We start from the raw sequence: 144179 nt of genomic DNA, 5'->3' as shown, positions 1-144179 counted from the left end.
TCTACAAATACCTAGGTGTCTGGCTAGACTGTAAACTCACCTTCCAGACTCATATTAAACATTTCCAATCCAAAATTAAATCTAGAATCAGCTTCCTATTTCGCAACAAAGCCTCCTTCACTCATCGCCAAACATACCCTCGTAAAACTGACCATCCTACTGATCCTCGTCCTCGTCTTCAGCGATGTCATTTACAAAATAGCTTCCAACACTCTACTCAGCAAACTGGATGCAGTCTATCACAGTGCCATCAGTTTTGTCACCAAATCCCCATATACCACCCACCACTGCGACCTCTATGCTCTAGTCGGCTAGCCCTTGCTACATATTCGTCGCCAGACCCACTGGCTCCAGGTCATCTATAAGTCTATGCTAGATAAAGCTCCGCCTTATCTCAGCTCACTGGTCATGACAACAGCACCCACCCGTAGCACGCGCTCCAGCAGGTATATCTCACTGTCCCCCAGTTTACGTCCCCAAGGCCAACACCTCTTTTGGCCGCCTTTCCTTCCAGTTCTATGCCGCCAATGACTGAAACGAATTGCAAAAATTGCTGAAGCTGGAGTCTTATATTTCCCTCACTAACTGGAAACATCAGCTATCTGAGCAGCTAACCAATCGCTGCAGCTGTACATAGCCCATCTGTAAATAGCCCACCCAATCTACCTACCTCATCCCCATATTGTTTTTATTTACTTTTCTGCTATTTTGCACACCAGTATTTCTACTTGCATATCATCATCTGCTCATCTATCACTCCAGTGTTAATTTGATAAAGTGTAATTACTTTGCTACTATGGCCTATTTATTGCCTTACCACCTCATGCCATTTGCACACACTGTATATAAACTTTCTTCTTTTTCTATTGTGTAATTGACTGTACGCTTGTTTATTCCATGTGTAACTTAGTGTTGTTGCATTTGTCGCACTGCTTTGCTTTATCTTGGCCAGTTTGCACTTGTAAATGAGAACTTGTTCTCAACTAGCTTACCTGGTTAAGTAAAGGTAAAATAAGGTGAAATAAAAATATATTAGTCTGTTAGAAGGAGGATACTGAAAAGAGAGTGATGAAGATGTCTGGGGTTTTATTCATGCAGCACATCTGGACTGCTCCTCTTGGCAGAACTTGTAAGTCATCCAGCAGAGAGATGTAGGTGCTTTATGAAAGAGACACATCAAACTCAGACAGACGTGCCAAGCATCAGACACACAGATGGCTCAGTCAGCCAGAGTCAGACAGGTAGAAAAGAGATGTTGTCTTTGGGCTTCAGGAAGAGTGTTTAGGGGAGTAGCAAGGTAAAACACGATTCAACGGAATTCACAAGTTTCTCTTTACATATACTCCATTTTGTCAGAACAGTTAGAAAAGTGATATATAATAGAAATGCAACAGAGGTTTCAGTGAGGAGGAGGAGGGAGGGTGAGGGAGCAGAACATTGGTGACGGGAGGCCGAATGTGGTGATTCCTGCGATGTGGAACAAGGCCCAGGGCATATCCCTGTCTCTCTGTCTCTCTCTGCATGGCTCTCACTATACCCACTGGGTACAACGAAAGCCCTGCTATGCTGCTATGGCTAGCATTTTCCTATTTATCTCCCAACCAGTCCCAGGTATGAGGGTGTGACATGGCTCTTACTGCAACCCAGCTAGAGGGGGGGAGGATGGATAAGAGAGAGTATCTCCCTGGGTTGGCAGGCTTGGCGGCATTGTTGAAGTACAAGGCCTGTGTTTGGAGACGGGAGGTAAGAGCTAGCTACGATCAACAGGAAGTGTTTGGGGATGGGACGTCACAGATAGGTACGAGATAGCTACAATCAACAGGAAGTGTTTGTAGACGGGACGTCACAGTGAGGTAAGCGTCAGCTATGATCGACAGGAAGTGTTTGAAGACGTCACAGGAAGCATGATAAGAGCTAGCTACGATCGACAGGAAGTGCTGAGATGACAAGAAAAGCATGTACGGTTATTCTTCCTGTATTTGGGGTTTCATTCATGCTGCGAACAGCCCGCTCCATCTCATCCCCAAGATGCTCTATTGGGTTGAGGTCTGGGGACTGAGCAGGCCACTCAAGTGAACTGAACTCGCTGTCATGTTAATGAAATGTTGTTCCACTCCACAGTGTTAGTGAACACAAACCCACTGGACCCGCTTCTTCTTGTTGTCTTGCTGAGAGGAACCTGGTGTGGTTGTCTGCTGCAATAGCCCTTCCATGGCAAGGATCCACGAGTTGTGTGTTCCAAGATGCCGTTCTGCATTCCACTGTTGTACTACACCGCTATTTGTCCGTTTCTAGCCCGCCTGTCAACTTCCACAATTCTTGCCATTCTCCTTCTCATCAACAAACTGTTTTCATCCACAGGACTGCTGCTAACTGGATGTTTTTTGTTTGTTGCACCATTCTCGGTAAACCCTTGACAATGTCATGCGTGAAAAGCTCAGGAGGGCGGACATTTCTATATTAAATCTAGAATAGGCTTCCTATTCCACAACAAGCCTCCTTCACTCATGCTGCCAAACATACCCTTGTAAAACTGACTATCCTACTCATCCTTGACTTCGTCGATGTCATTTACAAAATAGCCTCCAACACTCTACTCAGCAAACTGGATTTAGTCTATCACAGTGCCATCCTTTATGTCACCAAAGCCCCATATCTAACCCACCACTGCAACCTGTATGCTCTCATTGGTTTGCCCTCACTACATATTCGTCGCCAAATCCACTGGCTCCAGGTCATCTTTGCTAGGTAAAGCCTTGCCTTATCTCAGCTCACTGGTCACCATAGCAACACCCACTCGTAGCACGTGCTCCTGCAGGTATATTTCACTGGTAATCCCCAAAGCCAACACTTACTTTGGCTGCCTTTCCTTCCAGTTCTCTGCTGCCAATGATTGGAACGAATTGCAAAAATCACTGAAGCTGGAGTCTTATATCTCCCTCTCTAACTTTAAACATCAGCTGTCAGAGCAGCTTACCGATCACTGTACCTGTACACAGCCAATCTGTAAATAGCACACAACTACCTCATCCCCATATTGTTTTTTATCCTCTTGCTCTTTTGCACCCCAGTATCTCTACTAGCACATCATCATCTGCACATCTATCAGTCCAGTGTTAATGCTAAACTGTAATTATTTCACCTATATGGCCTATTTATTGCCTTACCTCCCTACTTTTCTACATTTGCACACACTGTACATATATTTTTCTGTTGTGTTATTGAATGTATCTTTGTTTATGTGTAACTCTGTGTTGTTGTTTTTGTCGCACTGCTTTGCTTTATCTTGGCAGTTGTAAATGAGAACTTGTTCTCAACTGGCCTACCTGGTTAAATTAAGGTGAAATAAAAATAAATAAAAATGAAAAATACAATTTCTGAGATACTGGATCCGGTGCACCTGGCACCAACGATCATACCATGCTCAAAGTTGCTTAGGTCTGTTTTACCCATCTAACGTTCAATTGAGAAGTAACTGAATGCCTCAATGCCTGTCTGCCTCCTTTATATAGCAAGCCATGGCCGCGTGACTCACTGTCTGTAGAAGCGATCCATTTTCTTGAACGGGGTTGTGTACATAATAAACTGGCCGGTAAATGTATATTTATACTGAGAATGTTAATAGACCATGGAGCCTTTTCAGTAGTGTTACCTTGTGGGGGAAAAATAATTTTATTTCACATATTTTTACATTCTTTCAGAAAGAGCCAATGTTCAATTTAATAAAAAACATGTTTTAAAACAATTACTGGAGTAAGTGCCTATTAAGTGCCAAATACAGTAACAGGGTTGACCCTAAAAGGGTTGACCACATTCCCCTTGTGACAGTCTTGTTGTGTGCAATAAGGACAAAGTTTCAATGTCTAGCCTGTCTATGTATGGCTAACAGGGTTGATGTGTTTTGCTCAGTTTTCCACCACAATATACCAGAAAATGGCCAAAAAGAGTAGAACCAGCTCACCTGCTTTTACACTATGATTTGACTATTAGATGTTCAATGTCTCACCATATTAAAACGAGAGATCAGTTAACAAAACAGATTTTTTAAACCTTAAAATGAATCAATAGTAACATGAAATAAATCAGAATCTTCAGAAATGACTATGTCAAAGCAACAAAATAACTAGGGCTTTACAATGATGGTGAAAACATGGAGAAATGTTGGGGTCTGTTGCTGTGACCTGGAGTGGTCTGCTGTGGCCCCTGTCTCTCAAACACATGGGTTGAATATGACCCACTTCTCTAGCGTCATCTCTCCTAACTTTCTCCTTTCTCTATCCTGTCTGATAAATACAAAATATATGAAACAAGTTGGATTGCCCCACTCCTAAAGAAAATGTAGCTGACAAGCGCAGAGAGAAATGCATGCGATATTGACAGTGGAACCGATTGAGGAAGTGGCACCTATCTCCCATGAAGAAAAACAGTTCAAATGAATGTAGATCTCAGCTTTGTGTCAACTTACATAAAAGGATGTGAGGCTGTCCATGTTTTTCAACACTCTCGAGGTATAAACAGTCTTATAAAGAGCCAGGCCAGCCTCAACTGTGGTGTTATTGTTGCAGAGAGAGAAAGAGAGAGAGAGAGAAAGAGAGGAGGTTGTGAAGCAGGTATGAAGCAGAGTTTTTGCTGCGTTTGACAAAAGATAACAAACCACACAGGGAGGTGGTTAATACAACAGTGTATCTGTTCAACAGAAAAACTGTTGTTTGTAGTGTGTGTGTGTGTGTGTGTGTGTGTGTGTGTGTGTGTGTGTGTGTGTGTGTGTGTGTGTGTGTGTGTGTGTGTGTGTGTGTGTGTGTGTGTGTGTGTGTGTGTGTGTGTGTGTGTGTGTGTGTGTGTGTGTGTGTGTGTGTGTGTGTGTGTTGTGTGTTCGCATCTGATTGGCCTAACTGTGAACAGGTCAAGTAAGAGCAAAGTATATTTCACTTATACATTTCCATAAAAGCCAGACTATGGAATATGAATATGGCACATTGAAATGACACATAAAGCCAATAGTTCAACTGATATTGGGAGCAATATATCAAAGCCTGGAATCTCAGGTTCAATTGTTTAATGCACCCCAGGAGTTCCAGGAATGTGCCTGCTCTCACATGTGGGAAAGCTTAGCCTCATCTGGTGATTTGGGGATCATTTTCACCCAGCAGAGAACAGGTTTGAAGCCAGATGCCGCATCTTAATGTCACTTGAGACTAAGTCATCTACACATTAGTGTCCTCAGCAAGTCCAAAATACATAATAAATTGATAAACAGGGAAAGAAACAGCTATATGGATATATATCTCTGCATCTCTTAAGTGTTTCTCGTGACACAGATCCCATTTGGTCCTTGTGTACTTTTGACATGTTTTATTTCACCTTTATTTAACCAGGTAGGCTAGTTGAGAACAAGTTCTCATTTCTCATTGTCATTAGATAAATCAAAGCAGAGTGACACGAACAACAACACAGAGTTACACATGGAATAAACAAGCGTACAGCCAATAACACAATAGAAAAAAAGAAAGTCTATATACAGTGTGTGCAAATGGCATGAGGTGGTAAGGCAATAAATAGGCCATAGTGGCAAAGTCATTTATATTTAGCAGATTAACACTGGAGTGATAGAGGAGCAGATGATGATGAGCAGATGATGATGTGTAAGTAGTCCAGTCGTCTCTCCAAGCCCTTTGCACTGGAGTATGGGTTTGCGTCCCAAATGGCACCATATTCTATATAGTGCACTACTTTTGACCAGGGTGCACTATATAGGGAATAGGGTGCCATTTAGGATACAGCCTGTGACACATCCCACTGTCTTAGTTACAGGAACCAAGGGTTGCCCGGCTGTCAATTTTAAGGCAGCATACTGTTTATATGGGCAATGCCAACAGGATCCTGATTGCAAGCCACTCGTTTATGTTGATTAGCCATGGAGACTATTCCCAATTAGATTTGATTTGAATCACTCCTTTTTTAACATTAGGCTCCACCATGCAGTCCCACTGTAAATATGAGGTTTGGTTTCACCTAGATTAGAGAAAGTTTGTGTGTGTGTGTGTGTGTGTGTGTGTGTGTGTGTGTGTGTGTGTGTGTGTGTGTGTGTGTGTGTGTGTGTGTGTGTGTGTGTGTGTGTGTGTGTGTGTGTGTGTGTGTGTGTGTGTGTGTGTGTGTGTGTGTGTGTGAGCATGTGTGTGTGAGAGCATGTGCGGGTGTATGTGTGCATGAGTGCGTGTGTGTATAGCACTGTGTAATGATGTAGAAAACCCAATTAGTATCTTTGGACTGGATGAGAGATTTTAAGGTGTTAATCACACAGAACATTGGCGTTTCTCTGAGCTGGTATGGAGAGCAGTGGGCCCTGTCTGTTTTTATTGGATGACCACAGGCTTGCATTTTTATCCAAACACCTCCTTTTTCCCCAGAATGAAATGATTCACCAGGTATTCCCTGCCTTCCCCGTGTTGAAATATTTTCCATTTGGAACAATAATCTTTGTTTCATTAGGAGATAAAGAGACAAAATGGTTGATTTGGATAGCGAGTTACTTCCTTCTGTTTTAGATGGCGTGGTACATTCTACTCACTAATCAATCAGAGAAAGTCTTCATAAGAAGTGACACATTTCAGTGACAGTACACTAGTTGGACAGAATCTAGTGTCACAACAAGAAGAGGACAGCGGTCACCACCACTATGTCCTACTAACAATCTGCACTGAAATGTTTCCTGTCTATGCCAATGTTATGGTGACAAGGTCATGGGAGGGTTTGTCATCGAACAGTACATCTGTATGATTACATTTTCTTAATCTTAACTTTATCTCCATATGAAACAACTTTTGGATAGTTTAAAGCTTTCATCAAGTGTTGCCACAGCTGTGATTGTGGATATCCAATACAACATGACTCCAACAGAACGGCTTTGAGCAGATTATCCTCAGATAAAAACACCTAATATAGTCCCAACCCTTTATGCTCCAGTTTCCCATTATGAAATTATTGTAGGATTAATCAGCCAATGCGCATTACGGAATAAATCTCTCGAAATGTTTCTCCATTTGTGATGTTCTGTGGTGCCTTCAAGCATTTTTACAACAATGAGTAACACTATGACAATATCACTGAGGAGGAGATGTTTTGATTTAGCCCACTACTTTTGACCAGGGCCATTACCTATATACAGTAGTCCACTAATTTGGACCAGAGACCTATGGGTCCTGGTCAAAAGTAGTGGACTAAATAGGGAACAGGCTGCCAATTGGGATGCAGACTTTAGTCTTTTGAGCAGGCAATTTATTCCCTGGGCCTAACCGACTCTTTTCCAATCCTTATACTGAATTATGCAAAACACATGAGCTGCCTCAAAGTGGCAAAGCCACTGCTTCAACCTCGCTAAGAAGATCACCTCTGATGTCCCCACATCAAAAACAGTGTTCTAACCTAGACACTGGCGGAACGAGAAGTGGAGGCCTGATGTTTCCAACTTATCAAATCATATTGGGTTACACAGTGGCTGACCGGTAGGAAAGCTCTTAGTGGAATTGTCATGGATTCAGTGCTCAAGCTTTCCTCTCTCCATCTACCTTTTCAGCCTGCAACTGATATCTTGGTAACACTTTAGTTGACACCTAGCGTCATAACATGTTACGACACACATACATTTAGCTCTTTTGTGTCTGGTTATAAAACCTACATAATAGTTTCAAAACCCACATTTATTGAAATGTGTTTTTCTCTGCCAAGAAGTTTCTTTTCGTTTGAAAGTTTGTTTCTTAAATAATTTGCTGTTGTAATGAATTATTCACAGTCAAGTTTTTTCCATCGTATTTTAAATAACATGTTGAAATACACTTTATGACACTGTCATGAAGCATTATGACCATCCTGTGTCACTTTACTTGGACTAAGAAAATACACTTTATGACACTCTCATGAAGCATTATGACCATCCTGTGTCACTTTACTTGGACTAAGAAAATACACTTTACGACACTGTCATGAAGCATTATGACCATCCTGTGTCACTTTACTTGGACTAAGAAAATACACTTTACGACACTGTCATGAAGCATTATGACCATCCTGTGTCACTTTACTTGGACTAAGAAAATACACTTTATGACACTGTCATGAAGCATTATGACCATCCTGTGTCACTTTACTTGGACTAAGAAAATACACTTTATGACACTGTCATGAAGCATTATGACCATCCTGTGTCACTTTACTTGGACTAAGAAAATACACTTTATGACACTGTCATGAAGCATTATGACCATCCTGTGTCACTTTACTTGGACTAAGAAAATACACTTTATGACACTGTCATGAAGCATTATGACCATCCTGTGTCACTTTACTTGGACTAAGAAAATACACTTTATGACACTGTCATGAAGCATTATGACCATCCTGTGTCACTTTACTTGGACTAAGAAAATACACTTTATGACACTGTCATGAAGCATTATGACCATCCTGTGTCACTTTACTTGGACTAAGAAAATACACTTTATGACACTGTCATGAAGCATTATGAACATCCTGTGTCACTTTACTTGGACTAAGAAAATACACTTTATGACACTGTCATGAAGCATTATGACCATCCTGTGTCACTGTACTTGGACTAAGAAAATACACTTTATGACACTGTCATGAAGCATTATGACCATCCTATGTCACTTTACTTGGACTAAGAAAATACACTTTATGACACTGTCATGAAGCATTATGACCATCCTGTGTCACTTTACTTGGACTAAGAAAATACACTTTATGACACTGTCATGAAGCATTATGACCATCCTGTGTCACTTTTCTTGGACTAAGAAAATACATTTTATGACACTGTCATGAAGCATTATGACCATCCTATGTCAATTTACTTGGACTAAGAAAATACACTTTGTGACACTGTCATGAAGCATTATGAACATCCTGTGTCACTTTTCTTGGACTAAGAAAATACACTTTATGACACTGTCATGAAGCATTATGACCATCCTGTGTCACTTAACTTGGACTAAGAAAATACACTTTATGACACTGTCATGAAGCATTATGACCATCCTGTGTCACTTTACTTGGACTAAGAAAATACACTTTATGACACTGTCATGAAGCATTATGACCATCCTGTGTCACTTTACTTGGACTAAGAAAATACATTTTATGACACTGTCATGAAGCATTATGACCATACTGTGTCACTTTAATTAGACTAAGAAAATACACTTTATGACACTGTCATGAAGCATTATGAACATCCTGTGTCACTTTACTTGGACTAAGAAAATACACTTTATGACACTGTCATGAAGCATTATGACCATCCTGTGTCACTTTACTTGGACTAAGAAAATACACTTTATGACACTGTCATGAAGCATTATGACCATCCTGTGTCACTTTACTTGGACTAAGAAAATACACTTTATGACACTGTCATGAAGCATTATGACCATCCTGTGTCACTTTACTTGGACTAAGAAAATACACTTTATGACACTGTCATGAAGCATTATGACCATCCTGTGTCACTTTACTTGGACTAAGAAAATAAACTTTATGACACTGTCATGAAGCATTATGACCATCCTGTGTCACTTTTCTTGGACTAAGAAAATACACTTTATGACACTGTCATGAAGCATTATGACCATCCTGTGTCACTTTACTTGGACTAAGAAAATAAACTTTATGACACTGTCATGAAGCATTATGACCATCATGTGTCACTTTTCTTGGACTAAGAAAATACACTTTATGACACTGTCATGAAGCATTATGACCTTCCTATGTCAATTTACTTGGACTAAGAAAATACACTTTATGACACTGTCATGAAGCATTATGACCATCCTGTGTCACTTTACTTGGACTAAGAAAATACACTTTATGACACTGTCATGAAGCATTATGACCATCCTATGTCACTTTTCTTGGACTAAGAAAATACACTTTATGACACTGTCATGAAGCATTATGACAATACTGTATCACTTTACTTGGACTAATAAAATACACTTTATGACACTGTCATGAAGCATTATGACCATCCTATGTCACTTTACTTGGACTAAGAAAATACACTTTATGACACCGTCATGAAGCATTATGACCATCCTGTGTCACTTTACTTGGACTAAGAAAATACACTTTATGACACTGTCATGAAGCATTATGACCATCCTGTGTCACTTTAATTAGACTAAGAAAATACACTTTATGACACTGTCAAGAAACATTATGACCATCCTGTGTCACTTCACTTGGACTAAGAAAATACACTTTATGACACTGTCAAGAAGCATTATGACCATCATAATCATATAAAACAGATAGGCCTATCACGTACATGCTCTTACATCAGTCATCACTCAAAAAGAGTGTGTTTTGTGCTGCTCTTGAAATCTGCTCCTGCATTCATCGCAGTCATCAGCAACAGAACATTGGGGTAGGTGCATATCTGACATTAATGTGTGCGCTATTACAATGATCATTTAATAGTTCAGAAAATGTGCACACTAAAGTGTAAATGGAATGGTTGGCCTTGTGTGGTAGGTTTTGTGGGTCTTGACACTCTTATGTAGGTGTCATAACCAGCCATAAACAGGTCTAAATATGTGTCATGACAGTGTAATGACCATATTATGACAGGTTATGACAAGTTATGTCAGATGTTATGACATGGTTATGAACATGTCATAATGTTTTATGACGCTAGGTATCAAGAAAGTGTTACAGATATCTTTCCTTTTCATTGTTTATTCTAGCTATAGTCCCCACAGCACTTTGCATAGCCTATATTGCTAAATGGTGCCAGATCATAAACCGGATGGATAAGCAACTTTTCCACTGCCTCTTGTGAGGACAGAGAGAGGGAGAGTATTCAGTCCCTTTTCAACCCTGAGAGGCCTAAAAAACAGTACAGGACTTAGGTGATAGAACTCTTCATACAGTTTTTTTCTGATCATAAAGGTGCACGTTTTCATCTGTAAGTTGGGTTGGTTATTTTACCAAATATTTAAAAAGGGTGGGGGAAAAAACTCAAACCTTGGCTTAAAGTGTCGTGTTTATTTCGTTATTGAATACAGGGCACTGACTCAGAGCCGGAGAGTTTTCAACATTCACAGGGACTGTAGCTGCATAGGGATCAATTCATGTTTAATCTCACCCAATAGCTTCAGACTCAGTGACCACTATCATGGTGATTGTTCACATATTTTTTTCTTCAACCTCAACTTGTTTTTTCTTCTTCTCTCTCTATCTCTTCTTCTTTAATATGTTTCCGTGCCGCTCTTAACAGATGTTCGGAGAAGAAGAAAGAGAATGTGATTGTTTTCATAAAAAGTCTAACAAGCGGCAAGGGAAGAACCAATAAAACAGAGACTCAAAGTGACAAAACAGCCAAGACAACAGAGTGCTGGAAACATTAACATAGAGAGAGAGAGAAAGTCCTGAACGATTTGTGAAGTCATTCTACCAAGAGAAATAACAATAAAAATATGGAATTTGTGAACAAGCCTTTAAAATCATCAAGAAGAGAAATGTTGCGTTCATATATTTGTCGGGCGTTTCATCATCATGAGATCACTTTGTTATTGTTTTAATAAAATGTCAAATATATGTCAACAATCCTTCCTCTAAAGGACCTTTCTATGGTCTTGTTTGGCTCTAGTTTGGTGAGGAATCATCCTACTGTAGTAATGATGAAACACCCACCACCACCAAATTACAGTAGGGTGATTCCTCACCAAACTAGGGCCAAACAAGACCATAGAAAGGTCAGACCATACAGAAACTCAAGTCCTTTTATTCAGCCGAACAAGAATACCTCACAATCAAATGCAGACTGTATTACCTCCTAAGAGTATTCTCTTTGGTTATTGTCACAGCCATGTATATTCCCCATCAAGCCGATACCACAACGGCCCTCAAAGAACTACACTGGACTTTATGCAAACAGAAAACCACATATCTTGAGGCAAAATTTATTGTAGCTGGGGATTTTAGCAAAGCGAATTTGAGGAAAACACAACTGAAGTTCTACCAACACAGTGACTGTAGTACTTGTGCTGGTAAAACATTGGACCACTGCTACTCGACGTCTTGCTTCCGGACAAGCTAAACACCTTCTTCCCCTGCTTTTAGGACAACACAGTGCCACCGACGCAGCCTGCTACCAAGGACTGTGGACTCTCCTTCTCCGTGGCTGATGTGAGTAAGACATTTAAGTGTTAACCCTAACAAGGCTGCCAGCCCAGATGGCATTCCTAGCCGCATCCTCAAAGCATGCACAGACCAGCTGGCTGGAGTGTTTACAGACATATTCCATCTCTCCCTATCCCAGTCTGCTGTCCTCACTAGCTTTAAGGTGTCCACCATTGTTCCTGTACCCAAGAAAGCAAAGGTAACTGAAGTAAATGACTATCACCCCGTAGGACTCACTTCTGTCATCATGAAGTGCTTTGAGAGGCTAGTCAAGGATAATATCACCTCTACCTTACCTGACACCCAAGATCCACTTTGCTTACCACCCCAATAGATCCACAGACAATGCAGTCGCCATCGCACTACACACTGCCCTATCCCATCTGGACAAGAGGGATACCTATATAAAAATGCTATTCATTGACTATAGCTCAGAATTCAACACCATAGTACCCTCCAGGCTCATCATTAAGCTCGGGGCCCAGGGTCTGAACACTGCCCTGTGCAACTGGGTCCTGTACTACATGACGGGCCACCCCCAGGTGGTGAAGGTAGGAAACAACATCCCCCTCCTTTACTCCCTGTTTAACCATGACTGTGTGGCCACACACGCCTCCAACTCAATCATCAAGTTTGTAGACGACACAACAGTAGTAGGGCTGATTACAACAACGATGGGAGAGTGGTGTCAGGAAAATAACCTCTCACTCAACGTCAACAAAACAAAGGAGGCGATCGTGGACTTCAGGATACAGCAGAGGGAGCATGCCCCTATCCACATCGACAGGACCGCAGTCGAGAAGGTTTAAAGCTTCAAGTTCCTCAGCGTACACATCACTGATGATCTGAAATGGGAAGGTGCAACAGTGCCTCTTCAACCTCAGGAGGCTGAAGAAATTTGTCTTGGCCTCTAAAATTCTCAAAAACGTTTACAATTGAGAGTATCCCGGTCAGGCTGTATTATCACCTGGTTTGGCAACTGCACCACCCGCAACTGCAGGGCTCTCCAGAGGGTGGTGTGGTCTGCCCAACGCATCACCGGGGGCAAACTACCTGTAGCACCCGATGTCACAGGAAGGCCAAAAGATCATCAAGGACGTCAGCCACCCAAGCGACGGTCTGTTCACCCTGTTATCATCTAGAAGGTGAGGTCAGTACAGGTACATCAAAGCTGGAAAACAGCTTCTATCAGACTGTTAACCTCTACGGGAATGGTGTGTCCCCCCCTGCAGGACGGTTAAGCTAACGTAGGCTAATGTGATTAGCATGAAATTTGTCTTGGCCTCTAAAATTCTCAAAAACATTTACAGATTCACAATTGAGAGTATCCCGTCAGGCTGTATTATCACCTGAAATGGTCCACCCACTCAGACACTGTGGTGAGGAAGGCGCAACAGTGCCTCTTCAAGGTTGTAAGTAACAAAGATAATTCCCAAGACATAGACATATCTGATATGGGCAGGAAACTTAAATTCTTGTTACTCTAACTGCACTGTCCAATTTACAGTAGCTATTACAGTGAAATAATACCATGCTATTGTTTGAGGAGAGTGCAGAATTATGAACTTGAAAATGTTTTAATAAACCATTTAGGCACATTTGGGCAGTCTTGATACAACATTTTGAACAGATGTGCAATGGCTCATTGGATCAGTCTAAAATTTTACAAATACACTGCTGCCATATAGCGGCCAAAATCTAAATTGCACCTGGGCTGGAACAATATTATCTTTAACCAGATCTAATGTATTGTCCTACATTAATTTCCCATTTCCACAAACTTCAAAGTGTTTGCTTTTAAAACTTCTTAGGGCTGAGATCCTGCTAACGGGATCGATATGACAACAGCCAGTGAAATTGCAGGGCGCCAAATTTAAAACAACAGAAATCCCATAATTAAAATTCCTCAAACATACAAATATTTCAAATAATTTTAAAGATAAACTTCTTGTTAATCCCACCACAGTGTCCGATTTCAAATAGGCTTTACGGCGAAAGCACCACAAATGATTATGTTAGGTCAGAGCTAAGTCACAGAAAAACCAGCCTTTTTTTCAGCCAAAGACAGGAGTCACAAAAATCAGAAATAGAGATAGAATTAATCACTAACCTTTGATGATCTTCATCAGATGACACTCATAGGACTTCATGTTACACAATACATGTATGTTTTGTTCGATAAAGTTCATATTTATATTTAAAAAAATCTCAGTAAACATTGGCACGTTATGTTCAATAGTTCCAAAAACATCCGGTCATTTTTCAGAGAGCCACATCAATTTACAGAAATACTCATCATAAATATTGATGAAAATTCAAGTGTTAATACATGGAACTTTAGATACACTTCTCCTTCATGCAACCGCTGTGTGTCAGGGTTTACCAGAATTGGACCCAGAAGCAGACCAGGACAAGGTGAGTATAAAGATGGTGAGTATTTATTAATCAATGAGAACGTGGAGGTAGATAGTTCCGGGTGGAGGTGCGTGCAGCGGAGGTGGGTTGATGGGAGTGGATAGGCAGATCCAATGGATAACAACACACAGGCGACGAGCAGACAGGGATGGGGTATGGGTTCCGGGTGAATGGCTGTAGACAAAACAAACGGCGGTAAGTTAAAGGCAAGCAAGACGTACAAAACAATAAAGCAAAACAAAACAAACTCTATAAACTGGAGGCTGGTTCGTGGGCACAACATACTGTTCATGGCTAACGATCCGGCAGGGAGTGGATGTCAGGTCAGAGCTTTTGAAGCGGAGGGGTGATGATCAGGACAGGTGTGCAGATTACTGATGGGATACAGGCGCGGGTGAACATCGATCTCCCAACAAGCTAATTCGCCCGGCAACCAGACAGGGTGCGTTCCAGGACACCGGAAACACACTCCAGGACAGAAACACAGGCAAACACAGACTCAGGAAGCGGGATTCGTGACAGTACCCCCCCTCCGACGAACGCCACCGGGCAGACTACCTGGAGCGCCAGGGTGGAGGCGTTAGAAGTCACGAAGCAGGTCGTCATCAAGGATCTGACGCCGAGGAATCCAACTCCTCTCCTCTGGACCATATCCTTCCCAATCCACGAGATATTGGAAACCTCGACCCCGCCGTCTGGAATCCATTATGCGGCGCACCGTGTAGGCAGGACCACCTCCGATCATCCGAGGAGGAGGAGGACGAGGAGGAGGGGGCAACAGAGGACTGAGGAGAACCGGCTTGAGGCAGGAGACATGAAAGGTGGGGTGTACTCGAAGCGTTGCCGGCAATTTGAGTCGGACCACAACAGGGTTAATGATTCTCTCCACCACAAACGGACCAATGAACTTTGGTGACAGTTTCCTCGACTCAGTCCGTAGAGGAAGATCCCGTGTAGCCAACCAAACCTTATCTCCGATGGTATAAGCGGGAGCAGAAATACGGCGACGATTCGCCTGGATCTGATACCGGTCAGAAACTCTAAGGAGGACCTTCCTGGCCCGATGCCAGGTCCGGTGGCAACGACGAATGTGGGCCTGGACAGAAGGAACCGAAAGATCCCTCTCCTGAGAAGGAAACAAGGGAGGTTGGTATCCGTACAGGCATTGGAAGGGGGACATCCCAGTGGCAGATGAAGGAAGGGTATTATGGGCATACTCGATCCAGGGTAATTGAGATGACCAAGAGGTGGGATCAGAGGACACAAGACAACGCAGCGTGGACTCCATCTTCTGGTTGGCTCTCTCCGCCTGACCATTAGATTGTGGGTGAAATCCAGAAGTGAGACTGACTGTAGCTCCAATGGCCAAACAGAAGGATCTCCAGACAGCAGAGGTAAACTGAGGACCACAGTCAGAAACAATGTCACTGGGCAATCCGTGGACCCTGAAAACCTCCCTAACCAGGATCTCGGACGTCTCCGTGGCAGATGGAAGCTTGGAGAGAGGGACAAAATGAGCAAACTTGCTGAATCTGTCCACAATGGTCAGAATGACCGTGTTCCCAACAGAAGGGGGCAATCCCGTGACAAAATCCAGGGCCAGATGCGACCAAGGTCGCCGAGGAATAGGTAGGGGGTGAAGAAGCCCAGAGCTGGGCCGATTGATACTTTTGTTCTGAGCACAAACAGGACATGCGGCAACAAACCTCTGGGTATCTTCTCCCATGGCAGGCCACCAAAATCGTCTGCGCAGTAGCGCCATAGTCCGAGCAACGCCAGGGTGACAAGCTATCTTGCTGGCGTGGGACCACTGAAGAACAGCAGAACGGACCGACTCAGGCACGAACAACCGACCGGGTGGACCGTTACCGGGGCCGGGCTGCGTCCGAAGGGCCGCCATCACCTCCTCCTCAATCCTCCATGTAACGGCTCCCACGACAAGGTTCTGGGGAAGAATCGCCTCAGTCTTGGCCTCACTCTCATCCGTCTTGGAGAACATCCGGGACAAGGCGTCCGCTTTGCCGTTCTTCGACCCAGGTCGGAACGTCAGGGAAAAATTGAAGCGTCCAAAAACAAAGCCCACCTGGAATGACGGGAGTTGAGACGTTTAGCCGATTGCACGTAAGCCAGATTCTTGTGGTCAGTCCAGACCACAAACGGTTGCTCCGCTCCCTCCAACCAGTGACGCCACTCCTCCAAGGCAAGCTTCACAGCGAGAAGCTCCCGGTTACCCACATCGTAGTTTCTCTCAGCTGGTGAAAGACGACAAGAGTAGAAGGCGCAGGGATGGAGTTTACCGTCAGTGGAGCTACGCTGGGACAGGATGGCGCCCACCCCCACATCAGACGCGTCCACCTCAACAACAAACTGACGGGAAGTGTCAGGTTGAGAGAGAATCGGCGCGTTGGTGAATCGGCTCTTCAAGTTCAGAAATGCTCGGTCTGCCTCAGGAGTCCAACAGAAAATTCTGGTGCAAGACGTCAGAGCAGTTAAAGGGGCGGCCACCCGGCTGTAATCACGGATAAACCTCCGATAGAAGTTCGCAAATCCCAGGAATCTCTGGAGCTGCAATCTCGTACCGGCCGGGCCCAATCCCAAACCGCCCGAAACTTCTCTTGGTCCATCTTGATCTCACCCCTGGAGATGATGTACCCGAGGAAGGATGTAGTGTGGGCGTGAAAATCACACTTCTCTGCCTTCACAAACAGACGGTTCTCCAATAACCGCTGCAGGACCTGCTTAAAGTGGCTGGTGATATATTTTACATCATTTCCCATAAATTCCCATTATTAAAGTGGCTGGAGTTGAGTCAGTGTGTTGGCAGCAGCCACTCAATGTTACTGGTGGATGTTTAACAGCCTGATGGCCTTGAGATAGAAGATGTTTTTCAGTCTCTCGGTCCTAGCTTTGATGCACCTGTACTGACCTCGCCTTCTGGATGATAGCGGGGTGAACAGGCAGTGGCTCGGGTGGTTGTTGTCCTTGATGATCTTTATGGCCTTCCTGTAACATCGGGTGGTGTAGGTGTCCTGGAGGGCAGGTAGTTTGCCCCCGGTGATGCATTGTGCAGACCTCACTACCCTCTGGAGAGCCTTGCGGTTGTGGGCGGAGCAGTTGCCGTACCAGGCGGTGATACAGCCTGCCAGGATGCTCTCGATTGTGCATCTGTAGAAGTTTGTGAGTGCTTTTGGTGACAAGCCAAATTGCTTCAGCCTCCTGTGGTTGAAGAGGCGCTGCTGCGCCTTCTTCACGATGCTGTCTGTGTGGGTGGACCAATTCAGTTTGTCTGTGATGTGTATGCCGAGGAACTTAAAACTTACTACCCTCTCCACTACTGTTCCATCGATGTGGATAGGGGGGTGTTCCCTCTGCTGTTTCCTGAAGTCCACAATCATCTCCTTAGTTTTGTTGACGTTGAGTGTGAGGTTATTTTCCTGACACCACACTCCGAGGGCCCTCACCTCCTCACTGTAGGCCGTCTCGTCGTTGTTGGTAAATAAGCCTACCACTGTTGTGTCGTCCGCAAACTTGATGATTGAGTTGGAGGCGTGCGTGGCCATGCAGTCGAGGGTGAACAGGGAGTACAGGAGAGGGCTCAGAACGCACCCTTGTGGGGCCCCAGTGTTGAGGATCAGCGGGGTGGAGATGTTGTTGCCTACCCTCACCACCTGGGGGCGGCCCGTCAGGAAGTCCAGTACCCAGTTGCACAGGGCGGGGTCGAGACACAGGGTCTCGAGCTTGATGACGAGCTTGGAGGTCACTATGGTGTTAAATGCCGAGCTGTAGTCGATGAACAGCATTCTCACATAGGTATTCCTCTTGTCCAGATGGGTTAGGGCAGTGTGCAGTGTGGTTGAGATTGCATCGTCTCTGGACCTATTTGGGCGGTAAGCAAATTAGAGTGGGTCTAGGGTGTCAGGTAGGGTGGAGGTGATATGGTCCTTGACTAGTCTCTCAAAGCACTTCATGATGACGGAAGTGAGTGCTACGGGGCGGTAGTCGTTTAGCTCAGTTACCTTAGCTTTCTTGGGAACAGGAACAATGGTGGCCCTCTTGAAGCATGTGGGAACAGCAGACTGGGATAGGGATTGATTGAATATGTCCGTAAACACACCAGCCAGCTGGTCTGCGCATGCTCTGAGGGCGCGGCTGGGGATGCCGTCTGGGCCTGCCGTCTGGGCCTGCAGCCTTGCGAGGGTTAACACGTTTAAATGTTTTACTCACCTCGCCTGCAGTAAAGGAGGCTGCAGTGAAGGAGAGTCCGCATGTTTTCGTTGCAGGCTGTGTCAGTGGCACTGTATTGTCCTCAAAGCGGGCAAAAAAGTTATTTAGTCTGCCTGGGAGCAAGACATCCTGGTCCGTGACTGGGCTGGTTTTCTTTTTGTAATCCGTGATTGACTGTAGACCCTGCCACATACCTCTTGTGTCTGAGCCGTTGAATTGAGATTCTACTCTGTCTCTATACTGACGCTTAGCTTGTTTGATTGCCTTGAGGAGGGAATAGCTGCACTGTTTGTATTCGGTCATGTTTCCGGTCACCTTGCCCTGATTAAAAGCAGTGGTTCACGCTTTCAGTTTCACGCGAATGCTGCCATCAATCCACGGTTTCAGGTTTGGGAATGTTTTAATCGTTGCTATGGGAACGACATCTTCAACGCACGTTCTAATGAACTCGCACACCGAATCAGCGTAATTGTCAATGTTGTTGTCTGACACAATACGAAACATATCCCAGTCCATGTGATGGAAGCAGTCTTGGAGTGTGGAATCAGATTGGTCGGACCAGCGTTGGACAGACCTCAGCGTGGGAGCTTCTTGTTTTAGTTTCAACAAAATGGAGTCGTGGTCAGCTTTTCCGAAAGGAGGGCGGGGCAGGGCCTTATATGCGTCGCGGAAGTTAGAATAGCAATGATCCAAGATTTTGCCAGCCCTGGTTGCGCAATCGATATGCTGATACAATTTAGGGAGAAATATAAGTGAAGTCATCCCCCAAAATCACTAACAAGACAAACAAAAACCCCTTATCATTTCTGCCATTTGGTGGCTAAATTACATTTGTGTGAGGTTACAGCCAATAAGTCCTACTGTGACTGTCCTAATATGGACACCATAACTGTGTTCTCCTTGTCCCCTGTCCTAATACTGCTAACTGTTACCTCAGCCATCCTCACTATAGTCAAATAAATGCATCTCAGCATGGGCTCTTTCCACAATGATGTTAAGAAGTAAGCATTTCCCGGTAAGGTATACACCTGTTGTATTCGGTGTATGTGACAAATACAATTTCATTTGAATAAATAGTAGAGTATTAAGAAACAGAGAGAGAAGGCCCACAAGCGTGGAGGAGCCATATTTATCCAGCCCGAGGCTTTCTGTCAAATCGGTAGAGAACGTTGCAGGTCAGTCACAGTGAAAAGACAACCCATGCCCTGTCCCTAAGTCTCCTTCACTGTGGCGGTATCCATTTCATATCACTGAGGAGAAATTGGAAACACCTGATAATTAGTCAAACTATTCCAAAAAGTAAGTCTAAAGGTGGTAAAACTTTAAGAATGTCAGTAAAATACTTGCCGTTTACCGCAATCGTTGATTGATTCATTTTTTTGTCATCCAGCTTGGCACATTCAAATAACAGGCTACACACTGAAACAATTACAGACATAATTTCTGCTCTTTAAAAAGCTGAATATGGGGGTGGAGGGATGGAGTGGTTGGATGAATCAGGAAATGCTGAGAGAAACTAGACCAGCCGTGTGTGACTGCCTCAGCGGTGTAATACCACTCACTGATGAGAGTGATCGAGGACCATTTCTCAGAATCTAAAATGGATCAGGGGCTCTAAGAGTGGCTTATTGTGTCATTGTTGGCTTTGGGTTCTGTTTTAATCTATGCAGATGTTTTATCTCCTGTGACTGACAATGCTGTAGGCTTTCAACAGTCAGGAAACATGGCCATGTACACTGTATGTGGATTTTTAAGAAAAAACAGTCAAGCGTTTAATTGGTCAACCATCCAATTGCAGGAGCTCTACCAATGGGGGGAAATGAATTGACTGAGTCTGATGGTGACCTCAGCTTCTGCTTCTGAAATGGGTCATCATTCTTTCCTGTCAACACTCCCTAGGACAACTACATGAGAAACACTACAGGTCTTATACTGTACATATGCTTTGTTTTTTTTATACAGCACTTGTGTCAACATGATGTAAATTACAGACAGAGAGCTGTGAAATATCTGAGCCTGGTGACCCGTTGGGTCTCCAGAAACAGGATCTGAGCCTGCCTACCCGTTGGGGCTCCAAAACCAGGATCTGAGCCTGCCTCCCCGTTGAGGCTCCAGAAACAGGATCTGAGCCTGCCTACTCGTTGGGGCTCCAAAACCAGGATCTGAGCCTGCCTACCCGTTGGAGCTGCAAAACCAGGATCTGAGCCTGCCTACCCGTTGGGCCTCCAGAAACAGGATCTGAGCCTGCCTACCCGTCGAGGCTCCAAAACCAGGATCTGAGTCTGCCTACCCGTTGGGCCTCCAGAAACAGGATCTGAGCCTGCCTACCCGTTGGGCCTCCAGAAACAGGATCTGAGCCTGCCTACCCGTTGGGCATCCAGAAACAGGATCTGAGCCTGCCTACCTGTTGGGCCTCCAGAAACAGGATCTGAGACTGCCTACGTGTTGGGCCTCCAGAAACAGGATATGAGCCTGCCTACCTGTTGGGCCTCCAGAAACAGGATCTGAGCCTGCCTACCCGTTGGGCCTCCAAAACCAGGATCTGAGCCTGCCTACCCGTTGAGGCTCCAAAAACAGGATCTGAGCCTGGTGACCCGTTGGGCCTCCAGAAACAGGATCTGAGCCTGCCTACCCGTTGGGCCTCCAGAAACAGGATCTGAGCCTGTCTACCTGTTGGGCCTCCAGAAACAGGATCTGAGCCTGCCTACCCGTTGGGCCTCCAGAAACAGGATCTGCGTCTCAAATGACACCCTACTGCTGGTTACGTCTTAAAACGTCCAATCCACCTAACCTTGTCCCAAACAACAAACCAGGTTGTAGCTGTAGTTTTATTTCTAAATTATCACTAACCTCAAGCCTCAGACATGCCCACACACTCAGAACCTTATACCACCAGGATCTCTGTCTGCAGCCCCTGATACCACCAGGATCTCAGCCCCTGATACCACCAGGACATCAGCCCCTGATACCACCAGGATCTCAGCCCCTGATACCACCAGGACATCAGCCCCTGATACCACCAGGATCTCAGCCCCTGATACCACCAGGATCTCAGCCCCTGATACCACCAGGACATCAGCCCCTGATACCACCAGGATCTCAGCCCCTGATACCACCAGGACATCAGCCCCTGATACCACCAGGATCTCAGCCCCTGATACCACCAGGACATCAGCCCCTGATACCACCAGGATCTCAGCCCCTGATACCACCAGGATCTCAGCCCTGATACCACCAGGATCTCAGCCCTGATACCACCAGGATCTCTGTCTGCAGCCTCTGATACCACCAGGATCTCTGTCTGTGCCGGGCTGGGGTCTCTGTCTGTGGTGGGCCGGGGTCACTGTCTGCGGAGGGTCAGGTTCTCTGTCTGTGGTGGGCCAGGCGCCGGGGTCTCTGTCTATGGTGGGCAGGGGATAGTGCCGGGGTCTCTGTCTGTGATGGGCTGGAGCTAGGGCCGGGGTCTCTGTCTGTGATGGGCTGGGGCTAGGGCCGGGGTCTCTGTCTATGGTGGGCAGGGGCTAGTGCCGGGGTCTCTGTCTGTGATGGGCAGGGGCTAGGGCCGGGGTCTCTGTCTGTGATGGGCTGGGTCTAGGGCCGGGTTCTCTGTCTGTGATGGGCTGGGGCTAGGGCCGGGGTCTCTGTCTGTGATGGGCTGGGGCTAGGGCCAGGGTCTCTGTCTGTGATGAGCAGGGTCTAGGGCCGGGGTCTCTGTCTGTGATGGGCTGGGTCTAGGGCCGGGGTCTCTGTCTGTGATGGGCTGGGGCTAGGGCCGGGGTCTCTGTCTGTGATGGGCTGGGGCTAGGGCTGGGGTCTCTGTCTGTGATGGGCTGGGGCTAGGGCCGGGGTCTCTGCCTATGGTGGGCAGGGGCTAGTGCCGGGGTCTCTGTCTGTGATGGGCTGGGGCTAGAGCCGGGGTCTCTGTCTGTGATGGGCTGGGGCTAGGGCCGGGGTCTCTGTCTGTGATGGGCTGGGGCTAGGGCCGGGGTCTCTGTCTGTGATGGGCTGGGGCTAGGGCCGGGGTCTCTGTCTGTGATGGGCTGGGGCTAGGGCCGGGGTCTCTGTCTGTGATGGGCTGGGGCTAGGGCCGGGGTCTCTGTCTGTGATGGGCTGGGGCTAGGGCCGGGGTCTCTGTCTGTGATGGGCTGGGTCTAGGGCTGGGGTCTCTGTCTGTGATGGGCTGGGGCTAGGGCCGGGGTCTCTGCCTATGGTGGGCAGGGGCTAGTGCCGGGGTCTCTGTCTGTGATGGGCAGGGGCTAGGGCCGGGGTCTCTGTCTGTGATGGGCTGGGTCTAGGGCCGGGTTCTCTATCTGTGATGGGCTGGGGCTAGGGCCGGGGTCTCTGTCTGTGATGGGCTGGGGCTAGGGCCGGGGTCTCTGTCTGTGATGGGCAGGGTCTAGGGCCGGGGTCTCTGTCTGTGATGGGCTGGGTCTAGGGCCGGGGTCTCTGTCTGTGATGGGCTGGGGCTAGGGCCGGGGTCTCTGTCTGTGATGGGCTGGGGCTAGGGCTGGGGTCTCTGTCTGTGATGGGCTGGGGCTAGGGCCGGGGTCTCTGCCTATGGTGGGCAGGGGCTAGTGCCGGGGTCTCTGTCTGTGATGGGCTGGGGCTAGGGCCGGAGTCTCTGTCTGTGATGGGCTGGGGCTAGGGCCGGGGTCTCTGTCTGTGATGGGCTGGGGCTAGGGCCGGGGTCTCTGTCTGTGATGGGCTGGGGCTAGGGCCGGGGTCTCTGTCTGTGATGGGCAGGGGCTAGGGCCGGGGTCTCTGTCTGTGATGGGCTGAGGCTAGGGCCGGAGTCTCTGTCTGTGATGGGCTGGGGCTAGGGCTGGGGTCTCTGTCTGTGATGGGCTGGGGCTAGTGCCGGGGTCTCTGTCTGTGATGGGCAGGGGCTAGGGCCGGGGTCTCTGTCTGTGATGGGCTGGGTCTAGGCCCGGGGTCTCTGTCTGTGATGGGCTGGGGCTAGGGCCGGGGTCTCTGTCTGTGATGGGCTGGGGCTAGGGCCGGGGTCTCTGTCTGTGATGGGCTGGGGCTAGGGCTGGTGTCTCTGTCTGTGATGGGCTGGGGCCAGGGCCGGGGTCTCTTTCTGTGATGGGCTGGGTCTAGGGCCGGGGTCTCTGTCTGTGATGGGCTGGGTCTAGGGCCGGGGTCTCTGTCTGTGATGGGCTGGGGCTAGGGCCGGGGTCTCTGTCTGTGATGGGCTGGGGCTAGGGCCGGGGTCTCTGTCTGTGATGGGCTGGGGCTAGGGCCAGGGTCTCTGCCTATGGTGGGCAGGGGCTAGTGCCGGGGTCTCTGTCTGTGATGGGCAGGGGCTAGGGCCGGGGTCTCTGTCTGTGATGGGCTGGGTCTAGGGCCGGGGTCTCTGTCTGTGATGGGCTGGGGCCAGGACCGGGGTCTCTGTCTGTGATGGGCTGGGGCTATGGCCGGGGTCTCTGTCTGTGATGGGCTGGGGCTAGGGCCGGGGTCTCTGTCTGTGATGGGCTGGGGCCAGGGCCGTTGTCTCTGTCTGTGATGGGCTGGGGCTAGGGCCGGGGTCTCTGTCTGTGATGGGCTGGGGCTAGCGCCGGGGTCTCTGTCTGTGATGGGCTGGGGCTAGGGCCGGGGTCTCTGTCTGTGATGGGCTGGAGAGGAGAGGCAGAGCCTGATAAGACAGAAGACAGTACAACCTGGCCTTGTGTCCTACACACTTACACGTTACACACTTATTTCTAAAGTTGCTCCCTAAATGGCACCCTATCCCTATATAGTGTGCTAATTTTAAGGGGATCATTAAAAAACGTACACTACATAGGGAATAGAGTGTCATTTGGGATGTAGGATATGTTTCTAGAGTGGGCATTCCACAGCAGACTCCTTTAAAAACTATGCACCATTTCTGCATTCCTTGTCTAAACATATGGAGTAAACAGTTTTGCTTCACTCTTGTCTTTAGGGTAAGTGGATGAATCCTTGAGCTTGGTTTGGGCAGGGCAGCAGATAGCCTAACGATAGGAACCTAGTGAGTGAACTTCCATCGACCTGAAGTAGGAGCATAGTAGTAACTGATTGTAGAAGACTTGGCAAAAACTTAACAGAGATCCAACCCCTAACTTTAAACTGAATGATGATATGTGTGATTGATGTGGCCCCTCCACTTGGCCCCCAAGAGGTCATCTGCTTCCCACTGTCTCGCATGTGAAGGAGTTTTACATCAATTGTCTCTAAACAAAGCATCTAGCCTTGTTTTGTTAATCTGACAAAAGCTGTTTGACTTACAGCAGGTGTATTGCATTTGTTGCTTAATGTATAACAGGGCCTTTGAATATCTTGACACACCAGTACACAGAATATACAGTGCTAAGTAAGTAGATTCATTCAGTTAATGCTGCTTCGCCTCCATAAAGTTTCTATTTTTTCTGGCAATTACTCACCTTCTCTGATTCCTATTCAGAGTTAGCTACCATCATATAATCTTGTTCAACATTGAAAACATCAAACCTCTAATCCTTTGTCAGTTCCCCAGGCTGCAGCTCTGGGCCACTTGGTTAGTTTTGTTCTGCTCCTCTGGTGCTTGAAGAGCCTCTGTAGTGTTGTGTTACAATACATGTCTTGTTTCTGTTAGGGGCCAGGAAACCGAGTCAGAGGCTGCTTTCCCAAAACCTTTCCTGTGTGAATTGGCCACTTGTTTCAGGTTTCTGGTTGCATCCCCCCCAGCCGCCAAAGCAACCGGTCCCAAATAGGGACATTTTATGCAGGTGACCTTTAACCTTCACCACAGTGTCCAAAATGGCACCCCTATTCCCCATATAGCGCACAATAATAACTATGTAGTGTACAGTCAATGGAAATACGGTGCATTTTGGGACGCACCTCGTGTCTTCCTATTTACCTCTCAGAAAATAGTGGAATTATGACACTTAACACTGTCTTTGCCTGCAGATGTCTAGGGTGGCTTGGCTGGGACTGGGAGCTATTGAGACCACAGCTCAATCGCTGGGCTGGCAGGCCCTTTCTCAGTAGTGCCAGACATTAAAACACATTCACATTTCATGAAAATGTAAAAGAAAATAACTATTTTAAATAGCTTGTAAAACATATGTTTTCTCAACTGTCAGCAGCATCTTGAAAGCATGAATAATGAATAAAAAGCATGATTAATGAATCATGAATAATGCTATTGTAATTCCCTTGCAGTTGCATTTGTGACTTTTTGTTTTGGCTACACTGGGATTGGAAATAATGTGTTTGTTTTTACAGTGTATCGACAGCCCTCAAAAGATTACAACTGGCGCATAGTGTATAACAGAGTATATAACTTGGCACCAGATCTGTTTGTGCTGTTTGAAATGACAATGACCATAAGAGTTGGGTATGTAGCACAAACAGATCTGGGACCAGGATAAGCACAGTACAGAGTGGATGAAGAGTCATGCTGTCCTGTTCCTCTGTTTCAATACAAAACTCAAAGATAGACAGCAAACTCTGCTGAGTGGAAGTACTGTGTTTAGAGTAGACAGTAAGTTGACAGTGAAAACACATGAAACTAATGACATGGTGCAGTGTTGTTCTGCTCCTGGTAAATCATTTATATCTGGTATGTACATTAAAGCTGCTTTGATATCAATTCTCCACACAGCCGTGAAGACCATATGTGAAGCAAGGGCACCATCTAGAGGTAAAACAGATGTGGTCTTGGAAAAGTAGAAATATGCCATAAAAAGAGAGAGAGAGAGAGAGAGAGAGAGAGAGAGAGAGAGAGAGAGAGAGAGAGAGAGAGAGAGAGAGAGAGAGAGAGAGAGAGAGAGAGAGAGAGAGAGAGAAAGAATATCAACAATTAAAGACTACCAAAACACATTGGATTCTCCAATTACATTGAATGAACTACAGGACAAAATCCAATTGGGTAAACTTAAACTCTTTAACATCATCCTCAGCTCTGGTATCTTCTCCAATATCTGGAACCAAGGACTGATCACCCCAATTTGGAGACAAATTTGACCCCAATAACTATTGCGCCAACAGCAACTTTGGGGAAATCTTCTGCATTATCATTAACAGCAGACTCATACATTTACTCAGCGAAAACAATGTTTTGAGCAAATGTCAAATTGGCATTTCACCAAATTACCGTACGACAGACCACGTATTCACCCTGCAGACCCTAAATGACAAACAAACAAAACAAAGGCAAAGTCTTCTCATGCTTTGTTGATTTCAAAAAATATTTTAACTCAATTTGGCATGAGGGCCTGCTATACAAATGGTGGAAAGTGGTGTTGGGGGAAAAACATAAAACATACTAAAATTCATGTACACAAATAACAAGCGTGTGGTTAAAATTGGCAAAGAAAAGACACATTTCTTTCCACGTAGCCGGAAGATGAGAAAGGGATGCAACTTAAGCCCCATCCTTTTCAACACATACTGTATATCAACCAATGGGCGAGGGCATTAGAACAGGCACCCAGCCTCACCCTACAAGAATCTTAAGTCAAATGTCTACTATTTGCTGATGATCTGGTGCTTCTCTCCACCCGTCATAGACTGTTCTCTCTACTGCCGCATGGCAAGTGGTACCAGATTGCCAAGTCTAGGGAAAAAAGGCTTCTCAAAAGTTTTTACCCCGAAGCCATAAGACTCCTGAACAGGTAACCAAATGGTTACCCGGACTATTTGCATTGTGTGCCCCCCCCAACCCCTCTTTTACGCTGCTGATACTCTCTGTTTATCTTATATGCATAGTCACATGAACTATTCATTACTGTACATACTACCTGAATTGGCCCGACCAACCAGTGCTCCCACACATTGGCTAACCAGGCTATCTGCATTGTGTCCCACCACCCGCCAACCCCTCTTTTTACGCTCCTGCTACTCTCTGTTCATCATATATGCATAGTCACTTTACCGATACCTACATGTACATACTACCTCAATAAGCCTGACTAACAGCTGTCTGTATATAGCCATGCTACTCTTTTTTCAAATGTCTTTTAACTGTTGTTTTATTTCTTTACTTACCTACACACACACACATACCTTGTTTTTCACAACATTGGTTAGAGCCTGTAAGTAAGCATTTCACTGTAAGGTCTACATCTTTTGTATTCGGCGCAAGTGACAAATACACTTTGATTTGATTTGATTTGAAAGGAGGGCCTACAGCAGCACCTAGATCTTCTACACAGATTCTGTTAGACCTGGACCCTAACATTAAATCTCAGTAAGACAAAAATAATGGTGATCCAAAAAAGGCCCAGTTGCCAGGACCACGAATACAAATTCCATCTAGACACCATTGTACTAGAGCACACAAAAAAGATACAGTGGCGAGAACAAGTATTTGATACACTGCCGATTTTTCAGGTTTTCCTACTTACAAAGCATGTAGAGGTCTGTAATTTTTTATCATAGGTACACTTCAACTGTGAGAGATGGAATCTAAAACAAAAATCCAGAAAATTACATTGTATGATTTTTAAGTAATTAATTTGCATTTTATTGCATGACATAAGTATTTGATCACCTACCAACCAGTAAGAATTCCAGCTCTCACAGTTTTTCTTTAAGAAGCCCTCCCCACTGTACATACCTCGGGATTAACATCAAAGCCACAGGTAACTTCCACAAAGCTGTGAAGTATCTGTGAGAAAAAGCAAGAAAGGCCTTCTATGCCATCAAAAGGAACATCAAATTTGACATACCAATTAGGATCTGGCAAGAAATATTTGAATCAGTTAAAGAAACCATTGCACTTTATGGATGTGAGCACTGGGGTCCGTTAACCAACCAAGAATTCACAAAATGGGACAAACAACCAACTATCGTCCGTTTATAAAGTAAAACATCAAAATAATGCATGCTGAACAGAATTAGGATGATAAATTCTACAACCACCTAAAAGGAAGCGATTCCCAAACATTCCATAACAAAGCCTTTGCCTACAGAGAAATGAACATGGAGAAGAGCCCCCTAAGCAAGCTGGTCCTGGTGCTCTGTTCACAAACACCAACAGAACCCAAAGAGCCCCAGGAGAGCAACACAATTGAACCCAACCAATTCATGAGAAAACAACAACATAATTAAGAGAGCAAACTAGATGCTACAGTTGAAGTCGGAAGTTTACATACACTCAGGTTGGAGACATTATAACTTGTTTTTCAACCACTCCACAAATGTTTTGTTAACTATAGTTTTGGCAAGTCCGTTAGGACATCTACTTTCTGCATGACACAAGTAATTTGTCCAACAATTGTTTACAGGCAAATTATTTCACTTATGTGATCATAATTCTAGTGGGTCAGAAGTTTACATTAAGTTGACTGTGCCTTTAAACAACTTGGAAAATTCCAGAAAATTATGGCATGGCTTTAGAAGCTTCTGATAGGCAAATGTTTTATTTATTTATTTATTTCACCTTTATTTAACCAGGTAGGCAAGTTGAGAACATGTTCTCATTTACAATTGCGACCTGGCCAAGATAAAGCAAAGCAGTTCGACACATACAACGACACAGAGTTACACATGGAGTAAAACAAAACATACAGTCAATAATACAGTATAAACAAGTCTATATACGATGTGAGCAAATGAGGTGAGATAAGGGAGGTAAAGGCAAAAAAAGGCCATGGTGGCAAAGTAAATACAATATAGCAAGTAAAACACTGGAATGGTAGATTTGCAATGGAAGAATGTGGAAAGTAGAAATATAAATAATCGGGTGCAAAGGAGCAAAATTAATTAATTAATTAAATACAGTAGGGAAAGAGGTAGTTGTTTGGGCTAAATTATAGGTGGGCTATGTACAGGTGCAGTAATCTGTGAGCTGCTCTGACAGTGCTTAAAGCTAGTGAGGGAGATAAGTGTTTCCATTTTCAGAGATTTTTGTAGTTCGTTCCAGTCGTTGGCAGCAGAGAACTGGAAGGAGAGGCGGCCAAAGAAAGAATTGGTTTTGGGGGCGACTAGAGAGATATACCTGCTGGAGCGTGTGCTACAGGTGGGAGATGCTATGGTGACCAGCGAGCTGAGATAAGGGGGGACTTTACCTAGCAGGGTCTTGTAGATGACATGGAGCCAGTGGGTTTGGCAACGAGTATGAAGCAAGGGCCAGCCAACGAGAGCGTACAGGTCGCAATGGTGGGTAGTATATGGGGCTTTGGTGACAAAACGGATTGCACTGTGATAGACTGCATCCAATTTGTTGAGTAGGGTATTGGAGGCTATTTTGTAAATGACATCGCCAAAGTCGAGGATTGGTAGGATGGTCAGTTTTACAAGGGTATGTTTGGCAGCATGAGTGAAGGATGCTTTGTTGCGAAATAGGAAGACAATTCTAGATTTAACTTTGGATTGGAGATGTTTGATATGGGTCTGGAAGGAGAGTTTACAGTCTAACCAGACACCTAAGTATTTGTAGTTGTCCACGTATTCTAAGTCAGAGCCGTCCAGAGTAGTGATGTTGGACAAGCGGGTAGGTGCAGGTAGCGATCAGTTGAAGAGCATGCATTTAGTTTGACTTTTATTTAAGAGCAATTGGAGGCCACGGAAGGAGAGTTGTATGGCATTGAAGCTTGCCTGGAGGGTTGTTAACACAGTGTCCAAAGAAGGGCCAGAAGTATACAGAATGGTGTCGTCTGCGTAGAGGTGGATCAGAGACTCACCAGCAGCAAGAGCGACCTCATTGATGTATACAGAGAAGAGAGTCGGTCCAAGAATTGAACCCTGTGGCACCCCCATAGAGACTGCCAGAGGTCCGGACAGCATTTGACATCATTTGAGTCAATTTGAGTTGTACCTGTGTATGAATTTCAAGACCAACTTCAAACTCAGTGCCTATTTGCTTGACATCATGGGAAAAGCAAAAGAAATCAGCCAAGACCTCAGAAAAAAGACGCATTCTGTCTCTTAGAGATTAACGTGCTTTGGTGCAAAAAGTGCAAATCAATCCCAGAACAACAGCAAAGGACCTTGTGAATATGCTGGAGGAAACTGGTACAAAAGTATCTATATCTGTAGCGCGGTGCGTAATTGGTGGCAGAGAAGTCAGGCACAGGTAAGCAGAACTGGGTAATAACCGGAGATTTATTAAGCAAAACCAACTGCATACAGAACAACAAGATAAATTGGCACAAAAATAACCCGTCGTGCGCACACAGGGAACATGCACAAGCACTACAATAAACAATCCCACACAAAGACATTGGGGGAACAGAGGGTTAAATACACAACAAGTGAATGAGGGAATGGAAACCAGGTGTGTAGAAAAACAGGACAAAAAATAAAAATGAATGTGGATCAACGAAGGCTGTGTCACATCCTGACCATAGAAAGTCTTTATTTTCTATGGTGGAGTAGGTCAGGGCGTGACTGAGGGGTTAGTCTAGTTTATTATTTCTATGTGGGTGTTCTAGTTTTCATGTTTCTATGTTGGTGATTTGTATGATTCCCAATTAGAGGCAGCTGGTAGTCGTTGTCTCTAATTGGGGATCATATTTAAGTAGTGTTTGTTCCCACCTGTGTTTGTGGAATATTGTATTTTTGAGTAGTTGTATGTCATCACTCAATTGTCGTCACATTTCGGTATTAGTTTATTGTTTATTGTTTTTGCTAAATTTCACTAATAATTATGTGGAACTCAACATTCGCTGCGCCTTGGTCCGTTTATACAAACGCTCTTGACAGCTAGAAGATCGGCGACGCCAACCGCCGAGTGCTGCCCGAACAAGGAGAGGACCTGGCTTCGGTGGAAGTCGTGACAAATTCCAAAGTAAAACGAGTGCTATATTGATATAAGCTGAAAGGCCAATTAGCAAGGAAGAAGTCATTGCTCCAAAACCGCCATAAAAAAACAGACTACGGTTTGCAACTGCACATGGGGACAATAGATCTTACTTTTTGGAGAAATGCCCTCTTGTCTGATGAGACAAAAATAGAACTGTTTGGCCATAATGACCATCGTTATGTTTGGAGGAAAAGGGGGAAGCTTGCAAGCCGAAAAACACCATTCCAACCGTGATGCACGGGGGTGGCACCCTGCTTTTCAGAATGGGAGAGTGAGAGTTTAGACACCTACCAATTTTTATATTTTTTTAATATTTTTTATTTCACCTTTATTTAACCAGGTAGGCTAGTTGAGAACAAGTTCTCATTTGCAACTGCGACCTGGCCAAGATAAAGCATAGCAGTGTGAACAGACAACACAGAGTTACACATGGAGTAAACAATAAACAAGTCAATAACACAGTAGAAAAAAAATAGTCTATATACATTGTGTGCAAAAGGCATGAGGAGGTAGGCAAATAATTACAATTTTGCAGATTAACACTGGAGTGATAAATGATCAGATGGTCATGTACAGGTATTGGTGTGCAAAAGAGCAGAAAAGTAAATAAATAAAAACAGTATGGGGATGAGGTAGGTAAAATTGGGTGGGCTATTTACCGATAAGACTATGTACAGCTGCAGCAATCGGTTAGCTGCTCAGATAGCAGATGTTTGAAGTTGGTGAGGGAGATAAAAGTTTCCAACTTCAGCGATTTTTGCAATTCGTTCCAGTCACAGGCAGCAGAGAACTGGAACGAAAGGCGGCCAAATGAGGTGTTGGCTTTAGGGATGATCAGTGAGATACACCTGCTGGAGCGCGTGCTACGGATGGGTGTTGCCATCGTGACCAGTGAACTGAGATAAGGCGGAGCTTTACCTAGCATGGACTTGTAGATGACCTGGAACCAGTGGGTCTGGCGACGAATATGTAGCGAGGGCCAGCCGACTAGAGCATACAAGTCGCAGTGGTGGGTGGTATAAGGTGCTTTAGTGATAAAATGGATGGCACTGTGATAAACTGCATCCAGTTTGCTGAGTAGAGTGTTGGAAGCTATTTTGTAGATGTCGTCGCCAAAGTCGAGGATAGGTAGGATAGTCAGTTTTACTAGGGTAAGTTTGGCGGCGTGAGTGAAGGAGGCTTTGTTGCGGAATAGAAAGCCGACTCTAGATTTGATTTTCGATTGGAGATGTTTGATATGAGTCTGGAAGGAGAGTTTACAGTCTAACCAGACACCTAGGTACTTATAGATGTCCACATATTCAAGATCGGAACCATCCAGGGTGGTGATACTAGTCAGGCGTGAGGGTGCAGGCAGCGAACGGTTGAAAAGCATGCATTTGGTTTTACTAGTGTTTAAGAGCAGTTGGAGGCCACGGAAGGAGTGTTGTATGGCATTGAAGCTTGTTTGGAGGTTAGATAGCACAGTCTCCAAGGACGGGCCGGAAGTATATAGAATGATGTTGTCTGCGTAGAGGTGGATCAGGGAATCGCCTTTGAAAAAAACATTGAAAAAAATTGTCCGATCCTTAATCAAACGTGACATTCTTATCTTAACACACTGACCACTTATCTTAACACCACTGACCACTGCCTTTACAGGTTGACCTATGCCTATACTGATATTAATTACGGATGGCAAAAAAACAAACACACAAAAGCATTTCCAACAGCAACACTCACAGAGCTTTGGATCATGGCATGTCTCCTGGCCTCCATCTATGGATTCGATGTCAGCAGGGGTGTAAAGTACTGGGGTATCTGTACTTTACTATTTACATTTTTTTACCATTTTTAGTTCACTACATTCCTAAAGAAAATAATGTACTTTTTACTCCATACATTTTCCCTGACACCCATATGTACTCGTTACATTTTGAATGCTTAGAAGGACAGGAAAATGGTCTAATTCAGACACTTATCAAGAGAACATCCCTGGTCATCTCTACTGCCTCTGATCTGGTGGACTCACTAAACACAAAAGCTTCATTTGTAAATGATGTGCTATCCATAGATAAAAAATATATATAGTGTCGTTTGGTTTGCTTAACATAAGCAATTTGAAATGATTTATACTTTTACTTTTTATACTTAAGTATATTTTTGCAGTTACATTTACATTTATGTCTATTTAAAAACCAAATACTTCAAGACTTTTACTCAAGTAGTATTTTATTGCTTATATTTACTTTTACTCATGTCATTTATGTACTTTTTCCACCACTAGATGTCAGTCTCATTGTGCATGTTGACAGCATCAAAGAAGCAGCTGGCCTGGATGAGAAGGTCCAGGTCCAGATGATCCTCCTGAGAGTTGAAAGAGGAGGTTGATTCTGGAATAGAGGTGTCAACCTCAGGATCATCATTCTCCAGCACTGAAGATAAACTATAATAAACTCTAAAACAACATCCGTTTTTAAAATAACAATTTCATAACCTTTTATAGTTTTGCATGGAATATAATTTTACGTTGTGGGGGGGTGCTCCAGATGGCACGGTAGAATTAACTTGAAAATGGAGACTGAAGTACTATTACTATTAGCATGGTAAAATCTAACACAAGTGGATGCATGCACACATCAAACTGCAAAACTGCTCATTTACATTTCCCTTCGACCTTCAAGCTCTATATATTACGGGGGACACTTGCCTTTTCAAGTTACCAAGGATGTGAAGAGGCTCTGTTTTGCATAGACAAAGAATTCCTAAAATATAGTTGTATTTGTGGCCAGCGGTGGCTGCGACTGAACAGTCCCAAGTGTCAACCATCTCCATCGCAAGTTTGGTGTCAAGTGGTCATATCTTCTGGAACACTTGGCTTCTGTCATGACCTGGTATAGGTCACATCTTTCCAAATGTGTCTTGCAGTACTTTTTGGATAGTTTCGAGAATCGCGACACTATGGAACCACACAGAATGCCAGTGAGGATAAAGTTGTTTCCGACTGGTTCCACTGCAACCTGTCTGGAACTTCAGTGTGTCTCAAATCAAATCAAATCAATTTTTATTTGTCACATACACATGGTTAGCAGATGTTAATGTGAGTGTAGCGAAATGCTTGTGCTTCTAGTTCCGACAATGCAGTGATAACCAACAAGTAATCTAACTAGCAATTCCTAAACTACTGTCTTATACACAGTGTAAGGGGATAAAGAATATGTACATAAGGATATATGAATGAGTGATGGTACAGAGCAGCATAGGCAAGATACAGTAGATGGTATCGAGTACGGTATATACATATGAGATGAGTATGTAAACAAAGTGGCATAGTTAAAGTGGCTAGTGATACATGTATTACATAAGGATGCAGTCGATGATAAAGAGTACAGTATATACATATGCATATGAGAAGAATAATGTAGGGTAAGTAACATTATATAAGGTAGCATTGTTTAAAGTGGCTAGTGATATATTTACATAATTTCCCATCAATTCCCATTATTAAAGTGGCTGGAGTTGAGTCAGTGTCAGTGTGTTGGCAGCAGCCACTCAATGTTAGTGGTGGCTGTTTAACAGTCTGATGGCCTTGAGATAGAAGCTGTTTTTCAGTCTCTCGGTCCCAGCTTTGATGCACCTGTACTGACCTCGCCTTCTGGATGATAGCGGGGTGAACAGGCTGGTTGATGTCCTTGATGATCTTTATGGCCTTCCTGTAACATCGGGTGGTGTAGGTGTCCTGGAGGGCAGGTAGTTTGCCCCCGGTGATGCGTTGTGCAGACCTCACTACCCTCTGGAGAGCCTTACGGTTGAGGGCGGAGCAGTTGCCGTACCTGGCGGTGATACAGCCCGCCAGGATGCTCTCGATTGTGCATCTGTAGAAGTTTGTGAATGCTTTTGGTGACAAGCCGAATTTCTTTAGCCTCCTGAGGTTGAAGAGGCGCTGCTGCGCCTTCTTCACGATGCTGTCAGTGTGAGTGGACCAATTCAGTTTGTCTGTGATGTGTATGCCGAGGAATTTAAAACTGTCTCTGTTGCTTGGTTGTTTCCATGAGACACAAGCGACAGCTTCCGAGGTAAAATGTTGCCTACTTGGCTGCTGAAAAGGAAACGCGAAAACAGAGATTATTAATTTGTTAATCATGCTGCAGCAGTTTTGTTTCAAGATAGCAAAAGCTGTGCGCCGCCCGGGAATCGAACCCGGGTCGAAAGAATGGGAATCTTCCATGATACCATTACACCAGCGGCGCAGTTAAGTATGAGATATATTTTAGCTAATATAAAGAAAGTGTAAATCGGTTTATACATTGTATGCGTATTTTAGAACGTATGAATAATACTCTGGTCATTAAAGCATCATCGATAATTTAAAAAATGGATAATAATTGTAAAAAGTCCACATTTAGAATCGATCGTTTGCAAGGTTTTCACTTCCGGTTCATGAAAAGGGCAACAACCATAATCTGAACATTTACCACAAAAGTCAAATCAGTATTCCAAAAGTAACAAACACACTAGTACCTTAACGATAACTAAGATTATTACCAAGTAATTAGATACAGGTTTCAGGTGGATTCATTTGTACAGGTTTGTCCTAACAACATTGTAAACACAATATTATGTTAAAAATGCGAGCTAGCAATGTGGAATTAGCATTAACTGGCTAGCTAGAAAATGCTAATTACACATTGCTAGCTAGCATGTTTTTCTGTAGCTAGCTAGCTAACAACATTGTGTATTATGACATTCAGATATGTTTTGTTTTCGTTAGTAGCTAATGTTCATTGCACAGTTATATTCAATCGTCAAATTGGTGTAGAATCAGGACAAAATGTCTGTTGCCATAGTTTAACACACAGGGTGACGGTTTTGTCCGAATACATGGCTGTTGTGTTGTGCTTGCTGACACTGTCATTTTGCTACCCTACTAACCGACAACAGCTCCTGCAGTCATGTCTGAAAAAGTGATCATCGTGGAGTGGGCAGAGACTGGTGCATCAGAAGAGAGATGTCAAGCCCAACTTATTACACACAACGCCTCTGCAGGTGCGGTAGTCTGGCTACAGTAGCCTTATTCAATCAGAGTTTCATATTCTGTTTGACATGTACTCCTATGTCAGGAATGTTTGTCGTGTACTCCTGTTTCTCACTGGATCTGTGTTGTCACAGTGTTGCCCGAAAGCCTGGTCCAGAATATATTGGTGAACACTGTGGTACAAGGCCAAGAGGAGGATCATGAACTACTAGATGACAACAGCAATGACCTTTGTGAGTGACAACAGATTCTGTGTACTCTGACTATCTTGAATTCAGAGGCTGTCAATGGTTTTTCCATGCATCTTTCAAATCATAGGTGCTTAGATCTACGTTTAGTAAGTGTAAGGCCTTGTTATGTCCAGTTTAGTTTACCACATGATTGTGTCATCTTACTGGAGTGGGAGAGTCCAGCATGAAGGACAGACTTCCTTGGATATCACACTGGTCTTTGTAGGAGGAATGACACTCCTCACAATCTGTAAAAAATAAAAATACAAAGTGATAGACCAGTGTGATATCCAAGGAAGTCTGTCCTTCATGCTGGACTCTCCCACTCCAGTGGGCTTACACCAGAGGGCACTCCTCACCCTACCCCACGGGCTGGTGGTGGGCAGGTCCAGTATCCCTGGGGCAGGCCTGGGGGTTCTAAACCAAGGAGCAATTGTGGCCCCAGGAATGCACTTTGGCCCCTGTGAGGGGGAGGCGACTACCAGGGACAGAGCAGTAACAAGTGACTACTCCTGGGAGGTGAGTACTGATGGATGCTTTTTTCAAATTGTATTTATTTAACCTTTATTTAACCAGGCAAGTCAGTTAAGAACAAATTCTTATTTACAATGGCGGCCCACCAAAAGGCAAAAGGCCTCCTGTGGGGACAAGGGCTGGAATTAAAAATAAAATACAAATATAGGACAAAACACACATCCAGGTCAAGAGAGACACCACAACACTACATGAAGGGTTGAGTCGTGCTTAAGAACAACCCTTAGCGTGTATATAGGCCAAATACCACACCCCCTCTGGCCTTATTGCTTAAGTATATTGAGTGAGTTAACTTCAACTGTGCCTACAAATCTTTTTGAAAATCAGAGCATATGTGCCTGCAATTCTACCTCACAAACATTGTAATTGCGGCAGCTTCACCCGGGACATCCATCATCTCTCTGCCACAGCACTGTGAACCACAGCAGATTGAAGCTTGTGATTGGTTTAGTAAGGGACCAGGACCAAGGCGATTGGATGCATTTGTAAAGAAACGCCCCTTATGATTAGAGTGGACTGCAGACTGGACAGCCACGTTTATTCTACTCGCTGATCAAAGTCTATTAACTCAATTGTCAAATGAGCATTACGGCAACTTTAGTGCTGTTTTGTAAACATAAATGTCAAGAAATACATTTGGTTCACACCTGTCCCAGAATGCTCCCTTATGACAGCATGTGATAATAGGCTGTAGCATACTAGTACTGATTTTAATATAGGGTTGGGTGGTGTCCAAGGGATCCTGAGTGGTGCAGAAGTCTAAAGCACTGCAACGCAGTGCTAGAGGCGTCACTACAGACCCAGGTTCAATATTTCTTCTTAACTGACTTGACTAGTTAAATAAAGGTTAAAAAAATTAAATAAACCCAGATTTTCATATCGTCATGCCGTCCTTGTCTCATGCAGGGATTAATGGTATGAGGCCAAAAAAAGGGATATTGGGCATCTATTACCAGAATGCTACAAAATGTATCACAAGTAATAGCACATTTCCATGGAGGCTGCAAGCTAAATATGCTAAAGAACGAAAATGAAAATAAACCAATTGCAAAGACAGGCAATCCAGCTACTGAATGTCATTTTTGGTGAGTCTGGACATTTTGCAACCAAAATGTGAACAAGAGACACTGTGCAAATGAACAAAGTTTTGATGCATGTCTGAAGGAAGAACAGTACTGGCTCTGGAGCAGCATATGTACAAGCTGTGTCTGTGTGTAGTCTAGAGTTGCTAGGGCAACTGGCCTGCCTGCTCTGCTCAGAGAAGATGGGGGAGGAGCAGACCAGCCAAGAACTGAGAGGAGAAGATGGGGGTGGAGCAAACAGGGCGAGAACTTAAGAGGAGAAAAGAAATGCTAGAAAATCAAAAGATAACTCATCCAAAGGGCTTTGACTTCTCAAACATGGCAGATAACACAATATGATGCCCCATCACCTTATTAATTCAGCCACTAGCCAGTTAAACTTAGGGGTTGCGTTAATGCTCAATTATACATTTTTTACGGAGGACAAAGATTCAATGCATAACAAATATCTTGCTGTCTTTTGTAAATGCAGATGCAAAATACTTCTATTGTAATTTCTCCTCAGCATCAGATTAATTTTGTGCTTAAGTTGCACCTCCACTCAGATGAGAGTTCATGACCATGTTCTGACTGATGTATATCTACTTTTCTCCCATGCTTTTCTCAGTCTAGCCAGCTTACATTTACATTTACATTTAAGTCATTTAGCAGACGCTCTTATCCAGAGCGACTTACAAATTATTCTCTGATAAAATGCAAGATGAACTTTTAAGAAAAACATTAGAAAATGTAGCTTACTACATTTTTTTTCTATGATAAACATTAGAAATATGATGGCCATGCATCATTTTTGTCCCAAAAAAGACTTGCTTTTTAATTGTATGTTCACTTAGTGTGTATGTAGGGAATGCGGTGCCATTTGGGACACAACACTGTACTGTAGTTTGTGTAAAACCTAACCCATGTCATGCTGGAGCATTGTCTCTATGCTCTGTCTATCTGAGCATGGTCAGCTGAAATGAGCGGCAGGATAGCCTAGTGGTTAGAGCTGTTGGACAAGGAACTGAAAGGTTCCAAGTTCAAATCCCCGAGCGCATAAGGTGCAAATTTGTCATTCTGCCCCTGAACAGGTAGTTAACCCACTGTTCCTAGGCTGTCATTGAAAATAAGAATTTGTTCTTAACTGACTTGCCTAGTAAAATAAAAAAGTGTCTATTCTTTATAAAGCGCTTGTCTATTTTCAGGTCTGGAACAGTAAGGGTGAATCTGAGTACATTGATTCTGCAAGAGACACTCATTCCAACTGGATGAGGTAACTTGTGTTGTAGAACGTACTTTATTTTACACTGCATCTGTCTGTCTGTTATGGAGTGCTTAGTCCCAGTGCGCTCTCTCATCTCTCCTTTAGGTATGTTAACTGTGCTCGTAATGAAGAGGAGGGTAATCTCATAGCACTCCAGTACAGGGGGATTGTTTTCTTCCACTGCTGCCGCTCCATCCTCCCAGGAGATGAGCTCCTGTTTTGGCCTGGGGGGCGATTCATCGACAGGTTTAGGGACCCCTCTGACCAAATCTGGCTCCGAAAGAGCACCCCTTCAGGTACTTACCATCCCCAGTCTCTTTTCACAACCTTGCTCTGGCATTAGGCATCTAGAAGGTTCTGTGAGGGTGTATAAGAGATAATAATACATTTCTCCAAAAAGTTGAAAGAACGTCACTAGTTTAATAAGACCTAACCTTTTCTTCTTCTTTCTCTCCGTTTTAGAGGTTAATACAGATTTATCGTCTCAGGTGTTCCTCTGCTGTCAGTGCCAGCTTTCTTTCACCACTGAGACCTACATCCAAAGACATAAAGAGCAATTACACCCTCTGGACCTATCACCTGCATCTGCACTGAGTGAGCTTGAAAATCACCTTTCTAAAAGTAACATGAACCCAGACCCTATGTCGTCCTCTGTCCGTAAGTTGAGCTACTGGTGCCCTCAGCGTCCTAAATGCTTTAAGAAGAAGGGCCACGTCCAGAGAACCATGCGAGCTGTCCACTCCAACGTCAGACCCTACTGCTGCCCCCTGTGCAGGAAGTGTTTCGCTCAGGGGTACGACCTGGCAAGTCACCAGCTACGAGTTCACAGAAGGAAGAAAAAGCCTGGAGTGGTAGAAGTCAGAGGTAAGGAGGTCAGAGGTGAGAGTTCGCTCCCGCCTCCTGACAGAGCCTGGGAACCCGAGCCTCCGTCCAATGATCAACCAACCCAGACAGGGAAAGCTTCCTCACAGAGACTGAGGAACCTCAGGGTAAAGTCCACCAGGAACTCTAAAGCCAAAACTAAGGCAAACACACCAAAACAAAGAGAAACCAGTACCAAGAAGAGGTTCCATTCAGATCCCAATCCAGATGCTCTGGACATGGAGGAGGAGAGGATAGAGGCTGTAGGAGAGGCACAGTACATCTGCAGTGATTGTCAGAGATCCTTCGGCAACCCAGAGTCCCTTAAAGCCCATCAGTGCATCCAGGTCGTGGTGGGGCCCCCGTTGTACTCTTGTTCTACATGCAGGGTTACCTTCAAACGGTACACCACCCTGAAGAAGCACAAGGTCAACAAGCACCCGAAGGAAAATATGCTTTATTGCTGCACCCACTGTGGGAGGTTCTTCAGTCAGGCTGCCGGTCTACAGCACCACCTGGATGCAGAAGTATGTAAGGACATACAGCTGAGCTCTAAAGCTGTTCCTTGCTCCTACTGCCAGTTCTCCTTCACCGAGGAGAGGTACCTCCGGAAGCACGTTAAGAGACACCACCCTGATGAGCATGTCTCTCAGGCAACAGGCCTGGGCTCAGGGCTAATTCAGTCGGAGCAGAAGGCAGGAGAAGTCCACCTGTGCTTGCAGTGTGGACAGAGCTACGAGCATGTTCAAAGCTTCAAAGCTCACCGGTGTTTCCAGTCAGACGCAACCAAACTGCACTTGTGCAATGACTGTGGGAAAGGTTTCTCTTGTTTCTACAGCCTTAAGCAGCATCAGCGGATTCACACGGGAGAGAAGCCATACCGCTGCTCTTACTGTGAGAAGTGTTTTAGCCACTCTGGACATCTGAATGTGCACGTGAGGATACACACAGGGGAGAAATCTTTCCTGTGTACTGAGTGTGGAGAGAGTTTCCGTCAGTCTGGGGATCTGAAGCGCCATGAGAGAAAACACACTGGGGTGAAACCATGTACCTGCCCTGAATGTGGGAAAAGCTTCAGTCGACCTCAGAGTCTGAAAGCTCACCTGATGCTGCACAACGGAGAGAGACAGTACAAGTGTGATCAGTGTGGGAAAAGCTTTTCACGAAATTATCACCTGACGAGACACCATGAAAAGACACACTCATAATTTGGTTGTACTACACATACACTATTGACTATTTTGTTTCTTTGAAAGCACTTAGTTGATACATACCCATTGCAACATTCACGGCTGAGAATACCAGTACATTCTACAACAATTCATGTAAAATAATGTGATTTTTGTTCGTACTTTGGTTTTCTAAGAAAATAATGTGTTAAAGGCACTATAAGTCCTTACACCATGGCAACCCTGCCTCCCTACAAGCTATGGGTATTGATCATGTTCCGGCCTCAATTAGCTATGTTTAGACTGTTGTGGTCCATTTTTGCTGTGTTCTTGTGTACTATAAAATAGAGATGGCTCTCCCATTCTTAATACCTAGCCCAGTCATATTCAAGGTTAGAACTACCTTTCTAGGGGTTCTGATAATTCTAGCCTTGAGATGCATTTTTGATAGCATATCTACAGTATTTCACTTTTTAATGTGTATAGTATTGTTTACTAGGGATGTCCAATGAATTCTGTAACCACTCCCTCTTCAAATCAGGGTTGATTGGAAAAAGCTGTTCAAAAGAGGACATTGTATTGTCATATCTTTGTACTCCCTGACGAAGGCCATGCAGCCGAAAGGCATCCGTTTTTAAACTGTTTCCATTGGACATGTCATACAAAAAGGCTTTTTAATGAATTATATGAGGAGTGCCTTGGTCTTCCTTTCTTTTTGATGACCAATGTGTTTATTATTCATAATATTCCATTTCCAATTTAGAGTAGAATATATCTCTATTGTCCCTGGAGTATAATTCAGCTTGTGATCTGAAGATGAGGGAAATGTCAAATGGAAGACGTTATAAAAAAATAACTGACTTCATTATCACAGTTCACCATTTATTGCACAAAAAAATGCAAAGCATGTGCCCTGTCCAAGCCTAAACTCTGATGAAAACACTCATGAGATACAGTATGTGTTCATTTTATAACATTATCTAACACTGTCTTCATGAAATCCCCCAGGTCTAGCCTCTGACATTCATTTCTCCTTTAAATAAATAAAGGTCAAATTAAAATTAAAAAATCCTCAACACTTGTTTCTTTGCATTGCTTTTCTCCAATACCTCACATATGATGTTTACGGGGAGGAATGTTTCATCACCTTCAAAGTCCATGGTTGTGTTCACGATGGACAAGTTCAGCTATGCCTCGTCCCTCTGTTTCAGTCCATCAGTCACCAGTTCTTGTGTCTGCCATTCAGTCGGTGTTGAACATATCTTTGATATCACAATAAAAATTAAAAAATGCTAAGATTCCAGTCATGTCCCTTTGTGGTACAGCACATATGAAGGATTCTCTCCTTTTTATAAGGAGTTATGGAAGTTGAGTTAGTTAAATAAGGTGTTATTACTGAAGGTTTAGTATACTCTTACTGAATCCCATCAGTAGCCATTACTGGGTAGCGGAGTTGACTAACAATACACATACTGTATGGCTGTGGCAGCAGTTGACTGCTTGAAGTGTCAAACTCCTGCAAAAGTTGGATTCCTGATGTAATTGTAGGAGACAGCCCACCTCTTCTTGCCCCTTTCACTCCAGTGAAGCACCAAACGTTCAATCAAGCTACACTACCGTTCAAAACATTTGGGGTGACTTAGAAATGTCCTTGTTTTTGAAAGAAAAGCTAAATGTTTTCACCATTACAATAACATCAAATTGATCAGAAATACAGTGTAGACATTGTTAATGTTGTAGCTGGAAACGGCAGATGTTTTTATGGAATATTTACATAGGCGTACAGAGGCCCATTATCAGCAACCATCACTCCTGTGTTCCAATGGCACGTTGTGTTTGTTAGGCAGAGTTGCAAAGAAAAAGCCATATCTCAGACTGGCCAATAAAAATAAAAGATTAAGATGGGCAAAACAACAGACACTGGACAGAGGAACTCTGCCTAGGCCAGCATCCCGGAGTCGCCTCTTCACTGTTGACGTTGAGACTGGTGTTTTGTGGGTACTATTTAATGAAGCTGCCAGTTGAGGACTTGTGAGGCGTCTGTTTCTCAAACTTGACACTAATGTACTTGTCCTCTTGCTCAGTTGTGCACCGGGGCCTCCCACTCTTTCTATTCTGGTTAGAGACAGTTTGTGCTGTTCTGTGAAGGGAGTAGTAATCAGTGTTGTACGAGATATTCCGTTTCTTGGCAATTTATCGCATGGAATAGCCTTCATTTCTCAGAACAAGAATAGACTGACGAGTTTCAGAAGAAAGTTCTTTGTTTCTGGCCATTTTGAGCCTCTAATCGAACCCACAAATGCTGATGCTCCAGATACTCAACTAGTCTAAAGAAGGCAAGTTTTATTGCTTCTTTAATCAGAACTACAGTTTTCAGCTGTGCTAACATAATTGCAAAAGCGTTTTCTAATGATCAATTAGCCTTTTAAAATGATAAACCTGTATTAGCGAACACATTGTGCCATTGGAACACAGGAGTGATGGTTGCTGATAATGGGCCTCTGTAACCATATGCAGATATTCCATAAAAAAATCAACCATTTCCAGCTACAATAGTAATTTACAGCATTAACAATGTCTACACTATTTCTGATCAATTTGATGTTATTTTAATGGACATTTTTTTTTGCTTTTCTTTCAAAAACAAGGACTTTTTTAAGTGACCCCAAACTTATGAACGGTAGTGTATATCTTCTCCAGTGTGGACATTTGACTAGTTACACATCTTCCTCAGTCACAGAAGCACCAACAGACAGTTTGTGTCATACTGTATATGTTAAATGTTATACATATATTAATAAAAATACAAAGCAAACTTTTGTTTTATAAACCACATACAGTATTACAGCTGTACAATGACAACCCAGAAAATGAAACGGCACTTACAAAATAGGCAAATAAAATAAATGTGATTTGTTTTGGCAATTGAAATCAAAAGCCCGGTCTTCTAATTCACCCAAAAACACAATTTGTGATCAAATTGTAAAATACTGAACATTAGGAATGAAAAAATAGGAACAGCAACAATTAGAGCTCCATGGACGTTCTTGTCAGTATTTTGGAATATTAAGAAAATGGCTGATTAAACTGTGTGTCACAGTATTACCAGCTGGGAAATCTAAAAACAAAAAGGGATTGAAAGAGTTGTTACATAAAGAGACTACATAAAGAAATACAAAGCCTGAGGGTACCTGTATTCGACCGCAAACCAGGCTAAAGTTTGAGACAAGAAATACCCTGGGTCCACTGCAAGTACAATAACACTATCCTCTATTCGCTTCTGGCAATCCTTGAAGAGACTCTCTTAGAAAACCAGGCTTTTATAAAGGTTCAGATTTCAGTTCCTCAACCCTGCATTCCAGATCTGCTACCTGCAAACAAACACAGAAAGTTATGGTTACGTTTGTGTATTATAGTTGGACTACTAGAAACTTTACATTGTTACCATAATACATTCAATCAAGTTTCTCAATCACAAAGTTGTCTGCAACTGCCAACGTTCTGTGTAATCAATGGTCTTCCTGATGGCAGCACACGATGACATTTATAATATAATAATATATGCCATTTAACAAACAGTTTTATCCAAACTGACTTACAGTCATGCGTGCATTTATTTATCATATTGGTGACCGCAGCGGGAATCAAACCCAGGAACCACACATCCAACCATCAGTCTCCACTATTACCTGTTCATGGAGCTGTCCTGACTCCTCCCTCAGTGATGCCTCGGCCCCGTCCTGAAGACAGCGCTGAGTCTCCTTCTTCAGGTACTCAATCTCCCTGGAGAAGAGCCATCACAGAGACACCAATCTAAAACCACTGTATTTCCACTGTAATGAATGAACTCTGAGAAAAGCCTTGGGGCTGAAACATTGGAAACATTGCCGCAGACTGAACAAGTTCTACTTTCTTTTCTATGAATCACTGTAATTAACATCATTTTATATTTGACCTGTTATATACAACCTTACCACACTCTCAATGCATTGTGTGTGTGTGTCCCGGCCTTACTTCTGCTGGTACTCCTTGATGAGGCGCTTGGCCTTGCTGTACTTGCGCTCCAGAGCCTGGTACTGGGCCTGGGTCTCCTTCAGGTGCTCGTCCACAGCCTGACACAGACTCTGGGCCTCCATCCAGTAACCCTCCAGCTTCTCCATACGCTCCTTGTTCTCCTGCAGGGTCTGCTCCAGCTGGGTCTTGTCCACACGCCAGCGCTGCTTGTCCTGCTTTGCATGGTTCAGCTGGGAGTGTGGAGAAGCACACACATGCACATGTACACAGACAGGCAGGGGATGAAAACTGTAAAGTCCACTGTATATCAACTTGCCATATTTACAATGAAACATAAGGACATAATAAGAATAACATAATATAACAACCTTTCTTTTCAGCTGTTGGATCTCTGCCTGTGTTACAGCATGCTTTATGTGAAGCTGAGGAGAGAGAAAGAGAGAGAGAGACGGGGAGAGAGAGAGAGAGACGGGGGGAGAGAGAGAGACAGGGAGAGAGAGAGACAGGGAGAGAGAGAGACAGGGAGAGAGAGAGACAGGGAGAGAGAGACAGAGAGGTGGAGAGAGAGAGAGAGAGAGAGAGAGAGACCAGGAGAGAGAGAGACAGGGGGAGAGAGAGAGAGAGACAGGGGGAGAGAGAGAGACGGGGAGAGAGAGAGACAGAAAGAGGTGGAGAGAGAGAGTGAGTGAGTAAGTAAGTAGTGCACTACATAAGGAATAGAGTGACGCAGGCCTTTGTCTTTAACTTTGTCTTCTCTCACTTCCTGGTACTTATGGGCCAGCTTCTCAGGGTCGGTCTCCAGTGGAGAGATGTCCTCGTTCTCAGCCAGGTCAAACACCTCGATGGCAGAGGGATGTGTGGGGCTGACCTCCTCCTCATCATCCTCCTCCTCGTCAGTACCATATTCACCACCCTGGGGGAAGAACAGACAGGTGAGCCTGAAGTCTCCATTGGGTCTGGGGTTTTCCACAATGCCTCCAGGTCTTAACTGAGACGGACAAAGTGTCTGCATATTTGAAAAGGTTCAATATAGTTCCATCTGTCCATCCATCCCACAGCATTTTTATAATTGCCTATGACTGCTGCCTCTACAAGAGCTTCATGGTTGTTTCTCTATTGGTACGGAGACTGGCCACTAGATGGCATATAACACCAGTGAAGCGGGTCCCTAGATAGGGGGTGAGAACACACCAGAACTAAACCTCAGCCATTATGCTATCATTCTGCATGTCATTGTAATAAGATGGAGAATATAAGAATGTCCTGCATCCTCATAGGATTTTGATTGCATAGAGGTCATCCTCGTTGTGGTAGGTGATGACATTTACATTTGAGTCATTTAGCAGACACTCTTATCCAGAGAAACTTACAATTAGTGATTCATCTTAAGATAGCGAGGTGAGACATCAACACATCCCAAGCATATCAAGTACATTTTCCCTCAACAAAGTATTCATCAGCAAAGTCAGAGCTAGTAGGAAAAGACAACTGCCTTTTTGAAGGGGAAGTGGGCATCTGGGGAGCTGGGAAGGTTATTTAAGATACTCTTCAATAAGGTAAGGTGCCAGGACAGAGAACAACTTGACTTTAGATGGGAAGCTGTTATTGGGGTACCAGGACAGAGAACAGCTTGACTTTAGATGGGAAGCTGTTATTGGGGTACCAGGACAGAGAACAGCTTGACTTTAGATGGGAAGCTGTTATTGGGGTACCAGGACAGAGAACAGCTTGACTTTAGATGGGAAGCTGTTATTGGGGTACCAGGACAGAGAACAACTTGACTTTAGATGGGAAGCTGTTATTGGGGTACCAGGACAGAGAACAGCTTGACTTTAGATGGGAAGCTGTTCTTGGGGTACCAGGACAGAGAACAGCTTGACTTTAGATGGGAAGCTGTTATTGGGGTACCAGGACAGAGAACAGCTTGACTTTAGATGGGAAGCTGTTATTGGGGTACCAGGACAGAGAACAGCTTGACTTTAGATGGGAAGCTGTTATTGGGGCACCAGGACAGAGAACAGCTTGACTTTAGATGGGAAGCTGTTATTGGGGTACCAGGACAGAGAACAGCTTGACTTTAGATGGGAAGCTGTTATTGGGGTACCAGGACAGAGAACAACTTGACTTTAGATGGGAAGCTGTTATTGGGGTACCAGGACAGAGAACAGCTTGACTTTAGATGGGAAGCTGTTCTTGGGGTACCAGGACAGAAAACAGCTTGACTTTAGATGGGAAGCTGTTATTGGGGTACCAGGACAGAGAACAGCATGGACTGTGCTGATGCCCTGAATCAATTGTGGGTTGGAAGTCCTATAAAATGTCTACCCCAACAACCCAGAGAGGAAGTGGCCAGAACATCATAAACAGATTAAAAAAGGAGTCCTAGGGGGACATCATTTAATTGATTTTATTTGGCCTAGGCTCTCTGAACTGACCTGTTGGCGTGCATCACAAAGGGCACCCTATTGTCTATATAGTGTACTACCTTTGACTAGTCCATAGGAAGAATAGTATATTTTGGGAAGCAGACTTGTGTTTATACTGTCTGCAGGCTACACTGAACAGTAACAGCGTACATATGGACACACGCCCATTCAGCTCACTCAATACAGGCACCGGCTTTGGGTCCATTCTGACAAAGATGCGATTGGCACACATATCTTAATCCTAAAGCTGAGGGGAAAAGAGAACACACAAAGGCAACGATTGACCTAAAAAGCTTCATGGTCATTTGAAAAATTAAAATAGTGATCAGGCTTCTATTTCTGTCTCTAAACTGGCTGTGTTCAGGCTCGTGTTCTTTTGGGCACACAGTAGCAAAACCTTTTTCAACATAAAGAAAACGTCTGTTTTCTTATTGGACTAGTCTTTCTGTCCATCTGTACTGTACCTCTTGGTTGCCCGTTCACCGGCTAATTTGGTTGTAGACCTACCTATGCTTGATGTAGACTGATTGTAGACTGGTTGGAGACTTACCTCTTGGTCCTCCATGTACTGGCTGTAGCGTTGTTCCATCACCTCTCTCTGCCAGCGCTCCTGTTCCAGGGTCTGTTGGATCAGCTGGGCCACCTCACTCTGTTCGCCCGGCTTCTCTCGACCAATTAGAAACCTGCATAACATTACACAGCTTTTGAAAAGGTCTTCCTATGTGGACTGCAATAAGAGGAACCTCTATGATATGGTTCCTTAGCAAGAGGTGAAATAATTATATAGCCTGTTTCAACATTTAGATTATTTTGACTCAATATATGTTCTGTTTTTCAGTGTAATACCCTCCTCAGCTATGTAAAAAGAATGTGAGCAGTGCAGTTCAGAATGAGTACCCATAGTCAGTCAGTTATCAAGACCACCATAACAGACTTACAATTCCCTCTGCTAACTATCGTATAATTAAATGCTAACCAACACAGTTCCCATCCTCAGCCATCCATCCATTCCTCTGGCTGACATTTTTATGAATAGGACTGACCGACTGACCGCCTGCCTCAGCCCTTCCTTCCACATCTACCCTGTTCTATAATTCAAGAGCAATCTCTGAAGAGGACTCTGATCTTCGACAAGTCACACAACACAAACAATTACACACACACACACAGGAACACACACACACACCACACACACACAACAACAATTACCCCCATAGCTCCACTGACTACTAGTTCCTGAATAATGAATGAATGAGTCTATAGGACGACAAAGGAGTGTTGGGGATTGGGGAAATCTGGTACCCCATTCAGTCAGCCACAAATAGACCCCTCTGGCATTTCGGAATGATAATTGTGTTGATGCCTGCTGTGAGGATGATGGTGATGTTTTTATGCACTGCTATTGTCCAAATGTAGAGTTTCAGCTTTGTCTGTGGTTCTGTTGCTATATCTATGAAGGGACGTGTTGGCTTTTCATCATACTATCATCATGGCCCTATTTGGCTAATGATGAACACTCTGCGTGACCTGATCTATGCAGTATGTATGTGGGAGGATGTGATAACTGACTGACTATGGGTACTAGACTATGGGTACTAGATCGGTTGCTAGATCGAATGCCCGAGCTGACAAGGTAAAAATATGTTGTTCTGTCCCTGAACAAGGCAGTTAACCAACTGTTAACCAACTGTTAACTGCCGTCATTGTAAATAAAAATGTGTTCTTAACTGACTTGCCTAGTTAAATAAAGGTTAAAAAAAATTTATTCTGAGTAATTTTGACAGTCTCTCTAGAGTCTAAAGCTGCTGCAAACTAAGAAGAACATGTCTCCAAAAAACCTTAATGGTGTCTGACATCACGTTGTACAACACAAAGAAGAGATCAGACTTGATGGGCCCAACTTCATACAGGGCCAAGCAATTTAACCTGCCTGTCTGTATTCAAGTGTTTGAGAGTGACGTCCATCAAAGCCACTCTATTCTTTCTCAGTAGCTCATTGTTTTAAAATTGCTTTAAAAAGGTGCAGTAGTTGGGCCCTGGTCAAAAGTAGTGCACAACAAAAACAAAAACATCCTGTGGCGGACTGCAATAGCATCAAACAGTCCCCGCGATATGCAACTGTTCAGGGAAGTCCGGAACCAATACACGCAGTCAGTCAGGAAAGCTAAGGCCAGCTTCTTCAGGCAGAAGTTTGCATCCTGTAGCTCCAACTCCAAAAAGTTCTGGGACACTGTGAAGTCCATGGAGAACAAGAGCACCTCCTCCCAGCTGTCCACTGCACTGAGGCTAGGGAACACGGTCACCACCGACAAATCCATGATTATTGAAAACTTCAACAAGCATTTCTCAACGGCTGGCCATGCCTTCCGCCTGGCTACTCCAACCTCGACCAACAGCTCCGCCCCCCCCGCAGCTCCTCGCCCAAGCCTCTCCAGGTTCTCCTTTACCCAAATCCAGATAGCAGATGTTCTGAAAGAGCTGCAAAACCTGGACCCGTATAAATCAGCTGGGCTTGACAATCTGGACCCTCTATTTCTGAAACTATCCGCCGCCATTGTCGCAACCCCTATTACCAGCCTGTTCAAACTCTCTTTCATATCGTCTGAGATCCCCAAGGATTGGAAAGCTGCTGCAGTCATCCCCCTCTTCAAAGGGGGAGACAACCTGGACCCAAACTGTTACAGACCTATATCCATTCTGCCTTGCCTATCTAAGGTCTTCGAAAGCCAAGTCAACAAACAGGTCACTGACCATCTCGAATCCCACCGTACCTTCTCCGCTATGCAATCTGGTTTCCGAGCCGGTCACGGGTGCACCTCAGCCACACTCAAGGTACTAAACGACATCATAACCGCCATCGATAAAAGACAGTACTGTGCAGCCGTCTTCATCGACCTTGCCAAGGCTTTCGACTCTGTCAATCACCATATTCTTATCGGCAGACTCAGTAGCCTCGGTTTTTCGGATGATTGCCTTGCCTGGTTCAACAATTACTTTGCAGACAGAGTTCAGTGTGTCAAATCGGAGGGCATGCTGTCCGGTCCTCTGGCAGTCTCTATGGGGGTGCCACAGGGTTCAATTCTCGGGCCGACTCTTTTCTCTGTATATATCAATGATGTTGCTCTTGCTGCGGGCGATTCCCTGATCCACCTCTACGCAGACGACACCATTCTATATACTTTCGGCCCGTCATTGGACACTGTGCTATCTAACCTCCAAACAAGCTTCAATGCCATACAACACTCCTTCCGTGGCCTCCAACTGCTCTTAAACGCTAGTAAAACCAAATGCATGCTTTTCAACCAATCGCTGCCTGCACCCGCTTGCCCGACTAGCATCACCACACTGGATGGTTCCGACCTTGAATATGTGGACACCTATAAGTACCTAGGTGTCTGGCTAGACTGCAAACTCTCCTTCCAGACCCATATCAAACATCTCCAATCGAAAATCAAATCAAGAGTCGGCTTTCTATTCCGTAACAAAGCCTCCTTCACTCACGCTGCCAAGCTTACCCTAGTAAAACTGACTATCCTACCGATCCTCGACGATGTCATCTACAAAATTGCTTCCAACACTCTTCTCAGCAAACTGGATGCAGTTTATCACAGTGCCATCCGTTTTGTCACTAAAGCACCTTATACTACCCACCACTGCGACTTGTATGCTCTAGTCGGCTGGCCCTCGCTACATATTCGTCGCAAGACCCACTGGCTCCAGGTCGTCTACAAGGCCATGCTAGGTAAAGCTCCGCCTTATCTCAGTTCACTGGTCACGATGGCAACACCCATCCGTAGCACGCGCTCCAGCAGGTGTATCTCACTGATCATCCCTAAAGCCAACACCTCATTCGGCCGCCTTTCGTTCCAGTACTCTGCTGCCTGTGACTGGAACGAATTGCAAAAATCGCTGAAGTTGGAGACCTTTATCTCCCTCACCAACTTCAAACATCAGCTATCTGAGCAGCTAACCGATCGCTGCAGCTGTACATAATCTATTGGTAAATAGCCCACCCATTTTCACCTACCTCATCCCCACAGTTTTTATTTATTTACTTTTCTGCTCTTTTGCACACCAATATCTCTACCTGTACATGATCATTTATCAATCCAGTGTTAATCTGCAATATTGTAATTATTCGCCTACCTCCTCATGCCTTTTGCACACATTGTATATAGACTCTTTTTTTCTACTGTGTTATTGACTTGTTAATTGTTTACTCCATGTGTAACTCTGTGTTGTCTGTTCACACTGCTATGCTTTATCTTGGCCAGGTCGCAGTTGTAAATGAGAACTTGTTCTCAACTAGCCTACCTGGTTAAATAAAGGTGAAATAAAATAAAAATAAAAAATAAAAACTATAAAGGGAATAGGGTAATTTGGGATGAATCCCCAAAACCGTATCCTCACTTGACTGTGCCTGTGGTGTTCCTGAGGACGGAGGCAGCGAAGGTCTGGGTAACCCCCACCAGACTGGTCCCATCCACCTCTACTATCAGGTCATTCACCTGGATCCTGGGTGGAGAAACACAAAGCAGCACAACAGCCCCAGTCAGCCCCGTATGACATGCTTACCTTTTCAGCCATCTTTTATTCAACTTTTATTATATACAGGTTTGTATGACATGCTTACCTTTTCAGCCATCTTTTATTCAACTTTTATTATATACAGGTTTGTCTCATTGAGATAGAAATCTATCTTGCAAGCGAGACATGCTCACACAAGGAACCATATCAAATCAGCTAGCTAGACCAAGATGTGAATACTACTACTAGATACACTAGTATGGCTCATCTCACATGCTTGATAGCTTCTTACATTATTAAATCATCATTAAATTCAAGGACTAGCATTTTGCGCAATTACAAATTAGTTTAGACATGACAATTCTGCTGGCAGAGAAAAGAGATGTATATATTGGCCCCCATTTCCCTGGAAGAAGTGGTATTCATTTATCTCTTAAACCAGGGTTTAACAATCTTTCCGACATTGGCTCACCTGATTAAATTAGTCAAGTGGGTGGGAGGGGGACTGATAAGCAACCTCAGTTGCTGGGCGGGATGGGAAGGGGTGGGAGGCATGCTTTCTTCGGGTCAGGGAGGTGGGGTAGGGTAGATGAAGAGGAGGGGGCTTGGCAGTGTGGGAAGGGCTGGGAAACATGGTTTCCAGTGGGTATGGAGGATGCAGGTGTGTGGATGGGGACTGAGGGGGTTGAGGGAATGGGTTGGGGAGGGGGACTGAGGGGTTGAGGGAATGGGTTGGGGAGGGGGCTGAGGGGGTTGAGGGAATGGGTTAGGGAGGGGACTGAGGGAGTTGAGGTAATGGGTTGAGGAGGGGGACTGAGGGGGTTGAGGGAATGGGTTGGGGAGGGGACTGAGGGAGTTGAGGTAATGGGTTGAGGAGGGGGACTGAGGGGTTGAGGGAATGGGTTGGGAAGGGGGACTGAGGGGGTTGAGGGAATGGGTTGAAGAGGGGGACAGAGGGGGACTGAGGGGGTTGAAGGAATGGGTTGGCGAGGGGGACTGAGGGGGTTGAGGGAATGGGTTGGGGAGGGGGGACTGAGGGGGTTGAGGGAATGAGGACTGAGGGGTTTGAGGGAATGGGTTGGGGAGGGGAACTGAGGGGGTTGAGGGAATGGGTTGGGGAGGGGGACTGAGGGGTTGAGGGAATGGGTTGGGGAGCGGGACTGAGGGGGTTGAGCGAATGAGTTGGGGAGGGGGACTGAGGGGGTTGAAGAAATGGGTTGGGGAGGGGGACTGAGGGTGTTGAGGGAATGGGTTGGGGAGGGGGACTTAGGGGGTTGAGGTAATGGGTTGGGGAGGGGGACTGAGGGGGTTGAGGGAATGGGTTGGGGAGGGGACTGAGGGAGTTGAGGTAATGGGTTGAGGAGGGGGACTGAGGGGGTTGAGGGAATGGGTTGGGGAGGGGAACTGAGGGGGTTGAGGGAATGGGTTGGGGAGGGGGACTGAGGGGTTGAGGGAATGGGTTGGGGAGCGGGACTGAGGGGATTGAGCGAATGAGTTGGGGAGGGGGACTGAGGGGGTTGAGGGAATGAGTTGGGGAGGGGGACTGAGGGGGTTGAAGAAATGGGTTGGGGAGGGGGACTGAGGGTGTTGAGGGAATGGGTTGGGGAGGGGGACTTAGGGGGTTGAGGTAATGGGTTGGGGAGGGGGACTGAGGGGGTTGAGGGAATGGGGACTGAGGGGGTTGAGGGAATGGGTTGGGGAGGGGGACTGAGGGGGTTGAGGGAATGGGGACTGAGGGGTTTGAGGGAATGGGTTGGGGAGGGGGCTGAGGGGGTTGAGGGAATGGGTTGGGGAGGGGGGGGAACTGAGGGGGTTGAGGTAATGGGTTGAGGAGGGGAACTGAGGGGGTTGAGGGAATGGGTTGGGGAGGGGGACTGAGGGGGTTGAGGGAATGGGTTGAAGAGGGGGACTGAGGGGGTTGAAGGAATGGGTTGGCGAGGGGGACTGAGGGGGTTGAGGGAATGGGTTGGGGAGGGGGACTGAGGGTGTTGAGGGAATGGGTTGGGGAGGGGGACTGAGGGGGTTGAGGGAATGGGTTGAAGAGGGGGACTGAGGGGGTTGAATGAATGGGTTGGCGAGGGGGACTGAGGGGGATGAGGGAATGGGTTGAAAGAGGGGGACTGAGGGGGACTGAGGGGGTTGAAGGAATGGGTTGGCGAGGGGGACTGAGGGGGTTGAGGGAATGGGTTGGGGAGGGGGACTGAGGGTGTTGAGGGAATGGGTTGGGGGACTGAGGGGGTTGAGGAAATGGGTTGGGGAGGGGGGCTGAGGGGGTTGAGGGAATGGGTTGGGGAGGGGAACTGAGGGGGTTGAGGTAATGGGTTGAGGAGGGGAACTGAGGGGGTTGAGGGAATGGGTTGGGGAGGGGGACTGAGGGGGATGAGGGAATGGGTTGAAGAGGGGGACTGAGGGGGACTGAGGGGGTTGAAGGAATGGGTTGGCGAGGGGGACTGAGGGGGTTGAGGGAATGGGTTGGGGAGGGGGACTGAGGGTGTTGAGGGAATGGGTTGGGGGACTGAGGGGGTTGAGGTAAAGGGTTGGGGAGGGGGATTGAGGGGGTTGAGGTAAAGGGTTGGGGAGGGGGACTGAGGGGGTTGAGGGAATGGGTTGGGGAGTGGGACTGAGGTAGTTGAGTGAATGGGGACTGAGGGGTTTGAGGGAATGGGTTGGGTAGCGGGACTGAGTGGGTTGAGGGAATGGGTTGGGGAGGGGAACTGAGGTGGTTGAGGGAATGGGTTGGGCAGGGGGACTGAGGGGTTGAGGGAATGGGTTGGGGAGCGGGACTGAGGGGGTTGAGGGAATGGGTTGGGAAGGAGAACTGAGGGGGTTTAGGGAATGGGTCTGGGAGGGGGACTGGGGGGTTGAGGGAATGGGTTGGGGAGGGGGACTGAGGGGGTTGAGGGAATGAGTTGGGGAGTGGGACTGAGGGGGTTGAGGGAATGAGGACTGAGGGGTTGAGGGAATGGGTTGGGGATGGGGGCTGAGGGAATGCAGACTGAGGGGGTTGAGGGAATGGGTTGGGGAGAGGGACTGAGAGGGTTGAGGGAATGGGGACTGAGGGGTTTGAGGGAATGGGTTGGGGAGGGGGACTGAGGGGGTTAAGGGAATGGGTTGAGGAGGGGGACTGAGGGTGTTGAGGGAATGGGTTGGGGAGGGGGACTGAGGGTGTTGAGGGAATGGGTTGAGGAGGGGGACTGAGGGTGTTGAAGAAATGGGTTGGGGAGGGGGACTGAGGGGGTTGAAGAAATGGGTTGGGGAGGGGGACTGAGGGGGTTGAAGAAATGGGTTGGGGAGGGGGACTGAGGGTGTTGAGGGAATGGGTTGGGGAGGGGACTGAGGGGGTTGAGGTAATGGGTTGGGGAGGGGGACTGAGGGGGTTGAGGGAATGGGGACTTAGGGGTTGAGGGAATGGGTTGGGGAGGGGGACTGAGGTAGTTGAGGGAATGGGTTGGGGAGGGGGCTGAGGGGGTTGAGGGAATGGGTTGAGGAGGGGGACTGAGGGGTTGAGGGAATGGGTTGGGGAGGGGGACTGAGGGGGTTGAGGGAATGGGTTGGGCAGGGGGACTGAGGGTGTTGAGGGAATGGGTTGGGAAGGGGAACTGAGGGGGTTGAGGGTATGGGTTGGGGAGGGGAGGGGGAGGGGAGGGGGACTGAGGGGTTGAGGGAATGGGTTGGGGGACTGAGGGAGTTGAGGGGAGGGGGACTGAGGGGGTTGAGGGAATGGGTTTGGGAGGGGGCCTGAGGGGGTTGAGGGAATGGGTTGAGGAGGGGGACTGAGGGGGTTGAGGGAATGGGTTGGGGAGCGGGACTGAGGGGGTTGAGGGAATGGGTTGGGGAGGGGGACTGAGGGGGTTGAGGGAATGGGTTGAGGAGGGGGACTGAGGGGGTTGAGGGAAGGGGTTGGGGAGGTGGACTGAGGGGGTTGAGGGAATGGGTTGGGGAGGGGGAGACTTTATTTTCTTTATCTGTGTATGCATTATATTTGTGTGTTTTTGTTTTTGTGGCAGCCAACATGTACAAGAAATACAGTTTGTGAATATATGAAATGCAAATATGATAACTGAATATATGGATATTAAAATGACTTTGAATGTTAAACATGTACCTGTAACCACCTTCTGAATAAATTACGAACTAAATTAAAAGTTGGTCACAAAAAAATATGATTAAATCATGCAGAACTTGTTCAGGTAATCTGCCAGGAGTATAGAAGAACAAGCCGTAGATGGAGAGGCCACCATTTTGTGACATACCTGCCATCCCTGTGCGCTGCTCCTTTATCGGTGACCGTCTTGACAAAGATGCCCAGTTTCTCCAGGCCCATGTCTGCCCCCGCCCCCATCCCAATGATACTGATACCAAGCCCATCACCATCTGAAGACACAGTGGATATAGGAGAAATACTGTATGAAGAAAATACAATCATAGTTATCTTAATCCATGATGAAAATGAAATGCCGTTTTGTTTCATAATAGCTTTTCAAATCAATGTTTTCCTGTTACAGTCATTTTACCCTATGTTAACATCCTGTCAATGTGAAGATGGAGTGATTGAGAATTCCCATTTAGGAGGAGCGATAACTTGTGGGCAGATGGAGTGATTGAGAATTCCCTCTTGGGAGGAGGGATAACTGGAGGGCAAATGGAGGGATGATGGAGAAATGATGGATGCGTGCTAATGGGGAATGATTGTATGATTTGTATCTCCATTCTTTTGAGACACTCTTCTTTAGAGTACTCTGAAATATAAGTATGGTGAAGAGGAGTTTTCCTAAATGGGCAATCTGGGAATGATCTTTGTTGTTCAAATCCTAGATTGCCACTTTAAGGTTATGGGGATTACTGAATCCCAGATTGCCACATTAAGGTTATGGGGATTGCTGAATCCCAGATTGCCACATTAAGGTTATGGGGATAACTGAATCCCAGATTGCCACACTAAGGTTATGGGGATAACTGAATCCCAGATTGCCACATTAAGGTTATGGGGACAACTGAATCCCAGATGCCACATTAAGGTTATGGGGATAACTGAATCCCAGATGCCACATTAAGGTTATGGGGATAACTGAATCCCAGATGCCACATTCAGGTTATGGGAATAACTGAATCCCAGATGCCACATTAAGGTTATGGGGATAACTGAATCCCAGATGCCACATTAAGGTTATGGGGATAACTGAATCCCAGATGCCACATTAAGGTAATGGGGGTAATTTGGCTTAGGTGTACCTTTCTCCAGCACAACGGGGAACATATCGAGCCTCTCCACCCTCTTCTCCAGCTCGTACTCGGCAGATGCAGCCATGGGGTCGACGTCCTCGTTCCGACGGTCATAGTCCTCGTTGGGGTAGGTGGCAAACACCTGAGAGATGGACCGGTCACAATGAAGTATATTACAAAACAGTTTATTCAGACTGATTATACTTAGGCTAGGTGTCTGATTGATTGACTGATTGAGAAGTAGTTGCATGTTTATAACTCAGGATGTCTCTGTCCATGTGGGAAGAAGGCCTCAGATCCAATATGTTCAGATGGGTGGGTGGAGGTGGGACAGAGGTGACAACATAGTGTTGTCTTTAGTGCATTACACTGACACGTCATTCACCTCTAATAATTAATACAAACCATTTCCATCACCAAATTTGCCTCAGTCAGAGCTTGCTTTAACTACCAAAGTGCTACTATATTTCAGTAACAGGCCTCAAATAAACCCCCGTATAAAACAAAGCACCTCTCATAGAATAGATAGTGGCCCATTTCAGAGTAGAGATTCCCACATTGGCCCAGCTCCAACAGCATAGGTCCATCCCAAATGACACACTATTCCCTACATAGTGCACTGCTTTTGACCAGAGCCCTATGGGTGGTACACTTTATAGGAAATGCGGTGCTATTTGGGACGTGGACCATGACAGTTTACATAAGCACCTTCAGCATGCTAATGCAGGCCTGGCCACTGCAGCTGCTACACACACACTAGGAGAGATGGAGCTGCCAACATGGCTTAACTGTAAAAGCCTTCTCAACCACAGCCACTCTCCTCTTTGGCCTTCCAGGGAGGGTTAATATCCCTCTTCCTCCATGTTAAACTGTCTTTACGTTAATATCCCTCTTCCTCCATGTTAAACTGTCTTTACGTTAATATCCCACTTCCTCCATGTTAAACTGTCTTTACGTTAATATCCCACTTCCTCCATGTTAAACTGTCTTTACGTTACTATCCCACTTCCTCCATGTTAAACTGTCTTTACGTTAATATCCCTCTTCCTCCATGTTAAACTGTCTTTACGTTAATATCCCACTTCCTCCATGTTAAACTGTCTTTACGTTTATATCCCACTTCCTCCATGTTAAACTGTCTTTACGTTAATATCCCTCTTCCTCCATGTTAAACTGTCTTTATGTTTGCGAGCTTTTCTCATTTTCTAACTCTAGATCTGTTTGTGCCTCAGAGTAGTCAGTACGGCCATACACAATAGCATCTCTTTGCTTGATCAGTGCTCTCTAAATCACATGGTCTCTGTCTCCGTAGCAACCGCACAGTGAAGTGCTTGTCAAATTTGACATTGCCCCTATGATTCAATCAACCTCCCCCTGAGAGAAGTAGATAAGAGTATTATCTGGGTTTGAATACTAGGAAGTTTGAGGTGAGGCACATTTCTTTGACTGGGTCAAACTGTACCTAGGTCTGTGCAGTTGGATCAAACATTTTCCAATAGAACACTAGGAAGAGAAGGCCTTGCATCAAAGCAGCCATCGTACAGTACATACACTGTTGATGACACTTCCCATGGCCATATAAATGCCAGCTCAGAACTATACAGTCCTGCACACACACACACACACACACACACACACACACACACACACACACACACACACACACACACACACACACACACACACACACACACACACACACACACAGCCTAAACCGGTAAACCTCTGACTGGTGTAGACCAATGGCGTGGGTTTGGCATATGGTCTTAATGGGTTGTGTGATTTAGGTTGCCTTTGTATTTAGGCGGATTAGGATAATATGGATTATAGGCAGACAAAAAAATATGTTTTGCCTTCGTATGAATGGATGTAGCCTGGCATTAACAGAGGGGTATTCAAATCTTACCCTACGAGGTACGGACTGGTATTCTGTTCTACCTAATAATTAATTGCACCCAGCTGGTTTCCCAGGTCTAAATCCCTGATTAGAGGGGGGAAATAAAATAAACTAGTGGAACTGGCTTCGAGGTCCAGAGCTGAGTTTGAGGGCATTAGCACATCAACAGTTAAAACAACTGAAAGTGGTCATACAAATCTGTCTTACTCTCTGTTACTGTGTGCGTCCAAAATAGCACCCTATTCCCTATATAGTGCACAACCTTTAACCAGAGCCCTGTCTGTTTGTGTCTGAAGCACCACCATAGCACTAGTAGACTTGGCCTAAGGGCACAAATAGAGTTCTCAATTGCTTTTCAAAAGTAGTGCACTACATAAATAGGTTGTAATTTGGGACTGCCTAACATGGAAGTTCGCTCCTTAAGTTTAATGATCAAGAGGCCACAGCTGGTGGGCCTTCCTACCCCCATTTCATGGCCTTGTGAACAGAGACCAGTGTATTAAAACATGTAGGAAAACCCTACATCCAGATGTGTATGTACTACCTGTCTGTGTTGGGCTTCAAATATGCACAATGACTGACAAGGCAAACACACACAAACACACTGACTGAAAAGGCAAACACACACACGGACTGACAAGGCAAACACACACACTGACTGACAAGGCAAACACACACACACTGACTGACAAGGCAAACACACACACTGACTGACAAGGCAAACACACACACTGACTGACAAGAAAAACAAACACACACTGACTGACAAGGCAAACACACACACTGACTGACAAGACAAACACACAAACTGACTGACAAGGCAAACACACACACTGATTGACAAGGCAAACACACACTGACTGACAAGGCAAACACACACAAACGCACTGACTGACAAAGCAAACACACACAAACACAAGGACTGACAAGGCAAACACACGGACTGATAAGGCAAACACACACAAACACACGGATTGACAAGGCAAACACACACAAACACACGGATTGACAAGGCAAACACACACAAACACACGGATTGACAAGGCAAACACACACAAACACACGGATTGACAAGGCAAACACACACAAACACACGGATTGACAAGGCAAACACACACACAGGCTGACAAGGCAAACACACACACACACACACACACACACTGATTGACAAGGCAAACACACACAAACACACTGACTGACAAGGTAAACACACACACACACACACTGACTGACAAGGCAAACACACACAAACACACTGACTGACAAGGCAAACACACACACAGACTGACAAGGCAGACACACACACACACACACACACAAACACACACACACACACACACACACACACTGACTGACTGACAAGGCAAACAAATACACACACACAAACACACTGACTGACAAGGCAAACACACACGCACAGACTGACAAGGCAAACACACACACATACACACACTGACTGACAAGGCAAACACACACAAACACAATGACTGACAAGGCAAACACACGGACTGACAAGGCAAACACACACACAAATACAATGACTGACAAGGCAAACACACACTGACTGACAAGGCAAACACACACAAACTGACAAGGCAACCTCACACAAATACACAGACTGACAAGGCAAACACACACACACACACACACACACACACACACACACACACTGACTGACAAGGCAAACACACACACACACACACACACACACACTGACTGACAAGGCAAACACACACAAACACACTGACTGACAAGGCAAACACACACACACTGACAGACAAGGCAAACACACACAAACTGACAAGGCAAACTCACACACTGACTGACAAGGCAAACACAGACACACACACTGACTGACAAGGCAAACACACACAAACATACGGACTGACAAGGCAAACACACACACTGACAGACAAGGCAAACACACACAAACAAACACACTGACTGACAAGGCAAACACACACAAACACACAGACTGACAAGGCAAACACACACAAACACACAGACTGACAAGGCAAACACAAACACATACACACACTGACTGACGAGGCAAAAACACACACAAACACAATGACTGACAAGGCAAACACACGGACTGACAAGGCAAACACACACACAAACACAATGACTGACAAGGCAAACACACACTGACTGAAAAGGCAAACACACACAAACACACTGACTGAGAGGGCAAAAACACACAAACACACTGACTGACGAGGCAAACACAATCAAACACATTGACTGACAAGGCAAACACACACGCATACACACACACACTGACTGACGAGACAAAAACATAGACACTGACTGACGAGGCAAACACACACAAACACATTGACTGACGAGGCAAAAACACACACAAACACAATGACTGACAAGGCAAACACACACTGACTGACAAGGCAAACACACACAAACACACTGACTGACGAGGCAAACACAATCAAACACATTGACTGACAAGGCAAACACACACGCATACACACACACACTGACTGACGAGACAAAAACATAGACACTGACTGACGAGGCAAACACACACAAACACATTGACTGACGAGGCAAAAACACACACAAACACAATGACTGACAAGGCAAACACACACTGACTGACGAGGCAAACACACACAAACACATTGACTGACGAGGCAAAAACACACACACACACTGACTGACGAGGCAAACACACACAAACACGCGGACTGACAAGGCAAACACACACGCATACACAGACACAAACACACTGACTGATGAGGCAAACACACACAAACACACGGACTGACGAGGCAAAAACACACAAACACGCGGACTGACAAGGCAAACACACACGCATACACATACACACACACGTACTGACAAGGCAAACACACACATGGGCTGACAAGGCAGACACACACACTGACTGACAAGGCAAACACACACAAACCCACAGACTGACAAGGCAAACACACACACTGACTGACAAGGCAAACACACACAAACACTATGCTGACAAGGTAAACACACAAACACACGGACTGACAAGGCAAGCACACACAAACACACTGACTGACAAGGCAAACACACAAACAAACTGACTGACAAGGCAAACACACACACACAGACTGACAAGGCAAACACACACACACACACACACACACACACACACACACACACACTGACTGACAAGGCAAACACACACACACACACACTGACTGACAAGGCAAACACACACACTGACTGACAAGGCAAACACACAAACAAACACACGGACTGACAAGGCAAACACACACACACGGACTGACAAGGCAAACACACACACACACACTGACTGACAAGGCAAACACACACACAAACACTGATTGACAAGGCAAACACACACACTGATTGACAAGGCAAACACACTGACTGACAAGGAAAACACACTGACTGACAAGGAAAACACACTGACTGACAAGGCAAACACACACACACACACACACTGACTGACAAGGCAAACACACACACACACACTGACTGACAAGGCAAACACACACACAAACACTGATTGACAAGGCAAACACACTGACTGACGAGGCAAACACACTGACTGACGAGGCAAACACACTGACTGACAAGGCAAACACACTGACTGACAAGGCAAACACACTGACTGACAAGGCAAACACACACGCATACACACACAGACACTGACTGACGAGGCAAACACACACAAACACATTGACTGACAAGGCAAACACACAAACACACGGACTGACAAGGCAAACACACACGCATACACACAAACTGACTGACAAGGCAAAAACACACACACTGACTAACGAGGCAAGCACACACACACACACACACTGACTGACAAGGCAAACACACTGACTGACAAGGCAAACACACACAAACACACTAACTGACAAGGCAAACACACACGCATACGCACACACACTCACACACACACACACTGACTGACGAGGCAAAAACACACAAACACACGGACTGACAAGACAAACACACACACACACATACACACACTGACTGACAAGGCAAACACACACACACTAACTGACAAGGCAAACACACACAAACACACGGACTGACAAGGCAAACACACACAAACACACGGACTGACAAGGCAAACACACACACACACACACACACACTGAATGACAAGGCAAACATACACAAACACACGGACTGACAAGGCAGACACACACACACACGGACTGACAAGGCAAACACACACGCATACACACACACTGACTGACAAGGCAAAAACACACACACATGGACTGACAAGGCAAACACACACACTGACTGACAAGGCAAACACACACACACTGACTGACAAGGCAAACACACACAAACACACGGACTGACAAGGCAAACACACACACTGACAGACAAGGCAAACACACACACAAACACAATGACTGACAAGGCAAACACACACTGACTGACAAGGCAAACACACTGACTGACAAGGCAAACACACACGCATACACACACACACTGACTGACGAGGCAAAAACACAGACACTGACTGACGAGGGAAACACACGCATATACACACACACACACACACACACACACACACACACACACACACTGACTGAGAAGGCAAAAACACACACACTGACTGATGAGGCAAACACACACAAACAAGGCAAACACACACGCATACACACACACACACTGACTGACAAGGCAAAAACACACGGGCTGACAAGGCAAACACACACAAACACACAGACTGACAAGGCAAACACACACACGGACTGACAAGTCAAGCACACACAAACACACAGACTGACATGGCAAAAGCACACGGACTGACAAGTCAAGCACACACAAACACACAGACTGACAAGGCAAACACACACACGGACTGACAAGGCAAACACACACACTGACTGACAAGGCAAACACACACAAGCACACACAAACACACTGACTGACAAGGCAAACACACTGACTGACAAGGCAAACACACACGCATACACACACACACTGACTGACGAGGCAAACACACACACACTGACTGACAAGGCAAACACACACAAACACACTGACTGACAAGGTAAACACACGGACTGACAAGGCAAACACACATGCATACACACACACACTGACTGACGAGGCAAAAACACAGACACTGACTGACGAGGCAAACACAAGCATATATACACACACACACACACTGACTGAGAGGGCAAAAACACACAAACACACTGACTGACGAGGCAAACACAATCAAACACATTGACTGACAAGGCAAACACACACGCATACACACACACACTGACGAGGCAAAAACATAGACACTGACTGACGAGGCAAACACACACAAACACATTGACTGACGAGGCAAAAACACACAAACACGCGGACTGACAAGGCAAACACACACGCATACACACACACACACAAACACACTGACTGATGAGGCAAAAACACACAAACACGCGGACTGACAAGGCAAACACACACGCATACACATACACACACACGTACTGACAAGGCAAACACACACATGGGCTGACAAGGCAGACACACACACTGACTGACAAGGCAAACACACACAAACCCACAGACTGACAAGGCAAACACACACACTGACTGACAAGGCAAACACACACAAACACTATGCTGACAAGGTAAACACACAAACACACGGACTGACAAGGCAAGCACACACAAACACACTGACTGACAAGGCAAACACACAAACAAACTGACTGACAAGGCAAACACACAAACAAACACACAGACTGACAAGGCAAACACACACACACACACGGACTGACAAGGCAAACACACACACACACACACACACACACTGACTGACAAGGCAAACACACACACACACACACACTGACTGACAAGGCAAACACACACACACACACTGATTGACAAGGTAAACAAACAAACACACAGACTGACAAGGCAAACACACACAAACACACTGACTGACAAGGCAAACACACAAACAAACTGACTGACAAGGCAAACACACAAACAAACACACAGACTGACAAGGCAAACACACACACACGGACTGACAAGGCAAACACACACACACACACACACTGACTGACAAGGCAAACACACACACACACAGTGATTGACAAGGCAAACACACTGACTGACAAGGAAAACACACTGACTGACAAGGAAAACACACTGACTGACAAGGCAAACACACACAAACACACTGACTGACAAGGCAAAAACACACAAACACACTGACTGACGAGGCAAACACACTGACTGACAAGGCAAACACACTGACTGACAAGGCAAACACACTGACTGACAAGGCAAACACACACGCATACACACACAGACACTGACTGACGAGGCAAACACACACAAACACATTGACTGACAAGGCAAACACACAAACACACGGACTGACAAGGCAAACACACACGCATACACACAAACTGACTGACAAGGCAAAAACACACACACTGACTAACGAGGCAAGCACACACACACACACACACACACTGACTGACGAGGCAAAAACACACAAACACACGGACTGACAAGGCAAAAACACGGACTGACAAGTCAAACACACAAAAACACACAGACTGACAAGGCAAACACACACACGGACTGACAAGGTAAACACACACACACACACAAACACACTGACTGACGAGGCAAAAGCACACGGACTGACAAGTCAAACACACACAAACACACAGACTGACAAGGCAAACACACACACAGACTGACAAGGCAAACACACACTGACTGACAAGGCAAACACACACAAACCCACAGACTGACAAGGCAAACACACACACTGACTGACAAGGCAAACACACACAAACACTATGCTGACAAGGTAAACACACAAACACACGGACTGACAAGGCAAGCACACACAAACACACTGACTGACAAGGCAAACACACAAACAAACTGACTGACAAGGCAAACACACACACGCACACGGACTGACAAGGCAAACACACACACACACACACACACTGACTGACAAGGCAAACACACACACACACACACACACACTGACTGACAAGGCAAACACACACACACACACTGATTGACAAGGTAAACACACAAACACACAGACTGACAAGGCAAACACACACACACGGACTGACAAGGCAAACACACACACACACACTAACTGACAAGGCAAACACACACACAAACACTGATTGACAAGGCAAACACACACACTGATTGACAAGGCAAACACACTGACTGACAAGGAAAACACACTGAGTGACAAGGCAAACACACACAAACACACTGACTGACAAGGCAAAAACACACAAACACACACAAACGCACTGACTGATGAGGCAAACACACTGACTGACAAGGCAAACACACTGACTGACAAGGCAAACACACTGACTGACAAGGCAAACACACTGACTGACAAGGCAAACACACTGACTGACAAGGCAAACACACACGCATACACACTGACTGATGAGGCAAACACACACGCATACACACTGACTGACAAGGCAAACACACACGCATACACACTGACTGACAAGGCAAACACACACAAACACACTGACTGATGAGGCAAACACACTGACTGACAAGGCAAACACACTGACTGACAAGGCAAACACACTGACTGACAAGGCAAACACACTGACTGACAAGGCAAACACACACGCATACACACACAGACACTGACTGACGAGGCAAACACACACAAACACATTGACTGACAAGGCAAACACACACGCATACACACACAGACACTGACTGACGAGGCAAACACACACAAACACATTGACTGACAAGGCAAACACACAAACACACGGACTGACAAGACAAATACACACGCATACACACAAACTGACTGACAAGGCAAAAACACACACAATGACTAACGAGGCAAGCACACACACACACACACACTCACACACACATACACTGACTGACGAGGCAAAAACACACAAACACACGGACTGACAAGACAAACACACACACACACATACACACACTGACTGACAAGGCAAACACACACACACACACACACTAACTGACAAGGCAAACACACACACACACACAAACACACTGACTGACAAGGCAAACACACACAAACACACTGACTGACAAGACAAACACACACAGACACACAGACTGACAAGGCCAACACAAACACATACACACACTGACTGACAAGGCAAAAACACACACAAACACAATGACTGACAAGGCAAACACACGGACTGACAAGGCAAACACACACACAAACACAATGACTGACAAGGCAAACACACACTGACTGACAAGGCAAATACACACAAACACACTGACTGACAAGGCAAAAACACACAAACACACTGACTGACGAGGCAAACACACACAAACACACTGACTGACAAGGCAAACACACACAAACACACTGACTGACAAGGCAAACACACGGACTGACAAGGCAAACACACACACATACACACACACACTGACTGACGAGGCAAAAACACAGACACTGACTAACGAGGCAAACACACGCATATACACACACACACACACACACACTGACTGAGAAGGCAAAAACACACACACTGACTGATGAGGCAAACACACACAAACAAGGCAAACACACACGCATACACACACAAACACACTGACTGACAAGGCAAACACACGGACTGACAAGGCAAACACACACACACACACTGACTGACAAGGCAAACCCACACAAACACACTGACTGACAAGGCAAACCCACACAAACACACACTGACTGACAAGGAAAACACACAAACACACTGACTGACAAGGCAAAAACACACGGACTGACAAGTCAAACACACACAAACACACAGACTGACAAGGCAAACACACACATGGACTGACAAGGCAAACACACACACTGACTGACAAGGCAAACACACACAAACACACACAAACACACTGACTGACAAGGCAAACACACTGACTGACAAGGCAAACATACTGACTGACAAGGCAAACACACTGACTGACAAGGCAAACACACACAAACCCACAGACTGACAAGGCAAACACACACACTGACTGACAAGGCAAACACACACAAACACTATGCTGACAAGGTAAACACACAAACACACGGACTGACAAGGCAAGCACACACAAACACACTGACTGACAAGGCAAACACACAAACAAACTGACTGACAAGGCAAACACACACACGCACACGGACTGACAAGGCAAACACACACACACACACACACACACACACTGACTGACAAGGCAAACACACACACACACACACACTGACTGACAAGGCAAACACACACACACACACTGATTGACAAGGTAAACACACAAACACACAGACTGACAAGGCAAACACACACACACGGACTGACAAGGCAAACACACACACACACACACACTAACTGACAAGGCAAACACACACACAAACACTGATTGACAAGGCAAACACACACACTGATTGACAAGGCAAACACACTGACTGACAAGGAAAACACACTGAGTGACAAGGCAAACACACACAAACACACTGACTGACAAGGCAAAAACACACAAACACACACAAACGCACTGACTGATGAGGCAAACACACTGACTGACAAGGCAAACACACTGACTGACAAGGCAAACACACTGACTGACAAGGCAAACACACTGACTGACAAGGCAAACACACTGACTGACAAGGCAAACACACACGCATACACACTGACTGATGAGGCAAACACACACGCATACACACTGACTGACAAGGCAAACACACACGCATACACACTGACTGACAAGGCAAACACACACAAACACACTGACTGATGAGGCAAACACACTGACTGACAAGGCAAACACACTGACTGACAAGGCAAACACACTGACTGACAAGGCAAACACACTGACTGACAAGGCAAACACACACGCATACACACACAGACACTGACTGACGAGGCAAACACACACAAACACATTGACTGACAAGGCAAACACACAAACACACGGACTGACAAGACAAATACACACGCATACACACAAACTGACTGACAAGGCAAAAACACACACACTGACTAACGAGGCAAGCACACACACACACACACACTCACACACACATACACTGACTGACGAGGCAAAAACACACAAACACACGGACTGACAAGACAAACACACACACACACATACACACACTGACTGACAAGGCAAACACACACACACACACACACTAACTGACAAGGCAAACACACACACACACACAAACACACTGACTGACAAGGCAAACACACACAAACACACTGACTGACAAGACAAACACACACAGACACACAGACTGACAAGGCCAACACAAACACATACACACACTGACTGACAAGGCAAAAACACACACAAACACAATGACTGACAAGGCAAACACACGGACTGACAAGGCAAACACACACACAAACACAATGACTGACAAGGCAAACACACACTGACTGACAAGGCAAATACACACAAACACACTGACTGACAAGGCAAAAACACACAAACACACTGACTGACGAGGCAAACACACACAAACACACTGACTGACAAGGCAAACACACACAAACACACTGACTGACAAGGCAAACACACGGACTGACAAGGCAAACACACACACATACACACACACACTGACTGACGAGGCAAAAACACAGACACTGACTGACGAGGCAAACACACGCATATACACACACACACACACACACACTGACTGAGAAGGCAAAAACACACACACTGACTGATGAGGCAAACACACACAAACAAGGCAAACACACACGCATACACACACAAACACACTGACTGACAAGGCAAACACACGGACTGACAAGGCAAACACACACACACACACTGACTGACAAGGCAAACCCACACAAACACACTGACTGACAAGGCAAACCCACACAAACACACACTGACTGACAAGGAAAACACACAAACACACTGACTGACAAGGCAAAAACACACGGACTGACAAGTCAAACACACACAAACACACAGACTGACAAGGCAAACACACACATGGACTGACAAGGCAAACACACACACTGACTGACAAGGCAAACACACACAAACACACACAAACACACTGACTGACAAGGCAAACATACTGACTGACAAGGCAAACACACTGACTGACAAGGCAAACACACACGCATACACACACACACTGACTGACGAGGCAAACACACACACACTGACTGACAAGGCAAACACACACACTGACTGACGAGGCAAACACACACACACACACACACACACGGACTGACAAGGCAAACCCACACAAACACACACTGACTGACAAGGAAAACACACAAACACACTGACTGACAAGGTAAAAACACACACACTGACTGACGAGGCAAACACACACACACTGACTGACGAGGCAAACACACACACACACACTGACTGACGAGGCAAACACACACAGACAATACTTTCTCCTCCAAAATCAAGAGTTTTACTTCTTCCTTATATGGATTATCCCACTAAGAGTCAGACTCACACTGATTATCTAACATGATGCCCTCATATCATCCCTGCCTCCCTCCATCTCCCTCCATTCATCCATCCTGCCCTCTCTCTCTTCCTACCTCCATTCAATCAACCAAGAAAAACTGCAGAAACTTACGGTTGACTAAGGGAGCCTGGGGCAGGGCTGAGGGAGGCTAGGAGAGGCTGGGGAAGCTGGTGGCAGGGCTGAGGGAGGCTAGGGGAGGCTGGGACTGGGGAGGCTGTGGCAGAGCTGGGGGAGACTGGGGCAGGGCTGGGGGAGGCTAGGGAGGCTGGCGCTGGGGAGGCTGGGGCTGGGGGAGGATACATGCAGCACTGACTCTCCTGCTGCTCCAGTTGTGACAGATAGTAGGTCACAGTGGCTAACAGATGGCCAGGAACACCCATCCCTCTATCCCTGCCTCCCTCTCTTCCACCAGCTGACTGACTGGGATGCCCTACAAAAGCTCTGTGTAGCTAGTAGCAAAACGGGAAACCACGTATTCAAATTCCCCAGCAAGTGACAACATTTTTTTTATTTTTTTTACAATGTAGTTTGCCTATCGTGAGTTACTGACAAAAACACACTAATGACTAGGTTGGCAATATAGAGGTATATAGAGGCATGCCTTCTGCTATTTTTTCCCAACAATTACCACAATGGCTCCTTGGCAGCACCCCAAATGGCACCCTATTCCCTATGGGCCCTGGTCAAAAATAGAGAACTATCTAAGGGATAGGGTGGCATTTGGGACACAGTCTTTGGCTGGGAGGGATGTGGTTGGATAACAGTGTGGTCAAGTGGTTACATCCTCCCAGTAGAAAGCAGTTTTCCCTGTTCCTCCTCTTCTTGCTTTCCCAAAAAACAAATCTAAATTTGGCTAAAGTCAGAGTTAGGCTGGGTGGAGGTGGTGGTGACGAGTTCTACGGTTTCACACAACAGGAGGTGTGGAGGTGGTGGTGATGGGTGAGGTTCTATGGTTTCAAACAACAGGAGGTGTAGAGATGGTGGTGATGGGTGAGGTTCTATGGTTACACACAACAGGAGGTGTGGAGGTGGTGGTGATGGGTGAGGTTCTATGGTTTCACACAACAGGAGGTGTAGAGGTGGTGGTGACGGGTTCTATGGTTTCACACAACAGGAGGTGTGGAGGTGGTGGTGACGGGTTCTATGGTTTCACACAACAGGAGGTGTGGAGGTGGTGGTGACGGGTTCTATGGTTTCACACAACAGGAGGTGTGGAGGTGGTGGTGAAGGGTTCTATGGTTTCACACAACAGGAGGTGTGGAGGTGGTGGTGATGGGTGAGGTTCTATGGTTACACACAACAGGAGGTGTGGAGGTGGTGGTGACGGGTTCTATGGTTTCACACAACAGGAGGTGTGGAGGTGGTGGTGATGGGTTCTATGGTTTCACACAACAGGAGGTGTGGAGGTGGTGGTGATGGGTGAGGTTCTATGGTTTCACACAACAGGAGGTGTAGAGGTGGTGGTGACGGGTTCTATGGTTTCACACAACAGGAGGTGTGGAGGTGGTGGTGACGGGTTCTATGGTTTCACACAACAGGAGGTGTGGAGGTGGTGGTGACGGGTTCTATGGTTTCACACAACAGGAGGTGTGGAGGTGGTGGTGAAGGGTTCTATGGTTTCACACAACAGGAGGTGTGGAGGTGGTGGTGATGGGTGAGGTTCTATGGTTACACACAACAGGAGGTGTGGAGGTGGTGGTGACGGGTTCTATGGTTTCACACAACAGGAGGTGTGGAGGTGGTGGTGATGGGTTCTATGGTTTCACACAACAGGAGGTGTGGAGGTGGTGGTGATGGGTGAGGTTCTATGGTTTCACACAACAGGAGGTGTAGAGGTGGTGGTGACGGGTTCTATGGTTTCACACAACAGGAGGTGTGGAGGTGGTGGTGACGGGTTCTATGGTTTCACACAACAGGAGGTGTGGAGGTGGTGGTGACGGGTTCTATGGTTTCACACAACAGGAGGTGTGGAGGTGGTGGTGAAGGGTTCTATGGTTTCACACAACAGGAGGTGTGGAGGTGGTGGTGATGGGTGAGGTTCTATGGTTACACACAACAGGAGGTGTGGAGGTGGTGGTGACGGGTTCTATGGTTTCACACAACAGGAGGTGTGGAGGTGGTGGTGATGGGTTCTATGGTTTCACACAACAGGAGGTGTGGAGGTGGTGGTGACGGGTTCTATGGTTTCACACAACAGGAGGTGTGGAGGTGGTGGTGACGGGTTCTATGGTTTCACACAACAGGAGGTGTGGAGGTGGTGGTGACGGGTGAGGTTCTATGGTTTCACACAAAAGGAGGTGTGGAGGTGGTGGTGACGGGTGAGGTTCTATGGTTTCACACAACAGGAGGTGTAGAGGTGGTGGTGACGGGTTCTATGGTTTCACACAACAGGAGGTGTGGAGGTGGTGGTGACGGGTTCTATGGTTTCACACAACAGGAGGTGTGGAGGTGGTGGTGACGGGTTCTATGGTTTCACACAACAGGAGGTGTGGAGGTGGTGGTGACGGGTGAGGTTCTATGGTTTCACACAACAGGAGGTGTGGAGGTGGTGGTGACGGGTTCTATGGTTTCACACAAAAGGAGGTGTGGAGGTGGTGGTGACGGGTTCTATGGTTTCACACAACAGGAGGTGTGGAGATGGTGGTGACGGGTGAGGTTCTATGGTATCACACCACAGAAATAGCATGCTCCTCTCCACACAGTCTCTCCACATGCTCTGCTGCTAACCTGTTAACATAACCACAGTGGCGTTGCACACACTTTTATAACACTCTCACTCTCTTCCTATTATATTGATTTTGTTCCATTTTTAAAATTCTTCACTCTATATTATTTGCTCTCCCGCATGGGAGAATCAACGGTCCTGACTTCCTGCTCCAGAGGTTCCTCCCCTTTGACCTTCTCCTCCAATGGGTTTTGAAAAGGAGGCAAGAGGTCACAAGGAATCAACGCAATGCAACGGAGATTCTCCCCATGTCAAATTGAAATGGCACTTTGGTAGTTCAAGAAAGCTCTGACTGAACTAGAATTATGGGGTGGAAAGTGGTACCCCACTGGTGAGATGGGGTGGAAAGTGGTACCCCATTGGTGAGATGGTGTAGAAAGTGGTACCCCATTGGTGAGATGGGGTGGAAAGTGAATCCCCATTGGTGAGATGGTGTAGGAAGTGGTACCCCATTGGGGAGATGGGGTGGAAAGTGAATCCCCATTGGTGAGATGGGGTGGAAAGTGAATCCCCATTGGTGAGATGGTGTAGAAAGTGGTACCCCATTGGTGAGACGGTGTAGAAAGTGGTACCCCATTGGTGAGATGGGGTGGAAAGTGAATCCCCATTGGTGAGATGGTGTAGAAAGTGGTACCCCATTGGTGAGATGGTGTAGAAAGTGGTACCCCATTGGTGATACGGTGTAGAAAGTGGTACCCCATTGGTGAGATGAGGTGGAAAGTGAATCCCCATTGGTGAGATGGGGTGGAAAGTGGTACCCCATTGGTGAGATGGTGTAGAAAGTGGTACCCCATTGGTGAGACAGTGTAGAAAGTGGTACCCCATTGGTGAGATGGGGTGGAAAGTGAATCCCCATTGGTGAGATGGGGTGGAAAGTGCATCCCCATTGGTGAGATGGTGTAGAAAGTGGTACCCCATTTGTGAGACGGTGTAGAAAGTGGTACCCCATTGGTGAGATGGGGTGGAAAGTGAATTCCCATTGGTGAGGTGGTTGTCCCATTGCCATCTTCGCTCCAGACTGCCTGTTCTGAACAATCTGCTACTCTCAGTCTCAGAGCGTTTCATGTCATCTGTTGCAATTAACCCACTCTATATGGGCTAAATTGGATTTAGAGAGCTGGCGTGTGGCATAATGAAACTGCAGCAGCAACAAGCTTACCACAAAAACAGACTTAACGTCCCTCCGAAAATTACTCAGGCTGGCCTACCACCAACAAACACTCAATCTCCCACTAACTGTCTTGACGACAATTAAACCATAATCAAACTTCAACAACAAGCTCAGCATGTATAACAGAGATTTAATGTCCCTCAGGGAATTATGTAAACTGTCCCTCTGAGGATATAGACGTACCTACAACAAACCCTCAATGCCACTAAGTCTCCTGGTGACAATTCAACCTTAATCAAGCCGCAGCAACAAGCTCAATGTAAAGAACCTCCAACAAACACTCACAACCGGTAAGTATTTGCTCGCCACCCCTTCCCCTTGGCCATAACACGTTGATGTGTGCAGATCTGAATGGTCTGGAAGGTATAAGCAGTGTAGTGGTGGAAGTTGCACCATATACAGTTGAAGTCGGAAGTTTACATACACTTTGGTTGGAGTCAATAAAACTTGTTGTTCAACATCTCCACAAATTTCTTCTTAACAAACTATAGCTTTGGCAAGTCGGTTAGGACATCTACTTTGCACAAGTCATTTTTTCAACAACTGTTTACAGACAGATTATTTCACTTATAATTCACTGTATTACAATTCCAGTGGGTCAGATGTTTAAATACACTAAGTTGACTGTGCCTTTAAACAACTTGGAAAATTCCGGAAAATGATGTCATGGCTTTAGAAGCTTCTGATTTACATCATTTGAGTCAAATGGAGGTGTACCTGTGGATGTATTTCAAGGCCTACCTTCAACCTCAGTGCCTCTTTGCTTGACATCATGGGAAAATCAAAAGAAAGCCAAGACCTCAGAAATACAATTGTAGACCTTCACAAGTCTAGTTCATCCTTGGGAGCAATTTCCAAATGCCTGAAAGTACCACGTTCATCTGTACAAACAATAGTACGCAAGCATAAACACCATGGGACCACACAGCCGTCATACCGCTCAGGAAGGAGACTCGTTCTGTCTCCTAGATACACATACTTTGGTGTGAAAAGTGCAAATCAATCCCAGAACAGCAGCAAAGGACCTTGTGAAGATGCTGGAGGAAACAGATACAAAAGTATCTATATACACAGTAAAACGAGTCCTATATCGACATAACCTGAAAGGCGCTCAACAAGGAAGAAGCCACTGCTCAAAAACCGCCATAAAAAAGCCAGACTACAGTTTGCAACTGCACATGTGGACAAAGGTCGTACTCTTTGGAGAAATGTCCTCTGGTCTGATGAAACAAAAATAGAAGTGTTAGACCATAATGGCCATCGTTATGTTTGGAGGAAAAAGGGGGTTACTTGCAAGCCGAAGAACACCATCCCAACCGTGAAGCACAGGGGTGGCAGCATCATGTTGGGGGGGGGCTTTACTGCAGGAGGGACTGGTGCACTTCACAAAATAGATGGCTTCATGAGGGAGGAAAATGATGAGGCTATATTGAAGCAACACCTCAGTCAGGAAGTTAAAGCTTGGTCGCAAATTGGTCTTCCAAATGGACAATAACCCCAAGCATACTTCCGAAGGTGTGGCAAATTGGCTTAAGGACAACACTGTCGAGGTATTGGAGTGGCCATAACAAAGCCCTGACCTCAATCCTATAGAACATTTGTGGGCAGAACTGAAAAAGCGTGGGCGAGCAAGGAGGCCTACAAACCTGACTCAGTTACACCAGCTCTGTCAGGAGGAATGGGCCAAAATTCACCCAACTTATTGTGGGAAGCTTGTGGAAGGCTACTCGAAACATTTGACCGAAGTTAAACAATTTAAATACTAATTGAGTGCATGTTAACTTCTGACCCACTGGGAATGTGATGAAAGAAATAAAAGCTGAAATAAATCACTCTACAATTATTCTGACATTTCAAATTCTTAAAATAAAGTGATGATCCTAACTGACCTAAGACAGGAAATCTTTACTACGATTAAAAGTCAGGAATTGCGAAATTTATGTTTTAAATGTATTTGGCTAAGGTGGTATGTAAACCTCCGACTACAACTGTAGATCTGCACACATTGAAAGGCCAAAAGAAATGGGTAGGAGTGAATTGGGACTGGACAACCACAAGGCTCCAGACTACAGTGTAATCAGGTTCGATTGACTGGTCTCAGGCCAAAGGGGGAGGTGGATAATTATTCCAAATCCTCTTAATGAAAATGAATCCCAGTTCCAGAAGAGAGTCCTGTCTGGTCGTGCAGCCATGATGGATGGGGACAGAACCCTGGGATGCATGCAGCCCTACCAGTGGCATCCCGTCAACCTGTTTTGAGCCACACATTCTTAACAATAGTTTTTTTATTTGGAATGTTATTTCGGCTTTAATACAAGTCACATATCAGTTTACAAACAATGTTTTTTAAAAAGTGAGTCAATGAAGCTGCATACAAACATGGTCTCTTTTTTGCTTCCTTAAGTAAGGCAGCTCCAAAATGCAGGTGTTTCAGCCTAGCTCAGTGCTTTTTGCGGTGGTGGGGCAGCCAGCAGAAAATACAGATTATAGTGGTTGATAATGTTCTCTAGCTGCACTGTGATTGGCTCAGTGTTCTGTCACTCATGTGGACACTACGTCAACGTAAAATCTACAGGGAGAGCTCAAACATTAGCACCTTGGGAGCTGCAATAGCGTTACATTAGACGTGCATATCCAAAAATCCTCTAGGTCATTGGCCACAGATACAATTATAATGGACTGATCATGTCAACATCAAACTTTCAAAGTCTTAGCTAGCAAGCTAGACAAGCAGTCATAATCATGAATCAAGTCGACAATCTACTGGCAAATTCTTTTCAATTCTTGTCATATGAAAATGAATTAGATATAAAACGTATCGGGGCTCCTCGACCATTGGATATAAACATTAGACAACAAGTTGGAAATCGCAAATTCAACTAGGAGTGGTTTGGAAGGAATCGGTGGCTAACTGCAAGCGTTGCAAAGCCATCACTAGCCTGCTATTCAGTAGAGAGAGCGTGTGGTCCAAGTCTGGGTTTAAGGGTCTCTTTTCCAAGTTTAAAAGGATAAACATTCATATGCAACAACATGGGCCAGAAATGGTTGAATACATTGGCATGCTGTCAATCCAGCATGACTTCTGCTGCATTCACAACAACTGGAAACTCTGTATTGGGAAATCTCAGACTTCAGTGAGTTCAAGTCAACTGGGAACTCGGAAAAAAAACTAGCTCCGAATGGGGAAAATACATTTTGAATGGTCATCCAAATTGGAATTCCAAGTTGGGAACTCTGGACTCTTTTTATAGCCTCAACCTGAAGATCACTGACATCATGATTCAGCCTTGTGTTTTTCAGAGTACCCAGTTGTCTTGAAAGCACCATAAATCCAGAGAATGCTGGACTTTGATGGCAGAGTTTCATGACAAAATTTGCCCACATGGACCACCACGCCACCTTCCTGTTCAAGCACAGCATAACAAGGTGAGTCAAAAAAACTGTTGTATGCCTCTGCATGATGTAATATGCCAGGGAGATACATTTGAAGTCAGAAGTTTACATACACCTTAGCCAAAAATATCTAAGTAAATGTAAATATTCCCTGTCTTAGGTCAGTTAGGATCACCACCTTATTTTAAGAATGTGAAAAGTCAGAATAATTGGAGAGAATTATTTATTTCAGCTTTTATTTATTTCATTATATTCCCAGTGGGTCAGAAGTTAACATACACTCAAATAGTATCTGGTAGCATAGCCTTTAAATTGTTTAACTTGGGTCAAACTTTTTGGGCAGCCTTCCACAAGCTTCCCACAATAAGTTGGTTGAATTTTGGCCCATTCCTCCTGACAGAGCTGGTGTAACTGAGTCAGGTTTGTAGGCCTCCTTGCTCGCACACGCTTTTTCAGTTCTGTCCACAAATGTTCTATAGGAATCAGGTCAGGGCTTTGTGATGGTCACTCCAATACCTTAACTTTGTTGTCCTTAAGCCATTTCACCACAACTTTGGAAGTATCCCTGGGGTCTGTTTGAAGGTTGGCCTTGAAATAGATCCACATGTACACCTCCAATTGACTCAAATGATGTCAATTAGCCTATCAGAAGCTTCTAAAACCATGACATCATTTTCTGAAATTTTCAAAGCTGTTTAAAGGCAGAGTCAACTTAGTGTATGTAGACTTCTGACCCACTGGAACAGTGAATTATAAGTGAAATAATCTGTCTGTAAACAATTGTTGGAAAAATGACTTGTGTCATGTACAAAGTAGTTGTCTTAACCGATTTGCCAAATCTATAGTTTGTTAACAAGAAATTTGTGGAGTGGTTGAAAAACAATTTTTAATGACTCCAACCTAAGTGTATGTAAACTTCCGACTTCAACTATATGTACAGTATACTTTAGCTCAGAAAGTAATACTGGATGTATGTTGTGAAATAAGCTGTTAGTAGCCCATGTGCCTCACCCTAATAATTTGGTCCCTTTCCCTTACATACCGTAGCCTACTGTTCTGACTTGGTGGTGCACATGTCATCAGAAATGTCATCATCAAATATTGTAAGAGCTTTCATTGGCTGCTTATCTTCATTCAAAGACTCAATCGAGGACACTCATACTGACAGTTGTGGCTGCTTTGTGTGATGTATTGTTGTCTCTACCTGCTTGCCCTTCGTGCTGTCGTCTTTGCCCAATAATGTTTGTACCATGTTGTGTTGCTACCATGCTGTCTTGAGCACCGACCATCAAACCAACCATCCCTCCACTATCCATCCCTCCCTCTGTCCTACCACCCTTCCATCCTACCAACCCTCCATCCCTCCACCCATTTATTTTACCTTTATTTAACTAGGCAAGTCAGTTAAGAACACATTCTTAATTACACTGATGGCCTAGGAACAGTGGGTTAACTGCCTTGTTCAGGGGCAGGACAACAGATTCTTACCTTGTCAGCTCGGGGATTTGATCTAGCAACCTTTCGGCTACTGGCCCAACGCTCTAACCACTATGCTCCCCTACTATCCATCCATCCATCATACCATGCCTCCCTCCATCCTACCATCCCTCCACCATACTATCCCTCCATCTGTCCATCCAGCCATCCTACCATCCCTCTACCCTACCATCCCTCCTGCCACCCCTCCCATTATGCCACCCCTCCCATTATGCCACCCCTCCCATTATGCCACCCCTCCCATTATGCCACCCTCCCATTATTCCACCCCTACATTATTCCACCCCTCCATCCTGTCATCCCTCCATTCTGCCACCCCTTCCATTATTCCACCCCTCCATCCTGCCACCCCTCCCATTATTCCACCCCTCCATCCTGTCATCCCTCCATTCTGCCACCCCTCCATTATTCCACCCATCCATCCTGCCACCCCTCCATTATTCCACCCATCCATCCTGCCATTCCTCCATTATTCCACCCCTCTATCCTGTCACCTCTCCATCCAGCCATCCCTATTCCATCCAAGAAAGTGGATGCCTTTGTCATGGTAATGGTGAGGAGCAGAGTGTGTGTTTTTGCTCGCAGGGCAGGCTTGGTCAGCACTGTGTCACATTGAGCTTAGCCAAGCCGAGGTGACCCTGGGTGGGCATTAACACAGCACGAGAACAAGGTCAGCCACAGAGCTGAATGACACTACGTGTGAGTCTGAAATGGCATAGTGAATAGGGTGCCATTTGAGACTCAACTCCGCACTAATTAGGTGGTGCTCTTCACATACAGAAACCACACAGAGGCTGCATGCAGCAGGACTGTACTGTAGTGTGCATTGAGCTATGTGACGCAGCCCATAGAGGAATAGACAGTCTAATATGGTGCATCCCATAAACTGTATAACACGGTGCAGCCCATAGACTGTATTACACGGTGCAGCCCATAGACTGTATTACACGGTGCAGCCCATAGTCTGTATAACACGGTGCAGCCCATAGACTGTATAACACGGTGCAGCCCATAGACTGTATAACACAGTAGAGGAATAGACTGTATACCACGGTGCAGCCCATAGACTGGATAACACGGTGCAGCCCATAGACTGTATACCACGGTGCAGCCCATAGACTGTATACCACGGTGCAGCCCATAGACTGTATAACACGGTGCAGCCCATAGACTGTATACCACGGTGCAGCCCATAGACTGTATACCACGGTGCAGCCCATAGACTGTATACCACGGTGCAGCCCATAGACTGTATACCACGGTGCAGCCCATAGACTGTATAACACGGTGCAGCCCATAGACTGTATAACACGGTGCAGCCCATAGACTGTATACCACGACTGTATACCACGCAGCCCATAGACTGTATAACACGGTGCAGCCCATAAATAACTGTATAACTGTACGGTGCAGCCCATAGACTGTATACCACGGTGCAGCCCATAGACTGTATAACTGTAGACTGTATAACACGGTGCAGCCCATAGTGTATAACTGTATGTATACACGGTGCAGCCCATAGACTGTATTATACGGTGCAGCCCATAGACTGTGCAGCCCATAGACTGTATTACACGGTGCAGCCCATAGACTGTATACACGGTGCAGCCCATAGACTGTATAACACGGTGCAGCCCATAGACTGTATAACACGGTAGAGGAATAGACTGTATACCACGGTGCAGCCCATAGACTGGATAACACGGTGCAGCCCATAGACTGTATAACACGGTGAAGCCCATAGACTGTATAACACGGTGCAGAGACTGTATACCAATAGACTGTATACCACGGTGCAGCCCATAGACTGTATAACACGGTGCAGCCCATAGACTGTATACCACGGTGCAGCCCATAGACTGTATAACACGGTGCAGCCCTGTATAGGTGCAGCCCATAGACTATAACACGGTGCAGCCCATAGACTGTATAACACGGTGCAGCCCATAGACTGTATACCACGGTGCAGCCCATAGACTGTATAACAGCCCATAGGTGCAGCCCATAGACTGTATACCACGGTGCAGCCCATAGACTGTATACCACGGTGCAGCCCATAGACTGTATACCACGGTGCAGCCCATAGACTGTATACCACGGTGCAGCCCATAGACTGTATAACACGGTGCAGCCCATAGACTGTATACCACGGTGCAGCCCATAGACTGTATAACACGGTGCAGCCCATAGACTGTATAACACGGTGCAGCCCATAGACTGTATACCACGGTGAGGAATAGACTGTATAACAGGGTGCAGCCCATAGACTGTATACCACGGTAGAGGAATAGACTGTATACCACGGTGCAGCCCATAGACTGTATAACACGGTGCAGCCCATAGACTGTATAACACGGTGCAGCCCATAGACTGTATAACACGGTGCAGCCCATAGACTGTATACCACGGTAGAGGAATAGACTGTATACCACGGTGCAGCCCATAGACTGTATACACGGTGCAGCCCATAGACTGTATTACACGGTGCAGCCCATAGACTGTATTACACGGTGCAGCCCATAGACTGTATAACACGGTGCAGCCCATAGACTGTATAACACGGTGCAGCCCATAGACTGTATACCACGGTGCAGCCCATAGACTGTATAACACGGTGAGGAATAGACTGTATACCACCCATAGACTGTATACCACGGTGCAGCCCATAGACTGTATAACACGGTGCAGCCCATAGACTGTATACCACGGTGCAGCCCATAGACTGTATAACACGGTAGAGGAATAGACTGTATACCACGGTGCAGCCCATAGACTGTATAACACGGTGCAGCCCATAGACTGTATAACACGGTGCAGCCCATAGACTGTATAACAGCCCATAGACTGTATAACACGGTAGAGGAATAGACTGGATAACACGGTGCAGCCCATAGACTGGATAACACGGTGCAGCCCATAGACTGTATAACACGGTAGAGGAATAGACTGGATAACACGGTGCAGCCCATAGACTGGATAACACGGTGCAGCCCATAGACTGGATAACACGGTGCAGCCCATAAACTGTATTACACGGTGCAGCCCATAAACTGTATTACACGGTGCAGCCCATAGACTGTATTACACGGTGCAGCTGGATACAGTGTGTTAGATATGACTGGCCAATATATTCACTGGATACAGTGTGTTAGATATGACTGGCCAATATATTCACTGGATACAGTGTGTTAGATATGACTGGCCAATAGATCCACTGGATACAGTGTGTTAGATATGACTGGCCAATATATTCACTGGATACAGTGTGTTAGATATGACTGGCCAATATATCCACTGGATGCAATGTGTTACATATGACTGGCCAATAGATTCATGGTATGGACAGTTTTAGGATAGCTTGCCACATTGTGCTGCATTACATCACCCTGGCTTCCCTGGTGGTCCAAGTAAAGACCCTCCATTTTACTAATGCTGCAAATATACTACAATTTCTACCTGCTAAATGGGTTTTTAACACATGTCAACAAAGTCTACTGGGCTATAATTGCATCAAATACAATTCTTTTATTCTTTATTTGCTTGAATTGCAGAGAGTGTAAAAAAAGGGATGTGTGTTCGTGACTGAAGCAGCACTGACTATGATTATTATGTGCTGTCACTGTGTAGGCTGCAGATATTCATCAGAGAGAGAGGACTGGGGAAGGATGGCCGAGGTGGGACGATAGTTGGAGAGGGAGCAAGCCAGGTGAATTCTGCCACTGGTTGACATAGTGGTACAAATTCAAATGAGATTATCTCAACAACAACAAAAAATCTCCCAATCAATATCAGGCTCAATAATTCAAAAGCATATTGTACCGGGAGAACAGGACAGAACAGTTCATAAATGCAGCTATGTATAAACAGGAAATATAGAGTATGTACAACCAAATAAATCAATCAATAAGAAATGAGGAGCTGGAGAGCAGCTTCCTGTGTTTAAAACAAGCAGACAGCCCAAAGGAGAGGCCTGTCTGGGGTGATCACAATGCTGCTATTTTTATCCACTTGTAAAAAACCAACAGGAGAATGGTGGCAGATAGAGAGAGGGAGTGAGAGAAAGAAAGAAAGCAGGGTGTTAAAAGAGTGAACAAAGCAGGTAGTGTGAACTGAACTCTACCAGTGATGCTGTTTGTGCCAGTTTTAGAAGAGAAAAAAATATATACATTTAACACAGACCCCAACGGTTGTCACCACAACAACCCCTGTGTGTGGGCGTCTGGGTGAGTGGGAGAGCGTGGTTACAATGAGGGGGAAATATTCACAAAAATGGCCAAGCAAGAGCACTTCCTTTACCACAGAGAGACAGAAAGAGAGAGAATGGTACACAGAGATAGAGATTCACTGGAATCAACACAATTAGACCCAACCATGAGAAAAACAAAAAGATAACTGCTGGAATGTTATTCGGCCTCAAACCGAGAGTACACAGTGGCAGAATACCCAAACCTAAGGAACGCTTTGACTATGTTCAGACTCAGTGAGCATTGCTATTGAGAGAGAGGCCGCTGTAGGCAGACCTGGCTCTTAAGAGAAGACAGGTTATGTGCAGACTGCCCATGAAATGAGTTGGAATCTGAGCATCACTTCCTTACCTCCAGCCAAATGTATGACCATATCAGAGACACATACAGTATTTCCCTCAGATTGCACAAATCCATTTTTGATAAACTCACATCTATTGAGTGAAATAACACAGTGTGCCATCACAGCAGCAAGATTTGTGACCTGTTGCCACAAGAAAACGGCAACAAGTGAAGAACAATCACCATTGTAAATACAACCTATATTTTTTCTGTTTTGTACTTCAATTATTTGCACATTGTTACAATACTGTGTAATGTTTACTCTTTAGTTTAGTGAGTGAGTGAGTGAGTGAGTGAGTGAGTGAGTGAGTGAGTGAGTGAGTGAGTGAGTGAGTGAGTGAGTGGAGAGACATGTGTGACCTAATAGTATCAAGGCAGGGCTTCTCTCTCTCCTTGTAAATTCTGGAGACCTCAGGGCAATGCAGTGAGACTGAGCTGGGATTGCAAAGAACACGGCTAAATCCCAAATGGCACCCTATTCCCTACACAGTGCGCTACTTTTGACCAGAGCCCATTCCCTACACAGTGCGCTACTTTTGGACTATGGGCCCTGGTCAAAAGTAGTGCTCCCTATAGGGAATAGGTTACCATTTGGGACGCATGCCATGACGGAGCAGGGAGACAGATGGGGAAGCAGAGAATCGTACACTGCTTCTCAGATCCTTACACTTCCCAGTCAGTAGAGAGACACTGAATCAACTTCTCTCCTTCTTGCCTGGTTACGGCTTGGCTGTAACCTCTGTCTTATTATGCTGTCTCCAATAGCGTATGGTGTATGTCTATAATATATACGGATCTTTTTTTACTTGTATTTATTCGGAACACAATTAAGACCAGGGTCTCATTCACAATGGTGCCCTGAGTACAAATATTTTCACAATCAATAAAACGAACATTCCAAATAAAACAATATTAATAAAAAGAAAATACTACAATTTCAACAAATAAACCACTATGATCAATTGAAACAACTGCAATCCTCAAAGAATTAATTTAACACCAAAGTCCTCAACTGCCCTAGCGGCACCAGGGAATCAAGTTGCAAGGAGGGACCTGAAGAGTTAACCAATCGTGAGAGCTCATTCTTTTTTACACTTTAACAACAAAGTTAGGGAAGTTGGGGGTTTGTGTAGTAAATTTCTGAAAAACAAAAAGGGAGTAATGACATGATTTTAATGAGGACCAGCCAACATTTTTATACAGGATTTTTTTGTTTATTAAATTGTTGTTATTTATTTGGTTTACCTTTATTTAATTAGGCAAGTCAGTTAATTAAGAACAAATTCTTATTTTACAATGACGGTCTACCCTGGCCAAACTCGGACAACGCTGGGCCAATTGTACCCCACCCTATGGGACTCCTGATCACGGCTGGTTGTGATACAGCCCGGGATCGAACCAGGGTCTGTAGTGACAACTCTAGCACTGAGATGCAGTGCCTTAGACCGCTGCACCACTTGGGAGCCCCAAGGATGCAGTGTTGAGTATTAAAACGGTCATCTGTGATAAAGCAAAGGGCGCTATGGTAGACAGCATCCAATGGTTTAAGAGCAGTGGCTTCTGCAAACTGGTAAATGGTGTCATCATAGTCAAGAACTGTCTGGAAAGTTGACTGTACAATCTGCTTCCTGCTATTTAGGGAGAGGCAAGATCTATTTAAAAATAATAATAATCCCACTTCAGATTTCTATATATTATTGATAGGTTTACTGTGGATTCTGTTTACTGTAGATTCTGCTTACTGTGGATTCTGTTTACTGTAGATTCTGCTTACTGTGGATTCTGCTTACTGTGGATTCTGCTTACTGTGGATTCTGCTTACTGTAGATTCTGCTTACTGTAGATTCTGCTTACTGTGGATTCTGCTTACTGTGGATTCTGCTTACTGTGGATTCTGCTTACTGTGGATTATGCTTACTGTGGATTCTGCTTACTGTGGATTCTGCTTACTGTGGATTCTGCTTACTGTGGACTCTGCTGACTTTGGCAGCACCATTTCACCTAATCAAATTCTGGGTAAATGCATTATCACTTTCATACACATACCAAAATAAAACTAATTTATCATGCCTGCATTTTTATACCAAGGTTTTGGTATATCTGAAAGCGGTTGGAGGTTAAAAAAAAAGAAAAACATGGAAAACTAAAAGCCATCTAAAGACAGTCTTGATTCCTGCATTTTCACAGACCTTGTAACCAAAATACAGGTATCAGGTCTGTGGGAATGGTCATCTTCTTCTCTATAGGTGTCAGGTCTGTGTGAATGGTCATCTTCTTCTCTATAAGTATCAGGTCTGTGTGAATGGTCATATTCATCTCTATTAAGTGTCAGGTCTGTGTGAATGGTCATATTCCTCTCTATAGGTGTGAATGGTCATATTCTTCTCTATAGGTGTAAGGTCTGTGTGAATGGTCATCTTCTCTATAGGTATCAGGTCTGTGTGAATGGTCATCTTCTTCTCTATAGGTGTCAGGTCTGTGTGAATGGTCATCTTCTCCATAGGTATCAGGTCTGTGTGAATGGTCATCTTCTTCTCTATAGGTATCAGGTCTGTGTGAATGGTCATCTTCTTCTCTATAGGTGTCAGGTCTGTGTGAATGGTCATCTTCTCCATAGGTATCAGGTCAGTGTGAATGGTCATCTTCTCCATAGGTATCAGGTCAGTGTGAATGGTCATCTTCTTCTCTATAGGTATCAGGTCTGTGTGAATGGTCATCTTCTTCTCCATAGGTATCAGGTCTGTGTGAATGGTCATCTTCTTCTCTATAGGTGTCAGGTCTGTGTGAATGGTCATCTTCTCCATAGGTATCAGGTCAGTGTGAATGGTCATCTTCTCCATAGGTATCAGGTCAGTGTGAATGGTCATCTTCTTCTCTATAGGTATCAGGTCTGTGTGAATGGTCATCTTCTTCTCCATAGGTATCAGGTCTGTGTGAATGGTCATCTTCTTCTCCATAGGTATCAGGCCAGTGTGAATGGTCATCTTCTCCATAGGTATCAGGTCAGTGTGAATGGTCATCTTCTCCATAGGTATCAGGTCAGTGTGAATGGTCATCTTCTCCATAGGTATCAGGTCTGTGTGAATGGTCATCTTCTCTATAGGTGTCAGGTCTGTGTGAATGGTCATCTTCTCCATAGGTATCAGGTCTGTGTGAATGGTCATCTTCTCCATAGGTATCAGGTCAGTGTGAATCATTCTCTGTTTTTTTGCAGGTAAATCATTAACACTTCCATTGTTTAACACCTCCCTATGTTGAACTGTAACCAGCCCCCATGGTTTAACAACACCCACCACCCCTCCAAATGTTCAAGTTACCCACTGATTTGTAGAAACGGTTCTACCTGCACATAAGTGGTAACTAAGTTGTTTTTTATAGTTGGTCATGTAAAAATTGCCTTAGATTTTTTTACAGGTAACATACCACACCTTCTGTCTGACATGAGTATAAATGTCATTGGTAAATAAAGGTAATTATGCCAGGTGTGAATGTTCTAGCATATGCCTAGCTAACCAGTTTTTATTCAATGGGAACCCCATCCACAGTTGATAGCCCATCAGCAGGAAATGAAGCATGCTAATTCTGGATAATGGAGGCTACAGCCATATCAGGGCTACTTATCTACCATACTGAGAGAGAAATCCTTAATATGACTCTTCCTCATCTAGTGATGTACCGTGACTTACTTAATGCACACAAGCATGAACCAACAACCAACCAGCCCATATAAACTAACCACTTATTCTTCGTTGGAGTTTAATGGCAGTTTGCAAAACATTTCTGTAGGTACATTACTGCCACCCATATAAAACCAACCACTGCATTATTGCTGACCTTTTATAAACCCAGCCAGTCAGAATATCCCGACACACAATGAGAAGCTACGCTAATTATTCTGCCTCTTTGTTCCTCCCTAACAATTATTTACAGAGTAGAGAGAGAGTGTAAATAGAGAGAGTAGAGAGAGAAAGAAATAGTAGAGAGAGGGAGAATGAGAGAGTAGATGGCGAGAGAGAGAGGGAGAGAGAGATTAGATAGAGAGTAGAGAGAGAAGAGAGAAGAAAGAGTGAGAGAGTAAATAGAGATTAGATAGAGAGAGAGAGAGAGAGAGTAAATAGAGATTAGATAGAGGGAGAGAGAGTAAATATAGATTAGAGAGAGAGTAGAGAGAGAGTAAATAGAGATTAGATAGAGAGGGAGAGAGAGTAAATAGAGATTAGATAGAGAGAGAGTAAATAGAGATTAGATAGAGAGGGAGAGAGAGTAAATAGAGATTAGATAGAGAGAGAGTAAATAGAGATTAGATAGAGAGAGAGTAAATAGAGATTAGAGGGAGAGAGAGTAAATAGAGATTAGATAGAGAGGGAGAGAGAGTAAATAGAGATTAGAGAGAGAGAGAGAGAGTAAATAGAGATTAGATAGAGGGAGAGAGAGTAAATAGAGATTAGATAGAGAGGGAGAAAGAGTAGAGAGAGTAAGAGAGAGAGTAAATAGAGATTAGAGAGAGAGTAAATAGACATTAGATAGAGAGGGAGAGAGAGTAGAGAGTAAATAGAGATTAGATAGAGAGGGAGAGAGAGTAGAGAGAGAGTAAATAGAGATTAGATAGAGAGGGAGAGAGAGTAGAGAGAGTAAATAGAGATTAGATAGAGAGAGTAAATAGAGATGAGAGAGAGAGTAAATAGAGATTAGATAGAGAAGGAGAGAGAGTAAATAGAGATTAGAGAGAGAGTAGAGAGTAAATAGAGGGGGAGAGAGAGTAAAAGAGAGTAAGAAATAGAGTAAGAGAGAGAGAGAGAAAATAGAGATTAGATAGAGAGGGAGAGAGTAAGAGAGCATAAGAGAGAGAGAGTAAGAGAGAGAGTAAGAGAGAGAGAGAGTAAGAGAGAGAGAACATAGAGATTAGATAGAGAGGGAGAGAGTAAGAGAGTAAGAGAGAGTGGAGAGAGTAAGAGAGAGAGAGAGTAAGAGAGAGAGTAAGAGAGAGAGAGAGTAAGAGAGAGAGTGAGAAGGGCCTAGGCCCTGACAGTAAATCTCAATAAGACAAAATAATGGTGTTCCAAAAAAGGTTCAGTTGCCAGGACCACAAATACAAATTTCATCTCGTCACCGTTGTCCTAGAGCACAAAAAAAAATCGATACAGACCTCGGCCTAAACATCAGTGCCACAGGTAACTTCCACAAAGCAGTGAACGATCTGAGAGACAAGGCAAGAAGGGCCTTCTATGTCATCAAAAGGAACATAAAATTTGACATACCGATTAGGATCTGGCTAAAAATACTTGAATTACTTATATAATCCCTTTATGGTTGTGAGGTCTGGGGTCCGCTCTCCAACCAAGAATTCACAAAATGGGAAAAACATTCAAATGAAACTGCATAAGGAATTCCTCTGTGTACAACATAAAACACAAAATAATGCATGCAGAGTAGAATTGGGATGATACCCGCTAATTATCAAAATCCAGAAGAGCCGTTAAATTCTACAACCACCTAAAAGGAAGCGAATCACAAACCATCCATATCAAAGCCTCACTTACAGAGAGATGAACTTGGAGAAGAGCCCCCTAAGCAAGCTGGTCCTGGGGGGTCTGTTCCCAAAAACAAACAGACCCCACAGAGCCCCAGAACAGCAACACAATTAGACCCAACGAAATTATGAGAAAACAAAAAGATAATTATTTGACACTTTGGAAAGAATTAACAAAAAAACAGAGAAAACTAGAATGATATTTGGCCCTTAACAGAGAGAACACAGTGGCAGAATACCTGACCACTGTGACTGACCCAAACTTAAGGAAAGTTTTGACTATGTACAGAATTCCTATTAAGAGAGGCTGCCGTAGGCAGACCTGGTTCTCAAGAGAAGACAGGCTATGTGCACACTGCACACAAAATGAGGTGGAAACTGAGCTGCACTTCCTAACCTCCTGCCCAATAGGGAAATAGGGGATACCTAGTCAGTTGTACAAATGAATGCCTTCAACTGAAATGTGCCTTCTGCATTTAACCCAACCCCTCTGAATCAGAGAGCTGCGGGGGGCTGCCTTAATCGACATCCACGTCTTCGGGGAACAGTGGGTTAACTACTTTGCTCAGGCAGAACGACAGATTTTTACCTTGTCAACTCGGGGATTCGATCCAGCAACCTTTCGGTTACTGGCCCAACGTTCTAAACACTAAATGTATGACCATATTAGAGACACATTTTTCCCTCAGATTACTTGGACCCACAAAGAATTCAAAATCAAATCCAATAATGATAAACTCTCATATCTACTGGATGAAATACCACAGTGTGCCATACAGCAGCAAGTTGTGTGACCTGTTGCCACAAGAAAAGGGCAACCAGTAAAGAACAAACACCACTGTAAAAACAACCCATATTTATGTTTATTTATTTTGCCTTTTGCACTTGAACTACTTGCACATCCTTACAACACTGTATATAGACATAATTATTTTATTATTATTATTATTTTGGAACTTTTGAGTGTAATGTTTACTGGCAGAGGGAGAGGAGTGGGGAAATGACCAGGCATATAATAATCTATGGCTTGAAGGAAATCTGTGGTAGGGCCACACTACATAAGGACTGGTTGTAAAGATGGAGACATATGAAATCTGTGGTAGGGCCACACTACATAAGGACTGGTTGTAAAGATGGAGACATATGAAATCTGTGGTAGGGCCACACTACATAAGGACTGGTTGTAAAGATGGAGACATATGACATCTGTGGTAGGGCCACACTACATAAGGACTGGTTGTAAAGATGGAGACATATGAAATCTGTGGAAGGGCCACACTACATAAGGACTGGTTGTAAAGATGGAGACATATGAAATCTGTGGTAGGGCCACACTACATAAGGACTGGTTGTAAAGATGGAGACATATGAAATCTGTGGTAGGGCCACACTACATAAGGACTGGTTGTAAAGATGGAGACATATGAAATCTGTGGTAGAGCCACACTACATAAGGACTGGTTGTAAAGATGGAGACATATGAAATCTGTGGAAGGGCCACACTACATAAGGACTGGTTGTAAAGATGGAGACATATGAAATCTGTGGTAGGGCCACACTACATAAGGACTGGTTGTAAAGATGGAGACATATGAAATCTGTGGTAGGGCCACACTACATAAGGACTGGTTGTAAAGATGGAGACATATGAAATCTGTGGTAGAGCCACACTACATAAGGACTGGTTGTAAAGATGGAGACATATGAAATCTGTGGTAGGGCCACACTACATAAGGACTGGTTGTAAAGATGGAGACATATGAAGTACTAAATATAATTGAATACAGCGCAAAGTTGTGTACTGTGTGTTTGTGTGTGTAAATGCATAGGTGTGTGGGTGTGTGTGTGAGTGTGTGCATGTGATGTGGGAGTGAGTGGTTGTGTATGTATGTGTGTGTGTGTTTGTGTGTGTTTGTGTGCGCACGTGCGCGTGTGGATGTGTGCGTGTGTGCGTATGTATGTGTGTGTTTGGGGGGGGGGACGTGTGTATGTATGTGTGTGTGTGTGTGTGTGTGTATGTATGTGTTTATTCTACAATAAGGTGAGTGTGAACTCACCTTGATAGGCCCCGTGCTGAAGCAGATCTTCCGGCTGGGTGGAGGGTCCTCCTCTTCAGGCAGCCCAGGTTTCTCATGACAGCTGGACTCGGGCTCGTATGGCTCATCTTCATCCTCCTCCTCTTCCTGCTGGCTCCCTCCAGAGTCCTCCCCCACTGCGCTGTACATTCTGATAGCCACCTGTTCACCCCCTGACTGATCCTCCTTTACAGTCCTCTCTTCCCCCTCCTCTGCTGTACCCCCCTGGCCAATTTCTCCATCTCCACCCTGCCTCCCCCTCTCACTGCTATTGCCCTTGGGAGAGGTCTCCCTTACCTGGGCCTCTCTCTCTGTACTGTTCTCGCCATTCTCCAGAGAGGAGTGGTGGATGTCAGATTTAACTATGGTGCTGCTGGGCTCCAGTTCGCCAGAACGATCCTCAGACTGGCCCTGAATTTTGGCCTGGGACCCAGAGTCTGGCCCAGTCTTATCCCGGCCTTCTCTGGACTCAGGGAGTGTGGGGCCACTGTGGCCTCCATTCTGACCTCCGCTTTGGCCATCGGAGGTGGAGGAGGATGAGGCCCTGAGGCTTCTGGGAGGTCCATCCAGGTCCCTCTGGCTGCGGCCCCAACCCCCTTCTTCCTCCTGGCTGGTTGGTGGGAGGGCAGAAGCCCGGTTTGCCCTCTTAGATATGATTTTAGAGCTGAGCTGTACCCCCACCTTGGTGCTGACCCCCCGGGAGGGCAGCGGAGGTGTGGAGGAGAGGCGATGCAGGTTGTTGCGAAGCTCTGAGGCCCGTTCGAAGACAGCGCTGAGCTGGGAGACGGTTGGGGACACGGCCTCGGTGGTGTCAAGGCTGTCCAGGGACTCTGTGCTGCCATTGAACCGCGCCACCATGTCCAGCCTGCCATCCTGGATGCCCAGGCCCGAGCTCTGCTCTGTCTTCAGCAGGACCCGGTTGGTGGCAGCAGCCTGCTTCTCCCGCTCCAGCTGCTGGGCCGCCTTCTGTTGTTCCAAAATCTTCCGTGTCCCCTGCAACTTGGAGTAGCTGGGTGAAGAAGCTTGGAGAGCCTGCCCATTCTCCGCTTTGGCATTAGGGTCGAACCGGTTAACCCGCTCTGAAACAGTGGATCCCAGCTTCAGCAAGGCGCTGTGGTCCACATTCTCATTCAGGCTACCGGCTCTGGGGAGGGAGAGACGCACCCTCTCAGTAGTCTTCTCTGGGTCCTCCCCTCCCTCCCCCTCCAGGCAGGGAGATGTGCTCCCTGGGCCTTGCATCTGCTGAAACATGTTCTTGATACGGTGCACATTTGAGCCATAGCTCCTGCGGCCGCGGGGGCCTTCCTGCATATGATCGCCTTTTGCAGCATTGTCCTTGGCAGGCCTCAGCGCCTGCATCCCCGCCTCGTATGCGTTCCGGTGCGGGGATGGGCTCCTCAACGTCGAACCGGAGCCGGTGCTTTTGGAAGATGAGGAATCGGTCTTCATCATGATCAGTCAAGCATCACAACCGCTGCTCAGCAACGACATATTTGCCTTTCCTTTCCTCGGTTGTCGGCACAAATTGATCTGTTCTCACTGACAGTCAATTATGTTGGGGAGACGGTGAGCCTATGTGCCGTGCCGACTAGAATTGAATAGCAGAAGATAATTTAAAAAACGACGGTATTGTTTTAGGCTGCGTGCATCCAGTGTTTTCCTATGGAAATTAAAAACGATACATTCGTCATTAAAACGCTAACCTGACCAAAAACCCGGATAAAAAGCACTGGTTACAAAAACAGAAAACTGGAACAGTAACCTCATGAACGCTGGATTTTCCACTGACGAAAGATTTATTCCGTTTAATCCCTTTTCACCAGCAGCAGCATCATTTTGATCTCTTGATTTTCTGAGCTGCTGATTTATGCCACTGTGTCCTCTTCGCTCGCGTAAAACGGTCCGTGCTATCCGGGTTCCTTGGGACGTCCCACCTCTGGAATTACCCCGTTGACATTTTAAATGGTTAGGTAAGGGTTATGGTTAAATTATGGTTTAGGTAAGGGCGTCTCAAGGATCCAGTATATCACTTACCCACGTTAACGCTGCTGGGGATCGGGCGCAACGGGGTCATAGCGCCGGTCGTTTTCGCAGGTCCTCTACGTATTAATTCCTACACCTGGAATATAAAACTAGTGATAATCAACATATTTGTGAGGCCTACTTCATACACACGTTTTATATAATTACAATTGTGATATCAAGTAGTCGAGCCAAATAAACAAATCTACTTTATTCTAAAAATTAGGGCACTTTAGGACTCTGAAGAAATCAAAACCCGAGTGCGTCAGATTACGGTGTCCGTTTAATATCGTCGCATCCTGCATCCACTACCTGTCTGGCCTACAAGTTTGATAATACAATATTATACAATGTTTTAGCAGTGAGAGACATTGGGACATTCTTGTGGGGGTGTAGAGTAGAATATGTCCTCAGCTTCACTATAAAACCCTACCATGTTGGTTTGTTGGCTCTTCAATTGTAGGCTGTCGCCTCGTCTGGTTCTGCATCTCATGCGCTCCATACCGTGTCCGTCCAATGCGTTCTCCAGCTACGAATAAAGACTAAATGAGCTATATCTCAGAATATGTAGGCAGATAAGGTTTAACATAACGATCGGAAAAATATAACAATAGAAAATCACAGTGATGGGGCAGACATTTTGATCAAGACAAACCTTTAGAAAATATGCACTTTTTCTAACACTAAACATACAAATATGTATTTTACAGTTATAAAGGAAGGTGAAATCTTAGTCGTTTTATAAATTGATTATAATATATTTACAAAAAATAGAAGTCATTTCAAGCCTTATTCATGCCGTTTCGTTGAATAGGAAAGACATGAGTACCTGAGTTTGGGTCCTAAAATATGAGATTCTCTCTCTCAAAGTGAGATTGGAACCTTTCTTGGAGTATGCTTTGCTTGTGTTTCAGATTATTTTGTTCCCATTCGATAATGCCATGGTAAATAATTTGAGACATGTTGAAGTGACTTTTATTTTAAATAAGAATATATGTTTCTGAACACTATTCATGTGGATGCTACCATGATTAGGGATAGTTCTGAATGAATCGTGGATAATGATGAGTGAGAAGGTTAGATGCACAAATGTGATACCCCTGCAAAAATGCTAACCTCCCCTGTTATTGTAATGTTTAGATGTAATCACAGCTCAAAACAAGATGGCAGACTGGACAGGCTGATTTATTTTAGTCAACGACAACAAGTTGATTTTTATTTACATTGATCACTTATCCTATATATGGTCCTGTGTGGCTCAGTCGGTAGAGCATGGCGCTTGCAACGCCAAGCGTCGTGGGTTCGATTCCCGCTGGGGCCACCCATATGTAAAAGTAGTGGCCCCAGCCGACTTGTAAGTCGCTTTGGACAAAAGCGTCTGCTAAATGGGATATATTATTATTATATATTATAAAATTATGATTAGTCTTTTACAATAGATATTTTAGAGAACTTACTATAAAACTATTTAATCACTGGTAAGAACAATAGTGTTGCCAGTAGATATGCTGATGTCGGGATGACAGCAGTTTGTGAAATGACTGTAAATATAATTTCAGCAGCTATGTCAAGTGTATTGTTGTATGCCATGAGGCTGAGTAGTGGCGTGGACACGGTGTTCAAGTGCAAATCAGTTTACTGCCCAAGTTCCATGTTATTTGTAACCTCATGTAAATGTAACCTAGTGATATCCTTTGGTGCTTGTGTTCCTATCTACTTGTACACAGTATTATGCCCATGTGGCAGCGGTTTGTGTTCCAGTTGCAGAGAAAGACAGTCCAGAATGAATTTGAACCCTTCCTGAAACACTATGGTAAGGTGGAGATTAAGTCACCTTTAAAAACAGCAGAACCTGAAGTTTGTGATTATACCTTTAATGATTGACCAATAGCAACAACATAATGCATTCCAAATGAACAGATAAATGTTCATTGTAATTTCTTCACATTTTTTCATTTAAAGCATCATTACATGCATTGGTGTGTCACAAATGACATTCATGCAGCAGTCTGCAGTGATCATCATTTACATAACATTTGAATCATTTAGCAGACACTTGCATCTAGAACAACTTACAGCACATTGGTAGGCGTCTAAACTCTCTCACTCTCCCATTCTGAAAAGCAGGGTGGGTCTACAATGATCCCATGCTGTTTATGTGCAACATGTAGTCCTTCCCAGCTGGCTTGGTTTTACCCAGACGCACTCCATGATAACGGCTTCCTCTACTGGCCCAGGGAGAGAGTATGATAGCAGTACACAGTACCGACTCATCAACTAGGGGCCCCATTTAGCACCTTATTCCCTACATAGTGCACTACTTTTGACCGTAGCCAAGCTGAGGAATATGGTGCCATTTGGGACACAGACACTGTCATGAGGATTTAAAACTTAACTCAGTTGAAATATGACTCTGCACTGAAACATATTTGAAGCATGAATTGCATAAAGGATATTTCTGGGCACAGTTCGGAGCCTGTAACAGTGTAAGGGTAAAACATCTCTCCATTTCAGATCACAGTGACTAACAAACAGAGCTATGACACATTCAGAGGCAGACGGTTCATAACGATTGACCTTCCAGGTATTTGTATTTATTATGGATCCCCATTAGTTCCTGCCAGGGCAGCAGCTCCTCTTCCTGCAGCTACTCTTCCTGGGGTCCATCAAAATGAAGGCAGTTATACAATTTTAAAAACATTACAATATATTCATAACAGATTTAACACACTAAGTGTGTGCCCCCAGGCCCCTACAGCAGTACCACATAGCTACATCACAAAATCCATGTGTACGTGTGTGTATAGTGCGTATGTTATCGTGTGTGTATAGTGCGTATGTTATCGTGTGTGTATAGTGCGTATGTTATCGTGTGTGTATAGTGCGTATGTTGTCGTGTGTGTATAGTGCGTATGTTATCGTGTGTGTATAGTGCGTATGTTATCGTGTGTGTATAGTGCGTATGTTATCGTGTGTGTATAGTGCGTATGTTATCGTGTGTGTATAGTGCGTATGTTATCGTGTGTGTATAGTGCGTATGTTATCGTGTGTGTATAGTGCGTATGTTATCGTGTGTGTATAGTGCGTATGTTATCGTGTGTGTATAGTGCGTATGTTATCGTGTGTGTATGTGCCTTTGTTTGTGTTGCTTCACAGTTTCCGCTGTTCCGTAAGGTGTAGTTTTATGTTTTTTTTAAATATCTGATTCTGCTGCTTGCATTAGTTTTCTTGATGTGGAATAGAGTTCCATGTAGTCATGGCTCTATGTAGTACTGTGCACCTCCCGTAGTCTGTTCTAGACTTGGGGACCGTGAAGACACCTCTGGTGGTATGCATGGGTGTCTGAGCTGTGTGCTAGTTGTTTAAACGGGCAGCTTGGTGTTTTCAACATGTCAATACCTTTCACAAATACAAGTAGTGATGAAGTCACTCTCCTCCACTTTGAGCCAGGAGAGATTGACATGCATATTGTTAATGGTTGCTGTGTACATCCAAGGGCCAACCGTGCTGCCCTGTTCTGAGCCAGTTGCAATTTTCCCAAGTCACTTTGTGGCACCTGACCACACGACTGAACAGTAGTCCAGGTGCGACTAAACTAGGGCCTGTAGGACCTGCCTTGTTGATAGTGCTGTTAAGGTAGAGCAGTGCTTTATGGACAGACTTCTCCCCATTTTAGCTACTACTGCATCAATATGTTTTGACCATGACAGTTTACAATCCAGGGTTACTCCAAGCAGCTTAGTCACCTCAACTTGCACAGTATTTAGTTGAGGTTTAGGTTTTGCGAATGATTTCTCCCAAATACAAATGCTTTTAGTTTGTAAAATTTAGGACCAACTTATTCCTTGCCACCCATTATGAAACTGCAGCTCTTTGAATGTTGCCACCATTTCAATCGCTGTAGTTGCTGATGTGTATAGTGGAGTCATCCACATACAGACACACTGGCTTTACTCAAAGCTAGTGGCATGTTAGTAAAGATTAAAAGAGGCCTACACAGTTGGCTAGGGGAATTCCTGATTCTACCTGGATGTTGGAGAGGCTTCCATTAAATAACAACCTCTGTTCGACAGGTAACTCTTTATCCACAACACAGCAGCCATAACACGATTTTCCAGCAGCAAACTATGACCGATAATGTCAAAATCCGCACTGAAGTCTAACAAAACAGACCAACATCTTTTTATCAATTTCGCGCAGACAGTCATTTGTGTAAGTGTTGTGCTTCTTGAATGTCCTTCCATAGAATCATGCTGAAAGTCAGTTGTCAATTTGTTTACTGTAAAATAGCATTGTAACTGGTCAAACCAATTTTTCTAAAACTAAGGGTTGGTAACAGGCTGATTTGTCGGCTATGAGCCAATAAAGGGGTCTTTACTATTTAGGTAGCGGTATGAATTCGGTAATGGCAGAGTATTGCGTCTAAACCATGTAAATAGTGGCTGCATCGAAATTGGCACTACCTTTGACCAAGGTGCCAAATGGCACCCTATTCCCTTTATAGTACACTGCTTTTGATCAGAGCCCTATGGGGTCGAGTCAAAAGGCATAGTAGTGACTTTTCAGATTCACTCAGTGACAGTAGTGAATATTTGTTTATTTATTCCTCCCACTGGCCTTGATTTCAGAAAAAACAAAGCCCTACTAGGCTGAGACTCACTACAGTAGCTCAACCTGGTGACCCAGCAGGGAGTAGTCTACTGTTACTACTAGTGGAGACTCAATACAGTAGCTCAACCTGGTGACCCAGCAGGGAATAGTCTACTGTTACTACTAGTGGAGACTCAATACAGTAGCTCAACCTGGTGACCCAGCAGGGAGTAGTCTACTGTTACTACTTGTGGAGACTCAATACAGTAGCTCAACCTGGTGACTCAGCAGGGAGTAGTCTACTGTTACTACTAGTGGAGACTCAATACAGTAGCTCAACCTGGTGACCCAGCAGGGAGTAGTCTACTGTTACTACTAGTGGAGACTCAATACAGTAGCTCAACCTGGTGACCCAGCAGGGAGTAATCTACTGTTACTACTAGTGGAGACTCAATACAGTAGCTCAACCTGGTGACCCAGCAGGGAGTAATCTACTGTTACTACTAGTGGAGACTCAATACAGTAGCTCAACCTGGTGACCCAGCAGGGAGTAGTCTACTGTTACTACTTGTGGAGACTCAATACAGTAGCTCAACCTGGTGACCCAGCAGGGAGTAGTCTACTGTTACTACTAGTGGAGACTCAATACAGTAGCTCAACCTGGTGACCCAGCAGGGAGTAGTCTACTGTTACTACTAGTGGAGACTCAATACAGTAGCTCAACCTGGTGACCCAGCAGGGAGTAGTCTACTGTTACTACTTGTGGAGACTCAATACAGTAGCTCAACCTGGTGACCCAGCAGGGAGTAGTCTACTGTTACTACTAGTGGAGACTCAATACAGTAGCTCAACCTGGTGACCCAGCAGGGAGTAGTCTACTGTTACTACTAGTGGAGACTCAATACAGTAGCTCAACCTGGTGACCCAGCAGGGAGTAGTCTACTGTTACTACTAGTGGAGACTCAATACAGTAGCTCAACCTGGTGACCCAGCAGGGAGTAGTCTACTGTTACTACTAGTGGAGACTCAATACAGTAGCTCAACCTGGTGACCCAGCAGGGAGTAGTCTACTGTTACTACTAGTAGAGACTCAATACAGTAGCTCAACCTGGTGACCCAGCAGGGAGTAGTCTACTGTTACTACTAGTGGAGACTCAATACAGTAGCTCAACCTGGTGACCCAGCAGGGAGTAGTCTACTGTTACTACTAGTGGAGACTCAATACAGTAGCTCAACCTGGTGACCCAGCAGGGAGTAGTCTACTGTTACTACTAGTAGAGACTCAATACAGTAGCTCAACCTGGCCCTAAACTGGTGGTCTGGTTTGTTTTGGCTTTAGCCAACTCGTTTGTCAAAAGAAATGTTGCTACAGCACATATGGGACCCGGCTAGCACAACTCCACATAGAACACATACTGCTTATGAGAGCGAGGGAGAGATCTGGCAAAAACATTCTGGCTAAAAATTCTTGAATCAGATATAGAACCCATTGCCCTTCATGTTTGTGAGGTCTGGGGTCCGCTCACCAACCAATAATTTATAAAATAGGACAAACACCAAATAATGCGTGCAGAGCAGACTTAGGCCAATACCCACCAATTATCAAAATCCAAAAAGAGTTGTTAAGTTCTACAACCAAATTTTCAAAAAAGTGATTCAAACCCAAACCTTCCATAACAAACCATCACTTACAGAGAGCTGAACTTGGAGAAGAGTCCCCAAAGCAAGCTGGTCCTGGGGCTCTTCAATTCAAATAAACAGACCCTACAGAGTCCCAGGGCAGCAACACAATTAGACCCAACCAAATCATGAGAAAACAAAAAGATAATTACTTTGAAAGAACAAAAAACTATGTACAGACTCAGGTGAGCATAGCCTTGCTATTGAGAGAGGCCGCCGTAGGCGGACCTGGCTCTCAAGAGAAGATTGGTGGCAGTGTGCACATAGCCTAAGGTGGAAACTAAACTGTACTTCCTAACCTCCTGCCCAATGTATGACCAGAGACACGTTTCCTTCAGATTACACAGAGCCACAGAGAATTAGAAAACAAACCCAATTTTGAAAAACTCCCATATCTCCTGGGTGAAATACCAGTGCCATCACAGCAGCAACATGTGACCTGTTGCCACAAGAAAAAGAGCAAACAGTGAAGAACTACATTTTAAATACAACCCATGTTTATTTATTTTCCGTTTTTTGCACATCGTTACAACACTATATAGACATGTTAACATGTGTTTCCCATGCCAATAAAGCCATTGAGAGAGAGAAATGGATCATATTCAACTTGGATTATGATATGTGGTCTATACCACCACCTAGTGGATCAACTTCAAAGTGTACCAGTAAATTCCAAGGCAGGTGTACAGTGCATTCAGACCCCCAGACTTTCACATTTTGCTACATTACATCTTTATTCTAAAATAGATTAAATATATTTTCCCTCATCTATACACAATAACCCATCATAACAAAGCAACTTACACATTTATTTAAAATAAATACAACTGAAAATCATATTTACATAATTATTCAGACCCTTTACTCAGTACTTGGTTGAAACACCTTTGGCAGTGATTACAGACTCGAGTCTTGTTGGGTAAGGCGCTACAAGCTTGGGTCACCTGTATTTCAGGAGTTTCTCCCATTCGCTGCAGATCCTCTCAAGCTCTGTCATGTTGGATGGGGAGGGTGGCTACACAGATATTTGCAGGTCTCTCCAGAGATGTTTGATTGGGTTCAAGTCCAGACTCTGGCTGGGCCACTCAAGGATATTCAGACTTGTCCTGAAGCAACTCCTGCGTTGTCTTGGCAGTGTGCTTAGGGTTGTTGTCCTGTTGGAAGGTGAACCGTCGCCCCAGTCCGAGTTCCTGAGCAGGTTTTCATCAAGGATCTCTGTACTTTGCACCATTCTTCCATTTAAGAATGATGTGGGCCACTGTGTTCTTGGGGACCTTCAATGCTGCAGAAATATATTGGTACCCTTCCAACTCTGTGCCATGACACAATCCTGTCTCGGCATCCTCTGACAATTCCTTCAATCTCATGGCTTGGTTTTTGTTCTGACATGCATTGTCAACGGTGGGACCTTATATAGACAGGTGTGTGCCTTTCCAAATAATTTCAAATCAATTGAAATTACCACAGGTGGACTGCAATCAAGTTGTAGAAACATCTCAAGAATGATCAATGGAAACAGTATGCACCTGAGCTCAATCTCGAGTCTCATTGCAAATAGTTTGAATACTTATGTAAATAAGGTGTTTCTGTTTTTCATTTTATTATACATTGCAGACATTTCTAAAAATCTGTTTTCGCTTGGCAATTATAGGGTTTTGTGTGTAGATTGATGAGGAAAACATTTAATTTAATCAATATTAGAATAAGGCTGTCAGGCTTCACTATTCTCTCTCACATGGTCACAGTGTCTGCGCATGTGAATGCGTTCGCTTCAGCGTGGTTAGTCAGGGCACCAAACAGATGAGAGGTTGATCCTCGAGCTCAACATTCTTATGAGGGAATTAATCCCCATTTTATGCACTTTTCTCTCTATGCGTATTCTGACTCAAGGAAACGATGAATAAGGTCATGCGAACCTGCCGGTTCCAAGAGGGAACAACATCTACTTTACTTTTTCCTATAGAAATAACACCATTCTCCATGCACTGTAATTTACAACTTGTTTAGAGCTATTGATAAGAGCTAGGTAAATGAGTAGGGAATTGTAAATATAAATGACAATTATTTTTTAAATCTATTTTACCTTATAATAGCTGGAGACAAATATGAAACCAGTCATATGGCAACAAAACTGAAGCATATCAACATATCAACTTTCCCATCGTAAAGTTGATGAAATGCTGTGCCATTGTGTATGATTTAAATTGTACAGCCCTTTAACTTGCAGTGTTGGGCACTCTCGAGAGTCTTAATTATAAGCTACCCCCACTTTCTCCGTTTCCTGTTTCTATCATGTTAAATATTAGCCACTATCATTATCGACTGTCAGTAGACTTAATGACCACACATACTCAACAACCAATTCACTGTTAGTTCCCGTCAGATGGTGGAGCCTACATTATCATTCTATGTAATTACATTGTGTTATTTACCTTCATCTGCATCCTCTGTAAACGCCATGTGGTTGTTGCTGAGGATCATTAGTAACACATGATAATAAAAAAATGGCATGTAGTCGAACTGAATGTTATAAAGAGACCAAGCCTTAACCTACCGGACGAATGGCGTACTACTTGGCTGTGTCATCACACAGTCCCATGGATAGTGCAGGCAATAGACCAGGGTATGGCCTATTATCGTACACTATTCTCCCATAATAATTATTTTACACTTATCTTCCAACATTAACATGGGTTAAAGAACTGAATGTGGCAATTTTCAGAATTAATCAAACCACCGTTTTTTTTCATTTGGTGTGTAAAGGCTCTCCAGACCTGTTTTTAAAATGATTCATAAATACTTTCCTAAACCTAATCATTGGTAGGCAAATAGCCTGCACAACAAATAGACTACTAATTACAAGGTAACCACACAGAGGCATCATTGACTTTTATCCACTTCTTCCACGTCGTCTTTAGGAAGACAAATCCTCTTTAAAAAAAAGTAAAATAACAGGATAAAAACTCCGCGTGTCATCTGCGCTTCATTTTCAAAAGAAAAATACGGAAGATCTATAAAAGGACATTGCAAATTTAGTAGAATCGCATCCACATAATCCACACGTTTCAGCATGTCTTCTTTTTGTGACTGGATTTGTGGATGTGTAGCGCCAAGCCTGGTTTGGAGGATATCCTTCTGGAATGGAACTGGCCGGAAACAAAAACACGGAGACCTGCAGTGGGTAGACCACAGACCCGTGTGAGGTAGATAGACTGGAGCCCTCACTGTAGCCTAGTCTAATTCAGAGCTGTTCCACCCAAAACCTCCAGAGTTCAGTACAAGGCTACATTACTAATTATTGGATCCCAACAAAATGGTGACAAGGCTCAGAAGTCAACTCATATTTATTATTGCTTAATTACTGTGTCATTGGAAATTAGGAGCACTGGACATGTAGAAAATTATATGTTTTTTTCAACCAAACCAACTAGAAAGTTTGTACTATATTTTGAGCTGCTACAATGTTGTGTTGCTGCCATATTGTGTTGCTACCATGCTGTTTTTATGTGTTGCTGCCATGTTGTGTTGCTGCCATATTGTGTTGCTACCATGCTCTGTTTTTATGTGTTGCTGCCATGTTGTGTTGCTGCCATATTGTGTTGCTACCATGCTCTGTTTTTATGTGTTGCTGCCATGTTGTGTTGCTGCCATATTGTGTTGCTACCATGCTCTGTTTTTATGTGTTGCTGCCATGTTGTGTTGCTGCCATATTGTGTTGCTACCATGCTCTGTTTTTATGTGTTGCTGCCATGTTGTGTTGCTGCCATATTGTGTTGCTACCATGCTCTGTTTTTATGTGTTGCTGCCATGTTGTGTTGCTGCCATATTGTGTTGCTACCATGCTCTGTTTTTATGTGTTGCTGCCATGTTGTGTTGCTGCCATATTGTGTTGCTACCATGCTCTGTTTTTATGTGTTGCTGCCATGTTGTGTTGCTGCCATATTGTGTTGCTACCATGCTCTGTTTTTATGTGTTGCTGCCATGTTGTGTTGCTGCCATATTGTGTTGCTACCATGCTCTGTTTTTATGTGTTGCTGCCATGTTGTGTTGCTGCCATATTGTGTTGCTACCATGCTCTGTTTTTATGTGTTGCTGCCATATTGTGTTGCTACCATGCTCTGTTTTTATGTGTTGCTGCCATGCTGTGTTGTTGTCTTATAGGTCTTTCTTTATGTAGTGTCTCGCTTGTCACGATGTGTGTTTTGTCCTATATGTTATTTTTAATCCCAGCCCCCATCCCCGCAGGAGGCCTTTTGCCTTTTGATCGGCCATCATTGTAAATAAGAATGTGTTCTTAACTGACTTGCCTAGTTAAATAAATGTTAAATAAACATCACTTGTTATCCCAAATGCTCCTTACCAATGTGTTCTATGTTCTACAAGTCCCACTCATCAGGATTTGTGTCAGTTGTAATAACTAGAGCTATGTTGGTTAATGCCTCAACATTATGTTTCCCAAGAACAAGACCAACATGGGTTTATTTGAAGTTATGTGTTTGACTATAAACCTACAAGATTAGATTTTAATGAAAGTTAAACTTTTACGTTATTTGGGAGATTATTTTATCAGTTGCCCAAAATAAACTATAAATATAATAAATGTATAATCAGCCACGGTGGCTGAATTGTCTGTCGGTTTGATGTGAGCTGAATGGAGAAAACCAAGGGGACATGTCAAACATTGTGTAGACCACTTCACATGCTTTATTCAGCATCCAAATAATTAAAAACATCTTGATTTATTATACATGTACAACATCAGTACAGATTCTCTTTTTTTCAAAACCATGAAGGTGTGTCTGCTTCTCAGATTTTGTAAAATTCTTTTCCTTTTTTAGAAACCTAAAACGTTTTTCTTCAACAAACAAAACACAAACATCAGGAGGGTTTGAGTGGTGCTTTAGTGATGCAGTGATAGGGACAATCACAAGGGTAGCATAGAGGGTGAACAGAAACATCAGCTGGGGAAATGAAATACAACTGAAAACAAAACCACTTCCCTAAATCCACACCAGACACCATTGGCATGCATTATTTCCACAGTAAAACACATTTCAGAACTGTTAATTAACCAACACTTGACAAAGAAAACAATTGTACTAGCCTGACAACAAGGAAGACAGCGTGTTGATTTGTTAGCACCAAAGATCCGATGGTTGTTAGATAATTATGACAGGAAAGATTGTTCTAACAAAGACCAATAACTGGACCTCATGAGTTGATATTATAGCACCTTTGACATTTGTTTTCTATCCAATAATATTCCTGTAGTGTAAAATCGGCCCTAGGGTTTGTGAAACATTTTGGGTAACATGGAGTTCTTCTCTGAGGTAGCCATTAATGTATTCAAAATTAATGTGAATGTTCAGGTGTTTTTCTGTCATAAATTTAGAACAAGAAGACACTTCACTGTCGTTTTTAAGATGTATTTAATACCAGAAAATGGTACATAGCATTTGTTGCTTTCATTGTCCTTCCGCAGTGGTAAAAAACGGCAAAAAAGTCACCTGTATCTCATTGTGTTTCTCCATGGGGATTTTACACTTCTTATTACACTTATTTTCTTGTTGCCAGTGGAAACAAAATATTATTTTTTAAGTGTCCTTGATTGTTGTAAGTTTCGGTTGAAGTAGCAGTCCCCCAAATGTATTTTCTTCAGAATCAAAAACATGCAAACGACGTCTTCAGCAGAGTAGTTTTAAGCTCGTGGAACAGTGGCAGCCGAATGAGTTTGTAGGTAATGCATAGAAAATAGAATTAGAGATGACTGCAAACAATTTCATGTCCATATTTCTTTTTGATTTTATACGAAGCAGACAGGGCCAACTTCCACGCCAAACTCCTGATCAGGTGCACCAACGTCCATAGGAGCGATGTCAATGATGGGCAGACGAGATGTTTTTGATGTCTTGTAGTCGATGACTGTCTTGCCCCATGTGCCAGTATGTGACTGTGGAGAGAGTGAGAGCGAGAGAGAGAGAGAGAAAGAGAGCATAGGTCAGAATCAGAAACCAGTACTAGTAAAGATGATTGATGACACACTAACCTCTATATAACCTCTGTTTTATTTAGTTACTTTCTTCATCTTTAGTTTCATAACATGGATTTCACACAATTTTAAATTCAAAATGAGGACAGTAGAAGAAGAGAATAGAGGAGAGTAGAACAAGAGAATAGAGGAGAGTAGAACAAGAGAATAGAGGAGAGTAGAAGAAGAGAATAGAGGATAGTAGATGAAGAGAATAGAGGAAAGTAGAAGAAGAGAATAGAGGTGAGTAGAAGAAGAGAATGGAGGAGAGTAGATGAAGAGAATGGAGGAGAGTAGAAGAGAATAGAGCAGAGTAGATGAAGAGAATAGAGGAGAGTAGAAGAAGATAATGGAGGAGAGTAGAAGAAGAGGTAGAAGACAGAAAACAGTAAAAGATGAGGGTAGAAGAGAGAATAGAATAACATACAGCAGAAGGGAGTTGAAAGATAAGAGAAAAGAGTAGAGGACAGTACAAGTGGACAATAGTAGTAGGTGTCTCACCGTGCAGCCGTCCTCGCTCACAGTGTATGTGAAGCGGCTGTTGCCCTCAGCTCTGATCTCGATCTCGTTAGATCCCTGGAGCAGCAGGGCCTTCTTCAGGTTGCCCGTGCCCTTGTCCATGTAGGCCACGCTGTTCTTGCAGTGGTACGTGACATTCTGGGACGCCTCGTTGGACATCAGGCGCATGAAGGTCAGCTGGATGTTGACGTCCTCTGGGTTGGAGCCCTCGCTACCGTACTGGAACTGGAGAGGAGAGGAGGGGGGTTAGTATCATGAAGGTAGATTTGTAGTGAAGGCAGGTCACTAAAACTTGAGTCCAAGCCAAGACCCATGTCCCCAGTAATCCAAGTTTGAGTGTAAGTCTGAGTCGTTTCTACCCGAGCTCTGATTGTAGTCCTTGTCACATGGTTACGCTGAATGGTCCTTACCTGGAAGCCGTTGTCCATAGACTCTGAGAACCAGATGTGCTTCTTCTCCCTGATGTTCTTGCTGGTATACCAGTTCTTCATGGGGACAGTGTCCTGGGATGGGTAGATGCAGGTCTCTCCAGTCTCCATGTTGCAGAAGACCTGGACAGCATCCAGAGGAGAGCCCTGGTTGGGGTCCACCCAGTACTGGCCTGTGGGTTTAAGAGAGAACAGAATATAAGCCATCAAGGTGCTTCAGGTGACCATAGAGGTCCAATAAAGTAGAAGTTATTATATTGATAGAGTTATTAATGGAGGTTGCTAGCTCTCTGATGTTTCCTTTTTAAATATTGAATAAATTAAATAATTCAATCATTCATTCATTCATTCAACCAACCAATCAACCAATCAATCAACCAACCAACCAACCAACCAACCAACCAACCAACCAACCAACCAACCAACCAATCACTGATCACAGCATGCCTATATATATAACCAGTGTTTGTCTGCGGCGTGCGCTGGACTGAGCCTGGAACTTACCGCTCTTCCATTCAGGGTGGCACATCCTGATGTCACGGCACATGCGGGCGGGGTTCTTCTGGGTTCCCTCAGGGCTGCGGATGTTCTCCACCTTCTGGCTGAGGCTCTTCAGGGTGGTGTCCACCTCCATGTCTCGGCCGTTCATCATGTCAGGCTCGTCAGCGCGGTAATGGTATCCTCCTCCTCCTCGCATGGGGTCAGGTCCCTTCTCCTGGTTGTAGATCGGTGCGACATGGAAGCCGCCGCCAGCGGGACCTGGAGGTCCGGGCAGACCAGGAGAACCAGGAGCACCCTGGGTAGGGAAGAAGAAGACAGAAAGGGGTCAAATCTGGCATCGAAGGCTTGTTCTATGTGTGTGAGGATCTGTGTGTGTGCTTGTGCGTATGCACGGTACATGTGGAGGTCAGTGTGAGACTTACAGCAGGTCCCATCTCTCCGTTGCGACCGCGGGGTCCGGGGGGTCCGATGGGTCCAGGCAGACCGTTCATGCCATCTTTACCAGTGGAGCCAGAAGAACCATGGGGTCCCTGTAGGACAGATACACAACAACAACTCCATTACAAGTCATATCCCTTGAAAAGGGAAGTCACAGCGCTCACTCACCATTATTTAACTATTAACAACTTGACCTCTCAGTCTTCATTAATGGCCTTCATCAGAGGTCCTATTCCTTCCATTCCAGCAACAACATCACTAATAAATGACTAGACAGGATATCCCTGCATAATCTGATGTGTGGAATCTTCTTGTTAAGGTTAAGAACACAACATCACATACAGGATCATTCTATGATCAATGTTATCCAACTGAAAACTGTTGTGGAGGGCAGGGCCAATGATATCCAACTGAATAGTGTTGTGGAGGGCAGGGCCAATGTTATCCAACTGAAGAGTGTTGTGGAGGGCAGGGCCAATGTTATCCAACTGAAAACTGTTGTGGAGGGCAGGGCCAATGTTATCCAACTGAATAGTGTTGTGGAGGGCAGGGACAATGTTATCCAACTGAAGAGTGTTGTGGAGGGCAGGGCCGGCCAATGTTATCCAACTGAAAACTGTTGTGGAGGGCAGGGCCAATGTTATCCAACTGAAGAGTGTTGTGGAGGGCAGGGCCAATGTTATCCAACTGAAGAGTGTTGTGGAGGGCAGGGCCAATGTTATCCAACTGAATAGTGTTGTGGAGGGCAGGGACAATGTTATCCAACTGAAGAGTGTTGTGGAGGGCAGGGCCAATGTTATCCAACTGAAGAGTGTTGTGGAGGGCAGGGCCAATGTTATCCAACTGAATAGTGTTGTGGAGGGCAGGGCCAATGTTATCCAACTGAAGAGTGTTGTGGAGGGCAGGGACAATGTTATCCAACTGACGAGTGTTGTGGAGGGCAGGGACAATGTTATCCAACTGAAGAGTGTTGTGGAGGGCAGGGACAATGTTATCCAACTGAATAGTGTTGTGGAGGGCAGGGACAATGTTATCCAACTGAAGAGTGTTGTGGAGGGCAGGGCCAATGTTATCCAACTGAAGAGTGTTGTGGAGGGCAGGGCCAATGTTATCCAACTGAAGAGTGTTGTGGAGGGCAGGGACAATGTTATCCAACTGACGAGTGTTGTGGAGGGCAGGGACAATGTTATCCAACTGAAGAGTGTTGTGGAGGGCAGGGACAATGTTATCCAACTGAATAGTGTTGTGGAGGGCAGGGACAATGTTATCCAACTGAAGAGTGTTGTGGAGGGCAGGGACAATGTTATCCAACTGAATAGTGTTGTGGAGGACAGGGACAATGTTATCCAACTGAAGAGTGTTGTGGAGGGCAGGGCCAATGTTATCCAACTGAAGAGTGTTGTGGAGAGAGTGTTGTGGAGGGCAGGGACAATGTGTAACTCATATTACATTATTAACCATGTTCTATTGATGAACTGGGAGTCAGAGCCATACTCACTCGGGGTCCAGAAGGTCCGTTAAGTCCAGCAGGCCCAGACTCTCCAGGGGATCCCTGGAACCAGATACATCACATTAATCACACATTATATCACATTAATCACACATTATATCACATTAATCACACATTATATCACATTAATCACACATTATATATGTTAAAGCAAAGAGAACAACAGATCTTCAACCCAGACACAATGTGCATGCTTCCTTAATGCCACAAATCCCTAAAAACAAGTTTTAAAAGGGCAGTAAATTATCGTAAAGAGAAGAAGCTAACTGTAACAGCATGAGTTGTATGATATTGGAAGGCTGGTATACTCACAGCGGGTCCAGGAAGTCCGGGCATGCCGCTCAAACCTCTGTGTCCCTTGTGGCCTCTCTCTCCACCCTCTCCAGCCTCTCCCTTGTCTCCACGAGCACCAGCAGGGCCCTACAGACACGGGTCAAAGGTCAAACATGTACTCAGCAAACACAGTGGACATCCTTACAATACATTAGGTTGAGGAGTATGGATGACAAAATGCTGACAGAAAACTTACAAGACCCCCACGACCACCAGCAGGACCGTTAGGGCCAGCAGGACCAGCAGGACCCTGAGAGAGAGAGAGAGAGAATCAAGGATAAGTATGTGTGTACATTGATGGAACTCAGGGTAATGTTGTGTCAGGGTAATGTTGATATATCTCAGGGTATGTCAGGGTAACATTGATGTTTGTCAGGGTATGTCAGGGTAACATTGATGAATCTCAGGGTATGTCAGGGTAACATTGATGAATCTCAGGGTATGTCAGGGTAACATTGATGAATCTCAGGGTATGTCAGGGTAACATTGATGAATCTCAGGGTATGTCAGGGTAACATTGATGAATCTCAGGGTAACATTGACGAATGTCAGGGTATGTCAGGGTAACATTGATGAATCTCAGGGTATGTCAGGGTAACATTGATGAATCTTAGGGTATGTCATGGTAACATTGATGAATCTCAGGGTATGTCAATGTAACATTGATGAATCTCAGGGTATGTCAAGGTAACATTGATTAATCTCAGGGTATATCAAGGTGACATTGATGAATCTCAGGGTATGTCAGGGTAACATTGACGAATCTCAGGGTGTGTCAGGGTGACATTGATGAATCTCAGGGTATGTCAATGTAACATTGATGAATCTCAGGGTGTGTCAGGGTGACATTGATGAATCTCAGGGTGTGTCAGGGTGACATTGATGAATCTCAGGGTATGTCAAGTTAACATTGATTAATCTCAGGGTATATCAAGGTGACATTGATGAATCTCAGGGTGTGTCAGGGTGACATTGATGAATCTCAGGGTATGTCAGGGTGACATTGATGAATCTCAGGGTATGTCAGCCTTCGGCCTGAAAGTGACAGAGATACTATAGTCGACCCCTAAATTGATGAGAAGAGGTACTTACAGACTCTCCACGGCTACCAGTCTTGCCAGAAGCACCAGATGGACCGGGGGCACCGGGAGGTCCAGGAGCACCAGGGGAACCAGCATTACCATTCTCACCACGGTCACCCTGCAATGAACACACACGCAGGAACAAAGAGCCATGAGGTTAACAGCACCAGTAATGGGGACAAGTGTTGGAGTTTCCTTCCTTACATTGTAAAGTTCTGGAAAAGAGCACCCGAAAGAGCTCTACATAAACCAACAGTAAGGGTTCTATTCAATAAGTCAAGCTGAAGTGTTACAGAATGCGCAATAGAAATATATAGTAATTCCCATTTGAGCTGATATGTGCAGCGTTTACCGTGAATGCTAAAGCGGGAACATTGCCTTTCAATTTCCGTTGAACATCATCGATGCGGAATGAATAGAGCCCTGAGTGTGTAATTTCAAGACAAGTAGGCTGTTTCTATTATCCAGCAGCAATGTTGTTTATAACAACAGTGTCATGGAAGAGTAAGACATGGTTTGATAGTAGAGGTTTACCTTGGGACCGGGGGGTCCATCGCGACCGGCAACACCATCGTGACCAGTGGAACCCTCACGACCAGCCTCACCGGGTGCACCAGACAGGCCAGGGGGTCCCATGGGGCCAGGGGATCCACGCTCACCGACGGGGCCACCAGGTCCCTGCTTACCAGGCTCCCCCTGAGAGAGGACAATGGACAGCTCAAGGGTTAAGACTCTTACGATTTGGAAGTAGAGACAAAGAAAGCCATGAGAAAACTTAAGAATGAAGGATCTGATGGGCTTTTTGTGTGAAAAATAATGAAGCTTATTTGAGTTGTGAGGTAACACTTTTGATAGAAGTTAAAAGTCAAATACATTTTTAGTCATTTGGCAGGCACTCTTATCCAGAGCCTCTTACAGGAGCAATTAGGTTGAAGTGCCTTGCTTTTGGTCCCCTGAGTGGCGCAGCGGTCTAAGGCACTGTATTACAGTGCGAGAGGCGTCACTACAGACCCTGGTTCGTTCCCAGGCTGTGCCACAACCGGCCGTGATCGGGAGTCCCATGGGGAGGCGCACAATTGGCCCAGCATCGTCCGGGTTAGTGGAGGGTTTGGCCGGGGGGGGGGGGTAGGCCGTCATTGTAAATAATTTGTTCTTAACTGAGGGTATGTCAAAAAAGGACACATCAACAGATGTTTCACCTAGTCAGCTCAGGGATTCAAACAAGTGACCTTTCGGTTACTGGCCCAACATTCGTAACCGCTAGGCTACCTGCCGCTCTTACATAGTTACTTGATGCCCTTAAATAGTAATATGTCGAGTAGGGTGGGGGTGCTGTTGATGGGAACACTCACAGCTTGCCCTGGAACTCCTGGGCTACCACTGGCTCCCCTTCCTCCTGGGCCCCCCACAATACCACGCTGTCCAGCAATACCTCCGGGTCCGGGGGTTCCTGGGGCTCCCTGGAGAAAGAGAACAGATCGAGGCAAAGATGACATATTCTTCAATGCAGCACGGAGAACCAGAACAAGCCTATATAAAGGGATTCATCACCATGGTTTAAACTTCACTACATGCATAATGTTTATGTAGCATTACATATTTGGATGTATTCTTTTATATATTTGCATTATTTCATTTGTATTATTTTGTTAAACATTCCATCTAGTTCTTTAAATTATTTGTCTTTTTTCGTATTGTTATTTTGTTTCGTTCATCCCATCAACTTTAGCACTTCATCCTTCAGCACTTCATCCCTTCAGCCCTTTATCCCTTCAGCCCTTCAGCCCTTCATCCCTTCATCCTTCAGCACTTCATCCTTCAGCACTTCATCCTTCAGCACTTCATCCCTTCAGCCCTTTATCCCTTCAGCCCTTTATCCCTTCAGCCTTTCATCCCTACCTCCGTAGGATACTCCTGGGCTACAATACCTACCACCGTAGCATACTCCTGGGCTACAATTACCCGGACCCACGACCGGTCTATCGATGTCACCGCATGAAGAGGAATAAACAGACTCACCCCATCGCGACGTCCCCCAAAGGCTAACTCTCTAGCCCTTGCTATCCCCTGGCCTGCTATTTCGGCCTGCTAACTGCTACCTTGTTTAGCCCCGGCCTACTAACTGTTAGCTTGTTAGCACAGGCCTGCTAACCCGTCTGAATCGCCTCGTCCCAAACACTCACTGGACCCATATTTACTCTTTATCTCTTTCCGATTTTTAATTTGTTTATACCTTCCGGTAACCTACCTCACCCAATGTGATACGGAATCGCTATTATTGTTAATTTTTAGAACACACTCAAGAACCTCCAGAAGCTAACTAGCTAACTAGCTACAAGCTATTTAGTCACTGTTAGTTTTTTTTTTAACCTGGATAACACTCACTAATCCAGCTTCCCTGCCCCCTGGACACTGATCACCTTGCTACATAGCTGATGCACGCTGGACTGTCCATTAATCACGGTACCTCATTCTGCTTGTTTATGTTTTATCTGTCGGCCCCGTTGCCTAGTCAATGCCATTTTACCTGCTGTTGTTGTGCTAGCTGATTAGCTGTTGTTGTCTCACCTACTGTTTAAGCTAGCTTTCCCAACTCAACACCTGTGATTACTGTATGCCTCGCTGTATGTCTCTCTCAAATGTCAATATGCCTTGTATACTGTTGTTCAGGTTAGTTATCATTGTTTTAGTTCACAATGGAGCGCTTAGTTCCACTCTTCATACCCCTGATACCTCCTTTGTCCCACCTCCCACACATGCGGTGACCTCACCCATTACAACTAGCATGTCCAGAGATACAACCTCTCTCATCATCACCCAGTGCCTGGGCTTACCTCCGCTGTACCCGCACCCCACCATACCCCTGTCTGCGCATTATGCCCTGAATATATTCTACCATGCCCAGAAACCTGCTCCTCTTATTCTCTGTCCCCAATGCTCTAGGCGACCAGTTTTGATAGCCTTTAGCCGCACCCTCATACTACTCCTTCTCTGTTCCGCGGGTGATGTGGAGGTAAACCTAGGCCCTGCATGTCCCCAGGCACCCTCATTTGTTGACTTCTGTGATGGAAAAAGCCTTGGTTTCATGCATGTCAACATCAGAAGCCTCCTCCCTAAGTTTGTTTTACTCACCGCTTTAGCACACTCTGCTAACCCTGATGTCCTTGCCGTGTCTGAGTCCTGGCTCAGGAAGGCCACCAAAAATTCTGAGATTTCCATACCCAACTATAACATCTTCCGTCAAGATAGAACTGCCAAAGGGGGAGGAGTTGCAGTCTACTGCAGAGATAGCCTGCAAAGTAATGTCATACTTTCCAGGTCCATACCCAAACAGTTCGAACTACTAATTCTGAAAATTACTCTCTCCAGAAATAAGTCGCTCACTGTTGCCGCCTGCTACCGACCCCCTCAGCTCCCAGCTGTGCCCTGGACACCATTTGTGAATTGATTGCCCCCCATCTAGCTTCAGAGTTTGTGCTGTTAGGTGACCTAAACTGGGATATGCTTAACACCCCGGCAGTCCTACAATCTAAGCTAGATGCCCTCAATCTCACACAAATCATCAAGGAACCCACCAGGTACAACCCTAACTCTGTAAGCAAGGGCACCCTCATAGACGTCATCCTGACCAACTGGCCCTCCAAATACACCTCCGCTGTCTTCAATCAGGATCTCAGCGACCACTGCCTCATTGCCTGTATCCGCTACAGAGCCGCAGTCAAACGACCACCCCTCATCACTGTCAAACGCTCCCTAAAACACTTCTGTGAGCAGGCCTTTCTAATCGACCTGGCCCGGGTACCCTGGAAGGACATTGACCTCATCCCATCAGTTGAGGATGCCTGGTCATTCTTTAAGAGTAACTTCCTCACCATTTTAGATAAGCATGCTCCGTTCAAAAAATGCAGAACTAAGAACAGATATAGCCCTTGGTTCACTCCAGACCTGACTGCCCTCGACCAGCACAAAAACATCCTGTGGCGGACTGCAATAGCATCAAACAGTCCCCGCGATATGCAACTGTTCAGGGAAGTCCGGAACCAATACACGCAGTCAGTCAGGAAAGCTAAGGCCAGCTTCTTCAGGCAGAAGTTTGCATCCTGTAGCTCCAACCCCAAAAAGTTCTGGGACACTGTGAAGTCCATGGAGAACAAGAGCACCTCCTCCCAGCTGCCCACTGCACTGAGGCTAGGGAACACGGTTACCACCGACAAATCCATGATTATTGAAAACTTCAACAAGCATTTCTCAATGGCTGGCCATGCCTTCCGCCTGGCTACTCCAACCTCGACCAACAGCTCAGGCCCCCCCGCAGCTCCTCGCCCAATCCTCTCCAGGTTCTCCTTTACCCAAATCCAGATAGCAGATGTTCTGAAAGAGCTGCAAAACCTGGACCCGTATAAATCAGCTGGGCTTGACAATCTGGACCCTCTATTTCTGAAACTATCCGCTGCCATTGTCGCAACCCCTATTACCAGCCTGTTCAACCTCTCTTTCATATCGTCTGAGATCCCCAAGGACTGGAAAGCTGCCGCAGTCATCCCCCTCTTCAAAGGGGGAGACACCCTGGACCCAAACTGTTACAGACCTATATCCATTCTGCCTTGCCTATCTAAGGTCTTCGAAAGCCAAGTCAACAAACAGGTCACTGACCATCTCGAATCCCACCGTACCTTCTCCGCTATGCAATCTGGTTTCCGAGCCGGTCACGGGTGCACCTCAGCCACACTCAAGGTACTAAACGACATCATAACCGCCATCGATAAAAGACAGTACTGTGCAGCCGTCTTCATCGACCTTGCCAAGGCTTTTGACTCTGTCAATCACCATATTCTTATTGGCAGACTCAGTAGCCTCGGTTTTTCGGATGACTGCCTTGCCTGGTTCACCAATTACTTTGCAGACAGAGTTCAGTGTGTCAAATCGGAGGGCATGCTGTCCGGTCCTCTGGCAGTCTCTATGGGGGTGCCACAGGGTTCAATTCTCGGGCCGACTCTTTTCTCTGTATATATCAATGATGTTGCTCTTGCTGCGGGCGATTCCCTGATCCACCTCTACGCAGACGACACCATTCTATATACTTTCGGCCCGTCATTGGACACTGTGCTATCTAACCTCCAAACGAGCTTCAATGCCATACAACACTCCTTCCGTGGCCTCCAACTGCTCTTAAACGCTAGTAAAACCAAATGCTTGCTTTTCAACCGATCGCTGCCTGCACCCGCTTGCCCGACTAGCATCACCACACTGGATGGTTCCGACCTTGAATATGTGGACACCTATAAGTACCTAGGTGTCTGGCTAGACTGCAAACTCTCCTTCCAGACCCATATCAAACATCTCCAATCGAAAATCAAATCAAGAGTCGGCTTTCTATTCCGTAACAAAGCCTCCTTCACTCACGCTGCCAAGCTTACCCTAGTAAAACTGACTATCCTACCGATCCTCGACTTCGGCGATGTCATCTACAAAATTGCTTCCAACACCCTTCTCAGCAAACTGGATGCAGTTTATAACAGTGCCATCCGTTTTGTCACTAAAGCACCTTATACTACCCACCACTGCGACTTGTATGCTCTAGTCGGCTGGCCCTCGCTACATATTCGTCGCAAGACCCACTGGCTCCAGGTCGTCTACAAGGCCATGCTAGGTAAAGCTCCGCCTTATCTCAGTTCACTGGTCACGATGGCAACTCCCATCCGTAGCACGCGCTCCAGCAGGTGTATCTCACTGATCATCCCTAAAGCCAACACCTCATTCGGCCGCCTTTCGTTCCAGTACTCTGCTGCCTGTGACTGGAACGAATTGCAAAAATCGCTGAAGTTGGAGACCTTTATCTCCCTCACCAACTTCAAACATCAGCTATCTGAGCAGCTAACCGATCGCTGCAGCTGTACATAATCTATTGGTAAATGGCCCACCCATTTTCACCTACCTCATCCCCACAGTTTTTATTTTATTTATTTACTTTTCTGCTCTTTTGCACACCAATATCTCTACCTGTACATGATCATTTATCAATCCAGTGTTAATCTGCAATATTGTAATTATTCGCCTACCTCCTCATGCCTTTTGCACACATTGTATATAGACTCCCCTTTTTTTTCTACTGTGTTATTGACTTGTTAATTGTTTACTCCATGTGTAACTCTGTGTTGTCTGTTCACACTGCTATGCTTTATCTTGGCCAGGTCGCAGTTGCAAATGAGAACTTATTCTCAACTAGCCTACCTGGTTAAATAAAGGTGAAATAAAATAAAATTAAAATTAAAATCCTTCAGCACTTCATCCCTTCAGCCTTTCATCCTTCATCCCTTCATCCTTCATCCCTTCAGCCCTTCATCCTTCAGCACTTCATCCCTTCATCCCTTCAGCACTTCATCCCTTCATCCCTTCATCCCTTCATCCCTTCAGCACTTCATCCCTTCATCCCTTCATCCTTCATCCCTTCATCCCTTCAGCACTTCATCCTTCATCCCTTCAGCCCTTCATCCTTCATCCCTTCATCCCTTCATCCCTTCATCCCTTCAGCACTTCATCCCTTCATCCTTCATCCCTTCATCCCTTCAGCACTTCATCCTTCATCCCTTCAGCCCTTCATCCTTCATCCCTTCATCCCTTCATCCCTTCAGCCTTTCATCCCTTCATCCTTCATCCCTTCATCCTTCATCCCTTCAGCCCTTCATCCTTCAGCACTTCATCCCTTCATCCCTTCAGCACTTCATCCCTTCAGCCCTTCCCTTCATCCCTTCATCATTGATGTGTTGCTCTGTTTACTACTTTGTTTATTGCTGTTGTTTATTTGTTTATTGTTGTTGTTAATTTGTTTATTATTGTTGTTCATATGTGTATTGTTGTTGTTTATTTGTTTATGACTGTTTTTGCTTATATGTTTATATGTTTATTGCTCTGTACTTACCATTGGGCCATCATTACCCTTGGCTCCAGATTGTCCTGGGGGTCCTGGGGGTCCGGCGGCTCCAGCCTCACCGGGGCGACCAGCGTGACCAGTTTCACCACGTCCACCCCTCTGTCCCTCTTTACCAGAGGGGCCGGGGGGGCCTGGGGGTCCGGGGGCTCCCTGAAAACATTTAGGAGATGAGGGTACTTTGTTTAGAGCAAATCTCTTAAGTATTACAGTATGTGAGTTAAAGATTTCTAACTTGAAAAGCCAAACTTGATATGTTTCAGTGTGGATGAATGATAGATTGGTGATAGAAAGTGCTACAAAGGTGACCTTACACTTCCACCAGGAGGGCCAACTCTTCCACCAGGACCAGGCATACCAGAAGCACCCTACACACACACACGCACGCACACATGCACGCACACACACACACACACACACACACACACACACACACACACACACACACACACACACACACACACACACACACACACACACACACACACACACACACACACACACACACACACACACACACACACACACACACACACACAGAGGAATACAGAACAGCTTTCTTTAAAAAACATACTTTACATTTTTATTCAGTTAAAATAAATGAAAACTAGTGTTGTTATGAATGATTTGAGTTTAGAGTTCTTACAGGGGGCCCAGCGGCACCACGAGTTCCTTTCGTACCAGCATTACCAGCAGGACCCTGAGGACACAAACAGCAGGGAGTTAGGCCATAAAACATCTAGAAAGGACACATGACAATATATACATGTCCTGAACACTGATGGTCACATCACCGAGTCAGTCCTCAACACCTTCTAATGGTGAGAGACAATTTCAACCGGTCACTGGATTACAGTACAATAAGGATATACAAGGGTGGCCTGTTAGCCAAAAGTAACTTGTGCTATATATCTGCAAACTATTCCTGAATTGGTTGATTCAGGAACAAACAGCAAAAAGCAAACTGTATATTTCTTTCTTTCTTGGAGATTTGAGATTAGAGCTTGTAGTTCTAACAAATCTGTTGGTTCAGGAGTTAAAGCTGATAGGACAGCCTCAGACATCCATACCTGAGGTCCAGGAGCACCAACCGCTCCACCGGGCCCAGGAGCACCAGCATCACCTTTGGGGCCGTTGTTACCAGTCTCTCCCTTGTTGCCAGGCTGACCATCAGCACCCTGAAGCAAGGAGGGAGAAGAAGAGAGGACGGGTCAGGGCTGGGTTATAGGATTCCACCTGGAGACAGAATTGTGACCAGCTTCAGAGTTCAGACCAGGCTGGGTGATGATGTTACTCACAGGGGGTCCAGCGAATCCAGCAGGTCCAGGGGCACCATGCTCACCGCGCTCACCCTGGAGGATTATGGATAGAAAACACATAGGGTCAGAGGTTGGGAATGAAAAACTGATACATAAACAAGCAGAATGTGCTTTGTTCAGTGTGATGAAGAGAAATGGCAGGCCATCAATGTGCTTTGTTCAGTGTGATGAAGAGAAATGGCAGGCCATCAATGTTCTTTGTTCAGTGTGATGAAGAGAAATGGCGGGCCATCAATGTGCTTTGTTCAGTGTGATGAAGAGAAATGGCAGGCCATCAATGTGCTTTGTTCAGTGTGATGAAGAGAAATGGCAGGCCATCAATGTGCTTTGTTCAGTGTGATGAAGAGAAATGGCAGGCCATCAATGTGCTTTGTTCAGTGTGATGAAGAGAAATGGCAGGCCATCAATGTGCTTTGTTCAGTGTGATGAAGAGAAATGGCGGGCCATCAATATGTGCATTACACAGCTGTCATAAGCAGGTGAACATGTAGTATGTCATTGGAAGTTACTCACAGGGGAACCGCGACCTCCAGCGGGACCAGGGGGGCCGCCAAGACCACCCTCACCCTAACACAGAGAGAAAAATAGGAGGGAGAGGAGGGGAGAAGAGAGAGAGGAGGGGAAGGAGAGAGAGGAGAGAGAGGAGGGGGAACAGGGAGAACAGGGAGAGGAGAAAGAGGAGGGAAAGGAGGGGAGAACTATCTCATATTTGAATGAAGATTTACCAAAACAATCCTATACATCAAGGCTGTAGCTACACAGTAGTTGTTTCAACACATCAAGGCTGTAGCTACACAGTAGTTGTTTCAACACATCAAGGCTGTAGCTACACAGTAGTTGTTTCAACACATCAAGGCTGTAGGTACACAGTAGTTGTTTCAACACATCAAGGCTGTAGCTACACAGTAGTTGTTTCAACACATCAAGGCTGTAGCTGCACAGTAGTTGTTTCAACACATCAAGGCTGTAGCTACACAGTAGTTGTTTCAACACATCAAGGCTGTAGCTACACAGTAGTTGTTTCAACACATCAAGGCTGTAGCTACACAGTAGTTGTTTCAACACATCAAGGCTGTAGGTACACAGTAGTTGTTTCAACACATCAAGGCTGTAGCTACACAGTAGTCGTTTCAACACGTGATATTTTACCGTTTAGTGTGTAATCAAACTGTTTCAATCCAAACAGCTTTTTGCTCTTACCTTCTCTCCATGAGCACCAGTGGGTCCAGGGGGTCCGATGGGTCCAGTCATACCACGCATGCCGTCTTTTCCTGGGCCACCATCGGCTCCCTTGGGGCCACCATCACCTCGTTCTCCCTTGGCACCAGAGTTGCCACCTGAGCCACGCTCTCCGGGCATTCCTTGCAGACCTGGGGCTCCCATACCGCCAGGGGCACCAGCAAGTCCAGTCTCACCCTGGACAGAGATGGTAGACAGAATAACATTAAACTAATAGAGATGGTAGACAGACACACATTAAACCTCCTATCGCATTGTACCAAAATAATATATCTACAAAAAGGAACAGAGATGGTAGACAGAGAGACACACACATTCAACCTCCTTTTGCTCTGTGCCAAAATAATATATGTACAAAAATATTTGTTGCGGTGCAAAAATAAAAAAGAAAAGGACAAATTATATGGTTGTATAGGGCCTAATGTAATTCTCAGTCCTAGGATCAACATAAGGACCAACTTAATAATTTAATCAATGATGTAATCTGTATCTGTGTTCTCCAGTGTTCTCTTACCCTAGCACCATCGCTACCAGGAGAACCATTAGGTCCACGGGGTCCAGAGGGGCCGACAGAGCCGATGCCACCACGCTCACCTGGGAAACCTCTGTCACCCTTGGGACATAGAAAAAAAGGGGAGGAGAGGAGTAGGAGAGGAGAAGGAGAAGATGGGGGAGAGGAGGAGAAGAGGGGAGGAGACGAGGAGGAGAAGAGGGGAGAGGAGTGGAGGAGAGGAGGAGGAGAAGAGGAGAAGATCTCTAAAAATCATGTCTACTGAAGCAGGCAGCTTAGAGACAGATCCAGGGGTTCAGATCCATCTGCTGTGATGCTGTACTTACTCTGGATCCACTGGGGCCGGGACCTCCAACCTCACCAGGCACACCCTGTGGAGCAACAGAGGAGAGGGGAGCAATCAACCAACCAACCAACCAACCAACCAATCAATCAATCAAATATATTTATAGCCCTTTTTACAGCAACATTTGCCACATAATTAAATGTATTGCTAGATAATGTCTGATTACACTTCAACAACTGCATTTGGGTAAAATCTTGCTTTCCAGCAACTTACAGGGGTCTAATTGTTCATCAATTCAATTCAACATGTCATGGAGGGCATAGCATTACATCTAGAACCTATCTAAAACCTATACCTAATCTCTGTGATGGGAGGGCACCACTTACCTGATCACCAGCCTTGCCAGGCTCACCAGTAGCTCCCTGAGTTCCAGGCAGACCCTATAGGGATGATGGGAGAGGTGTGGTTGAGATTTCAGGTCAACATGTAACATTATTGGTTACAATGTGAATATCTAGACAAGTAATGATAGCAGAGGTAAGACTTGTGGCTGGTAATCTACCTGGAATCCGTTAGGACCAGCGGGGCCGCCCTCTCCTTTCTCTCCTTGACCTCCCTGGAACACAACGGTGTTTGGGTGGCTCATGAATGAAATCATACAGTATGTGTCTCAATGTTTCATTAAATGGGACTGTACAGAATGTGTCAATGTACTGAAGATGTATGTGGTGGCTAAATGTGCCATTCATTCTAAGAAGGAGATGTGTCTAAACTTACAGCAGGGCCTTGTGGTCCGGGAGCACCAGAGTCACCATCTTTGCCAGGGGCACCCTAGAAACAAGAAGATGCCATCTATTACAAATCCAAAAACACACACAATGATCTATTGACACAGACTTGAGATACGTTGATTTAACATGGACAAGTCAACCAATGTTGATACAGCATACAGTATGTTACAGTTTGAATGATTGATCCTATCTGCTTCAGGTTTTAGTATAGCTTCACTTACAACACCCCCAACAGCTCCGGCTTCTCCTCTCTCACCGGGCTTGCCGCTGTCACCCTGTAGGGAAGAGACAGACGATGATTACTCTTACTGTACATTCATATTCTACTCAGTAAGAAACACACTGAATACACCACCCCTACATTTACATGTGTTCAGTATATGAACTAGACCGACTTGTGGAGTGGTGAAAATAATACATTTGTAGCCACCATTTAGGAATGAAATGAATGCTTTGTTTCTTTTTTTGTATGTTTGTTTGTTTACTCACAGCAGGTCCTTTGGGCCCAGGGAATCCCATAACTCCAGGCTGACCTCTGGATCCAGAGGAGCCTGGGGGTCCGGAACGACCATCGTTTCCAGTGATACCCTACATGAGAGGAGGATCACACAGGCTATCAAAGGGTATGGTGCTCTCCTGACTGAACCAACACAATTATTGTTCTACTTTCTACTTTAGACCAAGAAACATGGAGGTCAAAACATGTTAAATCCTCTCGATAATGTCCTCTTGCCAATATAGTTTATTATATACATAGTAATAATATAGTAATTCGGTATGCATTGAGTTTGTGGTGAATAGATCAGTAGTACTTACAGCAGGGCCAACTTTCCCATCGGGGCCAGGGCTGCCAGGGCTACCAGTCATACCCTACAGCAAGCAGGGAGAGAAGAGCACACATTAGATCAAAACAAACCATAGTTGATTGGTCACGTATACATTTTAGAAAATGTTATAGCGGTTGTTATAGCAGATGTTATAGCGGGTGTTATAGCGGGTGTTAGAGTGGGTGTTATAGCGGGTGTTATAGAAGATGTTATAGTGGGTGTTATAGCGGGTGTTATAGTGGGTGTTATAGCGGGTGTTATAGCGGGTGTTATAGCGGGTGCAGCTAAATGATAATGAACACAAATAATAATAAAAAACTAGAAACAGCAAGAGAGTAAGAAAGAGATAGTGAGAGAAAGAGAGAGTGAGAGAAAGAGAGAGAGAGTGAGCGAGAGAAAGAGAGAGAGAGTGAAAGCGAGAGAGAGAAAGAGAGAGAGCGAGAGAAAGAAAGAGAGAGACAGTGAGAGAGACAGAGAGAGAGAGAGAGAGACAGAGAGAGAGAAAAGAGAGAGAGAGATGTGAACAGGTGACACTCACCTTGGATCCAGGCATGCCAGGCTCCCCGGGGCGACCAGCCTCACCAGTGGCACCTTGGGCTCCCATTGGTCCATTGGCTCCACGCTCACCAGGGCCACCCTATCACATGGGAAGGTTAATTGGTGATGTCTGTGTCAAGTTTTGATAGGCAAGCATTATGGTCAGCTTCAGGGTTTAGAGATTAAATAGTGCTCTGTGAGGGTAACCAAGCCACCAAGACACATTCAGTGAGCATATTTAAAGCTACAATCTGCAGCTGTTACATCATTGTTTTGGATTTAGAAATGAATGATATATACCCATTGATTCTTGAAGAATATAACTTGAATATAACTTGCCTCCTGCGCTTAGTTCAACAGAACGCAAAATACTCCAATGTTTGTAAACAATGTAAACGTAAACAAACACTGTATAGCCTCAAAACATTGTTAAAACTATGATTTAATATCATGGATAGTCAGCCCATGCATCCATGTCTATGAATTGGAAAGTGGTTATATTTCTCCAGGCACATCCCTCAGCTTTTTACCAAAACAAAGGCTGTGTGCCGGCTTTGTTGTTGTTTCAAGTAAGGATCCTAGCTTCAAGGATAAGGATGTTTTTGCTTATTGGCTGAATTTAACACCAGACGTCATGTTTCTTCACATGGACTTTATAGTTTACTGTTCAACTATTACTATTACTGTCATTATTATTATTATTATTACTATTATTATATTTTGACAATTGACTCACCTTGCCACCGGCAGCACCATCAGAGCCGGGGAAACCACGCATACCAGGCATACCCTGTTGGAAGACAGGACCGACACACTGTATTACACAGTGGACCATGGCACAGGCACACCGTATCACAAAGTCAAGGCTTGACTGACAATCAGTGTCCCCTGGGAATGAAAGGTATAATATGCACATGGTCTAGTACAGACTGGTGGCTGAGGCTCTGATGGTTGGTTGTTGCTTTTTCATATTCCAAAATCTATATGGTCATTTACTGGAATCATATGGAGATAACAAAACACAACTTTAAAACAAATCTGTGTAGGGACATAGTTCTTATGAGTAGGGGCACATCAGAGAAGGGGTATCTGACATGGAAGAAGGGGGCTAAGGGGTCGCGGGAGAGGGGGGGGGGGTAACGTACACGCTCCCCAGGGGGTCCAGCACCACCAGCTCCACCAGGCTCACCACGGGCACCTCTCTTTCCCTCCTCCCCAGATGGGCCGGGGGGCCGCCAGGACCAGAAGAACCCTGGTTTGATAAAGAGGAGGAAAGGATGGCAGGGTCAGACATCAGACACAGTAGTAAAGTCAACCCTCTAACAATACCTTCAGAAGAAACAGGTGTCTATCCCTGGGTTAGAGACCTGTGGTCCGGTTTCCCAGACACAGATTAAGTATAATCCTGGACAAAAAACCTATGTCATTGGAGATTCTCCAGAGAACATGCTTTTTGGTCCTCAACTGGGCTTCTTGCTTAATCTGTGTCCCGGAAATCAGCACTAAATGTTTTGAGACATGGTCAGCTGCTTGTTAAATAAATATTTCCATAGGTTATATATAAGGGCGGTCCAACTTACAGGCTCTCCCTTTACACCGGGCTCTCCCTTGGAGCCTTGGGCTCCTTGCTCACCCTGTAGGGAAAACAAACAAATCACATCAGCACTGGAGGTTGGTGGCACCTTAATTGGGGAGGAAGGGCTCATGGTAATGGCTGGAGAGGAATAGGTGGAATGGTATCAAATACATCAAACATGGTTTCCATGTGTTTGATGCCATTCCATTCGCTCCATTCCAGCCATTATTATGAGCCATCCTCCCCTCAGCAGCCTCCACTGCACATCAGGTAACACTCACCACTAATTCCTGGTCCATATTACACATCACAAACTAGAGTGTAGTGCTACAAACGTTTAATTGTTTTTATACATCCATAGATATCATTAAATTACTGTGTTCTATTGATTTCTGTGTAGTATCAATTTACAAAGCAATGCTCACCACCACTGCTTGATCAAAACAGCCAAAGCACATCACAAAATGGACTAGTGCTGCAAACGTATTAATGAAATGCTATTTGATCAATTTACTAAATAGTGGCGTTACAGTGGTACTCACATGGTTACCCTTGGGGCCGGGGCCACCACCAGCTCCGGGAGGTCCAGCAGGGCCACGGGATCCTGGGAAACCAGGAGCACCAGAGATACCAACAGCACCCTATGGGATGGACAAGAGAACACACACGTTAACGTACCAACACCCGTATGTATGCATGCACATTCTACAGTCTTAGTGGCTTTCCACATTCTACAGTCTTAGTGGCTTTCCACATACTACAGTCTGAATGGCTTTCCACATACTACAGTCTTAGTGGCTTTCCACATACTACAGTCTGAATGGCTTTCCACATACTACAGTCTGAATGGCTTTCCACATACTACAGTCTTAGTGGCTTTCCACATACTACAGTCTTAATGGCTTTCCACATACTACAGTCTGAATGGCTTTCCACATACTCCAGTCTGAATGGCTTTCCACATACTACAGTCTGAATGGCTTTCCACATACTACAGTCTTAATGGCTTTCCACATACTACAGTCTGAATGGCTTTCCACATACTCCAGTCTGAATGGCTTTCCACATACTACAGTCTGAATGGCTTTCCACATACTACAGTCTTAATGGCTTTCCACATACTACAGTCTGAATGGCTTTCCACATACTACAGTCTTAATGGCTTTCCACATTCTACAGTCTGAATGGCTTTCCACATTCTACAGTCTGAATGGCTTTCCACATTCTACAGTCTTAATGGCTTTCCACATTCTACAGTCTGAATGGCTTTCCACATTCTACAGTCTTAATGGCTTTCCACATACTACAGTCTGAATGGCTTTCCACATACTCCAGTCTGAATGGCTTTCCACATACTACAGTCTGAATGGCTTTCCACATACTACAGTCTTAATGGCTTTCCACATACTACAGTCTGAATGGCTTTCCACATACTACAGTCTGAATGGCTTTCCACATATTACAGTCTTAGTGGCTTTCCACATATTACAGTCTTAATGGCTTTCCGCATACTACAGTCTTAAAACCTCTTTGGGATAGGGGGCAGCATTGGGATGTTTGGATGAAAAGCATGCCCAGAGTAAACTGCCTGTTACTCAGGCCCAGAATATGCATATAATTAGAAGATCTGGATAGAAAACACTCCAAAGTTTCCAAAACTGTTAAAATAATGTCTGTGAGTATAACAGAACTCATACGGCAGGCGAAAACCTGAGAAAAATCCTACAAGGAAGTGGGAATTCTGAGGTTTGTAGTTTTTAAGTGAATGCCTATCGAATATCCAGTGTCCGTGGGGTCAGATTGCACTTCCTAAGGCTTCCAGTAGATGTCAACAGTCTTTAGAAGTAGTTTCAGGCTTCTATTGTGAAAGGGGAGAGAATAAGACCACTCAGAGTATGTGGTTCAGCTGAAAGCCATGATTTGTTTATGGCGCGTGGCTGTGAGCGCGACGTTCGTTCCCTTTCCTTTCTAATGAAAACAGTATTGTCCGGTTGAAACATTATTGAATATTTATGATAAAAACACCCTAAGGATTGATTAGAAACATTGTTTGACATGTTTCTTCAAACTTTAATGGAACTTTTTTTACTTTTCGTCTGGATGTTGTGCCCGTGCTGTGTGCATAATGATTACTGAACTAAACGCACAAACAAAAAGGAGGTTTTTGGACATAAAGATGAACTTTATCGAAGAAAAAAAACATTTATTGTGTAACATGGAGTCCTGGGAGTGCCACCAGATGAAGATCAAAGGTAAGTGATTAATTTTAACGCTATTTCTGACTTTTGTGACACCTCTCCTTGGCTGGAAAAAAATGTTTTTGTGGCTAGGTGCTGTCCTAATATAATCGCATGGTGTGCTTTCTCCGTAAAGCCTTTTTGAAATCGGAAACTGTGGTTGGATTAACAATAAGTTTATCTTTAAAATGGTGTACAATACTTGTATGTGTGAAGAATTTTAATTATGAGATTTCTTTTGTTTGAATTTGGCGCCCTGCAATTTCACTGGCTGTAGGCCAGGTGTTCTGCTAGCGGAACCCCCTTCCCAGAAAGGTTAATGACTTTACATAGAAGCATCTACTAAATGGAATTTATTATCATTAGTATATTACGTGTAGTATAACCAGTGTTCATTTGAACATAATCAATCATAGATCTTCAGATAGATGTATCCACAAGGCTCATACTTACAGTGGCACCCTTGCCTCCTGACTGGCCATCACTTCCGGGGGCACCCTGTTTGGAGAGAGCGGGAAAGAGCGGGAAAGAGAGGCGGGGACATTATATTACAGTAGACGTCAGGGGTCAGAGGTTAAACGGTGCACTATGAGGGTGCACCCTCATAAAACGGTGCACTATAAACATAAGCATATACACATATATAAGGATAATGACCTATATAAGGATAATGACCTATAAGGATAATGACCTATATAAAGATAATGACCTACATAAAGACAATGACCTATATAAAGATGAGGACCTATATAAAGATAATGATCTATATCAAGATAAGGACCTATATAAAGATAATGATCTATAAGCATATATAAGATTAGGACTTACAAGCACAAGCAACCAGGACAAATAATAATATAAGCATTTAAGGGCAACCATGCACAACAGTACTCACAGAGGGTCCAGCAGCACCAGCGGGTCCAGGGTTACCGGGCTCTCCACGAGATCCTTGGGGTCCGTCTGAGCCACGGCCTCCCTGAGGACCGGTCTCACCCTAAAGGGGGCAGCAGAGAGGACATTAGGAGGTTGCTGGATGATCACAGTCTTTGAAACTGATGTTATCATCTCTGTGTGTGTGTGTGGGGGGAGGTTTTTGTGTGTGTGTGTGTGTGTGTGTGTGTGTGTGTGTGTGTGTGTGTGTGTGTGTGTGTGTGTGTGTGTGTGAGTGTAGGAATATAATTAATCATTGTTCATTTTTATGTGTTATGTTTATATTATTTCTACTGAGAACAATTTCAGTTTTTCACTCTCACTGTTTCCTCTCTAATAGAGGTCTGTACATTACAGTAGTCTCTCACTGTTTCCTCTCTAATAGAGTTCTGTACATTACGGTAGTCTCTCACTGTTTCCTCTCTAATAGAGGTCTGTACATTACAGTAGTCTCTCACTGTTTCCTCTCTAATAGAGGTCTGTACATTACGGTAGTCTACAGTAAAGGGACAGGACGGAGGTGTTCCACAAGGTCATCATATGCCATCTGCTGGCCACTACCTGTATCAGATCAGGATCTCAATCTGTGTCCCAATTCTCTACCCTTCTGCCCTAAATCTGTACTTGTTCACTTCCCTTCATGGATTTGAGAGGAAAGGACTGGAGTAAGAAATATGGGTGAAACTGGCTCTATCCAATGCTATCTAATTGAGAGAACATTTGGAAGCAACATGTGGATTAGGTTTAGGGGTAAGGGTTTGGGTGGGGGCTATGACATACCTTAGCTCCAGCGCCTCCGGGGAATCCAGGGGAACCAGATGGGCCTGTGGGTCCCTGAAGAGATCAAATAAACATTATTTAGCTAACATAGTCAGGACTTACACATGGCACTGAGTGGTGTACTCTGATATGCTACGACAGGTAGGATTAGTCACCAGTAAAGATACTTACAGGGGATCCAGCAGGACCAGAGTTACCATCATTACCACGGCCACCCTAGAGGAAGAGGGTATTACACTGTTAGGACAATTCTTTAACAAGTATTCCTAAAGCCAGAAATGGGCATGAACATCTGTAGGGGTACTGCAGTAATACTTTATACTATATGACAACAAGTCACTGACTTTTCTGTGTCATTCTAGATAATGTTTGCGGTATTGCTGCTATTTAGTAAAAATACATGTTTTGTCATACCCGTGGTATATGGTCTGATCAGCCAAACAGCATTCAGGCCTCAAACCACCCAGTTTATAATTACATTCAATTAATAAATTAAATCAACCAACTAATCAACCAGCCAACCAATCAACCAATCAATCAATCTCTCAAACGAACAGTGAAGGTTGTGCTGTGCAGTACTTACAGAAGGGCCAGCGGGTCCGGGGCGGCCTCTCTCACCAGGAAGACCACGAGCACCCTAGGAAGAGGAAGAGTGGAAGGGAGCAGAGGGAGGAAGAGAGGAAGGAAGCAGAGGGAGGAAGAGAGGGAGGAAGAGAAGGAGGAAGAGAGGCAGGAAGATAGGGCGGAAGCAGAAGGACGAAGAGAGGGAAAAATATATGTTTATTGAGACGAGAGCATTACTCAAATCAAAGTGTATTTGTCATATGCACAGGATACTCACCATAGCACCGGGGTTACCGCTGGATCCAGGGGCACCACCCTCTCCCTGTGGTCAGGGGGAACAGATGAGTTCTCCAGAACAGACAACGATAGACGTACATTATGATAGATATCATTAGATTGACCTCTAACCTTAGGGCCGGCTGGGCCACCGTCTCCCTTGGCACCATCCATTCCATTGAAACCCTGAGAAGGAAATCAAAGAGCATTTTTTAGGTTAGGTAACATTCTGTATGATTAGGAGTTTAATGTAGGAATGTAGTAGTGTCATGGCTGTCATATCATCGTGGGAGTAGGGTGAAGTTGCCCCTAGTCGCTGTTCTTGGATCAGTTATACATTTCCACTACCAATGGTTAGGGATAGGATTTCGGGAGCCAGCTGATCCTAGATCTGTACCTAGGGGAAACTTCACACTGGAGCATCCTAATGTCACTCCTCCTATTACTCACTCTGTGTCCCTTGATGCCGGGGAGGCCAGGAGTTCCAGGGGTTCCACGAGCACCCTGTAGGGCAGAAAAAGGAATGTTGTGAACTGGTCTTCATAATAGACATAAACAATACCGTTTTCATTCTTCATGTAATGTATGTCTTTCAGTGCTGAAACTAACTTGATTTGGATTAGTGGTTATTTACTTTAATGTACTTATACTAGAATGGTTCTAATTCAACTTTAAATCCCACCCTGTAGACAATCTACTTTAAATCTCACCCTGTAGACACTCTACTTCAAATCCTACCCTGTAGATATTCTGCTTTAAATCCCATCCTGTAGATACTCTACTTTAAATCTCACACTGTAGACACTACTTTAAATCCTACCCTGTAGATACTCTGCTTTAAATCCCATCCTGTAGATACTCTACTTTAAATCCCACCCTGTAGATATTCTGCTTTAAATCCCACCCTGTAGATATTCTCCTTTAAATCCCACCCTGTAGATATTCTCCTTTAAATCCCACCCTGTAGACACTCTACTTTAAATCCCACCCTGTAGATATTCTGCTTTAAATCCCACCCTGTAGATATTCTGCTTTAAATCCCACCCTGTAGATATTCTGCTTTAAATCTCACCCTGTAGATACTCTACTTTAAATCCCACACTGTAGACACTCTACTTTAAATCCCACACTGTAGATACTCTACTTTAAATCCCACCCTGTAGATACTCTACATTAAATCTCACCCTGTAGATACTCTACTGTTTGGGATGCATCCCAAGTAGCACCCTATTTACTATATAGTGCACTACTTTTGACCAGAGCCCTGTGGGCACTACATGGGGAAAGGGGAGCCATTTGGAATGCATACTTGGTATCAGAGCCAGGTCTGTTTGGATAGGAGCATCTGACCCTTGATCTATGGGGTTAGAGGGCCACTCACCTGAGGGCCGGCAGAACCACGCTCACCGGGGCGACCAGACCTGCCAGGCTCACCCTGCAGAGGAGAGAGGAGAGCGAGGTTGATGGAGAGACAGAGAGGTCCTCTCACTGTGAACAATGCTGTGGCAAACAGTGACAATAAAGTGGCATACAAAAATGCATAAAAAAGTGATGAAAAAATAGCAAATATCATGATTAAATTTCATAGTACCAGTCAAAAGTTTGGACACAACTACTCATTCAGAGATTTTCTTATTTTTTTAATATTTTCTAGATTGATGAATAATAGTGAATATATCACAACTATGAAATAACATATATGGAATCATGTAGTAACCAAAAAGTGTTAAACAAATCAAAATATATTTAATATTTTAGATTCTTCAAAAATATGATGACAGCTTTTCACACTTTTGGCAATCTCTCAGCCAGCTTCATGAGGTAGTCACCTGGAATGGATTTCAACTAACAGGTGTGCCTTGTTAAAAGTGAATTTGTGGAATTTCTTTCCTTCTTAAATGCGTTTGAGCCAATCAGTTATGTTGTGACAAGGTAGCGATGGTATACAGAAGACAGCCCTATTTGGTAAAAGACCAAGTGCATTTTATGGCAAGAACAGCTCAAATAAGCAAAGAGAAATGACAGTCCATCATTACTTTAAGACATGAAGGTCTGTCAATGCAGAACATTTCAAGAACTTTGAAAGTTTCTTCAAGTGCAATCGCAAAAACCATCAAGCGCTGTGATGAAACTGGCTCTCATGAGGACCGCCACAAGAGAAGGAAGACCCAGAGTCACCTCTGCTGCAGAGGATACGTTCATTAGAGTTACCAGCCTCAGAAATTGCAGCACAAATAAATGTTTCACAGAGTTCAAGAAACAGACACATCTCAACATCAACTGTTCAAAGAAGACTGCGTGAATCAGGCCTTCATGGTCGAATTGCTGCAAAGAAACCACTACTAAAGGACACCAATAAGAAGAAGAGACTTGCTTAGTCCACGAAACATGAGCAATGGACATTAGACCGGTGGAAATCTGTAAATTATGCAGCGATACACCATCCCATCTGGTTTGCGCTTAATGAGATTATCATTTGTTTTTCAACAGGACAATGACCCAACACACCTCTAGACTGTGCAAGGGCTATTTGACCAAGAAGGAGAGTGATGGAGTGCTGCATCAGATGACCTGGCCTCCACATTCACCCGACTTCAACCCAATTTGATTTGATTAAAACTGTTTTGCTTACTACATGATTCCATACGTGTTATTTCATAGTTTTGATGTCTTCACTATAATTTCCTACAATGTAGAAAATAGTAAAAAATAAAGAAAAACCGTTGAATGAGTCGGTTTGTCCAAACTTTTGACTGGTACTGTATATATTATGAATACAGTATGTATGTAATTATGTAATCATACATGTGAATATGCAGTGGGGGGAAATATTATGGTGTAAGTTGCAAAGGAGGAAAACTAGAGGAAGTCTACGTTAAATTCAGTTTACTGTCTTTACTAATGATCATTGTTTCTGAGCTACAGATCTGACAAATGGAATGAGATAGAAGGAAAGTGGAGATCAGATCTGACAAATGGAATGAGATAGAAGGAAAGTGGAGATCAGATCTGACAAATGGAATGAGATAGAAGGAAAGTGGAGATCAGATCTGACAAATGGAATGAGATAGAAGGAAAGTTGAGATCATGAAAACACAACTTACATTATCTCCGTTCTTGCCTGGGGGGCCCATTGTACCACGTTGACCCATGGGACCCTACAGGGGGAGGGAAAAGCATGAAGGGAGGTGTGTGTGTGTGTGTGTTGCACTGTGTCAAAGGTAACTGGGGCATATGTAACATTTATTATGACTGTTATACATCACAAATGACAGGGCTCACTGAAATATAATATACACACAAGTGTGAATAGTCAGTGTGTGTGTGTGTGTGGGGGGGGCGTGGGCATGGGAGGTGGCTACTACAACATGGTCATAGACAGGAAGTGATGCGTTCAGAATGTGTGTCAATTGATATTGATGGGCACAGGAAGTTGCAATGTTTGTATACTCACAGCACCGCCAGGCTCACCGGGCTCACCAGGGGGACCATGATGACCGGGGGGACCCTGGACATGAACACAGATCAGACCATATGACACAGGGTATATAAGCTATAAGACTTATTATTATAACAAATTATGGGACATTTTCTGGAAAGAAATTATTCCTAATCCTGTATGTACTAAAAGGCTTCTTCAAAGGAGATTCTCCATTGAGCATGCTTTTTAGTCCCACACTAGACTTAATCTCCGTCCGGGAAACCGGCCCTATAAAACGTACTGTTTTAAGACATAAATATACTACATTGTATACTGTAGAAATGTATGCAGAGTCTCTAAAACAAACTATAGACATGTTATGGTCAGAGGGAACATGAGAATGTAGCTGCTATAATAAACACAGATGCAAATAAATGTTTATTTGTTAAAAAAAATATTGGATGAGTGAGGTTGGTGTTGTTGACAACACATCAAATGACTAATGAGATGATACTTACAGTGTTTCCTGGTGGACCAGCGAGACCACGGGGACCCATTGGCCCCTGTTGGAAACACAACAACCAATGAATCAATGAATCCATTTGCAGCAGTACTTTACCTTCTTTGATTGAGAGAAAGTGATTCTGTGAGATATTGTTATCTAAAGGATAAAATAGCTGATGATTGTGAGCGATCACTACCAGAGGACTACTGCAAACCTGAAAGCATCGTACTGTTTAAGCACTAGCTTAGTATAAACTCTACTGTGTCGACAGGATCCATGATCTTCTTCAGAAACACCAATACTAATCTGGTCTGCCTGGGGTCTGGCTATGTGATTGCGTAACTCTGACTAATCATTTTGTAGATGTTTGGTAATATACAATGGTTGGCCAATTGTGAAGACAGTTTTGCATTGCAGCAGTCCACATTAACTGTGTTTCATATAGTTAACATCACTGTTTTGATACTGTCTCTTATCAGGGTTCCTGAAGGGGTTTGTCTCAGCGAGGACCATTTTGGAAAAAAGTGTTTTAATTACTCCTTGTATGTGCTATCCTCTGGGAATACAATGTCCATGTATATCTTGCTGTATATGTTTTTACGCAAATAAATTAAATTACATTTATCCTGGAAATGTGGCTTCACTCTCCACACTAAACAGCACAGAGGAAGAAAAAAAGCAGTTTGTACCATTGGTCCCTGTTGGGCCTGGCCGCCACTGGATTTCTCATCATAACCGTGGTGCATCTGAGGAGAGAAGTTCTGGAGGAAAGGAAAGAAATTATCCATTTGTTTCGAAAAGTAGTTTGCTTTGGATGTTTCTAAATACATACAACATAGAGATGACAAAACAACAAAATATGTATATAACTAGTTACAACTGTTAATAACACTGTCTGTAACTCATGTTAATAACTGGCTACAATTGTTAATAACACTGTCCGTAAGCCACCTTTATAATTGGTTATAATTGTTAATAACACTGTCCGTAAGCCACCTTTATAATTGGTTATAATTGTTAATAACACTGTCCGTAAGCCACCTTTATAATTGGTTATAATTGTTAATAACACTGTCCGTAAGCCACCTTTATAATTGGTTATAATTGTCAATAACATGGTCCGTAAGCCACCTTTATAATTGGTTATAATTGTCAATAACACTGTCTTTAAGTCATGTTTATAATTGGTTATAATTGTCAGTAACACTGTCTGTAAGTCATGTTTATAATTGGTTATAATTGTCAATAACACTGTCCGTAAGTCACATTTATAATTGGTTATAATTGTTAATAACACTGTCCGTAAGTCACCTTTATAATTGGTTATAATTGTTAATAACACTGTCCATAAGTCATGTTTATAATTGGTTATAATTGTTAATAACACTGTCTGTAAGTCATGTTTATAATTGGTTACAATTGTTAATAACACTGTAAGTCATGTTTATAATTGGTTATAATTGTTAATAACACTGTCTGTAAGTCATGTTTATAATTGGTTACAATTGTTAATAACACTGTCCGTAAGTCATGTTTATAATTGGTTATAATTGTCAGTAACACTGTCTGTAAGTCATGTTTATAATTGGTTACAATTGTTAATAACACTGTCCATAAGTCATGTTTATAATTGGTTATAATTGTTAATAACACTGTCCGTAAGCCACCTTTATAATTGGTTATAATTGTTAATAACACTGTCTGTAAGTCATGTTTATAATTGGTTACAATTGTTAATAACACAGTCCATAAGTCATGTTTATAATTGGTTATAATTGTTAATAACACTGTCCGTAAGTCATGTTTATAATTGGTTATAATTGTTAATAACACTGTCCGTAAGCCACCTATATAATTGGTTATAATTGTTAATAACACTGTCCGTAAGCCACCTTTATAATTGGTTATAATTGTTAATAACACTGTCTGTAAGCCACCTTTATAATTGGTTATAATTGTTAACAACACTCACTGTCCGTAAGCCACATTTATAATTGGTTATAATTGTTAATAACACTGTCCGTAAGCCACCTTTATAATGGGTTATAATTTTCAATAACACTGTCCGTAAGCCACCTTTATAATTGGTTATAATTGTTAATAACACTGTCAGTAAGTCATGTTTATAATTGGTTACAATTGTTAATAACACTGTCCGTAAGCCACCTTTATAATTGGTTATAATTGTTAATAACACTGTCCGTAAGCCACCTTTATAATTGGTTATAATTGTTAATAACACTGTCCGTAAGCCACCTTTATAATTGGTTATAATTGTTAATAACACTGTCTGTAAGTCATGTTTATAATTGGTTATAATTGTTAATAACACTGTCCGTAAGCCACCTTTATAATTGGTTATAATTGTTAATAACACTGTCCGTAAGTCACATTTATAATTGGTTATAATTGTCAATAACACTGTCCGTAAGCCACCTTTATAATTGGTTATAATTGTCAATAACACTGTCCGTAAGTCACATTTATAATTGGTTATAATTGTTAATAACACTGTCCGTAAGCCACCTTTATAATTGGTTATAATTGTTAATAACACTGTCCGTAAGTCATGTTTATAATTGGTTATAATTGTCATTAACACTGTCCGTAAGCCACCTTTATAATTGGTTATAATTGTTAATAACACTGTCCGTAAGTCACATTTATAATTGGTTATAATTGTTAATAACACTGTCCGTAAGTCACATTTATAATTGGTTATAATTGTTAATAACACTGTCTGTAAGTCATGTTTATAATTGGCTATAATTGTTAATAACACTGTCCGTAAGTCACGTTTATAATTGGTTATAATTGTTATTAACACTGCCTGTAAGTCTTGTTTATAACTGCTATAACTGTTAATAACACTATCTGTACTGTAAGTCATGTTTATAATAGATTAGAACTGTTAATAACACTGTCTGTAATTCAAACTCCAAAATGGTACCCAATTCCCTACAAATTACACTACAGCTCTCCAGGAACAGGGTTGGAGTGAAAACCTACAGGAGGGTAGCTCTCCGGGAACAGGGTTGGAGTGAAAACCTACAGGAGGGTAGCTCACCAAAAACAAGCTTGGAGAGCCCTCCTCTACTCTAACTCCTCTCCTCCATAACCCTGCCTTAGATCAGAGAACCAGGGAGCTGTCCACTCACCACTGGTGCTGAAGGGAGCAGGAGGCTACTATAAACTCAACACTGGTGCTGAAGGGAGCAGGGAGCTACTGTAAACTCACCACTGGTGTTGAAGGGAGCAGGGAGCTACTGTAAACTCACCACTGGTGTTGAAGGGAGCAGGGAGCTACTGTAAACTCACCACTGATGCTGAAGGGAGCAGGAGGCTACTATAAACTCAACACTGGTGCTGAAGGGAGCAGGGAGCTACTGTAAACTCACCACTGGTGCTGAAGGGAGCAGGAGGCTACTGTAAACTCACCACTGGTGCTGAAGGGAGCAGGGGGCTACTGTAAACTCACCACTGGTGCTGAAGGGAGCAGGGGGCTACTGTAAACTCACCACTGGTGCTGAAGGGAGCAGGGGGCTACTGTAAACTCACCACTGGTGCTGAAGGGAGCAGGGGGCTACTGTAAACTCACCACTGGTGCTGAAGGGAGCAGGAGGCTACTGTAGACTCACTGCTCTCTAACTCAGATATCAGTTGATATTTCCTCTCAGGTAAAAAGCATGGATGTAAATAACTCTGGTACAAGACTGGTAGTAACTGGACAATATCCACAGGAAATAGTCAGTGGATATTGTCTTGTCATGAGGTTACTTACTCCACCGCCAAGGCCAGGAGGTCCAGGGGGGCCCGGGGGGCCGGGAAGGCCAGGCTGGCCGTCCATGCCATCGTTACCGGGAACACCCTCAGGACCCTGAAGAGATGGACAGACAGATACACAGACAGCTAGTCAGTAACAGAGACAGATATAATGACAGACAGCTACTCAGTAACAGCTCAGCCTTCAACAACCCATGGCTGAGTTGCTTAGATAAATACAGTTCTGTGACAAATTCAGGCCTATCTTCTAACGCACTTCATAAGATAAATTATATTAGAATTGGTATAATTGGTATAGACCTAAAAGTGGTGGTTGAAGTGGTGAAGTAGTAAATGCTGTTAATAGAAATTCTGGAATTGTTTATTTTTTTTCTTTAAAATGTTTAAAATCATTCACACCAGTTGGTTTGCAAGTGCTGATGGAGCCACTCAAAAAGTAGAGGCTGCAGTATGGGCTGCAAACCTACAATGAACAACGACCAATGAGAGAGGTGTAGTCCTAATGAGGCACCAATGAGAGAGGTGTAGTCCTACTGAGGCACTAATGAGAGGTGTAAGCCTACTGAGGCACTAATGAGAGAGGTGTAGTCCTACTGAGGCACCAACGAGAGATGTGTAGTCCTACTGAGGCACCAATGAGAGCTGTAGTCCTACTGAGGCACCAATGAGAGAGGTGTAATCCTACTGAGGCACCAATGAGAGGTGTAGTCCTACTGAAGCACCAACGAGAGAGGTGTAGTCCTAATGACTTGTGTTGCAAAGGTCAACGTTCAAACAAAGGTCATTATGTTTAATATTTGAAAAATCTATATCTGTCAATAGAAACTAATGTCAACCTTTACTTTTACAGACTAAGTTGTAAGTTAAACAGTTACAATAACATTGTACTGTAGAAACTCTACTGCAAATTAGCTTTGGTGTGTTCCATAGGTGTGTTCCATCGGTATGTTCTATAGGTGTGTTCAATAGGTGTGTTCATTAGGTGTATTCAATAGGTGTGTAAACTCAGAACCTAATTTCATTGTCTAGTTATTTGATTCTGTACTGAACAGAAGTAGCAGATAAGCCAAAGACCGTCTCCTGCTCCTCCCCTTCCAAAATGTCCACCTGTGTTTACAATCCTTTACAATTCAAATCCCAACCTCCACTTCAAGCACCACTTCTGCAAAGCCATGATTCGTCAGAAGAATCAATGACACTAATCCACCGTACCAGAATATGTTTTTCCTTAGGCCTCTCATGGAACATCTAAACCATAGGACATGTAGCAAGCTATACAATTTACTTACAGAAAATAAACAACTTCAAGTTGAACTTAAGTTAAACTTATGTCCTAAGTTGAACTTGAAACTTACATCATCACCCTTGGGGCCAACTCCTCCCTCTGGTCCCTATGGGAGAACAACAAGAGGAAGAGAATCAGTTGTGCTACAGTGCTCCTTTCACTGCACTCCAATGAGAGAGGTGTAGTCCTACTGAGGCACCAATGAGAGAGGTGTAGTCCTACTGAGGTACCAAATGAGAGAGGTGTAATCCTACTGAGGCACCAATGAGAGAGGTGTAGTCCTACTGAGGCACCAATGAGAGAGGTGTAGTCCTACTGAGGCACTAATGAGAGAGGTGTAGTCCTACTGAGGCACCAATGAGAGAGGTGTAGTCCTACTGAGGCACTAATGAGAGAGGTGTAGTCCTACTGAGGCACTAATGAGAGAGGTGTAGTCCTACTGAGGCACTAATGAGAGAGGTGTAGTCCTGCTGAGGCACCAATGAGAGAGGTGTAGTCCTACTGAGGCACCAATGAGAGAGGTGTAGTCCTACTGAGGCACCAATGAGAGGTGAGGTCCTACTGAGGCACCAATGAGAGAGGTGTAGTCCTACTGAGGCACCAATGAGAGAGGTGTAGTCCTAATGAGGCACCAATGAGAGAGGTGTAGTCCTACTGAGGCACTAATGAGAGGTGTAGTCCTACTGAGGCACTAATGAGAGAGGTGTAGTCCTACTGAGGCACCAACGAGAGAGGTGTAGTCCTACTGAGGCACCAATGAGAGCTGTAGTCCTACTGAGGCACCAATGAGAGGTGAGGTCCTACTGAGGCACCAATGAGAGAGGTGTAGTCCTACTGAAGCACCAACGAGAGAGGTGTAATCCTACTGAGGCACCAATGAGAGGTGTAGTCCTACTGAAGCACCAACGAGAGAGGTGTAGTCCTACTGAGGCACCAATGAGAGGTGTAGTCCTACTGAGGCACCAATGAGAGAGGTGTAGTCCTACTGAAGCACCAATGGGAGAGGTGTAGTCCTACTGAGGTAGCACAAATAAAGGCATTGAACGTTTGTTTGGTGGAGGGTCAAATGGTAAGCCTAGAGCACATTCGAAAGATATCGCAGTTTGAATTAACTAAAATGAATAGCATACACCACATATTTCAACAAATATTACCCATAATGAACATAATGGGCTCATTTATGATGCCTGTAAGCAGGCCAGAACTGTCATTATTCAATAATATGATAACAGTCATGCACCAATGGAGGCTGCAGAGGGAAGAATGGCTCATTATAATGGCTGGAACAGATCTAATGGAATGGCATCCAACCATGTGTTTTATATATTTGATACCATTCCATTGATTCCGCTCCAGCCATTACCACTAAGCCCGTCCTCCCCAATTAAGGTGCAACCAACCTCCTGTGTCATGCACCAATACATTTTCACCGACATAAATCAATCTTGGGAGTAAAATGTGCATAAATACCTCTGTCTCAGACACTACTGGCCCCTGGGGACCTATGAAATCAATTGAGAGGAAAATATAATATTATTATTACCCCTTATAAACTCATATCAAACATGAACTGTGTCATAGTACTATCCTGTAAAACAATGTTTCTCAATGTACAATAATACTGTGTTGATAATGAATGCATGATGTCTGGATCCCATACAGGAATGTGAAGGCATCACAGGCTTAATCCTGATTAGGCCTATACATGAGGAGATGTGAGTGTAAAATGAATCTGCACATCCACATCTCCAGCATTTAACAGGCTTAATCCTGATTAGGCCTATACATGAGGAGATGTGAGTGTAAAATGAATCTGCACATCCACATCTCCAGCATTTAACAGGCTTAATCCTGATTAGGCCTATACATGAGGAGATGTGAGTGTAAAATGAATCTGCACATCCACATCTCCAGCATTTAACAGGCTTAATCCTGATTAGGCCTATACATGAGGAGATGTGAGTGTAAAATGAATCTGCACATCCACATCTCCAGCATTTAACAGGGTTAATCCATTCATTAAGGTGGAGGGAAAAGAAAAGCAATAGTAATATCCAACTGGATGATTTGCTTCTCATCAATAAGGTATCCACAGTCCATTCTAAGTAATGGCAAGCCCTGTCTGGGCAGTGTAGCCTAAGGGCTGCTCAGTTCCTTTTCGGGTTTGTCCCTCTCTGTCTATAACTGGAAACATTGCAGCCAACTGGTGCCACTAGGTGGGGCCAGAACACTACCACAAAGCACAGGTGGGCAGCAGGTAGCCTAGTGGTTAGAGCATTGGGCCAGTAACTGAAAGGTTGCTAGATTGAATCCCTTTGCTGACAAGGTAAAAATCTGTCATTCTGCCCCTGAACAAGGCAGTTAACCCACTGTAAATAAGAATTTGTTATTAACTGACTTGACTAGTTAAAAAAGGCAAAAAAATAAATATAACCCTAATAAATATAAGGTCATCAAAGGTAGGCTACCCTCTGTCTCGGAGTCATCGGGGCAGATAGGACAGCATTCGCCGTCGGGGATGATAGGGTCTGCGCAGTCAGTTGTGTCCTCACAAATCACTTCGTCGCACATAACGGTTCCGCTGTCGCAGACGCAGATCTGGCAGGGTTCAGGCTTCCACACATCCTTATCGTTGTACTGTTGGCCGTCCAACGAGCAGCTGCCGAATCCACCTGGGATGATGGAGTTTTGGAGACGCAAGGTAAGTCACATGGCAAATAAATAAACCAGAAGTGACAAATCAGAAGTGACATAATTTAAAAAGAAGGACTCCTACTTCTAACGTGTAGGCATAACCCAAACCTCTTTGAATACAAATGTGACAATGCAGGAAAAACTAGAAAAGAGCAAACCAGTCATGACTGTGAAACTGAAGTCCTACCACAGGTACTGTAGACCTAATGTAGGATCCTAGGAGGCCACTCTCAATGAATCGACATAGGCCTAATATTGGCAAGACCTAGACCTACCAAGATCCCAAAGGCTCAAGGCCCAACTTGAGAATCCTTTAGATATGCATGATGTAGGCCTATTTAGAGAATTTTAAAGAAAAAGTAGCCTACTACCCTACTACTCCCTACTACAGGCATAAATGAACTGAATGTCCTATTGTGTTGCACTGGTTGTTGCCTTTGCAGTAGACCAGCATTGGCCAAAGGCCATGGGGGTGTCTAATATGGGAGTTGTAACGTGGTTGGTGAAAATGGGGGAGCCGCCCCCTCGAAACACAAAATGTTTCCAAATGCAATGAAATGCTTTGTGAAATGCATAATTACCAAGGCCTATGGTTGAACTTTGAACTACAAGCGATGCTATAGCTAACATCAGACAGGCCTGTAGACTCTCTGATTGGGGTTCCGGTGGGTCCCTATACTTGTTATTGTTAATATCTACCACATAGTGGCGCTCCCAGCCTGTACAATGACAATATCTACAGAGCCACATGCTCCTCCCTATATGCAATCTGATCAATTGATGTCTAGACAATTCCATTGAATACATCATAGTTAAACTATTTTCACTTAGTTTGACTCCCTGGTTTAAAGTTATTCTAAAACAAGCAATGGAAACGTGGTATTGCAAATTCCATTTGTGTTTGTTAAATAGGTTACAAACTCCCATTTATACTAGTAGGCCAATGGGGAACAAGGCGTGGCTTTCCTATTGTCTAATGTTTCAGGAGCGTTTTCCAGTCCAGGCATAATTCGTTGTTTCGTTGTTGATAATAGAATTCCTAGATTTTGGTGATAGGCCTCAGATGCAAATCAACTTTTGTTCGGAGCTTTTTTTCAGAAAATTATTTCCTCATCGCTTATTTGTATTTAATTTACATCTGCAATATATATTTTTTCAAGTGGTTTGTAAATGTTTAGTTAATTCCAAATCCATCTGAACATCATGTCATCATTGCGCATCCAAGCTTTAGCAGCAGCTAGAATTTCCCTTCCCCGAGGACATGGAATAGCGCGTGAACAGCGATGGCAGGGGCGCGCTAAACATGTGTCTGCACGCCAGAGAAACGCTCAGCCATGGAAGCAGAACAATATAAAATCCTTGTTCAATGCATCGAGCTTCGGAGCTCCAAAAACAATGGTATAAGCTTTGCTGACAATTTAACCCCATGTTTCCCACAGGGTAGCTAAGCATAATTTGTAACATCCCAAACACAAAAGAAAGGTGCGCAGCATCCTTTTACGCGCTATCCAATTCTTCATGCGAGCGTCCCTGTCCCATAATCTCATATAAAGTGATACTTACTATCGTCCTCTCCTTGACCTCTCGCCAATAGTACTGTTGCGCTCAGCAACAGCGCTAACCGAATATCCACAAAGCTGAACATGTCTAAATATTAGACATGTAGACTCTTTGCGGCAAGGGGAATCCTGGTTTTACTCCTCAGACTCCAACCATAAAACGTAGAGTCCGGTTCTTTGTTACTCCAATCCAGACCCTGACAGAACCACCCTACTGCCCAAACAAATGAGTAAACTGGGCTTTTATATGCCACACTTTTGGGGAGGTCCTGGGAGCAGAAGATAACTTGTACATGTTCAAGTGAAAGGAGTCCCTCCTTCACAGTTCAGGGGGGAAGGGCGGCATTTAAAACATGTCAAACAAGTTCACATTTCGGTTAAAACGTGGACATTCAAACACCGGGGCTGTCATCTTCCGACTCTATGGATATTTTTGGCTTATTCAAACGAAGTATTTTCAATCCTACTTAAATCTTGATAGTAGCCTATTCAACTTGAGGCAACATGTCAGGAACGTTTTTAAATCAACCTTTTGGAACATGCAATCAAGTGTTTCATTATTTCAATTGCGTTGTAAGCTAAGTATTTTATTTTATGTGGAATAGTAACAGCTGGGTTTAGGTTGTGCAATTTCAGATGATGCTGTTGCATGTGGATGTTTTCCAGCAGACACCTTGTGTCATGGAATATCAGAATGCAAGGATCTGAATAA

The 144179-nt window shown here is 44.6% G+C and overlaps 3 protein-coding genes, 1 long non-coding RNA gene and 1 other non-coding gene across 5 annotated transcripts; 2 read left to right on the top strand and 3 right to left on the bottom strand.

Moving 5' to 3' along the window:
- Positions 1–35749: 35749 nt before the first annotated feature.
- trnag-ccc (transfer RNA glycine (anticodon CCC)) lies at positions 35750–35820 on the bottom strand. The gene has a single exon. It is a non-coding gene; the product is annotated as a tRNA-Gly (tRNA).
- Positions 35821–35977: 157 nt separating this feature from the next.
- LOC135511570 (uncharacterized) lies at positions 35978–37016 on the top strand. The gene is made up of 3 exons (XR_010451271.1): positions 35978–36157; positions 36512–36616; positions 36740–37016. It is a non-coding gene; the product is annotated as an uncharacterized LOC135511570 (long non-coding RNA).
- Positions 37017–37116: 100 nt separating this feature from the next.
- On the top strand, positions 37117–43010 carry LOC135511918 (histone-lysine N-methyltransferase PRDM9-like). The gene is made up of 4 exons (XM_064933438.1): positions 37117–37354; positions 39636–39703; positions 39800–39990; positions 40157–43010. Exons 1-4 carry the CDS (start codon positions 37145–37147, stop codon positions 41761–41763), a joined length of 2076 nt encoding a protein of 691 aa, XP_064789510.1. The 5' UTR covers positions 37117–37144; the 3' UTR covers positions 41764–43010.
- Positions 43011–43019: 9 nt separating this feature from the next.
- On the bottom strand, positions 43020–94269 carry LOC135511917 (neurabin-2-like). Its single transcript, XM_064933436.1, has 10 exons — positions 92271–94269; positions 57924–58056; positions 56945–57065; positions 52575–52679; positions 48715–48847; positions 46499–46651; positions 46107–46160; positions 45739–45968; positions 45414–45507; positions 43020–45095 (listed from the first exon to the last, which is right to left on the bottom strand). Exons 1-10 carry the CDS (start codon positions 93738–93740, stop codon positions 45045–45047), a joined length of 2544 nt encoding a protein of 847 aa, XP_064789508.1. The 5' UTR covers positions 93741–94269; the 3' UTR covers positions 43020–45044.
- A 10992-nt stretch (positions 94270–105261) lies between these two features.
- Positions 105262–143712, bottom strand: LOC135511916 (collagen alpha-1(I) chain-like). The gene is given in 50 exon segments (XM_064933435.1): positions 105262–106530; positions 107110–107352; positions 107538–107728; positions 108060–108351; positions 108479–108586; positions 109993–110046; positions 110317–110424; positions 110534–110587; positions 111430–111537; positions 111954–112115; positions 112772–112879; positions 118339–118500; positions 118662–118715; positions 118994–119047; positions 119418–119525; positions 119646–119699; positions 120180–120233; positions 120867–121082; positions 121420–121518; positions 121743–121787; positions 122089–122142; positions 122265–122318; positions 122480–122533; positions 122715–122768; positions 122983–123081; positions 123310–123363; positions 123859–123957; positions 124594–124647; positions 125003–125088; positions 125091–125109; positions 125438–125491; positions 125976–126074; positions 128124–128168; positions 128566–128664; positions 129381–129434; positions 129552–129596; positions 129964–130017; positions 130222–130266; positions 130353–130406; positions 130671–130724; positions 131602–131655; positions 133325–133378; positions 133675–133728; positions 134160–134204; positions 134836–134907; positions 137928–138023; positions 139285–139320; positions 140685–140716; positions 141683–141886; positions 143472–143712. Coding segments are annotated over 50 exon segments (4380 nt in total). The 5' UTR covers positions 143554–143712; the 3' UTR covers positions 105262–106383.
- Positions 143713–144179: the final 467 nt, after the last annotated feature.

Source organism: Oncorhynchus masou, chromosome 24 (assembly GCF_036934945.1).
Source record: "Oncorhynchus masou masou isolate Uvic2021 chromosome 24, UVic_Omas_1.1, whole genome shotgun sequence".
NCBI classification, from domain to species: domain Eukaryota; kingdom Metazoa; phylum Chordata; class Actinopteri; order Salmoniformes; family Salmonidae; genus Oncorhynchus; species Oncorhynchus masou.
This window is presented reverse-complemented; position numbering and strand designations above follow the sequence as displayed.

Coding starts and splice junctions, on each gene's coding strand:
- LOC135511917 (XM_064933436.1), bottom strand. CDS start 93,740: ATGATGAAGACCGATTCCTCATCTTCCAAAAGCACCGGCTCCGGTTCG. Junction 52,680..56,944: donor GCAGCGCACAGGGATGGCAG/GTATGTCACAAA, acceptor TTCTCCACCCAG/GATCCAGGTGAATGACCTGA. Junction 45,969..46,106: donor TCCAACAGCTGAAAAGAAAG/GTTGTTATATTA, acceptor CCACACTCCCAG/CTGAACCATGCAAAGCAGGA.
- LOC135511918 (XM_064933438.1), top strand. CDS start 37,145: ATGCTGGACTCTCCCACTCCAGTGGGCTTACACCAGAGGGCACTCCTC. Junction 39,704..39,799: donor ACTCATTCCAACTGGATGAG/GTAACTTGTGTT, acceptor TCTCTCCTTTAG/GTATGTTAACTGTGCTCGTA. Junction 39,991..40,156: donor CCGAAAGAGCACCCCTTCAG/GTACTTACCATC, acceptor TCTCCGTTTTAG/AGGTTAATACAGATTTATCG.